Source organism: Lampetra planeri, chromosome 16, assembly GCF_965212315.1.
Source record: "Lampetra planeri chromosome 16, kcLamPlan1.2.h2, whole genome shotgun sequence".
In the NCBI taxonomy this organism is placed as follows: domain Eukaryota; kingdom Metazoa; phylum Chordata; class Hyperoartia; order Petromyzontiformes; family Petromyzontidae; genus Lampetra; species Lampetra planeri.
In genome coordinates, this window is record NC_136122.1 from 6,233,123 (window position 1) to 6,376,772 (window position 143,650).

Below are 143,650 nucleotides of genomic sequence, written 5' to 3' on the forward strand. Positions count from 1 at the left end.
TGTACTCCTGCGGACGTCTGGAACGCTCTTCCTTCTGGTAGTAGGAAGCCACTGGAGCTATGCACTTTTAAAGCCAGATTGAAAAGTACTTTCTGTAAAACTGCTTTATGTGTTTAGTTTGTTGTCCTTCCCCCACACCTCCGATAAGCACGGTTGGCTACGTACGGTGCGAAAGAAGTTCAACATGCATACATAAATTTCGATTTAAAGCTTTCGTGACTGCAGGGATTCATCTTCTTGGTTCTTTCGGTAAAGTCACGTAGAAGGGAAATAATAAAATAATAAAAATAAAACATAATACAATATGACATTATGTTTCATTTTTATTATTTTATTATCTCCCTTCTACGTGACTTTACCGAAAGAACCAAGAAGATGCATACATAACTCCGTAACAAAGGTAAAGGTGCAGCCCGGGCAACTAATCGCTCTTGCCACTGCTGGCAGAAAGGCCTCCACTGCAGGGTGTTTTTGGCCTACTCTTCCACGCTGGCCAAAGTCTTGAAATAGGTGGCACTACCCACACATTACCGCACAGGGCTCTGCACAGTGCTTTTTGAAAGTTCGTATATCTTAGTTTACATACAAGTAATATGCCAGATACGGTGAAACCCCAAACTTTATATATATATTTTACCCTCGCAACAGAGATAAGCACTTCAACTCACTACATTTGCATAACCGGTTTAATCGCAGGTAGCTTCCTGGATTGTAACCCAGGATATCTCAATGGTTTCGGACGAGTGGCTCCGACATGGACATTGTGAGCCCCCCCTTGGGTCCCTTGATCGCATCCCCCGCACCTTTCCTGCCCTTACACCCCCACAATGCCACCTCTTCCTCACCGACTCTCGCCAACACAGTGAAATGTCGATGCAATACAGCACAAAACATCGTCAGAGCTCCTTGACGATGCACTGCACAGAGGGCACACGCTGACGTGAGCCAGGCTGCCTGCCAAGCCACGCACTCAAAGAGCATCGTGGACGAACTTACGCACGACGATGACGACGCCACCTTTTTCCCCACCGGTCACAAAACGTCCGATAAAAACGTCACCACAATCTTACTTCAACAAAGCGCACAGCACCTCCTTATCAGCCGTACGTACGTGACTGCGGCCAACGCCACCGATTTAATCGGTGGGCTGCTGATTTTTGCTTGTGACACCCATTTACCACTTTCGGACTTTTAAGAACGAAAATTACATCGATTTAGAATATTTTGAGAAGGAGTTAGGAATTAAAAGTTAACTTAGAATTTTTAACACGTAGGCTTTCGCGACCATTATCATCCATAATATAGGTTTTTTTTTAATATATAGAATGTAAATGTTGTGGATTTGCTCTCCAACACACCGGTGTGCTGTACTAGTAACGAATTGGCATGTTCTGTTTACGTGACAACCCTTACTAGTTGGCTCTGTCGGGTGGTGGCGGGTTTAACGACACATTTATATTTACGCGATCTCACACAAGAAACCTATATAATGCATTTACTTCGAATATCGGTTACGCGGTAGTAAAAGGGCTTGAAAAGTGGCAGCCTCTCGCTTACATCCGTAGCGTTGGCGAGTGCGTTTCTCTTAACTTAAACAATGTCAACAATCACTTGGTCTTGAAATCTTTGGAGAGAAACACTAGTGTTGTTCATAAATGCACACGTGATTATTATAATTTTACAGATTGATTGCATTTCCACAAGTAGGAACACAGCCCCAAAGCCGACAATCCACATTTCGGTGTGCAGTATAGACAAAGTGCTTGCCACAAACGAACCACAATACCTTGATGATCTCATCAAAGACCACAAACCATCACGCGAACTCTGGCCATCCTCGCTGCGGCTTTTGGGCTAACCATCGAACAGAGACGGTCACCGCATCGCGCGCTTTCAGATGCGCTTCTGCGGCCGTCTGGAACGCTCTGCCTTCCGACGTAAAAAATCCACTGGAGCTATACACTTTTAAATCTAGATTGATTTTTTTTTCTTTAGAGCTGCTTGTTGTGTCTCGTTGGTTGCCCTTCGTACGGTGCGAAAGAAGGCCAACGCACACATACATAGACATTAGGGGGCAGGTGCTGTTCGCGAGCGTCTTAAAGGATGGCGTGGCACACAAAGCGGCGGTGGGCTCGGCATTTAACATCCTCAGCAGCCTTTGTCTCTCTGCTACTGTTACTCATACCCATTTTAGGCCAAGTTCACCTAGGGGAGGGGAGGGGTGGGGTGGAGTGGCGGTGCAGTGATTACCGCACCGCACTGCGAACTTGAATTTCAATCCCGGCCTCGGCCAACATCAGCGGCGAGTGACATAGGAACCGGTCCTACCGCCCTTCCCACCTCACCAGGCCCGCCCTGACATGGACATTTTTTGCAGCCAAATACTCTAAACGCGTGATGTTGATTCTAAATGTGGAGGGAAAAACCGGAGGACCCTGAGAAAAAAAATCTACGCAACCACGGGTAGAGAGAGGCACGCAAACTCCAAATATACAGCAGGCGTCAGGGTCGAACCCACGACCTCCTGTATACCAGGTGAAGTAGTTAACATCTCACCACCAAGGCACCTTCAGCCTTGAATATTGGCGAGCTGGAGGGGGCTGGAGGGGACTGAGCACCCTATCGCCGCCACTGAAGACTCCACCACCGCCTTTAAACTTGTTACAGTCAACAAAGTTGGCATAGCCTTTCCTTACATACAGGCGTTGAGAGGCTGGAGTGGAAAAAAAAAACAGCAGATCATATCGTTATTAATTCCCTGTAATAATTTGAGGTTTAAATTTTGAGTTAAAGCTTTCGTGACTGCAGGGATTCATATTCTTGGTTATTTCGGTAAAGTCTCGTAGAAGGGAAACAAAAAAATAATAAAAATATAAAACAATAAAATTCTCACGACGTTTCGACTGCATCACAAACAATTTGAGGTGTTTAACATTGACTGTTTTCGTGCCCCCCCCCACTCCGCCACCCAGACTTCAAACAAGGTGACGCTCGCGACAGAGTTGCATGCTCTACAACTCTTAGCCAACAGAACCCAAAGGAGGATTTCAAGCCACTCCTGTACACACACACGAAGCGCAACAACACTGCCGAAAGGAATTATTTTAGATCCGTGAGAGAGAAAAAAAATCACAACTATTACCGCCGTAAACTTTGCACCGAAACAAACTGTAATAATAAAAAAGAAAACTATGAGAAGGAAGTGGACGGGTAACCAATGGACTAAGTAAGCACTACGCAACAACCAGGCGATCAAAAAACTCGGTGGTGGCCCATAAAGAGAGCCAGTGACCTACGTGAATCTCTAAATCTGCCGACGTAAGTTCCCGTGAAGTGTCCTGCACTCGCGGTCCAGGCCGTCGATCCCTGCCCGAGATAATTCTCTACCTCGTTCTTCAAAGTGCTCGTTCGATCGTCGCTGGACTATTGCTCGCCGCCCTCACAAAAGTGATTCTTTAACTGCAGAAACATGCTGAAGTCACTGGCACGAGTGTGGGTTTTATCCAGATTTCTATGGATTGTCCTCCAGTGCTTCCGTTCTCTCTCTGTTTTTTTTTCTCTCTCTCTCTCTCCTGATGTCTTCCCTTTGCAGTAAACGCTCAAAGATAATGATTTCAAACACCTGCAAAGAGTGGACCTAATTATCTAATGCCATTACTTTTTTTTACGAACCCCTAAAAGTAATGCACTGTAAAACTAAAATATTAAACAAACTCGCCCTTTGCTGCGGTACCAACTCTTATTTTTAACGTCAGGCCTGGGACACCGGTTAATTATGTTCGTGCCTCCGGATAATTGGGCTCCATAAAAGTGAGGACACGGCCCCTTTACCGCGACCGCAAGCAGCCCGATGCACACTGCCGCCTGCCAGCGTGGATGTCGGCGAACCGGCGACTCGATTTCTCACGCGGGAGCTCGCGCTCGGCTGTGCGCAGCGCTGCGGTTGTGTCGCCCGCTTGAAACAAACCACCGGTTTTCTACTGACGACTTGTGTAGAAATGCAAAAGCCGTTGGCGTGCGCACAGCAATGTAACCGTGTACTGTAAAGGAATATTGTATACCAAACTCATTCTAAGCATTGCTGTTGAACATTACGGGGCGCAAAAAAGCAACCAATATGCAGAATTCTAGATTAGAAGCTTTCGTGACTGCAAGGATTCATACTCTTAGTTCTTACAACACAGAACTGAGTTCTGCATGTTGTTAGTTCTTTCGGTAAAGTCACGTAGGTAAAAAATTAAATTAAATGAATAAAAATTAATTTTTATTTCATTTTTTACCTACGTGACTTTACCGAAAGAACTAACAACATGCAGAACTCAGTTATGTGTTGTCACACGTAAGAAGAGATTTTAAATTTGTTTTGAAGCTTTAGTTTTGATTTGAAGAGATATTTTATTAAGTCCATGGGACCATTGGATTTTCTAACCAATGTTATCCAGTATGCATTTAGCACTTCAACAAATGCTGCTGGAAAGTATTGGTATTTTTTTTCATGAATATGTGAAGACTGAACAGAGTTCTACTATGTGTCAAGGAATGTGGGCCGAATGAACCAAGCGAATCCAACGTCAAAAGGTCATCGTGAAGACGCGTGTGCTAGGAGATGGGAAATTGTGGAATGAGGGCATGCAATTTAAACTCCTCCATTTGCCTTAGTGCATTTAACCCTTTCCCATTCTGATGACATACGTCATTATCGGTACCGAGGCTCCCTATCGGTACCGAGGCTCCCACAAGGCCACGCGGGAGGGCATGTGGCACAGTTTGGCGCCATCTATCACAAAGTGCGGCCGTGTCGCGACGGTTCTCTGCGGTGAGTACAACGTCTTAAAAACCAGCGGCGCTACGCCTCTCTCATTCAAACGGCGAACCGCTTGCGCGTTCCGAGATTCAGCGGTGAATGGGACACGAACCTGCAACTTGCAGACGTCTTGGAACGGGAAAGGGTTAAGCTATGCGTATGGTCCCAGCGGTACGTACGATATGATGAAGGCAAACTTAAAATGAAACGTTTCATTTGTTTTATTTCTCAACAGCCAACAAGAGATGAACACAGAGTTTGTGTAGAAAAATATATAACATTTTCTTTTTTTGGATCGTTGCTTTGAGTGACCTGCTAGGTGACGTGAAACAGATAAATTTTAAATGAGGTTGGCACATTATTTAACCGGATTTACACGAAGAGTTTCACCAATTTTTGTTTTAATGACGAACATGACGAATAGAACTGGGCGTAACTGTGGGACACATTCAAATGAAGATAAATAAATAAATAGGCATTCGACGATTTACTTTGCAGTTTGCATATGTCAAAACAATTAGGTGACCTCGTACAAATATGCAAACAAAAATGTAAGCATGGGCTGGTAATTTTTTTTGTGAGTTGCGAGAAACCCCTCGAGAAATGTACCCATTATCTCCCAGTTAATAAGATTATATAATGACTCTTGTACTATGAAATATTCCAGTGTGATTCATGTATTGCTCTTACAATGTGCTGGCTTATAATTACCAATAAATACTTTACTTTGCATGGATTTATAATGATCTAGGCACGAAAGATGGCAAAGTCTAAGTGTAAATGTTAAGTCCCCTTGGGCTGAGGTTGTAATATTAACCATGTTTGGTTAGCAACTAGTCAGCATGTGCTGTGGAAACATCAATAATGTCCACAGGAGAAGAAGCAACTTTGGTTTAATGCCATATGACTGTCCAGACAACATCCTCTTACAATCCAATAATTATGCTTCACCTGCCACTTAATGACCGACTGCAAAAAAAAACAGAAACAGATTTCTGCCAAGCAGTCACCCAGGCAGTTATACATCTGGACAAATCAATGATTATCACTGCAAAGTCTAACGAAATCAACTCTCAAGGTTGAACAGCTGCCAATTACTGTAAAGACTTCTCACAGATTTTGTTCTGCACAATGCCTGCACGCTTGACACATCGTTACGTTGTAAACCACGCCTTCGCATTAATCGCATTTCAAATTCAACGAGTTAAAAATGAATGCAACATGAACACAAACCTAGGAATCGCACTGCATAAAAACCTTTTATGTTCGAGTGGTTTTTTTTTTTTAAACCCGTTAACATTGAATAATTCTCTACAGCGCTGCAGTTATTTCATACAGTATAGGAAATGATTCGCAAAGAAGGAAACATTTCTGCCGCTTATTGCAAAGCTCCCCTTGTTTAGTGCCGATCGTGGCAAACATTAAATAAGAAGTGCACCTCTTCACGAAGCAGGGCAAAACCGACGGGGAAAGGGGCCAGGTTTCTCGCGTTTACGTGTAAACTGCGTTGCCGTTCCTTGGGTGTAAATACATTTTCAGGTGCAAAGGGGAAAAAAGAAAAAGGGAAAATACCGCACGCAAACATTTTAACACACGCTCACGGTAATGTGCCCTTTCTTTGCGAGTTACATCATTGCACGTGGTCCTGTGTGTCATTTCAGAGATGAAAAAGATTGTTTTTTTTTTCCATCTCGCACGGAAACAAATCTCGGACGAGCAAATAACTAACAAAAGAACTCAATGATTTGCGTTGTCGAGTTTTTGTTGCGTCTGCGCAAACGGAAACCCACCGTTCCTTTACGGTCAACAATTATAGCAATAAATAAAAAAAAAATCCAAGTGTCCCTCTGGTAAAACGAGCACTAGGCGGTGTTGCATCTCTGCTTGGCTGTCCTGGGCCACCATCGGCCAATCCACACTCCTGTGACCCGGGATGGATGATGCTGGGCTGAGTTACATTGAAACTCGCAGTCTCCCCCCCCCACTTCTCCCAACTCCCCTTGCAGCGCTCTAACCGCAGCTTCGCTCGGTCAGAAGTCAAATAAAAAAAAAACCACCGGGGGGTAAACGAGCGCTCACAGCAAATGCCGGATGTGTTCAAGGTCCGCCTTGGTGAAGACGACGCGCGTGCCCAGGTAGAGCGACGCCAGCCCCAGGGCGGCGGCGCACACGACGTACGCCTGGACGGAGCCGCACGTCTCCACGATGGCGCCCATGCACAGGGAGGGCACCACCTGCGACAGGAATAACATGCTGTCCAGGATGGCCATGTCCATGCAGATGCCGCGCTTGCCGTGGTCCGTCGCGTGCTGGGAGGCGGGCAGCTGCAGCTGCTGCTGCGGCGTCGTTGTCGTCGTCCTCGCGCTCGGCCGATCGGCGAGGATGGGGCCTCCGTTGTGGGACTTGTGGGCGTGCGCGCTCATCGCCGTCGACTCCCACCCGTGGGGTTTCTTCTCCGAGCGCTGGGCGTCCGTGTCGCTCTTCGCCTTGTGGAACATGAAGGCCTGGGCGGGCACAGCAGAACGGGGTCAGTCGGCAACGTCGATCGGCTCTCCCGACTCGTTTCGGGCCGTCGATGTCCGACGTTTCGCCCCACGCGCTGGGAATTTTGTTTTTGGGAACAGCAGCGCCACGCGGAGGGAAATTTCGGATATTGTGCCGAACAACAACATGGGGTGCCATGGTGGCAAGACGTTAACTACCTCGCCTGGTATACAGAAGGCCGTGGGTTCAATCCAGACACTGACATCTGTATATTTGGAGTTTGCATGGTCGCATGGATTTTTCTCCGGGAGTGTGCGGTTTGTCCCTCCACAATGAGAATCAACATTTGTTCAGAGTATTTGGCTGCTATAAATTTCTGCACGATAAGCCACTTCGTTGAGCTATATCATTTGTGGCCAGGTTTGGCTTTGAAACATAGATATATAGCTCAGTGGGCCTTACCGGTTAAAATAAACATCTTTTAAGCAGTTTACACACTCGTCAGGTCTCGGAACGAAGCCGGATTGAGCCTCGGTCAGTTCTTGGTTGGGAGAATTCAGTTTCTGAAGAAACTCCTAGCAATGAGCGGCAAGTCCAGGTACTCCCACATTTTTTTCCCACATGCTTGACGCTCATTGATGGAATAAAACAAAACGTCCCAATGCAAGACCCTCGGTGAGACTTTTATGGGTCGATAAAAATCACTGATATTGTTGCATGCAATCGCTACTGTCAGTTTAACATGTAAGCTTTCGTGACAGATATTATCCACAACTGGCATCATCCGGCGGACAGCTGGCTGTCCGCCTGATGAGGCTGGTTGTAATTTCTGGCAAAACGTCGTACTCGAATTGTAAATGTTGTGCGTTTTATGTTCAAAAACACCACTGTGCTGAACTAAAAACGAATTGGCACGTTTTGTGTACGTGACAAAAACCTTGCTAATTGGCTACGTCGTGTGGTGGCGGGTTTAACGACACATTTATATAGTTACACGATCTGACCCAAAAACCTCTATTGAGGATAATGACTACTGTTTAGCGTTAATTAGGCCCCAAGGTTTTAGTGGAGTGCTCTTTGCGACAATAGCAGGAAACACGGCAGCATTTTTTTGTTTACACATGCCCGACTGCTGATCAGACTCGACTCCGGTTCAGGGTTTGCTGCTGAAACAAATGCCCCAGGAAAGTATTGAGCGCAGAAGGCCGATTGGTTGATGGATTCGAATTATTTTATTTGGTACCCGCATACAAAGACAAAGATCCCCCGTATAGCCTGTAACAGACTGTCGGGGCAAGTGTTGCTAGCGAGCACCTATGAAGGCCGGCACGGCACACGAGGGGGTGGGCGGCCAACACCACGACCGGCCGCCTTTGTCTCCCTCGTGGCAATGCTCACACACCGCACCAGGTACTCATTTGAGGCTGAGTCGACCTAGGGGAGGCCCAGGTCCGGTTCAGATAATCATCACTGGTGTTGGTCGTGAGCGGGAATCGAACTCGGGTCGCCAGGTTCGTAGCGCAGCGCGCTAACCGCTACACTACCACTCCCAACAGACAGGTACACACACGTTTGGCATGCCACGATTCACCTCCTCGGTAATGCGACGAACTTTCACAATTTTTAACGTGCATTAGTTTATTTATTATTATTATTTGTATCTTGTTCGCACAGCTTTGCTCAACTATCTTCTTGGTTCTTTCGGTAAAGTCACGTAGAATAGAAATAATAAAATAATAAAAATAAAACATTATAAAATAATTCTCACGACGTTTGAAATTTGCTCAACTACTCGTCTAACAACGACCACGAGCATATCCATTCGTGAGTGCGATTCGTTGAAATTCTCAACTTCGACGAGCAACCAAAGTCAACAATGCACGACGTCACGCGGCCAGAATCAGAACCTTTCTTTTATCCTGCTGAAATCCGACGAGCTATTAAGCTCTTTTTCACACATGTCTGGTACCTGGCGCGCCACCGTAAACTACGCTTGAAGTGCATTGGCACGAGGGAAGGTGGTGGAGGGGGTGGGTTTGGGGGGGGGGGTGAGGGGCAGAGGGGGGGGCACAGAGTGGGAGGGGAGGGGGTGCAGAGACATCCGAGATTGGTGTTACGCCTGTGGCCCCATAACGCACAATCCGTATCTCTAGCATCAACACAAACACGGGCAGCCCGGGTCACAGGCAGTCACGCCCCGGGCCGTGACCACCCCCACCCTGTTCGCCCGGGGGGGGGGGGGTGGTGGTGGGGGGGTAGTGCAGTGTTTAGCGCGCGGCGCTACTAACACAGAGACCCCAGTTCGATTCCTGCTCACGGCCAACACCAGTGATGATTTAACACGCAGGCTTTCGCGACCAGTATTATTCACAATAAAGGTTTTTGGGTTAGATCACGTAGTTTATAAATGTGTCGCAACCCTCCACCACCCGACACGGCCAATCAGTAAGAAATGTGTCACGTTGACAATAGACAAACAGTTCACTACTTTAGCCCACCGGTGTGTTGAAGAGTGGATCCACAACATTTACAATTTGAGTAGGACATATTAACTGGTAATTACATCCAGCATCTTCGGGCAATTTGCCAGAATCGTGGAGCCATCCACCTACTTCCGGTCTTAATTAGTGCAGGATGACGTCATCATTGTTGAACCCCATCAGGATTCGAGATCAGAGGCGGGAGGTGGGGGGGGGTATTGCAATTATGTAATAGATCAGTAATCAGCCACTTAGCATGTGACTCACCTGTAAGGAATTGCAATTTGTGTTGTGTGTTACTGGCCAAGATTAGTTAGAGAATCAATTGAAATTGAGAAGAATTCGAATTATTTTAATCGCTGTGATAGCTATAGACTCAGCGCAGCCTGGAAGCGTGTTATTAAGTAATAACACAACACATTGGCTGTGTCGGGTGGTGAAGGGTTGCGACACATTTATAAATAACGCAATCGAACCCAAACACTTTTATTATGACCAGTGATGATTTTCAGAACCGGTCCTGAGCCTCCCCTAGGTCGACTCAGCCTCAAATGAGTACCTGGTATGTTATGTTAAGCATCGCCACGAGGGAGATAAAGGCGGCCGGGGCGTGGTACTGGCCACCAACCGGCCTTCATAGGCGCTACTCGCTAACGTCACTTGCCCCGACAGTCTGTTAAAGGCTATATGGGGGACCTTTATCTTCGTGTAATTCATGCCGGGTATAATAATGGTGTGTGTGTGTATTACATGTGTGTAACGCACGGTGTGTACAGCGGCGCGTGACACGTGGCAGAGACATGTGACCACACCGTTGCTTCACGTGACCACGCTTGGCCACGTTTGCGAGTGGGAGACACGATCCAGTTCACGTATCGCGCCGGGGGGGATCGTTGTCTATGGGGGGGGGGGAGGGGGTGGGGTTAGTGAGGGTGCAGCCACCAACCTCCTGCTCCTGGTGGTAGAGTGTGGTGAGCGTGTAGGGCAGCGTGTGCAGCATGGAGCATCCGAAGCCCGTGAGCGCCGTCATGGCGGTGACGAGCGCCACGCTATCCGACAGGCACATGACGAGCATGGCGATCGTGAAGGAGCCCATGCTGGCCAGGTAGACCCCGCGGCCGCCCAGCGAAGTCACCAGGCGGTCCATGCCCACGGAGCACACGGTCGACGTGCAGCACTGCAGGAAGAGACCCCAGCTGCCCATGCGCACCCCTGGCGGAGGCGGCGGCAGCCCGTGGTCAAGGTCCGATCGAAGGCGTTTGGGGGCACAACAGCAGAGCAAGCGTGGGGTTAATGCTCACCTACAGCAGCAGCAGCCTTAGCAGCTAAAACAGCAGCAGTATCAGCAGCAGCAACAACAACAGCAGCAGCATCAGCAATTACGATTTATCAGAAAATCACGTGATTCAAGTTCGACTGCAGCAGCAGCAGCTAAAACAGCAGCAGTATCAGCAGCAACAACAACAACAGCAGCAGCAGCAGCAGCAATTACGGTTGATCAGAAAAGCACGTGATTCAAGTTCGAATGCAGCAGCAGCTAAAACAGCAGCAGCTAAAACAGCAGCAGCATCAACAGTAGCAGCTACAATTGATCAACAGCGCTTGGCACAACAATGGCGCACGCAGCATAATCCAAAACGGAAGCAGCCAAAGTGGCATCAACAAGAGCATCTTCATCAGCAGCAACAACAGCAGTGGCGGCATTACAAGCAGCGACAACAACAGCATCGGCAGCAATCTCAGCCAAAACAACAGTGGCCCAGCCCAAAACACAAATAGGGGTCATCGCGCATTGGCGACGAAGAGCCGGGCTTTGGGAGTTTCGTTGCGGCACCTTCGTCGTAGAGCAGGCGCCGCGGGGAGCCGGCCTCGGCGCTGGGAACTCCGCCGTAGAGGCCCTCGCCCATGAAGTCCGTGTAGAAGAGCATGAAGGTCATGATGGACATCCACGAGGACAGCTGCGCGAAGCACAGGCGCAGCAGCACGTTCGGCATCCGCAGGAAGCTGCGGTAGACGTCCGGCACGAGGAACGAGACGACGCCGCCACGGAGCCACCACGCGGAGCCGTTGTGCCGGGCCGCCCGCCAGCCCGCGCCGGCACGCTCCACACAGCCCGAGCAGCATCTCGCACCTCCACTCTGCAAGCGACACGCAGCCCACCACCCATCACCACCACCACCCCCAAACATCACCATCACCACCACCACCCACCGATCACCACCACCACACCACCACCCACCATCGCCACCACCACCGATCACCACCACCCCCAAACATCAGCCCCAACATCACCACCACCATCGCCACCAACACCACCACCATCACCATCACCACCACCACCACCACCAACAACACCACCACCAACAACACCACCACCACCAACATCACCACCACCCCCAACACCACCACCATCCCCACACCACCACCATCCCCACACCGTCGTTTTAGTCTCAGGGCCCGGTCTGCTCCTCGGTATGACACCGACTTGTGTTGTGTTGACTGCGGATGTATTGTGCAATTGTTTTTATTATTATTATTGTTACTGGCTTTTATCGTAGTGTGTTTCCATTTTCAACAATTATATAGCCGGGTGGTGGTGGATTTGCACGTGGCCTGTAATCCGGCACTGCGGAGGTGAGAGCATCGAGGTGCCATATGCTGGCTTGCCATAAGAAGGCAGTACAGCAAGTGGGCTAATCGCCATCTGTTTCCATTTGTTGCCCCATTTTTTACGTACAGCACTTTGGGATATTTCGATATGCTTTACAATTGTGATTAGAATTTATTTTAATATTCAGGGTCGAGTCCTCAGACATACATATGGATGCTGCCATGGGGTGTAATGGTTGGACATCACTGGTTCGATTCCCAGGCGAGGCAGCCCACGCTATAAGTTAGTCTTGACTGGGATTTGAATTCAGGTCACTGGGTTCATAGTGCACTGCGTGAAGCATTAAAGCTTCACCGCTCCCGAGAAACAAGAGCCCCCATTCACCACGAAACGGGCCCAGGTGTCATGGGTTAACCGACTTCAAGGACCGATTTCCACACACAAAGGCCCTCCTATAGCCCTCATAAATTGTCGGGGCAGTTCGCGAGCACCTATTAAGCCTGGCATGGAGCATGAGGGGTCAGTGCGGACAGAACCATCTCTGCCTGTCTACACATTGCACCGTGCACTTATTTCAGGCCCGGTGGACCTAAGCAGAACTAAGGAATCGGTTAAAATATCTGCCGCCGATATTAGCCACGGCCAGGAATAGAATTTGGGTCGCTCTTTTCTGAGTGCAGTGCACTCGGCACGACCGCTCGCACCGTGAGGAGAAGCATCCCTCCCCGTCGCCCACGGGGCTGCTGGGACAAGTGCTGTTAGCGAGCGCCTATTAAGCCCAGCATGGCGCACGAGGAGATGGTGTCACGAGAACCACGCCTTTGTCTCCCCAGCGCACACCACACACATAAACAAAGACAAAGATCCCCTGTATTGCCTTAACAGACTGTTGGGGCAAGTGCTGTTAGCGAGCAACTATAAGAAAACCGGCATGGCGCACGAGGGGGTGGGCGGCCAGCACCACGCCCGGCCGGCTTTGTCTCCTTAGTGGCGATGTTCACACACCGCACCAGCTGCTCGTTTAAGAGCGAGTGGACCTAGGGGAGGTGGAAGCGCTCACCCCCCCAAAGACAGACAGACAGACGTGTGCCCACGGACGCGCACGCCACCTCACCTGTGTAACGACGACCACCTCCACCACCTCCCTCCTGCCCCCGCCACCCGACGCCGCGCCGGCCGCCACGGAGCCGGCCAGCGGCACGTCGGGGTGGTGCCCCCCGGCAGCCCGGCCATGCGGCACCAACGCCGCCGCCGCCGCAGCCGCCGCCGCCTGCCCTCCCCCGGCCTTCGCGGGCGGCGCCGGCGGGTCTCGGGCCTGCCACATGGTGACGGCGAGGCTGACGAGGAACACGGCGATGAGGATGGAGAAGAGGCACTGGCCCTGCCCCCCGAGCCGGCGAGCCAGGTCGGTGCCGCTCCAGTCGACGGTGGGCAGGAGGTAGCCCACGCAGCCGCCGGCGCTCGTCATCAAGGAGTACATGGCGTAGGCGTGCACGCAGCGCTCGGGTTCGCGCAGCGTGTCCGCCACCAGCGCCTCGAGCGGCGTGAAGCACGATTGTCCGCAGAAGTCCAGCAGCCCCACGCCCACGATCATCAAGCCGACCTGGGCGCGCGCGGGACACGGGGGGGGCGGCACGACGGGCGATGTGGTGCGGTGGCGCTTCTTGAGTGCGTGGGTGTGCATGGGTACTTTCGTTTGAGAGTGTGTGTGGGTGATGTGGTGTGTGTGTGCACGGGTACTTTCGTGTGTACTCAAATACTTTAACATTGTAGAAGCAATTCATCATTATTTTTCTTTTCCTTTGTGCCAAGAGCACTCCTGGGTAAAGGCATTCCCAAGCCAATGTAGTCACGGCGGATTGTACGTGTGTAGAACTTATTTCACACCGTACGTAGACCAACTGTGCTAATCGAGTCGCCATAGAAAGACAGCTTCTTAGCTCAATGGGCCTCACCCAAAATAAACTGACTGATTGACCGTTACAGATATCACTTGCCAATGATGTTAGCCACAGCTGGGAATATAATTCAGGTCACTGGGTTCATAGTGCATTGCTCGAACCGCTGCGCTGGTGCTGCTGCTACTGCCGAACCAAGCGTGAACTTTTATTTGAGGTAATAAGCGTGGCATTAGGGTACTTGAACTAGTATTCGGGCACTCTAGTACTTTATTCAGTGTAAATAAAGTAAAAGTAGCTTTGTGTTAAATTTAGTTTGGGAGAACTCTCATCTCCTCTTTACATCCCTGGGGTGGGTGTGCAAATTCCACATTCCTGTGACAGGTGCCAGTCTAACAATGTAACTGTCGCTGTTAGAGTCCTCACAATTCGTTTTATCAACGGCTGTGACAACGCCTCGACTGAGATTTGACCTTGTGGGCCTTCAGATCGCGAGTCAAGCTCTCTCCGACCGCAGCGCCACTCAGCCAGACAGAGCTGTTTAGTGCACTTCACACCTCGGTCAAAAAGAAACGGATGAGTACGCTTTGAACGAGTGTGGTCCAGCCGCGCTGATGGAAAGCGCCTGGAGGCTCCACACAGCTCTTATAGAAGGGCGCGGTGGCGAGATGTTAACTACCTCGCCTGGTATACAGGAGGTCATGGGTTCGATTCCTACCCTAACGGCTGTACATTTGGAGTTGGCAAGTCTCTCTCCCCGTGGTCACATGGATTTTCCTCTGGTTTTTCCTTCCACATTTATAAACATGCATTTAAATTTCCACATAACAAGCCACTTCGTTGAGCTATCCTTTGGGACCAGGACACTTCTAAAAAGAGCTATATATCTTCTTGGTCCTTTCGGTAAAGTCACGTAGAAGGGAAGTAATAAAATAATAAAAATAAAACATAATAAAATAATTCTCACGACGTTTCGGCCACAACGCAAGCAGCCGTCCTCAGGTGAAGACCAGGTCTGTCGGGGAGACAGGTCTTCACCTGAGGACGGCTGCGTGCGTTGTGGCCGAAACGTCATGAGAATTATTTTATTATGTTTTATTTTTATTATTTTATTACTTCCCTTCTACGTGACTTTACCGAAAGAACCAAGAAGATGAATCCCTGCAGTCACGAAAGCTTTACATCGAAATTTAAGAGCTATATAGCTCCGTGGGCCTTACCTGGTAAAATAAAAAAAGTGTTTAGTTTAATCCAGAGACTGCGGTAATGAAATCTGTTACGGTAGTCGTGGGCGGCTGGGTTGTGAGAGTGGACTCTCGTGTGGACGGACGGACGGGCGGGCACCTTGAAGGCGTGCTCGCTCTGGAAGTGGTGCGCAATGCTGGCCGAGTAGGAGACGATCAGCAGGCCCAGCACCACGCCCAGGCTCAGCGCCAGGATGAACGGCTTGCGCCGGCCACATCCGCCGCTCCAGTTGTCGCTCGCCGAGCTGATAAACGGCACAAACACAAGGGCCAGCACAGGCCCGATGCCTGCGCGACGGGGGAAGGGGGTGGGGGGGTGGGGGGTGCGGGGGGAACGGTACGGTGGTGGGGGGGCAGACGATGTGACGTCAAGAGCTCATTCGCCGGCCGACAATTTGCATTCAATCACACGTCGATTTGTTTACGCGCAACGAAATACCTTATACACATTAAAGTACACAGCGATGATTACTTGATTGCACTAAGACAAGCTAAAGTACCCGATTAATGCTTTTGTAAACGAGTGAAAAATGGAGACGAGTGGAGTAGTCATGCAGTGGTTCGTGCGTTGTTCTACGAATCCGACGACCTGAGTTCCATTCCTGGCCACAGCTGACACCAGTGGTGGGTGCCTCCCTTTATTAACCTGGTTAAACAACGGCCTACGACTGATGAGGAGGGTCCTTTATCCATTATCTGTGATGGTGGCCGCAATAATCTATTATCAGCTACCTGTAATAAATCAAAGTGAAACTCTGTCTCTTATCAAACAATCATAGGTAGTGACCATCTTCGCCGAGAGCCATGTGACAGTAGCCAGAGGGACGGTCCCAATGTATGGAAACAGTATTTTACTTCCTGCACATTGATATCAAAATGTTCACATCATCCAAACCTAGAGAGATAATGACAACGATGGCAGAAAACCTCATCCCCCTGCCATGGTAACGTGAAATTTCTACGACAGCTAATGGAGATGATTGGAGCAGGAATTAACTTCAGAATTATTTTGTCTGTACGTGTTACTGTGTGTGCATTGGGTGTTCACAGCTGTACAATGGAAGTGGGTTATTTTAAAACCATCGACCCGTAATACAAATGTCTACTCTTTTAAAATATATTCGTCATTTACACCCTCCCAATTTAATTTAAAGTTTGCGATGAGCATCCTGTCGTGAGTGGCATCATTAAATTATCGCTAGGTGGAGCACATCCCTGCACACGCCTTGCAATAAAGACATGTTATCCACGTGGGAGTCAAATGTTTTTTTTTTAATGGTCGAGTTATTGTCAGCATTTATTGGCAAATAAGCTGAGACCATCCATGTGCTAGACTCGAGAACCGGTTAAATAATGTGCGGCTGCCCACATTCACACCCCAGTTTATTAGCTGTCCTGGTTCAGTGCTCTGTGATGGTTCAGTGCTTTGAAGTATCTGCCAATTGGTGCGCCTCTTGCAAATGTCTGCACGTGCGAAAACACATTTGATCGTCGTGTAGTTATGACAGAATTGACGACTGCTGTTCCATGCCGTGTGAATATGGATTTCCACCACTGGCTCAGGGCTGGCCTTGCTCGTCCGTAGTCGTGAGAACGGTGGCGTTGCCCACTCACCAAGCACCATGGTCATGTAGCGCTCCTCCACGCCCGCTTCCAGTAGCAGCGGGGGCACGTAGGTCACTCCGGCAGCCACGCAGATCTCCAGGCCGCACGCCAGCGCGTTGAGCAGCAGCAGGCGGAACTTCTCCGTGGCGTTCATCGCGTGATCGGTCACCCCTCGTTCCGCTTCCATGCGCTATGGGTGCGCGGTGCTGAGAGAAACCTTCCACCCGGCGAATCGTGTCGATCGCTACTTTCTACTTTTGTCCCGTGTTGGTAGCTGCCGGGCAAGCGATGCGGCACCTCCGATTAGCGCGGTTGGCTATGTACGGTGAGAAATAAGTTCAGCGTACGTACGCGCGTGCACGTTTTGTCGGTATCGAACGTGAATTGCGTCAAATCGTATCTAAATTTGGATTGTTGTCGGTGATAATTTTTGTATGTTTTGATGATTAAAAATAATACCAGCAGTGAAGACAAAGACAGAAATAAGCACGTGGATTTTCAGATTGTCAAACTTAGGCCCTATTTAAATCTAGACTACTTTTTTACATTTTTAAATGTTCCGTCATTTTCCCCAGGACTGAAATTTTTGTTAAATACGCGACTAAGTTTTAACGATTGCGTAGACGGACGCCTCAAAAGGCCCTTCCAAGGCAGCCGGACGCAATGAAGATCTCAGTACGCTGCGGCATTGCACTGCAAAGAGACGTGCACACAAGCAGTGCATATGGCACGCAAACAAACTTTGTGAAAGAGAATAGATCTTGCGCAAAACACTTTACAGGGCAGCAGCAGCAGCAGCAGGCAGCTTCTCTCTCCTCTCCCACGGCCAACGTGTTTCAGTCACCTCGGATAAATAACACTCCACCCGAGTGCAAGAGGTTCCTTCGGGCCTTCGGGCCAGGCTTCAAAGTGTTTTATTCGCGGGCTTCGTTTCCCATTGTCTGCTGTGCCGCGCAGGTCCCAGCGAGTACGCGGCAATGTCCCTGTGCTGCATTTCCAAGGCTCTGCCGTCTGTTGGGAGCCGGGGCAGATCGTTGCTGAGAAGTGGCTGCCGTATGTACCGTTGCTTGGAGCGGAGTCCTCGGTGAAAGGTCGACGTTTGAGACGAGAAATCGAGATGTTCCCGGGAGGTGGCGATCCGGATTGTGGAAATCAGCACGCGCGTTCAATCTGCACAAAATCACATGGACAAGCAATACAATAAGCAAGGCTATTGACAGGCACGCCGCACTCTGATGGGATGCAAAAAAACGCGTGAAGTGATCTGTGCGCAGAGCAGCACGGCGGCCCTGCCCATGTCCATTCGCCATCCCGAGCCAGCGGTAGAAACTACACATGGCAAGATATTTGGGGAGGGGGGGCAGTCGTTTCATATGGCAAGCAAGCATCGTGGGTTGAAAATGTTCATTAAAGCGCAAGCGTGAAGACTTTCTTTAGGATACTGCTTGAGAACTCAGAGAGCATTGGTAAAGGTGCAGCCCTGCATTTGCTTGCTCATGGAACTCTGAGCAGAAGGGCCTCCCTACTCGTGGAAGTCCTGGAGAGCTCCTCCAGAAGAAGGTATTTGGCCTACTCTTCCATACTGACCAGAGGTGCAGGAAAAAGTACGAGTACCCATACTTTACCCCACCCGCACACGACCTGCCAATCGACTAACTGAGGCGTGCAAATCAACAAGTTGGGAAATATCATGCATATGCATGAGTTATAATAATTATAATCATAATTGATTTACACTTATAATGTGACGCTTTCCAGCAAGCCATCGTCGTCGAAAACATGTCAAATACCTTTGCATATTTGCAAATAGTGTAGTCCTTTTCTTCTCTGGTTTGTTTCTCCAAGTTTTGGGTATTGCTTTGATTAATACCTCTATGCCTCAACTTGATACGAATGTTTAGTTCATAGTTGCATCATCATTACGGGAGTTATCGTCGCATACCTGTCAACCCCTTATCAGTCCCCTACCTTATTATAGACTAATTCAGACCTTATTGGTCACCCCGTGCCCCTTATCAATCTCAACGTTCATCCTACAAAGTCCCATCACAAGGGAGAAAAACACAAACAAATAGACAAAAACATGTTTTTGCCCGTACTGAAACGGCTGTACACCGTATGGACATGGAAACTCAATTTCCCTGGACAAGAATACGGTTAAACCGTATGAGTCGACAGCGATGTCGTCACCCCTCATCATTTCTGATGGGCAGAGTAAATGTGTCAACGCTTTCAACCTTGGGCGAGTAGAAAAAATACGGGTGAAACAAAGTCTCCTGGCATAGTAACGTGGAAATCCCATCACCGTCTCACTCAGGAGGACCTTGCCCAGCTCGGCTCGGCCCTGGACGCAAGGTACGAGCGCAAGCCAGACACGAGGGCCGAGAGACGCTCAGCTCTCATGGCCGCGTGCCACTCGACCGCGTGGCAATTGGCTTGCCGACAGTTTCCACAGCAGGGCTTTTGGGCTTGACTCGCCTGGGAACCGCCCAGGGAGACCGCGCGTTCACCGGCGGGGAGCAGACTGCTCGCTTCACAGCGTAGAAAGCGTTGCCCCAAAGCAGCATTTGCCCTGGGGTCAACGCTAGCAGGACGCACGTTTAGATTCGGTGGCAATAAATTACCTGGGAGGGATTTTGAAGGGAAGCGTTATGCTGCTGCTCATACGCGTTTCGCAAGCTACACCTGCGGCCACCGCACACAGAAACTCCTCCACCAAGGTGCACGCCTTTCTGTGTTGAAATGGGGCTTGCGCTCCTTGCCAAGTTATTTGAAATGGAAGAGCAAATGAAGCAGCACTTGAGGAAAACAAGCCACCTCTTTTCAGGGTCAGGGGTATGATTTTTTTGTAATTTCAACCGCGCTTGTATCGACGATTGCACGTTCGTAAGCATTCAACTGAAATCAGAAGGTCCGTCGAGGCGGAGTTTTCCAGATAAACAAACTTACGCGGAGAATAGCCACATAGTATGTCGATGAGTGTATTTTATTTATAAAGTTCAACAAGTCGGTCTAATAATACATTATCTGCACTTTGGGAACACTGTGGGGTAGGCTATATCTGTGTGTGTGTTTGTGTGCGGTAGTGTAGCTGTGAGTGCGCTGCGCTACAAATCCGGTGACCCGAGTTCGATTCCTGATCACAGCCAACACTGGTCACGATTATCCGAACCGGTCCTAGGCCTCTCCTAGGTCGACTCGGCATCAAATAAGTACCTGGTGCGGTGCGTAAACATCGCCGGCCATCATAGATGCTCACTAACAGTACTCGCCCAACAGTCTGTTGAGGCTATACGGGGGATCTTAGTCTTTGTTTTTTGCATGTATGGATGTATCCGAATCGATTTGAAACATTATCAGGGTAGTGCTGGTGCAGTGATTTACACACAACACTCCAATCCCTATGCCTCAGGTTCAATCTCTGAATACACATACTGGGAATCTGAAACTAAGCTGGGCTGGGCTTCCACTAGGTCACCTCAGCTTAAAAAGAGTACCTGGCGTGGTGCGTCAACAACATTGATGAACGAGGGACGACACAAAGGCGGCCGGGCGTTCCGAACACCGGCCCATGGCGCGCTTTTGTGTGCGGCATGCCGGCCTAAAAATTAGGTTCTCCGCTAACAATGGTTGAATCGACAAACTTTGAGGTCAAAATGGGGCTCTTTCTCTGCGTCTCTTTGTTGGATTTGTGTTTTTGAGAAGTGGTCGGAAATGTGTTTCAGCGTGCCATGTTGAGCGCCGGGCCCACTGACGCAAGCGAATAACCAAACTCCATTGGGCTACTGCGGTCCAAACGAGCAACTCGGCAAGGTTCATCGACATAAATCGGGAACAAAAAAAAGGCGGGCGATGAGGAGGCAAACGATCATTGTGTGCGGTGCTGCCCCCCCCCCATCCCACCGGGTCTTGGCGTGCGTCACTTGGTGTTAATACGTGCTCGCTAACACAGAGGATTTCTAGTGGTTCAGTGGGGGCTACACAGTAATGGGTTGCTTTGTGTGTGTGTACGTGTGTGCGTGGGGAGCGGTAGTATAGCGGTTAGCGCGCTGCGCTACGAACCCGGCGACACGAGTTTGATTCCCGCTCACGGCCAACATCAGTGACGATTATCTGAACCTGTCCCGGGCCTCCCCTAGGTCGACTCAGCCTCAAATGAGTACCTGGTGCGGTGTGTAAACATTGCCACTAGGGAGACAAAGGCGGTCGGGCGTGGTGCTGGCCACCCACCCCCTCGTGTACCGTTCCGGCCTTCATAGGTGCTCGCTAACAGCACTTGCCCCTACAGTCTGCTAAGGCTATATGGGGGATCTTTGTTGTGTGTGCGTGGGGGGGGAAAGCCGCGGTGCAACGGTCAGCGCGTCGCGCTACAAATCCGGCTGATCGAGTTCGATTCCCGCACACGGCCAACACCAGTGACGATTATATGAATCGGTGCTGGGCCTCCCCTAGGTCGACTCGGCCTCAAACGAGAACCTGGTGCAATGTGTAAAGATCACCACTGAGACAAAGGCAGCCGGGCACGGTGCTGACCTTTCCTCCCCCTCGTGTGCTGTGCCGGCCATCAAAGGTGCTCACTAACAGCACTTGCCCCAACAGTCTCTTAAAGCTAAATGGGGGATCTTTGTCTTTGCTTTGTGGTTGATATGACGTGGCAAAATACAACCAGACGTGACGAGCTCACAGAGTTCCTTTTGTTATCTTTCACCTCCCATTGGAGGTGTGTCTACTGCCTTATGGAAATCTGCGTGCTCAAGATATCAGAATCAACAAAGAGATAAAGATCCCCTGTGTGGCCTTTTAGCCGGAATGTTGGGGGCAAGTGCTGTCCCCCTGTACCCACGAAGGCCGGCGCGGCACGCAAAGGGGGTCGGGTGGCTCACACGTGGGCCGCCGGTATCTCTCCCCCCCCCTGCTGATGGTTAACACGCCGTGGCCTTTACAGGAGAGAGGGGGGGGGGGTGAAACTAAAAAAATTCATGAAAATGTCTAACAAAAGCTGACATTTTGGACAAGGTCACAGCATCACTGACCAAAGTGTGGAGCTTATTTTATACAATTGAATGACGAATACATCTAGTCCACAGTTTTATGCCGAGACATTTTTCGAAATAACGATGTACAATTTTCACTTATATTTAAGCCAACACATTGGGCAAAGAATACCTACTGGTGATACTAATTTAAATAGGACAAACTTGATTTTTTTTTACGTTTATTAAACACTTTTAAGGGTAGTTAAGCTTGCTGGCTGACTTGAAATTAACATCGATACCTTGGATAACCACAATAACTGCACTACAGATACAGTGAATGAACAACGCATCTATATATATAAAATCGCAAATCTATCTGTCTGTCTGTGTGTGTGTCTGTGTGTGTGTCTGTCTGTCTGTGTGTCGCCGGACCATACGCAGTTTCATTGGACGAAATGTGAGGGATTTGCGAGACACGATTGGTCCGTTTGGTTTTCCACGGCGGTTGCCCCTGGCAACGGGTAGCGACGCATTCGCTGCGGGGTGGACGCCATTTTTAATTCCCGTAAAAAATATGCGCACGCATTAACACGCGACTCTGAGGTAAATTCATCAAAGTTTCACGTCCTCTTCACTCCCCTCCCACCCCAATGTGTGCAATTACTATTATAGGGTCGGTAGATAATAAAATTATAGCGATTAGACAGTATTATTGTAGCGCGGGGGGGGGGGGGGAACGGCACCCGTACCCAGCCTCAGCCGGATGGGCAATTTAGGCGAGGCCGGAGGCTCTGCACGGTACTAGGCCTCGACACCCACCACGCGACTCTGAGGTAAATTCATCAAAGTTTCACGTCCTCTTCACTCCCCCCCCACCACAATGTGTGCAATTACTATTATAGGGTCGGTAGATTATAAAATTATAGCGATTAGACAGTATTATTGTAGCGCGGGGGGGGGGGGGGGGGGGTAACGGCCCCGGTACCCAGCCTCAGCCGGGTGGGCAATCTAGGCGAGGCCGGAGGCTCTGCAAGGTACTAGGCCTCGACACCCCACCACACTATAGGCCGTACATATTACTGCACAGCGGCCGAGGAGATCGTGCCTGGGGGGGGGGGGGGCAGGGGTAGCAGCCCATCTGTGTATATATGTAAGGTTATTAAGAAATATATTTTTCACTCGGGCAACGCCGGGTACTTATGCTAGTATACTGTAAACAGCTCTGTTGTTTCTTGGTGTTAAGTTATGCCTTGCCATTCCAAAGCAAGCTCACGACCTTCTACCCTTTGTATTCACGCGGTTCTAAGTGCGGTAGTGGATGCATTAGAGCAGTGGTTCTTCTTCTTCTTAACCTGGGCTGCACGCTGCACCCCCTGGGGGTGCGAAATGCCCTCTCCGGGAGTAGAATTACTTTATTTCATCAAATCTATGTATTTATTACCATTGTAGATGTTTTAACGATTGGTAACCAAGGGGGGTGGCAAGGCTGCGGCAAAGGTTAAGAAGCACCGCATTCGACCAATATACAGGATGGAGTCATTGTGGAATTGCTTGTTTCACTGGACTGGAAATCCAGCGGTGGTCGCCGGTTCCATCTTCCGGCGAGGCAGTTAACACGATGGGGGCATGAATCTTGACTTAAAGCTTTTGTGACTGCAGGAATTCATATTCTTTGGGTCTTGTGTTGCAATTGGTCTGTCGGAAAGACAGCTGTTCTTCACCTGAGGACGGCTGCTTGTGTTGTGGCCGAAACGTCGTGAGAATTATTTTAGGATGTTTTATTTTTATTATTTTATTATTTCCCTTCTACGTGACTTTACCGAAAGAACCAAGAAGATGAATCCCTGCAGTCACGAAAGATTTAAATCGAAATATCTACATGACTTTACCGAAAGACCCAAAGAAGATGGGGGCATGGTTTCTTAAAATCCCCACCCACCTCTATCCACTGTGCATGGGTACACCTACAGGTAGTCTCAATCGGCAGGCCACGTGTGGTGGGGTAAAGTATGGGTGCTCCCACCGAAACTAAACAATGATTTATTTTGTTTTACTAGCTAAGGCCCACTGAGCTAAGTAGCTCTCTTTTTTTCAGAAGCGACATGGCCACAAATGATATCTCAAAGAGGTGACTCGTCTTCACGTGAAAATGTATAGCAGCCCAATGCTGTCTAGACGCACGTCGATTCGAAATGCGGAGGGGGAAAAACGGAGGACCAGGTGGAGAACACGCAAACTCCAAATATACAGCAGGCGGCATGGTCGGGATGGAACCCACGACCTGCTGTACACCAGGGGAGGTAGTCAACATCTAGCCATCGTGGCGCCCTCTTCCAAGATGCCTGGCCGGTGTGGAAAAGAAAAAAAGACCCAGTGCTCTCTGAAGCTCGTCTTGTGAAGTCCCTTCTGCAAGCGGTGCCATAATAAAGGAATTTCAGAAATGCACCTTTTTACCTTTCATACGCAGTAGCTCCTTTTCAAGAGCTGTCTAGCTCGATAAGCTGTACAGCTGTAATAAAAAATAAAAGTACAAGCTTATTCAATGTATCGTATTTCAATAATACCGATTTCATAATTGTATATTTACACAGAGTCGATGTGAATTTACGCCTGACATTGAATTCATATCCAGTCATCGTGAGGCACGAAATGTGAACATCTGGTTTAAAGCGCCAATGGCTGAAACCTGGATTCAAACCCTCAGTGACTGCAGGCTCACAGTGCTTTGGGCACGGCCATTATGGGACTCCTGAGATCACCCGGCCACCAAATCTCTAAATCAATCCAGCGGCCCAAACGTATCCATGGCGCGTTTGTTTTTTTGTTGCCAAACAACGTAAATCTCAGGTGCAATGGCCACAGGTTAATGTTCACTGTAAAATCTGTCCATGAATCACAAAGTTCCTGGTACACAGCTGACGGCGGAGCTATTTTAGAAAGATGTCATTCCTGTACTGGAAGTAATACGTTTTTGAATCACGTTCTTCATACACCTTTATAGAAGGAATGTTAACAATGTCGACCTGAAACGTGTTTTTTGCGTGGTCCAAGGGGCCACGTACATTGAGACCAGGACTCTTGAGAGGCCACGACCCTTGAGAGACCAGGTTCAAGTCTAGGCAGCCGAGCAAGATGATCAGAAACAAACCCAGGCTTCCTTCGCGCAGTGACCTCGGTGGTCTGAGACCCGTCGTCACCATGAGCTCGAGTAAAATGAAATAATAATAAATACCCCAAAAACTCGATGAATGTCCCTGTTTTAGTGAGCCATGGAGCCGCGCTCATATCTCTTGGCAGATCACAGACCACGGGTGTAAATTCTGCATTCTTACGGTGAGAGACAATCTTTTATTTTGGGAATGAATTTCCATGACCCCCAAAGGCACCGGATAGGCCGAGTTGACCTCTGACACCAGAATATTGACTCACAAACCAACCGGGAGCTAGCTGGGCCCTCTACCAATACAAAATAAAGAATGAAATTTCACCAAAATAAGGTAAAGGTGCAGCCATGGAACGTTGTTTGTCTCACACCACTGTTGGTGGAAGTGCCTCCATTAGAGGGAGCTCAAGAGAACCTCTCTGGACAGGGATTTCGACTACTTTTACACGTATTCTTAGGTTTTTTCGGTAAAGTCACGTAGGTAAAAAATTTAAATTAATAAAAGTAAAATAAAAATAAAATAAAAATCACGACGTTTCTGAGGCAACACAGAAGCTTATGTTGCCTCCGAAACGTCGTGATTTTAATTTTATTTTACTTTAATTAATTACAATTTTTTACCTACGTGACTTTACCGAAAAAACCTAAGAATATGAATACTTGCAGTCACGAAAGCTTCAAATCTAGAATTACTTTTACACGCTGTTATACATATTGGAAGAGAATGGAAGAAGAGAATGGAATACCCGCACTTTACCCCAACAATAGGCGATCTGCCGATTGATTAACCGCAGTGTACCCATCTCGATACTGCCCGGTCGACTGCCAAGCCAGGCGCACGTTGTTTTAACACCCACCACCAGAAGAACCAACGGCCTCTGGATTTTAAGTCCACACCTTCGATTAGCACGGTTGGCTACGTACGGTGCAAAGTAAGTTCAACATACATACAGTGTAATAACCATTCACTATGACTGAATCCCGTAAATTAGGATTTGCAATTGTTTCAATGTGTTTCGGGTATAAATGTGACATTTTCTTATGGTATTCAACGCGGTGAGCTTTGAATGAATTCACACAGCTCAATAAATCATGACCGTGGCTGCTTTGTAAGATTTGAAGCTTTCGTGACTGCAAGGATTCATACTCTTAGTTCTTTCGGTAAAGTCACGTAGGTAAAAGATGAAATTAAAATTAATAAAAAAAATAATAATAAAAAATCACGACGTTTCGGAGGCAACACCTTGATGCAGCAAATCTGGCTGTGACGGTCCCACCTGATGACAGAGACTTGTGTTGCCTCCGAAACGTCGTGATTTTTTATTTTTTATTAATTTTAATTTCATTTTTTACCTACGTGACTTTACCAAAAGAACTAAGAGTATGCTTTGTAAGAGTTAATATTCAAGCGCCACAAAAACTGTGGTGAAAGCTTAAACATTTGCATAAGCATGCCATGAAGTCACCAGTGGCTTTCCTATAAATAGGATGGACCCTACACCACAGGTATGTGGAATTTCCACCACTGCCCCAAAATCATCAAGGGAGACGAGCACCACCCAATGCTTGTTGGACCGTGAAGACGTTCGACGACCGATAAAAAAAAGCCCCATACATCTTTTGAGCAACAAGTCTTGAAAGCAAAATATTTCGTGTAAAAAGCACCGAGCGAGAACTGATGCTGACCTCTTCCTCTCCCTCGGCACAAATCAGGAAGCCACGGTTGGTCACACCGATGGCCACAGAGCAATGCAAGCGGAATTCTTTTTCACAAAAAAGAGCAGCGATTACAGAAAACGCATGTTTCCTGCCACGTCGTTACACATTACTGTACACACACACACCGCAGCTTTGAAACACCAACTTACAAAATCACGGTACGTACGTGTGCACGCTCAACTTCTTTTGCACCGTACGTAGGGAAAACTGTGCTAATCGGAGGCGCATGTTTTACTGCTGTTTTCCTGCGGAGCGCGGGAACTGTGTGTCACTGTCGCCCGCTGAAAACCTTTCGTGCCAAGGAGCGGCCAAGCGCCCGCAGGTCGGGGTTAACCTCCGTGGGCGCTGCCTTGCCCAGGCTCGGCACCGCATGGCTTTACCATGCTGTCACGCCGCCGCGGTCAGCAAGCTGGACTTGCAATCCAGGGGTCGCCTGGTAAAATCTGCCAGTGCGATCGTCGCGGCACAGAGAGTCGAATCGGCGGTGCAAGTTTCTTAAAACCCCGCCCCCATCTTGCCAGCGGTGTAAAGTGCGTACACCACACAGAGAGAGTCGATCGGCAGGTTGGGTGTGGTGGAGTTCAAGTGTGGGTACACCCACGTCCTCCGAGACGTCCTAAACGCAGTGCGAGAGTCGGCCAAACACCCCGTGGAGGGGCGCTTTCTAGAGCTCATTCTAGTGGGAGGCCCTTCTGTTAGTAGCATCATGAGCAAGCAATTGCCGGGCTGCACCTTTACCTTTATCCGGCGGGGATGTTGAGACGGAGGTGACATCTGCATGTGGGACTGCCACCGCACTCTGCGAGTGAAGGCGATTGTTTTGCCAATTTCGATTTAAAGCTTTCGTGACTGCAGGGATTCATTTTCTTGGTTCTTTCGGTAAAGTCACATGACTTTACCGAAAGAACCAAGAAGATGTTTTGCCAATGTGAGGTCAAAACAGCACGCAAAACTGAGGGACTTATCACAAGCATAAAGGCTGCGAGCAGCCAGTGAGTTTGTGCCGATATATTAAACAATCTTGCATTAAGGCAAGCATGGCTAAAAGACACCTCCGCTGGCTTGGCCACGTGATCCACATGCCTGATCACCGCCTCCCCCGCCGAGTTCTGTGCGGCCAACTCAGCGCACAGCCAAACGCTCCGCTGGAGGACAGGAAAAAGCGCAGCAAGGACCCGCTGAAGCGCTGTAACATCGATCCCCCTTCCAGCCTGGAACCCCTGGCGCTGGACAGGTCCACCTGGCGGTCCACCTGTGCCAGAGGGGTTCAGCGCCTGGAAGACGCCGCCTCACAGAGGAGATGCGAGTAGACGCACCCAGGGACACCGATGCGCGGCTGAGATATAACGACACCCGAAACCCGACACTCACCGCGCGTGTCCCATCTGCGGCAGATTGTGCAGCTCTCGCGTCGGCCACCACGGCTGCGTGAAGTGGCACGAGCGTCACAAGCGCCGACCCATCCACCTACCCCCCCATCCACAAGAGGGGCAATCGCTTTCGATGGACAGCCAAGAGATCAAACCATTTTGATCGCAAGGGGAGAGAACACGCCACAAGAGGACGGACGTCTACCGTAGAGATGGAGCAACGAAATCAGCTCGCGAGCAGATGCTGGGTGGACTGTTATATCGCAGGGCCGTGAGAAACGGCGACAGCAGTGGATAGAGTTTGTCAGCAATGTTTGTCCAATGGATGGACTGATCCCTACCATAGGAATGTGGACTTTCCGCCACTTGCTCAAGACAGCCAATGGCGATAACTGTCCCATGCTCACTAATATAAGAGTAACCTGGGCTCATCTTGAACCCAACAATGACGCTTTGGTAGCAACACCGAACAGGATTGCGACGGTACGGGGAGGCCATCATCCAGCGGTGACTCGATAATGGCTCATGATGATGAAGTACAGCATATTCATGAGCCATGCAACCATTCACAGCCATCACAATTCGACGAATTGTCACAACCAGGGGTTGTGAATCGATTTAAGAATCATTGCTTCTTTGGAATTGTTGTTTTCGTAGAATTCCCCCTCGTGGCTGCAGGACTCCGTGAACTAATTCATTTGCCAACTATTTTACTAGGTAAGGCCCCACTGAACTACATAGCCCTTTTTCAGAAGCGACCTGGCCACAAATGATAGCTCAACGAAGTGGCTTATCCCGTGGAAATGTAAAAGCAGCCAAATACTCTTAAAACGCACATTCTTAAATGTGGAGGGGAAAAACCGGAGGACCCGGAGACAACTCCACACAACCACAGGGAGAACACGCAAACTCCAAAGATGCAGCAGGCATCAGGGTTGGGGATCGAATTCACGACCTCCTGTATACCAGGTGAGGTAGTAATATTCCGCCACCGTGGCAAAACTACTAGATGTATGAATCCATCACAATCGCTTCCCTGACGCACTATTCAATGCGTTGATTGTGAATGCAAGTATCGATTTAATTGACGAATCGACGCCTCGTTCAATACATGAAAAGCAACACACACAGATCCACACAGATTTGTGATATTGCACATATTATTAATGCATGTACTGAATATTCAAAGCAGCCTACACGTATTCATATTAGCCATGCACGTGTGTGCATCATGCATGTATGTTGCAATGTTATACCGTGATATCCAAGAGCAATATTTGTCAAACGTGAACTTGATGAACTCCTGTTCGCTCACAGAGGTTGGCCACACCCTTGCAGAAGCCGTGAGAAGGCAAACAGGTAAATCGTGGATGAACATGGACAGGGCATTCCTGCCCCCCTTCAGCTCTCACTTGGCAAGAGCGCTCTCACGCACGCCAGCACGCTGCGTTACGCACGCTCACACGCTGCGCTACGCACGCTCACACGCTGCGCTACGAACTTCACACGCTGCACTACGAACTTCACACGCTGCGCTACGAACTTCACACGCTGCGCTACGAACTTCACACGCTGCCCTACGAACTTCACACGCTGCGCTACGGACTTCACACGCTGCGCTACGAACTTCACACGCTGCGCTACGGACTTCACACGCTGCACTACGAACTTCACACGCTGCGCTACGAACTTCACACGCTGCGCTACGAACTTCACACGCTGCGCTACGGACTTCATACGCTGCGCTACGGACTTCGCACGCTGCGCTACGAACTTCACACGCTGCGCTACGAACTTCACACGCTGCACTACGAACTTCACACGCTGCGCTACGGACTTCACATGCTGCGCTACGAACTTCACACGCTGCGCTACGGACTTCACACGCTGCACTACGAACTTCACACGCTGCACTACGAACTTCACACGCTACGCTACGGACTTCACACGCTGCGCTACGGACTTCACACGCTGCGCTACGAACTTCACACGCTGCACTACGAACTTCACACGCTGCGCTACGCACGCTCACACGCTGCGCTACGGACTTCACACGCTGCACTACGGACTTCACACACTGCGCTACGAACTTCACACGCTGCGCTACGAACTTCACACGCTGCGCTACGAACTTCACACGCTGCACTACGGACTTCACACGCTGCGCTACAAACTTCACACGCTGCGATACGAACTTCACACGCTGCGCTACGAACTTCACACGCTGCGCTACGAACTTCACACGCTGCGCTACGAACTTCACACGCTGCGCTACGAACTTCACACGCGGTGCGCTTAAGCCACGTGTGCACGTACACGAGTCAGTGGACTGTGCCAAGAACCCGGCGACCCGAGTTTATATTCCCACTCGCGGAAAATCACAGCGGCGGATATCAGAACCCGGTCCCGGGCCTCCCCTAGGTTGGCTTGGCTTTAAGTGAGTATTTTGAGGCAGTGGGTAAACATCAGCACTGGAGAGACAAAGGCGGCTAGGCGTGGTGCCGACCACCCGCCTCCTCGTGTGCCGTGTCGGCCTTAATAGGTGCTCATTAACAGCATTTGCCCCGACAGTCTCTGTAGGGATCTTCGTATTCGTCTTTTGTATCATTAGATAGAGCGGTGGAGTAGTGGTTGTATTCAAGGTTCTGGCTAACATTAGTGGCGAGCGACATCTGAACTAGTCCTGAGCCTCTCCTAGATCGAATCCGCCTGAAATGAGTAACTGGGGCGGTGTGTAAACATCGCCACTGGGGATGCAAATGCGGCCGGGCGTGGTGCCAACAATAGCAACCCCATAAAAGCATTTGTGTTAAATAAAACCCTCCCTTGTGCTGACTGTCATAGGTGCTCACAAACAGCACTTGCCCCAACAGCCTATGTAGGCTACACGGGGGTTATGTGTCTTGGTCTCTGTATTGGAATAAAAAGTATGCGGAACCGGGAAATCCGATTATGGAAGTGATTGAGTTCTCTATATCTATTGTTAGTTCAATTACATGACGAATCAGATTACAAAAACAGTTTGAAAAAAAAAACACCTTTGTTCCCACGTGTGCCGCTGGACGGGGAGGTGAGGCGTGTCACGTGATGATGTCATAGGCAATAACGGCTGTAATCATTTTTTAAATCGACTGCCGTTCCAGAGACTGACAACTGAATATGCCGCCGCCCGTTTGACTCCCCAAAATCCGTGGCCTCTGTTGCTGTGGAGCCACCGGTAGAATTGCGATTGTGAGCAACACAAAAGATGCCACAAAAAGGCTGACATGCGAAAAGCCGTCACGGAAATGGACCGATACAATTAGGAGGAGCCATACCCTTGGAGCCAGACCGCTGCGATAGCGGGGACCAGCCATGAGTAATTGATTCATCCACCTCTTGTCAGAGAGCACAGCACTGCTACCTTTTAGGTGCAGGCGTCAGTGTTTCAAGTGAACACGTGTTGGGGGGGTTCGTTCGTTCATTTGTTCGTTTCTCAGTCCGCTTGTCCTGGCGAGGGTCGCGCCGGCAGCATGTTGAGTAGTGGCGGTCCAGACCTCCCTTTCCCTGGCGACAGACTCTAGCACTACATAACTATACAATACTACACTATACACTACATTACTATACAATACTACACTATACACTACACTACTATACACTACTACACAATACATCACACTACATTACTATACAATACTACACTATACACTACATTACTATACAATACTACACTATACACTACACTACTATACACTACTATACAATAAACCACACTACATTACTATACAATACTACATATACACTCCACTACTATACACCACACTACGCTACTATACACTACACTACTATACACAGACTGTAGCTCTTCCTGGGGAATTCCCAGGCGTTCCCAGGCCAGCTTGATCGCCGTAGTCCCGCCAGCAGCAGCAGGGTGGTCCTGGGCCGGCCCCGGGGTCTTCGCCCAGTGGGACGTGGCCGGTAGAGTTCCATGGGGAGTCTACCGGGGGGGGACATCCTTACCGGGTGCCTGAGCCACCTCAACTGGCTCCTCTCGATCCGGAGGAGCAGCGGTGGCTCGACTCTGAGGCTCTCACAGATTACCAAACTCCTCACCCGATCACGGAGAGTGGTGAGCCCGGCTACCCTGCGGAGAAACCTCATTTCGGCCCCTTGTACCTGCAATCTCATACTTTTAGTCATTACCCAAAGCTCATGACCATAGGTGAGAGTGGGAATGTAGATCGACCTGTAAACCGAGAGCTTTGTTCGAGAACTCAGCTCCCGCTTCACGACCACGGAACGGTAAAGTGCCTGCTACACTACGGAAAACCGCACAGATCCACCGGCCAATCTCCCGCTCCCACTTCCCATCACTGGTGAAAGATACCCCAAGGTACTTAAACTGCTCCACTAAGGTCAGTTGTTCCCCCCTCACCTGTAGAGCACAATCCACCAACTCCCAGGAGTGAACCATGAACCTCAGATTTGAAGGTGTTGATCCTCATCCCAACCGCTTGACACTCGGCATCAAACCGTTCAAAGTGCACGCTGGAGATCACAGACTGACAAGGCAGAGAGGACAAAGTTATCTGCAGAATGCAGTGACGCCACCTCCATGCCCCCGTACCGGATACTCCCCATACCTCGGCTGCGCCTTGATATCCTGTCCATGAAAATCACAAACAGGAGTGGAGACGAGACGCACCCTTGGCGGAGTCAAACACCTACAGTGAACGACTTTGATTTGACACCAAGAATATGGACACAGCGCTCACTCCGGGAATAGAGGGACTGGATAGCGCACAAAAGCGGCACCGGTACATCATACTCCCGCAGCACCTCCCACAAGACACTGCGGGGAACACGGTCACATGCCTTCTCAAAGTCCACAAAACAGAGGTAGACTGGAGAAGCATGCTCCCCTATGACCCCTCAAATATCTGTGAGAGGGAAAAGAGCCGGTCCGTTGTTCCACGACCCTGGCGGAATCCGCATTGTTCCTCCTGAATATGAGACTCGACCACTGGGTGGATGCTCCTTTCCAGCACTCTGGCATCGGCTTTACCTGGGACGCTGAGGACTGTGATTCCTCTGTAGTTGGAGCACACAATCTGGTCCCCTTTTTAAAAAAAATGCCAACCACAACCCCAGTTTGCCAGTCCAGAGGTACTGTACCTGCCTTCCATGCAACATTGAAGAGGCGCGTTAACCATGGCACCACTCCTACACTGTCCAGCGCTTTCAACAACTCTGGGCGAATCTCGTCCACCCCAGCGGCGTTGCCGCTACGAAGGCCGCAGCGACTTCAGCAACCGTGATGGATCCGACCCCCCCAGCTGTTTCCAGGGCTGCCTCCTGAGAGGAGGGCATGTCCACCGGGTTGAGGAGCTCCTCAAAGTGTTCCTTCCACCTCTCGACTATCTCCTTAGTTGAGGTCAATGTTACACCACCCTTACTGAAAACAGCCTGGGCCACGTCCCGTCGACGTGGCCCAGTGCTCCCATGCCCAGGCTTTCACTTTAGCGACTGCTACAGCTGCCACCCTCTGGGCAAGCCGGCACTTCTCAATTGAGACCTTTTCCGAGCATAGCTTGGAACGCCCCCTTCTTCAACTTGACAGCTTCCCTCACCACCGGTGTCCACCAGCGGGTCTGAGGGTTGCTGCCATGACTGGCACCAACTGCCTTCAGGCCACAGCTTTTCGCAGCTGTATCCACAATCGAGGTCCTGAACATCGTCCACTTGGACTCAATTTCCACAATATCCCCTGGAGCGCGGGAGAAGTTTTCCGGGAGGTGGAACTTCAAATATTTCTGCACCGAGTCTTCGGCCAGACGTTCCCAGTAAACTATCACTATTCGTTTGGGCCTTCCACGTCTATCTGTCGGTGCCCCACATAAAAAAACATGGTAACCTTGCTGAGAAAGCTAGCTATAAAATATGCTAGGTAATAATTACACCTGACCGCATGCAGCTGCACAATGTACTCCAGGTGTGTTAAATAATTATTATGTTGGATTTCTAAGCTCCTGTTTTAATGTGTTGTGATAGAACACCGGTTGCCATTAAAGCCACCCTTGAACACTAAGAAAAGCATGCTGCCACACGCTTTAATTTACATGTGTCTCGCGCGACAGAATAAAACGAGCATTTATTTAACAAACACCTTCTTTACTTTATAGAACCAAGCAACAACAAAAAACGGAGAGGCATTCTTAAAAAAAAAAACACCCCTTTTTTTCTCTCACCCATAAGATACCAGTAAACACCCATAAGGTACACACGTACACCGGATGAGACCTACCGCTCACTGTGATTGACCCCATGTGATCCAAGACTCACCGTGCACACTCGCCACCCTCCCGAATCACGAGAGCCACCAGAATAACTCTCAGCATCATCACCATCACGATTCAATATTAATACCGCGCCTCCCATGCAGTGCATCTGGAGGTGTCTTGCGTCAGGGTGGGGGGGGGGAGGACTCCCCTGCTAGCAGCTGCACATGGGCGGTGAACGCAGCAACGGCCTGCAGACGGCTAATACGTGCACCGTATTAGCCAGGGCAGCTGCTTGTCCCTGAGACAAGCGACAAACACGTGCTACAGCTTGGCCATCCATGGAACCGCACTATCACTGAAGCGAGAGAAACTCATGAGAGACCAGCATTGGAACCCAAAACCAACCGCGTCCCACCCGTGCGAGGGTTGAGTCATTGCCTGCGTACCAAGCCTACACTGCTACTGAGGGTTCCTGCAATGTGCCTTGCTGTCACAGGCTGCTCACAGTAGACTCTGCTCAGTCTGGAAGAAGCTGGTGAGATGGGGGAGATGAGGGTAGCCTTGTTGTCTGCCGATTTCAGCCACCGCCGTCACCTTGGACAATCTCGCCATCACGAGTTACCTTCATAGAAAGCGGTCGGGAGTGCGCAGTACTAGACTGACTTTCTTGAGCTCCAACCAATTTGTGGTTAGAGAATCTCAGCCGACTGTGCTGGACCTCGCCTTGGACCATAATCCTTCGGGGCACACACGCCTCCCACCTGAACAGAGAGGCCATCTGTGGTGATCATTACCCTCAGGATCGACTAAGCCCAGAAGACGTCCTTTCAAGCAGGTTCACCCCCCACAAGCCCCCACGAGCCAGGATCGCCATACAACTGTGGCACCGAAGAAAGTCCAAGTGAGTTGATGGGAGGCAGGGAGGGGGATAGAGGATTCACTGCACCATGTTCCTAGAAGGTCCACTGGCAAAGGGCCTGCCTCGTACGCCTTTCACCCAGCATGTGATGGTTTGGCTCCATGACACACAGCACACAAATCACGTGTCCTCTGCAGTAGCACTGCACTTCAGACAGTACAGGAGCACTTTCCGGAGGGAGATTTTCCCACCTTGGGCAATATCGATTTAGAAAATATAAAACAAGCAAAACAAAGCGCGTCTAAAATTCTGCCGATTGTCACGCGAGAAAGATCGTCCAAGCGCCTCAGCACAGAGAAATGAGTTTTCAACAGCAATGAAAAAGTACACAATCTCTACACTAATTACTTATGCATCTCTGCTGCCATGAGCAAATACTGGAGCATGCATGGCGAGTCTGGGATCACACGGGGTCAGCCACACTTGGCAATACGTCTCATTTGGTATATTTTACTTGCAAGCGCGTGTGCTGTTAACATATGGGATGCACGAGCCTCTCAACTTCTCTTGCAGTCCTGCTGTGTAAGCTCTCTGACGTATTTTTTTCGGGTTGTACCGTGTGTTTTGCATTGAAAAAATTCTAGTAATACCCCCATCAGTCATATCCTGTGAGACGGATGTAATTTATAAGTGTACGGTGATGTCTGGGTTTGTGTGGTTATACCAGCTATGAACAAAAAATCTCACTTGGTTGCTTGGAAACGGTTAGTCAGTGGTGACAGCCGTGCTGCGCGGTGCTGACATCTATAGTGTGTGCATGTGTTCAGAGTCTCAATTCATTATTGTTATTATTACGATTTTTTTTTGCCAGGAAAGCCGCACTGTGCCCCTAACTCTTTTTCAGGAGGGTCCTGCTAAGTTTTCGCAGTAGGGGGCGATGTTGCTGTTGTGTGTAACCCCCCTAAAAAAATGTATTTTGCAGCACTGGGATGTTTGGACCAATACCATTTACATTGTATATGGGGGTTTTTCTTTTCCTATGGGAGGAAACCCACGCAGAATCTGAGATGCGCACTGTGCCACCCTCCGATGGGCGCGGTTGGCTACGTACGATGCGAAAGAAGTTCACCACACATACTGTCTATTCACATTGAAGATACAAATGGTCAATATTGGCCAATACATTTTTCCTCCTGCTACCAAATTCAAAAATGAGTGTATTTAAATAAATTCCGTTCCGTGAAGTTATTAATCATTGCCACGGTTTAGTGGTGTCATTGGAATTACTGACGACCGCCCGTGTTTGTTTAAAGTCCGTAGAGTCATCAAAGTGTTGTCTTCCTACTCCAATGAGCCAATATTTCCATTAGCGACTGAGCCGATGGTGGAAATTCCACATTCCATGGCAAGAGACCAGCCTCTCAAGAGGACAATCACTGTTGACTCTCCACAACGTGGTACACATTTGATTGTTTCAACAGAAATGATCGACCGTGTAATCCACAATCCAGAATTTAAACCCGTGACATTCTGAGTACGATTCGAGCATCGTAACCACTGCGCCACGTGGCTGGTGTGCATATTAAATGAATGAATAATGTACGGGCCTTTGGGGACGTCCATAAATGACGTCACGCGATTTTGGACGATTCCCCCCCCCCCTCGTCACACGGCGTCACAAATAGTCAGACCCCCCCCACTCAAATATGACGTCACAAAGCTCTGCCCCCCCCCCCAAAAAAAAAAAACATGCTTCAAATCGCTTTAAACTATTGTCATTATAGTGCGTATTTAACGTGGCGCTACACTCTGATGTTGTAGGAGAAAGATTTATTAAAAAGTTAATTTAATTAAGTAGAACGTGTTGTCTATATTTATTTAAAGTTGCGCATTTTTACGTGACGTCACATTTCTCAACCCCCCTCCCTCGTCACACATCGTCACATATGTCTGACCCCCCCCTAGGTGCGTGACGCAATTTATGGACGGCCCCTTTGTCAATCCACTGCTGGATGGAGCCATCCCCTACGGGTTTGTTTGACTATACTTCACCTATTTGGTCAGTACAGGGTGGTGGAGAAGGGATGGTCCCAGCACGGGTTCGGATTTCACTTTGCCGTTGACGTGAACTCACTCACTCAGCGTGGGCTCACGGCGCAGTGCGCTGATCACTGCACTCACAGGTCCACATCGGCTTGTGTAGAGCTTGTGTGTCATTGTAGATTTGAAGTGTTCGTGACTGCAAGGATCCGTACTCTTTGGTTATGTCGGTAAAGTCACGTAGGCGAAAAAGTAATAATAAAATAAAATCAGAAAATAATAAAAATAAAGTGAAAATAACTCAATTATGTTATTATATTTTTATTTAATTTTTAGTATTTTTTTACATTTTCACCTACGTGACTTTACCGAAAGAACCAAAGAGTAAGCTTGTGTGTATTCACGTGTGACGGTATATTTAGTGTGCATGTATATTCAGTGTGTATGCATGTATGTACACATCTGTACTAAACCCATACCTGTCAATCCCTCATCAGTGCCCGACCTTATTACAGATAAACTCAGACCCTATTGGTCACCACGTGCCCCTTAAAAATCCCAACGTTCATCCTACAAAGTCCCATCGCAAGGGAGAAACACAAATAGACACATTTTTGTTTTGTTGGTGTCCACATTGAAACGGCTGTACGCGTCGTATGGATCTCAAAACTCAATTTCCCTGTACAAGACACGGGGTGTCAACGGTATGGGATGGCAGCTATGCTGACCCTTGTGTGTGGAAGAGCATGAAAGCAAGTTGGCATGCACGTGTAGCGTATGCGCAATCTGTATTGTATGAAGAAATACGCAGTTGGAATGTGCGAGTACAAAGTATGTGCATGCATTCATGTGTGTGTGTATGTAACACGTGTATACATAAACGCAATACAGAAATGTGTGTTGTATTACAGCACGCGTTGTTTAGGTTTTACGAATACACGCATTACGTAAGTCTGTACACAAACACAAAACTAGGAGACCCAGGCACTGAATATATTTAAAAAGTACACGAACTTTACAGCTTCCACGCTGGCAGTACCAACAGATTACCAGCCAAGTATGCCAAGTATGCGAACGCGGTAATCGCGCATCGCGTTACGCAGAGACGAGGCTCCATCGTGGGGAGAAATCACTCGCAACCCCGGGGGGGGGGGGACACCTGCGAGTGGAACAATGCATCCCCTGGGTATTATCACCGCACCATCGCAGACACCACCACCACCACCCTCGACCATTTATTCAGCAATCAAGATCAACCTCCCTCTCTCCCCCCACCACCACTACCACCACTACCACCCAGGAAACTTTCAGCAGCCAGCATTGACTGAGAAATGCACCTCGCCTCGTCCCACCTGAAGTGATTTCACAAAAGACAAAGGCCCCCCGTGTAGGCTTCGGCAGACTGTTGGGGCAAGTGCTGCGTTCAAGCGAGCAAGCTACGAGGGGAAGGCTGTCAATGGGCACGAGAGCGATGGGGTAGGAGGGGGGGGGCAACGCCACGCCCGGTCGCCTTTGTCTCCCCACGTCACATCAGGTGATAATTTAAGGCTGAATCGACCCGGGCAGAAGTTCAGGATCGGTTCAAATATTCGCCACTGTTATCGGTCGTGAGCAGGAATCGAACTCGGATCGCCGGGTTCATAAGCGCAGTCAGTGCGCGCTAACCACTGCGCCACCGCTCGCCATCCAAGTGATGTTACATACACAGAGCCAAAGATCCCCCGTATAGCCTGAACAGGATTTTGGGGCAAGTGCTGTTCACGAGCACCTATGAAGGCCGGCACGACACACGAGGTGGATGGGTGACCAGCACCACGCCCGGCCGCCTGTCTCCCTAGCAGCGATATTTACAAATCGAACCAGGCACCGTACTCATTTGAGGCAGAGTCGACTTAGGGGAGGCCCAGTACCGGTTTAGATAATCGTCCCTGGTGTTGGTGGCCGTGAGCGGGAATCCAACTAGGGGTCTGGACGTAGCGTAGCTCGCTAAACCACTGCGCCACCGCTCCACTTGAGACGACACAACACACGCAACACACAACACACCACACACAGAGCCGAGACACCTTTACCTGGCTCTGCCGGCGAGTCGTCATCGCGGAGGAGCAGACAGGTGGGCACCCGCAGGTAGACGCGACACGCGTGAGGCTTCACAATGAGCACAGGAATGTTCGTCCCACCCACCCCAAAATAAAAAAAAACCTCACCCAACGCAGTCGTCAATAGGAAGAAGAATGTCCCCACTGGGCCAGGGTCTAAATCCTCTCCCTCTCTCTCTCGCGTGAGCCTTGCCCCCACCCCCTACCAAAAAAAGGGAGAGAGAGACAGAAGAGAATAACCCAACAAAAAAAACGTGTGATGGCAGATAGAGTTATAGTGTACACGAGATTACTACTGCTGCGTCTCCGCGTGTGTGCGCGCGCCGCTGCTAGAATGAGATTCGGTCAAATGCGATCGGGTGGTTTTGGGTTGTAAAACCACCACCACCGCCCCACACGCCCACGCACACCCCCCGATCGCTTATCTCTCAGCACGCTCCCCTCCTCCTCCCCTGCTGCCCACCCCCTGTGAGTGCGTGAGGCCGCTTCCACGTAAGCGAAGCTTGCCTTCCGAGGCCACCCAACTGCGAACTTATTACCGCACCGTCTGCCAAAAATAGGCGAATGGGATTTTTTTTTTGCCACGCGTGGGAGGGTTTAGTGCGTGTATCATATTCTTTACCCACCCAAGGTCCCTCTCTCCATTTCTTGCCACGCGTGGTTATAATATTGTTCTCGAGGGGATTTTTTTGCTTAAGTATCGTATCGATACTTTTATATTCAAGAGTTGAGTGTTACGCAATGTCAGATTTTTTTTCTTGTTTTCTAATTTGAATTCGGTTCGCCTTATTTGGTTATACTGTACTGTTTTGGAGGTGTTGTAACAAGCCCAGATAACAAAAACAACGACATCTGGGTCTCTGTGCTCTGAAGGCCATTGCCTGAAACGTCGCCAACTATTATATACAATATCATACATACAAATGTGTTGAACTTTTGTTGTATTTGCTACCTTGTTGCTTATGGATTTTATTAATGATTAAGAATCTAGTTAATCAACTGCTGTGTCGAGACGGATATGCAAGTTAATGTGTAATGCACGCACGACATTTGATACAGGAAACGTGCTCGTATAACTATGAAGTCGACAATCTCTCATCAGAATATACTCTTATAATGAGTGTGTTATCAGCAAGGGGAGGTTGGAGACCTTTGAAGTAACTGAACTTGATAATGAGAAAGCAACAGGGTGCTGAACCTCCTGAGAAGTCGTTCAAATTCGGGCATTCTACCTGCTTTGACATGGATCCGGAATGTGGCAACTGACACATCTGAAAAGTGCAAATTTTTTTAATTAATCGGGGAGAGGGACATGCTGTGAATTACGCCGAGACACAGGAAAAAACGCGGTGGTGAGATGTTAACTACCTCGCCTGGTATACAGGAGGTCGTGGGTTCCATCATGACCCTGAAGCCTGCTGTACATTTGGAGTTTGCATGTCTCCCCGTGGTCGCGTGGATTTTTCTCCGGGTCCTCCCATTTTTCCCTCCACATTAAGACCCATGTGTTTGGAGTAATTGGCTGTTATACATTTCCACACGATAAGCCAAATCGTTGAACTACCATTTGTGTTCAGGTCACTTCTGGAAACAGAGCTATATAGCTCAGGGGGCCTTACCTGGTAAAATAAAAATAGTTCAGTATAGTTTAGAACACATGCATTTTCTAACAGACACATTAATGAGAGAAATCACATTGACGACAGTGAAGGAAAGCTTGGGCAGGACACGTAGGGCTAGAAGGGCCCATGGCCGGTGGTGGCGGAATGGCAGCCATCGAGAGGACTGTCGAACAATGACGTCACTTGGGGAGGCCTTCCTCCAGCCGTGGGTAGACTACGGCTGCCGATGATCATCGTCAACTTCTTTCGCACCGCACGTAGCCAACCGTGCGAATCGGAGGTTGCGGGCAAAGGACAAGAAACTAAACACAAAAAGCAATTGGAAAGAAATTAGTTTTCTATCTTGAAAACTTATTTAGAATTACAAATACTGTAATGCCTCACTCGGATAACCCCCTTAGTTTAGCTAGAAAAGACTCAGCCATGCTTGGGATATTTGCTAGTTTCCTTATCAAGCATTTTTGCACGTGGCAAGCAACCCGGTTGCCTTCTGTAAACCCGCACATAAAAGCAGATAACACTCATAAACCTATTTGCTGTACTGTCACCTACAGCAACCCCACAGCTACAACGCAGGTCAGGTGTCTCAACCAAATGATCTTGGTGCAAGCTCCTGCCGCTGCGACCTTTCGTCGCTGCGATGGTGATGTTGGCCAAACACTGCAGCATATAACCAGGCGTGGGCCAAACATCCTTGACCTCACGAGCCAACAAACCCTAACCTTGGTCTGGCCGAGCGTCACAAGACACAGAGAGGGTCACTTGGGGCAGTCACCTGGAGGGGTCACGTAAGCCGTCTCGCTTGCGATGGCTGGCTGTGAAGTTTTGAGTTTAGAAATCTGCAGGTTTAAACCCCCTCTCCCAACCTACCACCACCACACGCACCCCCCCCCCTCCATCCCACCCGGGGGATAGTCCTCGTGTTCGGCTCTGCTGTCAGAAGCGAGTGTCCCGAGGCGCTCCCCGCTTCCGCAGATTTACTTTTTTTGCTGAAAAGTGTAAAACGATATAATTAGCTGCATCTCTGTGGAGGCGCAATTCGACTGGCCAGAAGCCGCATGGACCCCAACTGGCCAGCCGCGGGTTGTCAACCCGTGGCACATACAGTACTCGTACGCATTTGCATTGCTCGTAATATGACGCGAAGCGCAGCAGTGGAGAGCAGAGTAGAACAGGAACCGGTTTACTGACTCAGCGACGATATGGAGCAATAACATTGCTTTATGAAAAAAAAAACGGAGAGGAAACAATTTTCTCAATTTCATTTTTTTTTGTTCAATGAAAATGATTTCCTTTGTGTGTGCACGTGTTCTATTTCGGTTTCTGTTATTCCTACAGTGTTATTGCAGATGATGGTTGGTGGTGCTCCAGTGGTTTGCACACTGCGCTATGAAACCGGTGACGCGAGTTTTTTTCCCGACTCCAGCTATCATTTCGTGGATTAAATATGAACCGGCTCTGCCCAGACACTTCAAACCGCCGCTAGGCAGCACGGTGAAGCATGGTCAAACAACCCTCAAGACTGGTACGGCGTTTTTTGAGGCCTTCGTTCAGCAGTTGATCAGCAGTGTACCCTAAATAATTATTTTTGGACTTTGGGGTATGTATGCATGAATCCCACAATCGTCTAACAATTCTGAGAAACAGGGGTGACGGTGATTCAGTACACTGTTTAGCCTTATACACTGTTGAGACAAATGTTATTTGCGAGCACCTCTTATGGGCATCGCCACATATACACACACTCGATGTGTTGTGACCAGACACACTCGCACCTAGCCTCCTCCATCTCCCCAATGATTTGGTTCATTTTAGGCTGAGTCTACATCGGAGTCCCAAAGCAAGCTCAGACGGAAGTTCCCAATAGTGTACGTGGCCAGGTAACGTTTCAGGGCTGTCAAGTTGAGGCTACTAAGCACAGTGTTTGGAAAGTCAACAGTGGCTGTATTAATACAGACTAGGTTAAATCGTGAGGATATAGACTTTTCACTACGATTCCAGATGGAGTCGCGATAGCTTGCATTTTTAAATCCTTTACATTAAGTTCACTTGCTTGCTTGCTTGCGCGCTTACGACCGTGCAAATCTTTCGGTCGTTTTTTAACCCACTTCCCGTGTTCCAATCGAGCTGACATTTTGCACACAGACTCGTTGTGCGTGCCAATTTATTTTCGTGAAATTTTTTTTCCTAAATTTTCCACTTTTTAGGAATTTTTTTTTCATATTTAATTTAAAATACCAATGTGATAAAAATGAAACTCTTACTCAAGAAAAACAGAAATGAATAATAAAATATAACCGATGCCACGCATATAAAGGATTTATAGTGAAACACTTTGTTTTTACGGATTAATTTTTTATTAGCGCGGTGTTTCGAATTCAACGTGTGTCGCCGATGAACTAAGCAAATGGAGTGAGGCTCATCTCCAATAGCCGTCCTGAACAGGTGGAGAAAATTCCCACAATCCCATGGTGAAGACCAGGCCATCCCACAGGAAAACCACCGATTTCCCGCAAAGTGAAAATTATTCATTGTAACCTGTTTCATCTAATTTATTTCACGATGGGCTGAGTCGACCACTGATGGGGATTTGGACGCGTAACCTTTCAATGGTGCGTACGTCTGGAACGCTCTTCCTTCCGATATGCACTTTTAAATCTAGACTGAAAACTCATTACCTTTAGAACTTCTTTCGTGTTGAGTTTGTTGTCCTTCACTCGCACACCTCCGATTAGCACGGTTGGCTACATACGGTGCGAAAGAAGTTCAACATACATGTATATATGTTGGAAATGGACTGAATATTTTGAGTTTGTATTACGTGTGCTTGTGCACCACTGCCAATGCATTATCACAATATTTTTGATTATTTTTCCTGATCATGAGTCGAGTGCCTCTAACCACCGTATCTGTCACCGCCAGTATATTTAGTATAAAGCACCATACATCAACGTGTGTGTGTGCCCAAGGGGGGGTGGGAGGCTTACGTAAATCATCACCGCATAGTGAGCTTTAAATTCTACGATCGTGAGGGGCCAGGCCAACGTAATGCAACATTTTCTAGAAAACACATGGCTTGGGAGATCTCAAACTCACTTGGCATTAACACTCTTTCCGCTCACAAGATGCAGCAGCGGCTGGGCTTTCTGGCTCAGTTTGTTAACGTGGGTATGAATCCATTGAGCCATGCGGTCATCTCACATCTGCTAGGCTGATGTCAATGCGGAACTTTTTGCCTGCATTTATTTTAGCGCGGATGCGATTCCACTTGCCTTGTGAAAAGCCCTGGCGGCTGCTGTAGCTGTCAAAGTGCACGCAGCATGTATTACGAATCACGCACGAGGTGAATTCATTGAGTCTGTTTACCGTCACCAGAAGATGCCACCCCGAGTTTAAAGATGGAAAGAAAAAGTTGTTTTAGGTAGCCGTTTGCAATCTTTACGTAAAAAAACTAAACTAGCCTCTTTTCAATCACGCCATCCGCTGATTGTACCTATGAGAAAGGTCAGAGGAAATATTCCCGATCGCGTCGGAGCTCAGAAGCTAAGCAGGATGGAGCCTGGATCGTGCACAAAACAAATGGGGTTGGTGTAGGAGGCTGCTGTGGAGCTCCGTGATGGGTAGCCAAGCGCAACACAGCGCAGCAGGAACACAAATCCACTGTTGTAATGTACAGAATGTCGAACTTCTTTCGCACCGTACGCAGGCAACCGTGATAATGGGAGGTGCGGGGGAATGATAACAAAATAAACAGAAAAAGCAGTTTTTGTATGGATGTAAACCGAGATGAAACGAACTTGCAAAAAAAAAGTGTGGATAGTCTCACCTATTTGAAGACATCTGGCTAGTGTGGAAGAGTAGGCCAAAACTACCCATTCGAGGGGGGGGGGCTCTCTCATTCTCCCTCCAATGGAGGCCCTTCTGCCAGCAGTGGCAAGCGCGATTAGTTTCAGGACTGCACCTTTACCTTTCATAAGAGGATTTTGGATTAGATCGCGTTAATTTTTTAATGTGTCGTTAAAACCCACCACCACCCGACACAGCCAACTAGTGAGGGTTGTCACATAAACAGAACATGCCAATTCGTCACTAGTACAGCACACCGGTGTGTTGGAGAGCCAAGCCACAACATTTACAATCTGAGCACGACATTTCGCCAGTAATTACAACTAGCTTCATCAGGCGACAGCCAGATTTGTGGAGTCTTGAGGCAAGTGCTCTTGTGTTAAGTGTTATATTAGACAGACTGGACGTAACATTAGCGTAAGACTAAAAGAACACCAAAGGAACATTACATTCTCCCAAACACAGCTGTCAGCAGCAAATCAAATAACAAGAGCATTGTGAGTGCCCAAGTAATTAAAACGTTCAAAATACCGTACATTGCAGGAGTAACTACTAAACTAGCCAGATGTTTGGAAAAACAAAACATCCGAGTTAGATTTGGCACGCTACATAAAATACAGAAATGAATATCTGGTACAAAAGATGTATTACCGAAGCTTTCAACAGAAGGTGTGTACAGGATTAACTGCACGTGTGGTAAATGTCATGTTGGGCAAACAGGACGAATGATCAGCACGAGACTAAAAGAACATCAGAGGAATATTAAATTCTCCCAAATCCAACTGTCAGCAGTAGCAGAACACGCGTGCCAAGAAGGACACTCAATTCATTTGGATAATGTTGAAGTGTTGTGCAAAACTAGCTACTACTGGCCAAGACTAATTCGATAATCTATCGAAATTGAAATAAATAATAAATAACTTTAACCATTCGGATAGCTACCGCCTTAGTGTTGCGTGTAAGCGAATCATCAAATAATACATTATTTAAATGCATGCCTACAAAAGGCAGCTACTTCAATAGGGATTACCGTTGGTCGGGCTATTTTAATAAACACAATAGACACGAAGGACAAGTTCAAAGGGCTCGCATAATGCACATGCATAGTGTACGTTGCCTCAGTAATCCCCCCCTCCCCACATTGTGCAAGAGCGCAGAAGCGTGGCAACCACATCTACTCCTCTATATAAGGAACGAAACAGGTGGACTTCTCCACAAATCTGGCTGTTGCCTGATGAAGCTAGTTGTAATTACTGGCGAAACGTCGTACTCAGTTTGTAAATGCTTTGGCTTGGCTCTCCAACACACCGGTGTGTTGTACTAGTACACTACACTATACACTACACTACTATACACTACACTATACACTACACTATGCACTACACACTACACTACACTATACACTACACTATACACTAGTGCTGTACTAGTGAGGAAATGGCACGTTCTGTTTACGTGACAACCCTTACTAGTTGGCTGTGTCGGGTGGTGGCGGGTTTTAACGACACATTTATATATATTTACGCGATTGAACCCCCCAAAAAAACCTCTATTATGGATGATATTGGTCGCGAAAGTCTACATATTAAACTGACCTTTACCTGATTAAATTATTCAACACGTGTTTGTGCAATTAATTGTAATGCAAACATCTTACCTATGTAACCATTCCATGTTCATGTAAAATCAAATCTGGCCCGGAGAGTATTGTTACTATGCAAGCACGGCTCTGTCAGTCTCTCAGCACATTATTATTCAGTAGTCTTTAAATGTTGTATAAGCACCAGAGGTGGGACAAAGTCATTGTTATGCAAGTCCAAGTCGAGTCGCAAGTCATCAAATTCATGACTCGAGTCTGACTCGAGTCCAAGTCACATGACTCGAGTCCACATCTCATAGGTGGGACAAAGTCATTGTTATGCAAGTCCAAGTCGAGTCGCAAGTCATCAAATTCATGACTCGAGTCTGACTCGAGTCCAAGTCACATGACTCGAGTCCACATCTCATAGGTGGGACAAAGTCATTGTTATGCAAGTCCAAGTCGAGTCGCAAGTCATCAAATTCATGACTCGAGTCTGACTCGAGTCCAAGTCACATGACTCGAGTCCACACCTCTGATAAGCACATATGTTGCTATTCCCAAAACACTATTGAAATTACTTGGACTAATCAGGCCTCTACGGAATGTAGTTTGTGAATCGATGCTGTATTATTACGCTATATTAATGACAGTACTTGCGTGCTTTGCCATTTATTATTTTAATCAGGATCATGACGGATGGTCGACTCACCACGGATGACGACAATGATGATTTCGCATCCCATTTCATAGCCCTTCAAACCGTGTGTGCCTGCACATTCTTAAAGGTCTCTTGCGAAATGGACACACGCCGCACTGTTTCCATGTGCGTTTACCCAACCGTAAAGGTTGCGATGTTTATACGCGTGCCCATAAAGTTTTGCGTGCTCGCACTTTCATCGTAAACCGGTTATAGGGCGTGCGACTGCCGATGGGGGAGGCTGCGTAGCAAAATTGACAGTTTGGGGAAATAAATTCAGCCCTTCATCCCTGCTAGAGCCGATTAAATAAACACTGGATTGCAATTGCCCATTAGAACAACTGGCTTTCTCAACTCAGGAGCGGAAGAATCGGGGCCAGATTAAGGTTATGAAGGGGCCTTAGGTTAAGAGGAGGGAAGGGTCTAAGTATGTATTACATATTTCAATTTGCTTAGTAAAGCCGTCAAACATTTATTCACCCGTATAAAATGAACATAGTGTTTCGACTCAAGGTAAATTCATTGGAGGGCCTATTGGTTAATCTGACCTTGGGAGGAATGCACAATTGTCAGCAGTTGCTCAAAGCTCTAACAGATGAGCACCGTTCCACGCTTCATCGAGCTGCAAAGTTAAGATTTTGTTTTATTACGCAGAATATTCACGTAACAGTTTAAGTAAATACAGTAAACGGGATAATTACGTAACTCAAATCAGCGCATTCCTGCCAACACGTGGGTTCAGGAGTTCGCCCATTTCATAACGTTTAGAGATAAAATGAAAAAAATTACGACGAATAATTGTTCAGTCTCATCCCCCATATGCCTTTGTTGCTGGGGTCAGTGCTGCTTGGCCAGAAGCTTGGAGAGTTGAAGTTCTGAACCTGCAACAGAGCGGTGATACATCGCACACCTAATCATGATGCCGATGACGGCCGCTCACCCCCCCTCCATGGAGGCCACCGACTCATCAAATGAGTGACTCATGCAGCCAGCTATGGCTGCAGGGTTTGGTGGTACATGTTGTTTATGTCGTTTATTGTGACATTTCGGTCACAGTTCCTATGATCACTGTTACATTGCTTATGGCTTTATTTTGGTGATTTAGAAAAGTTTTTTGGTTTGGCCATGTTTGTTTGTTGTAGTATGGAGTTATAATGATGGCTTTAATCTAAGTTGGCTTGTGGTTGTTGTTGTTGTTTGACTTGCATCCCACTGGGATTTTTGCACAGCGTTTGTGTACGGTGCTTTTTTTTCTGGAAGACTTTGCAGTTTTTTCCTGGATTTTTCTGTTTGCGCATAGTCACTTTAAGATGTTTTTTTGTTCATGTTTTAGTTTTTTGGTTTGTTGCGGTTGCACCCGATTCAAGAGCCGAATGGCTCACAAGGGCTACACCAAATAAATGAAACTGAAATAAATGAAACTGAAACTTGCGGGAAGTCAACAGCGAGTGGCTTTCCAACGGAGAGACTTAACCAGTCATGGCAATGTGGAATTTCCACCACCACCGGCTTCAGAGTTCGCCACAGGAGATTTGCACCACACCCCATGGTCCATTCAAGCAGAGAGAGGGAACGCAAACACGTAGGGACCCCCCCCCGCCCCGTGCTCACGTACCCTAAAAGTATGCACCTGGTATTTGTGCTTTAAGGCAATGCTGTCCCGCTGCAATGTGGGAAAAAAAGAGCTGGGGTGGGGTGAGGGAGCGGCTGTGACAGAGCTGGAAACGCGAAGACAGCGGTGACGACTGCGACCGGGCACCTGGGTGACGCACCGAGAAGCCGGTTCAGGCACACTGGTTGGGCGTAGTGCCATCGAGATGACATTTACATGGAGCGGCACCGTGGCGAGATGTTAACTCCCTTGCTTGGTGTACAGGAGGTCACGGGATCGGTCCCTACCACGATGCCTTTGTATTGAGAGTTGTCATGGTCTTTCTCCCCGTGGTCACGTGGACTTTTCTCCAGGTCCTCGCGTTGTTCTCTCCACATTAAGACCCATGCGTTTGGAGCATTTGCCTGTTATACATTTCCACGTGATAAGCCGCTTCTTTGAACTATCATTTGTGGTCAGGTCACTTCTGAAAAAAGAGCTGTGGGCCTTACTTGGCAAAAAAAAAAATGTGTGTTCAATAGTTACATCACACTCGGTCCCAATTCAGCGGGTAACTGCTGCCGGACGCACGGTCCACGCGCGAATACGAAGTGGTCGTGACAGGGAGGGTGGCCACGCTCCGAAAGTCGTGCACGGGACGCAAGCGCAGCGCTGTGGTGAACGGACGCGTTCGAGCAGAAACAACACCACCAGCCGGGGCGTGCGAGGTTGGCGAATAAAAAATCCATGCATAGCGTCTATGGGTCGCGTGGTTCAATTTGTGATGGAAAATAGCAGCATCAATCACAGCACCGGCCATGCGGTTGGAGGTGCGACCACATCATCTGATCCGTAGATCCTGAGGTTGACATTTCCACACAAAATCGCTGCGTAGCAAATTGCCGTCAACGCGACTCTCGTCGCGAATTATTCCATGCACAATGCGGCATCCTTGGGGGCCGTCCATAAATGACGTCACGCGATTTTGGACGATTTTTGAACCCCCCCCCCTTCGTCACACGGCGTCACAAAAAGTCAGACCCCCCCCAAATATGACGTCACAAAGCTCTGCCCCCCCCCAAACCATATTTCCATTTTGAAAATAAAACATGCTTGAAATCACTTTAAACTATTGTCATTGTAGTGCGTATTTAATGTGGCGCTGCACTCTGATGTTGTAGGAGTGTTGTTATAACAATTAGTGTTGTTATAACAATTCTATATTCATTTAAAGTTGCGCATTTTGATGTGACGTTACATTTCTCAAACCCCCCCCCCTCGTCACACATCATCACAAATGTCTGACCCCTCCCCCCTAGGTGCTTGACGTCATTTATGGACGGCCCCTTGATACTGATCAAGACTTCTCTAATATAGTCAAACATTTCGCTCGTTATAAACAGCAGGTGCGTGCGCGCGCTCGCTCGAGGAGCTCGACATGAATATTCGAACGCGCGTCCAACAGCGATACCTGGTTTACAGTCTGCTCTGAACGACGATCGTGTGCGCACTTGTACGTCGGAGCGCGCTGCAGCGCATCGCAAATCCCGCAGCGTGTGCTCCTCCGAGCAGTTACGCAACAGCGGCCCTGTGGTTGAGCAAAGTCAACCGCCACCTCGCAAAGGGTCGACTTGCACCTGGTCTACACTTGCAAAATGTTTTCCATCACCATCATCAAGAGTCCTGATCTATCCGCTGCTGGATAAAGGCCTCTCCACGCTGACGCCAGCGTTGTCACAATCTAGCACATGAGCAAACGTCATTACTCCACTCCCAAGGTGGCTTGGCAGCCAACACCCATTTGGCTGCCATTGCCACTCCGCTTGTTGAACGACGATCACCCCTCCTCCCCCAGGCCACTTGCTTTAATTACCAATACGATCTCTCCCATTTGCATTTGTTCTTCTGATCATCCATGTGTTCCTCTTTGCCATCGCTCAATGTAATTCCCAAACGAGGGCACTTTTCTACGATTCTCCCCACACTTTGAACTTTTTGGTCTCTATTTGTTGCTGTAACGACCGTGCTTCCGAACCACGGCGTAGCAGGCAGCGCACAATGACGCCTGCTGTGTTTTCCAGTTCGTGTCCCTCCTACAAATATCTCCACTTGACTAACCGGTTCAGATATGTCACCGACATTGACCATGAACAGGAATCTCACACACACACACGCATAGCACAACAACGGGTGTCCCATTCAGACTATTGAACGGCAAGGGCAAGTGCTGTCAGTGATAACTTACTAAGGCCAGCACGGCACACGAGGGAATGTTGTTCACGGGACTATGGACACTCGACTGCCTTTGTCTCCCCACGTGCTGATATTCGCAAAATATACCGGATAATCATAAAGATGGGTTGACCAATGTAAGGCCTGAGGACGGTTCAGATAACAGTTGCCACACAGACACCAGTTGGACCGTAGGGTGTCTTTCCGTGCGTGTGGAAAGGGATGAGATTCTTTCAAAGTTCTTCCTCCCGGTTTCCTCAACAAAACTAAATCAAGCTACAAGGTGCGATAATCGGTATTGGCCAAACATCCCAACGCTTAAGATCTACCCACAACAATCACCTAATTGGGATCACACGCAGCAACATCGCTCTCCCCTACTGCGCAAAAACTTGGTAGGTCTCTTTTGAAAAAAAGAAAACTCTCGAAACTCAACGAGGCTTTCTTGATGTAAACAAGCGGAATTGGGCGAGGCCAAATTAAATGCGATTGGCGTGCGATTGAGAGAGAGACAGGGCGAGCGGGGTTGGGGTCATATTGCAGCAGAACGTGGGTCAGACTCAGAGTTCACGTATTACAGCACTGTGTGCAGGGCTCGTCGCGAACAAAGTGTTCGCTGCTGCTGCTGCTGAAGTCATCACGAGCACGGTCGACTACGTGGGGTACGAAAGAAGTTCAACGTACACACAGTGCCCGGGTCGCTGGGATCCATAGTGCAGCGTGCTAACCGCTACACCGCTGCTCCCCACGTACATACACACACATGCACGCATTCGCAGGCTACCGGATATAATCATCTTAAAAATGCTTCGAATCACATTTTTTTGGTTTGTGGCAATGCCCATGGGCTCACTCTGTTTTGCAAAACATCAGAATCGACTTCATTTGAGAAAGCCCCTTTTGTTCTGTAAATACACAAGTAACTCATAAACTTGTTGTTGTTTTTACGTACAAAATTGCTTCGCAAGCCATTTCCACGCTCCGTGGGCCACCCGCCTATTTCTCAACCCACGTGCCAACATTTCTCAGTTTCTAAGCCACCCAGGGACAGAGAGAGAGAGTGAGAGGAGTTCCCAGCTAGCTCTTTAAGTAAAATGCGTGTTTGTTGAAAAGGAGGGACTTTTGATAAGCTTCACGAATTCACGGGCCAGCCACTCACTGCTGGAAACGGCGATGTCCGTCGCAAGTCACCGCAAGGCCCCAACCACCAACACTGCCCCCCCCCCCCTGCCATTCGTCTGTCTGCAGGCGCAGTCTGTAATGTTTTGCGAAATGCCCTGTGAAAGTTCCTAATGCTGCGTGAATGATTGCACCGCTGACGAATGTGCGTAGTTTCATTCAAAATAACAAATGTCGCGAGGTCATGCAACCACATATAGTGTTAGAATAAAAATGAGAAGATACGTGGATGACTAACTTTAAATGCTAAAACAAAGTCATTTGTATCGACTGAACGACTCCGCATTAATTCAATCAGCAGACGAAGATCTCCGATTTCAGTAACTACTCGGAGTGTACCGATTCACCCTCCTTGCGATCCAACTTTCTTGTTGCGATTCAACACAAGAAACGATGCTCTGATGAATATTATGGGGAACGGAGTGGCCTCTCGTGACTGGCAGAGTTGCATGAATCCATCACATACAACATACTATGCTGTATATTAATCGAAAAAACACAGATTCCTACACAAACGATTCAAAACGTGTACAGTGCGCGCTTTGCAAAATATATATCATCGATGCATCATTACACCCCTAGCAATTACATAATGTTGCATTATAGTTGACTTTCATCCAGGGCCACCCAGAGATTACTAGAGGCGCAGGGCAGCATCCCACGTTGGTGCCCAAGCAGCTTTTGTTTGGCTGGATAGAGGGGGCTGAATATGCACGACACAGGCTGGGGAGGAGATGGAGCTGATGCAGTACGGGAAGATGTGGAGCCGAGTGGACTTGCCGAAGACTGGTACAGCGGTGTCAAGAATGGCCTCTATGGAGGAGGCTCGTGAAGGACGCTGCTACTGGACAGTTGTGGGGCAATCGCCCTCAAACAACAACGGAGGCCAGAGGAACGACGTTCACAACAACGAGCGGAGCGCAAAAACACCGCAAGTTGGCACAGTAGGGGGCACAGCTTGGCGCATCTGCCAGCCATCTCAGTCGGCCAACCCATGGTACCTAGAGGGTCTGTCTTCTCCGTGACCTGTAAGCAGCGAGCCTTTGACACATCGCGTGGCCTCAAAGTGCACCTGGCCTGGCACAGGCACCGTGGTGACGTTACCGTCACTTAGCTGGCAAACGGTGGGGATATTGGTTTTAGTATTCAAACAACCCCCTCCCCCCCGGCCTACTGCGGAGTCCTCTGTCATGTGAGGACCCCAGGGGGCAAATTGCTCAAGAGGGTCGGTGGGGGGGGGTGTAAGCACCCCCCACTGACCCTCTTGGGTGGCCTTGCGCTCAACTTTGGGATTAACTTATCCCTGCGATACGCTGCCGCTCGTCGCACAGCGTGCTGTCATACGGCACGGTAATTTTTTTTTACACGCACACTGTCCACTGAAGAACGCGGTGGGGTGTTTTTCTTTCTTTTCCATATCAAACTGGCTTTTCGCCACGGCTTTTTTGCGGACTACCCTGATGAACCCCCCCCCGTGATCGCAGGTAATTTGGCCACCTGGAGGTGGAAAATGATATCAGGTCCTAGTACCCCCCCCCACCCACCTCTTGCGTGGTGAAGTATGGTCAAACAATTAGAGTGAAATGACCGACAATGGTGTGGTAAAGCCATCATCCAGCACTGCTATTGACAAAACACTGCACATTACCTAATAACTACACTACCGCATGATGGCTTCACACTCGACTTGGTTGTTCTAGACCAGTGGATCTCTCCCTCAACCCATGTGTGACGAGTGAGAGTGTGAGTAAACAACAGGTCCTGTGCCTCCCCAAGGTCGACTCAGCCTTCAATGAGAACCTGGTGCAGTGTGTAAACATGAGCACTGGGGAGACAAAGGCAGCCAGGAGTGGTGTTGACGACCCATCCCGTCGTGTGCCGTGGCGGCCTTCGTAGCTGCTCGCTAACAGTACTTGCCGCAACCGTCCGTTAAGGCTATACGGGGGATCTCTGTCTTTGTATTCATAAAAGCGCACGTGTATGCATGCGAGCGCACACGTTACCACGTTACCTATGTACTGTGTGTACGTTGATTCATCTACAGGCGTCTCTCCTCCTCAGTGTTCATCGTGGTGATGTCAGCAGCACATCTCGGCATCTGCAGTATAAATACACCCTACAGCCCGCCCCGTCTAGCGGTGCAGAATGTACGTATGCACGTTGGACTTCCCCTCGCACCAGAAGACGTCTCTGTGCGCTCTGCAACTTGGCGCTGACGTTCTCTGCGCACGTTTTGACATTTCATTTTTGTCCTGCACGTTAACCACGCCATAGGCTTCCCCCCACCCCCCGCTCCAAAAGGCCTTTGTGCACCCCGCCAAGGGGGTGTGTGCCCCCCACTGCTTGAGAACGGTTGAACTAGCCTGCGAGAGATTATCACAGGATCGAAAACGAACTGCAGCACTGAACGTATCCCACATCTGACGGTAACCCAAGGAAAGGAGGGGCCCACAATGCAGTTCTACAGGAACTGTTGATGTGTTTTTTTGTTTGTTTTGTTTTCTGGCCTGCACTCCTGCTGTGGCTTTTCTCACCAACTTCAGATGTATGTATTTTTTCACGACAATGCCACAGAAGAGAGTTTAGTAGTTGTGGTTAAGGTAGGTCTCTTTTTATCGCAGCCCCGAAGTGTTGGGTGGCTGGCGGCGTGGGGGGAAAAAAGACCCCCCTGCTAAAGGCTCTTGGTGGTTCGTCTTCCGTCTTTCCTCACGAGGGAGTGAAGGCTGGAGCAGAGAGTGCAGTTTTGTTCTTGCTGTGGTTGTCCCACCTGACGACGGTTGCTTGTGTTGCGATCGAAACGTCGTCATCTATTATTTTTATACCCACGTGACTTTACCCAAAGAACCAAAGAGTATGGATTCCTGCAGTCGCGAAAGCTTCAAATAAAGATTGTGGTCGAGGTGAAAGCATATAACTTTAACATATTCTGTTTCACCTTTAACGATTGTTTGAAGTGTGTTTAACGTTCACTGCGTCATGCCCCTCCCCCCCTCCACCTCTGAGATTTGGAAGCCAGTCCTCCCCCTTAAACAGTCCTGGAGGTGCAACCTTGAACCGTCTACACGGGCTGCTGTTACACCAACGTGTTGTTTGGGTACTTCTCTTGCAGGTGTATGTAAGTTGAACTTCTTTCGCACCGTACGTAGCCAACCGTGATAATCTCAGGCGAAGGGGGAAGGACAACAAACTAAACGCAAAAATCAGTAACCCAGCAGCATACGCAAGCACTTGGCGTCAATCTGCAACTCTACGTTAAAATAAATGTACAATAATCAACGTTTCGGGAAATGGCCTTTCGTCAGCACGACATAGGGAGGCCAGGGTTTGCCCCACCCTACCTCTCTCTCGCCTCTCTGTGTCACGTGAAGAAGGGTCATTACTCGAAATATCGTCGCTTATATCGTTTATTTCTGTTTAAGGCCACGGTGTTCTTGACGGCGGGCGTGGTGAGTGTGTTTTCGTGATTTGTGCTTGACCACCGTTGCCAATGCAGCAGCATCACCATCACCACCAAAAGCAAATGAGTGTACGTTTAAAAACCAAAGAAAAAGTTCGGTATCCTCCATCGCAAGCAGAATTTCACTGCGAACTTGCTACGCACGAATCGCCACGGAGAAAATGTGCGGCAGCACCCCGAGCTGTTGGTTTGCAGTTACGGGAAAAAAAAATTGGTCCATATCATCATCATCAGCGGAGCTCGTTTATTTATAGTGCGCTTTTTCCACACAGTGATGCTGTCCACGAGCCAGCAACAGCGAGTACAGCGGCACCACTGTGCACAAGGAGACATGCAGTGTTCACTTGGTCTCCTCCCTTAAACTAAACAACATTTTTATTTTTTCTCCCCGAGTAAAGCCCCACTTGGCTATGTAGCTCTTTTTCAGAAGCGACCTGCCCACAAATAATAGCCCAATGAAGTGGCCCATCATGTGGAAATTTAGAGCAGCCAAATGCTCTAAAGGCATGCTTATAAATGTGGAGAGAAAAATCCGGAGGACCCGGGAAAAAAAAATCCGCGCGACCACGGGGAGAGAGACATTGCAAACTCCAAATATACAGGCACGTGTAAGCAGTAACTTTTGACGATTGCAATTTACAACTTCCATGATGATAAATTAAATGAATATACTTTATATTGTTTTGGCTAGCCATCATACAAAGACGGTCACTGCATCACGGACTTTCAAATGTGCTTCTGCAGCCGTCTGGAACGTTCCTCCTTCCGATATTAGGAAGCCACTGGAGCTGTGCACTTTTAAATAAAGGTTTAATTTTTTATTTATTTTGAATTGCTCGTTGGGTTACTGCCTTTTGTAGTTGTTGTCCTTGCCCCGAACCTCCAATTAGCACGGTTGGCTACGTACAGTGCAAACTAATTTCAACATACTCTTAGGTTTTTTTGGTAAAGTCACGTAGGTAAAAAATTTGAATACTAAAAGGAATAATAGAAGTAAAATAAAATAATAAAAGAAAATAATTTTATATTATTACTTTTAGTAATTTTTATTTTTTACCTACGTGACTTTACCGAAAAAACCTAAGAGCATGAATCCTTGCAGTCACGAAAGCTTCAAATCTAGAATTAATTTCAACATACATACATTATGGTAAAACACACAAATACTGTACTGGACACAAAGTCCCCTTAACAGACTGTTGGGGCAGGTGCTGTTCGCGAGCACCAATGAAGGCCGGCCAGGCACACGAGAGGGTGGTTGGCCAGCACCACGCCCGGCCACCTTTGTCTTCCCAGTGGCGATGTTTACACACTGCACCGGGTACTCATTTGAGGCTGAGTTGACCTAGGGGTGGCCCAGGACTATTGTAGATATCACTGTACACAGATCACACCCGGATATGTTTCTCAGTCAGGCAAAGTGGTTCTATCAAAAGTGTGCAGTAAACTGTTGTAAAGCTGAACGCATTACCAGTACCCCAGATCTTGGAACAATTTAATTCCTGCCACCTGAACACAAAATGTCAATTCTCGTCGGGCTGGCAGACCCTAGTATCCCACTGATTGTGAGCTGTGGTCAGGATTTGAAGCCAGGTCGTGGGGTTCATGAGCTAACAAACTACCCCCCCCCCCCACTGCTCCCCGCACACACCCACATGTAACACACGCATAACAAAGACAAAGATCCCCCTATAGCCTTAGCAGACGCTTGGGGCAAGTTTGTTAGCGAGCACCTAATGAAGGCCGGAACGGTACACGAGGGTTGGGTGGCCAACACCACGCCCGACCGCCTTTGTCTACCAAGTGGTGATGTTTCTAAACACTCCACCAGGTACTCATTTGAGCCTGAGTTGACCTAGGGGAGGCCCAGGACCGGTTAAAATAATCGTCACTGGTGTTGGCCGTGAGTGGGAATCGAACTCGGGTCGCAGGGATCATAGTGCAGCGCGCTGACCGCTGCACCACCACTCCCCCACCCGCACGGTCACACATGCACACTGTGTATACACGTACGCATTTAGCAGTGACATTAAATGGCATTTGTAATTTGACAAAGCGACAAGTAATATTTCAGTACTCTGAAGACAGATGGCGTCAAAACGTTTAGCAATGGTAATACAATACTGTCATGTTTTAACACGTTGGCGTTTGCGACCAATATTATTCACAATAGAGGTTTTATGTTTTAGATCGCCGAAGTATAAATGTGTCGCAACCCTCCGCCAACCGATGATGCTGGATGCAATTATCGTACTCAAATTGAAAATGTCGTGGATTTGCTCTCCAACACACCGGCGTGCTGTACTAGTAACGGATTGGCCACGTTCTGTTTACGTGACAAACCTTACTGGTTGTGTCGGGTGGTGGAGGGTTACGACACATTTATACGTACTCGATCGAACCCAAACACCTTTATTATGAACCGTAATGTACTGACCAGTACACACGCTCGCACTTGAGAGCTCACAGTCTATTGACCCTCTCTCATGCACTTTATCTACAGATTAGGAACAAGGGACTTACACACAAGAGTGGCATCATTACCTTGGTGTTGCTTCCCCGGAGCACTCCATATAGGCTGCTCATAGAGAGCTCCAGTCCATCATCGATAATTACACTGCTATTTTAGACTAATTTCAGGGTGCTGATTCCAAATCTGATCTCAGATTTGCTCTATCACATCTCATTTTTATGCTATCGGCATACCCCATTTTCATTGATTTTACCCAAAATTAACTGTCACTTATGATTGCAAGTTGTTGCGAGTCAGTGACTGCTTTAGTGTTAAAATATGGTGCTGTATTTTTAGGATAGTGTGTTTATAATATAATTTTATGTAGATATCCACATTTATTGAATATTTTTCTTCTGCAGTTTTTATTGAAAATGCAATATTTGATATCTCAAAAACATGATGTGATAGAAAAACTGATGCCAGATTTGGAATCAGCACCCCAAAATTACCTTAAAACCATTGGAATACCTTATGCCAAAAAAAGTGTGTTGACCAGTGTTATTATCCAGTGCCTTCGGGGGGGGGGGGGGTAAGGGAGTGCCGGATTTAAAAAAACACCGGATAATCCCACCAATCATGAATAAATAGTTTATTTTTGCATATTCTCGCGTGACATTATTCTTTTTAGGTGTTGCGTGTATGTTTGTGTTTGAACTTTGTTTACGATGTGAAATTGTCATAAACACACAAATATATTTTAAAAAAAAATATCCTTTTGTCAAAAGTTACCGTATTTACCACTCCAATCTCGAAGACTCTCAACAAATTTATGTGTTTGACGATCACCGGACTGATGCAGCCTTTAGACCGGTGCTCCACCAAACGCCGAATCACATTCACCTTTCCACCAGATCGCATGGACTATTTTCTTGTTTTTATGACTGTAGTTACAAGTCATTAAAATAATATATATACTTGCATTATGTTCATTGTTTAAGTTGTTGTATGTAGTGTCTAATGCTCTGTATATATATTTGATACTGAAATCAAGCATAGCTACTTTTTTACTGGTAGGAACCACCTGGTTCCACCAGCCCACAGGGGATTATTGTGTCCGTCCGTCGTGCATCAAAAAATGGGAGGGGTGGGGCTGGGTGGGGAGGGGCTGGTCACCTCGTGGTGCCCTTATAAAACTCAACGTTTAACTTACTCACGCCGGCTTGTGCCCGCCCCCACAGTCGGGCATATTTGCGGAAAACACCACGCCGCCATTGACCCTGGCCATTGACCGAGCAACCCAACGTTCCTACCAGCTCCCTCCGCAGCAGGAATGTGTTTTTTGTCAGGTACGTGGTGCCGATCACCGGCCTTTGGAGCGGCCTGGGACCGCAGGATATTGTTGGAAGCAGCCGGACAATCGATGATCAACTGTGTATATATATACACACACACATATTCCTCTCCGCTTAAATAAGCGTTGGAATGTAATTGTTAACGACTCGGCGCGGGTGGTGGTAACTCCACATTCCTGTGATGGAGGCCAGTCATGTCATAGGACGACTATTGTTGATTGTCCACAAAGGGGAACTCACCGGGTTATCTCCGACAGGACGATGTGCCGAGTCAACGGCCACCTGGGACTTGAACCTGCGGCCTTCCGATCAGTGTTAATTTAGTCACCATTATCATACAAGTCGTAGTGTCATTATAGTCACCGACAACATATTGAATGTTTGTCTTAGTCTGTGGGGTCCATGCATTCGTTTTCTTCGTCTGTTTGACTAAAGCAGTCAAACGTTGACTCACGTACTCATAGTTATTGAATACTGGTGTGAAAAACACACAATATACCTTGCTGCCTAGTATCATGTCAGCAAATCAGTAAACTCAGTAAATATTAGTTTTTTACATGCAGCCAATTGCCACGTTTGAAAAATAGCTATATAGCTCAGTGGGCCTTACCTGGGAAAAAAAATAGTTTAGTTAAAAATAGTTTAGTTTTAGTAGATGACCTCGACTCTAAAATATATGAATACTCAGTGGGCGAAATGGAATTGTAGAAGTGCTGGTATGAGACCTATGCAGCCTGCAGTCCATGATTCACTGCCCTTTCCCCTCTGTGGAACCATTGTGGTATTGAGAATAGGAACCCTTCTGAAAAGTACCAGGTATTGCTTCATGTCGTATGCTGGCCCATTTCGACGATTCCATAAAAAATGAAGCATTACCATCGACGTGATGCGTATGTCACACAATTTTTGTATCAATGCCTAGGAGGTGCAGTTGTATCGAAAACGCAATGTCAGTCCACATTGTAATTGTATAAAATAGCTGTGGCAATTGCTGCCCTCTCCTGTGAATGCAACTTCATGAAAATTTTAATGGATGAATTTATGCTGAACTTCTTTAGCACCGTGCGTAGCCAACCGTGCTAATCGGAGGTGCGGGGGAAGGACAACAAACTAAACAAAAAGAATGAATGGCACTAAGTGTATTTTCACAAGCCTACAAATGGCCCTGGAAAGGATGGTCATGATTTTATAACAGGAACTCCCAGACTATGAACTCTTTCTCTACAAACTGAAGATATCAAATAGCCTTGTGCAGCTGCTTTGCAGAGGATAACAGCATCCCACACCCACAGCTAACAACTTCAACATTGTATTCCTTTAATATATCTCGACACTGCAAACAGGGTCCAAAATGCTACACCCCCCCCGCCGTGTCAGATCCATCGCAGGGTTTGGGGAAACTATCCATCGATTCGTCAAGTCATCAGTTCAAATGAATATTATATGCTTATGAAACATTTATCGAATCGTGCATGTGAACAAATCGATTATTTCTACTTCATGCCATATAGATAATGTTACCATAAGGCCCAGTGGTAAAGATGCTTTTCACATGTAACGTTGTGTGGCTTTGTCAATCCACTGCTGGATGACGGCCTCTCCACCACAGTTTACTTTGCTGGGCACGTGCTCGTGAGTGAATGCGGGTATCACTGAAGCAGGCACATAGAAGTACAGTCCAATAATACGGTGGCGTTTGCCGCAATGCCCTCTGCTGAACGCGAAGCAGCACAGTCCTGCAGCCACCCACGAGAGCATGCTGCTGACATCGGTCACTGCCAGTAGGCCGTGTGGCTCATGGGATGTGTAAAATAAATATTTTTGCGTGAAGGGACGGATGTGTGAAGGAGGCGTTTCCGTCTCCTTATGCTCTCCACAATGCCGCAAATAATAATTGTGTTGCGTATTATATAACGTCGTGTTGACCATGGCCCATATCTCAAAAAGCGAGGGTTCGTGCCTATGAACATCTTGGCAGTTCACCAGCATTGGTTCAAGCAAAGTGTGACCCTTGCGATGAAACTCCGCGTGTCGAAACCGGTCCAGAGTTTGCTCGTGTTGAACCAATGCTGCTGAAACGGTGCACTCGCAGAGGGCTTGCGTGGCGGATGGGATCTGATTTTTATTTTTTTATTTTTTGTACATGGAGGGAACAAAAGTGTGAAGGTGTATCGTCTGCTATTTCATTAATTCACTTGGAATGCCTGTCGGATTATTAGTGTCATTGTGTATAAATATATACAGGAGCCTACACCGGGCCTGATGGCTGTGTTTTGCGATCTATCGTCAGCCATAAAGCCACCAGAGGCCTCGAAGGTGATGAGGTAGGGGGGTCAAGATTAACATTGGAGTGGCAGCCACGTGAAGAGAACACACCCAAGAGGAAGTACATCGAAGAGATGGAGCGATAAAATCCGCTAAAATGCCGGAGCTAGATGGATTGTTACATTGCAGGACCATGAGAGATGGAAATGGCTATACGGTTATGGTCTCTGACACATTTGAAAGGTTGCAAATGCAAATCTCGGTCAGCGGTCAACTTGGCTTATCTTCCCTTTGCGGTCAAAAAAAGTAAGTACCACTTTGTGGGAATTTGACGTGGGTTTCCTACAGAGAGACTGGCCCCGATCAGAGGACTTTGGCTCAGGGTTGCCATTGGTAGTAAGTGTCGCTCCATTCTCACTCGTGTAGGAAAACAGTTTTCCTTTTAATATTTTTTGAGCAAGCACCGCATGTAAAACACTGGTCAAACGGAACGCGTTAACAGTATTTATTTACCCATTGTGTGGGCTTAAGAGAGCAGGACTACTGCATAATTGTGTAGGGGTGTTACGGAGGGGCTGTATACATAGGATCACACGGGAAACAAACACAGTGGGCGGGGCTTCGTGAGTGCACGGGGAGGTGCTCTCAACGACGTCCGCACAGGGCAGCCTGGGGGGCTGGCCCCACCCCTCAGCGAGGGGTTTTGGTATAAAAGGGGATGAGCCGGAGAGCTCGGGGTAGAATGTTAAAGCTAAACCAGTGAAGACCGAAGATCGTCTAGCTAGAGCCCTGGACTCCCCTGGGTCGTCGCCCTTGTCAGGGCCGCGCAGGGCCGAGCCAGCGGCGTGGTCCCGAGAACCAGAGCTAGTGCTCTGGGACTCCGGGTACCGTAGCCCGACTTACCAGTGTCGGGCCAGACAGCCTCCCCTAGCCCGTTAGTGGAGGACTAGGAGGTAGGTCAGAGATAGCTAGCAGTGTATTCCCAGCTAGCGGGTGAGGGGGCCGATACCCCCTCCAGTGTTGTATGTCCGCGGTTGTGACAACTGTTGCGGAATAAATACGTGTGCCTCAACCCCGGCGTCCAAGAGTCCTCAACGATATTACAATTGTATAATTTGGCACCACAATGAACTGTGCGTTTAAAGAAAAAAATGGCTGCATTATTCCAGTAAAGTGTTGAGCTCCCATCTGATACATTTTAATTTAAGCATTTCAGACAGCTGTGCGAAAGGTGCACAAACACACACACACACTGTTAGATGTACACTCGTGGATTAGCCCGTAGGATTTTTCTGGAGTAAAATCTTGCTCAGCTACTTTGCAGGATCCCTTCAAGTGTGTTTTAAGTTCCACACGGATGTCTTTTTGTTGTTGTTGAGAAGACAGATTCGTGCACTCTCTAGGACATGTTTTCAGGGTGCGCCGCATGCTGCTCGCCGTGATGTCCAACGTTTTTTCTCGACGCTCCCGAAGAAGCTCCCAGCAACGGCAGCAAAACATCGGACACCGGAGCCAACGACACGCGCGGCACGACCCGAAAACACAAGAACCACGCAGCAGCACAACTGCTGAGAGATACGCAGGGACGTGTGCAACGCGCCACAATCACGGTGACCTCATGTTGATTCCTGGCCATGGACAGCATCACGTGACCTAGGTAGACTCAACGTGAATACCTTGATCAGTGTCTCCACCACAAGTAACATCGGCAATGGGAAGACACCTGTGACCTGGCATGTCTGGTGCTGGCTACACAACTCACTTATGTGCTGTACCGCTCGGAACAGGAGTTTCATTACAGTATCTGCCTCAATAAAATAGTCTGTTGATGCTATCCATTCCATCCTCTCCGTATTTTTCTGTACAGCATGCACCATGTGTGCAGGTACAGTACGCATGTGTAGATGTGTGGAGGATGCGCCTGAGCAGTCGGAGGCAGTCGCCTTCAAGCAACATTGGAGGGTGGACGAGCGATACTCACAACAATGAGCAGAGCTCCGGGCGGCTTAAACACTACAATATAGTACGGTGGGGAGCACAGGCGGTGCACCTTCCAGCCATCTCAGTTATTTATCCCGTAACATGTGGGTCTGTCCCGTGACCTCGTGCCCACGGGCCTTTGATATGTCACCTTACCTCGAAGCGGACCTATCGTGGCACAAGAGTTGTGGCGGCATCACCGTCACTTAGCGGCTGTTGTCGTCGTCGTCGTACGTGCGAACGCGTAAGCGTGCGCATAATCCTGTTGGCAAGGGGGCGCGCATTCAACGCGGCTCAAGAGCTTACCGAGTTACATCGCTTAAATTTAGGACATTAATATGCACGCCTTACGGCTCAGGCAGAATTGAAATCTGACTGTGGAGTTAATTGCATTTTATTTGGCAGTAGGATGGGAACGCGCAGATAGAATGTACCTTGGCACGGATTCCCGAGCGAGTCCATAACCCATCGGCTCCATAATACATTTAAAAGCAAGTGGCTTTAATAACGGCCAATTCATTTTCATAACGGTCATAAAGAATAGAAAACTCGCCGTGTTGGCGAGATGTTAACTCCCTCGCCCCGTATGCAGGAGGTCGTGAGTTCGATCCCAAACTTGATGCCTGTATATTTAGAATAAAATAAATCACGACGTTCGGGTCCATCATCAGGTGGGAAAGCATGGTCTGCTGCTGAGGCAGACTGTTTTAAAAGGCTTGAAATGGGTGTAGCTCCACTGACTAATGAGATGGTGGGTGGCTTGCGAAAGCCTTTATTCAGCAGTGTATTGGCCATGGCTGACGATGACGATGGACAAATTAGCTGCAGAACAAAGCATAGTCGAGAATATAAATGTTTTTGTGAAATTTAGAAATATAAATGCCGATGTATTTAAAACTGCAATGCCAGTGAGCTGGCACCACTGAGGATCCTGGGTGTGAATCTGGGTTTCCATCCACCTGCGATCAAACTGGGTTCTCAAATGCAGTGGGATTATGGCATAAGCCTGGTTACCAATGGCTATGCAAAAAAAAAAACCCATTAAAATAGCTTTTGCACTTGATTTGACTAAATTCCAGCTTTGAGAATTTAAAAATATCAATTTGGCTCCAGTGTGACAATCTCATAGCAGGGCTTGTGGGAAAGTGTTCCCCCTGCAGTGTGAAGAATTAAAAGGCCATTCGAAGGATTTTTCAGAAGTCCTGTGCGAAAGGTCTCTTCTGCGGGCCGGTCTCCGACACGTGCCGTGTGTACCCCCCCCCCTCCCTGTGAGATTTCAGAGTGTATTATTTGGCTCATGAAGTGCCATCGAGAGATATAACACTGGTCAACAAAAAAAAAAAATTCTGGCCTGGACTTTTGCAGCTGTTCTAGACTAATTTCAGAGTGCCGATTCCAAATCTCAGATTTGCTCTATCACATCTAATCCTTATGCTATCGGCATACCCCATTTTCATTGATTTTACCCGAAATTAACTCTGTCACTTATGATTACAAGTTGTTGCGAGTCAGTGACTGCTTTAGTGTTAAAATATGGTGCTGTATTTTAGGATAGTGTGTTTATAATATCATTTTATGTAGATATCCACATTTATTTAATATTTTTCTTCTGCAGTTTTTATTGAAAATGCAATATTTGATATCTCAAAAACCTGATGTGATAGACAAAAAACTGATGCCAGATTTGGAATCAGCACCCCAAAATTACCTTAAACCCGTTGGAATACCTTATTCCAGAAAAAGTGTGTTGACCAGTGTAATTGGAATACACTGGGAGATCCAGAAACCGATTGCAATGATCGGAAGCTCAGAGCTTGGTTGTAGTATCTCGAGCTGGTTAACCCCATGCATTCTCATACATTCATTACATCGTAAGGTCGTATTCGTTACACACAAAGCGCTCGCCACAAAAGTGAACCACAGCACCTCGCTGATCTCTTCAAGGAACATCAACCATCACGCGAACTCCGGTCACCCGCGCAGCGGCTTTTGAATAGCCATAGAATAAAGACGGTCACCGCATCGCGTGCTGTTAAGATGTGCTTTTGCAGCCGTCTGGAATGCTCTTCCGTTCCGATATTAGGAAGCCAGAGCAGCTAGGCACTAATTTCTTTAGAACTGCTTTTTTTGTTTAGTTTATTGGCCCTTCACCCGTACCTCCGATTAGCACGGCTGGCTACGTACGGTGCGAAAGAAGTTCTACATACACACGTGGCGTCTCCTCCACTGCCTCTCCTCTGCTTCTCTTTCCTGTTCTCAGTCTCCACTCTAGAGTTTAATTTGTCTCTTATCTCTCATCGGTTGTTCCCATGATTCACGCAACAGCTTCCGTGACTCGAACGAACACACATGCATTCACCACTGGTTTAGCACTGTTCAGTTGAACTTGATGGCTACTATTTGCACAAAAGTATATCTCTCAAGATAAAAAAATCGCCCGGATTATATTTACGGAAAAAGCGACCAATCAAATGTAGTTTTAACAGGCTACTCAATGATTTGCCCTTAAATGTGCACAGTACTTTAGATAATTTGTGTAAGGATGCTACATTTAATTTACAAATAAATTGTGCATCTGATTTACATGGAGCGGCTGAACTTATTTTACATAGGTTCGCTATACAGCTCTGACATGGAAATATGACTTGCATTTGCTCCTCCGAAATGAAAATAAACTGTATTGAAAAAAAAAAGTAGAATATTCAAGTGGGCATCTCAGCTTTTCTAGATTTTTTGCCTTTTCCCCCAATTTGAGGCAATTGTTGCTATCTGTATCATATCACGATACGAAGCATCCATGTGGATCTCGCACAGAGCAGTGCATCCCTTCGGGTTAGAAAATGGCCCACGGAAATTGATATCACAGAGTTACCGCTGAGATTCCTTCAAATGACCTCTGGTCTACGCAGTAGGCGGCAGCATTTCCCCAAACGCCTTACAACCGAAAGTAATGTTCGTGGCATAACAATAACTCCAATATTTTTTAACAAGCTCAGATCTGAAATTTGGCCACGTTAAGCGCAGAATCGAATTCAATGTGATTGAGTTTTTGTTTGTAGAACCCAGTTTGTTTAGAGGCGGCTGCCCGGATTCAAACCCAGGAGGATCTCAGCGGTGCCGGCTCGGCGCGAAGACCTCCGAGCCACCCGGCAACCTCAGCATCGGCGCTTGTCGGAACAAAACACTCGCCCCTATCTGTCGTCGGCATCCGGAGCATTCTCGCTGGCGAGCAGCGGCAGGGTGAAACGTGACGGATCTGCCATGGCGCTGCCAAGTTGGCTCGTGTTCCACCGCAAGGCAGGAGCCGTGTGCAGCTTCCGCTATTCCCCGTCACCTCCCCGTGTTTGCGGTTAACCCGGGGCCCTGCAATCTCCGTCGTCGCGCTTCAGCACGCGGGGACAGACTTTCATGGCCATCGAAGGTCAATTAAAGGGTTGTGGGCGAGTTCACTTTTCGGCGTGCACTTACACGAATCTGCCCAGTGGGTCTACTGCCGCGTGGCTTTACACGGTTGCGCTGTGTGGCTCTCCGATGCCACACCGCGTGTTGTTCGGCACGGTGGTCGCAACGTTTCACTCCACGTGCTTGGAATATCGTGAGGCACCCATTTCAGTTGCTGAACAAGCACAACAGAGGGCTACACAGTGCAGTGGTTACACTCACAATAGGAAGATCACGTGTTGTTAAAATCCCGGTCAGGGGTCAACTGAGGAATTAAGTTGTGACTTCAATTCTCAAGTTGGGAGTTGACTCAATCTATCAGCCAATACCACTATATTGGATGTCTGCTGGAGAAACTGTTCCCTGCCGTAGGAATGTGGAAATTCTACCACTGGTTTATGGCTGCCATATGTTCGTTTCAGCAGCAGAGGCAGTGGTGGAAATTCCACATTCCCATGGTGATGGTCAGTCTCTCCATAGGACAAGCAAACATTGACCATAGAAGTAAATTCAGCTCAGTGAAGCCTCAACGAGGATTGAAACTCTGTACCTTTGTATGAATGTTTGGGCACTTGAAGCACAGTTGCTACCCGGCTGGCAAGCTTTCCGAGATAGTTGTACAGGTCTATGTAATAATACCAATTGACTGTCTGGCGACCTTTGATGGCCACATCTGCCAATCTGGTGCTAAAGTTGGCCACCCTCGCAAAGTGCCCTGCCCAACTCCGAGCCCGGGTACATGAAGCTTCCGTGAAAGGATAAGTGGCGATGCTGCAAATCACTGCAATTTTGAGTCATTACAGCTTCAAAACACTTGCCCAGCAGTGGTGTAAAATAATGAGCAGATTTCGGTGGCGGGAAAAAAAACTGCAAAGAAAATTCGTGCAAGTGATGGAAGGAAGGCTGGCATCGCATTATGTTGTTAAAATCGGCACTTGTATGACTTTAGCTTGAACTTTGAAACGTTTAGCTTGAATTGGGAAACATTTGGGACATTAATGTAAACAACTACAATTAATCATAATTGGTAGATTTTTTTGGTGAGATCGTGTACGTATAATGCAATTTTTTTTTAATAATAACAACCCTACACCACCCGACAAAGCCAATGAAACTATTTAAGAGGAAACGTTTCGGTTAAGGGTCATTCTTACGTCTTCCCCTATTGTTTACTGTGCTTGTGCACCACAACCAACACAGCAGCGTCAGTTTCACCAAATTATTTGATTCAGATTGATATACACAGACAATCTGACAAAATCTCCACCACTTTTAAGTGGCGTCCTATCCACAAAATCTGAAGACAGTTGGAAGAGTCCGTCCGTCTATAAAAGGACATTTCAGAGATTGATTTGGGCCACGGTTAACAAAAGTCGCAGGCAATTGAGGTGGCAGACAAGCGGCGTTCCACCGTACTGCGGCGAGAGCTCCGTACAAAAGCTACGGTGAGCCACATTCCAAGGGAGCTACCACCTCCAGGTGTGGAACGACGGGATCGTGACCTGAATGGAACTCAATGACGTTCCATCTCAGCGGGGCGGTGACGTGGCATCGCTGCAGCGCGTCCGCCGCTTGTTTCAGAGGTTCGCAATTAAAATCCCAGTGGCCGCCCCGGTTATTACTGCGCGTATGTGTCGATAATCAAATGCCCCCGATGTCACTCGCAAGAAGAGGCCATTCTGTGCCGGTGATGGGTGCACTTTTGGAACATTCAAGAAATCAACTGCAAATTCTCTATTGGGATTCTTATACAAAGCACTCATTGCTGACTAATGGCCATTTGCAGGTCAGGTGCTGCTGAGGTTGTCCTTTCAAATAATTGCGGTGATATGTGATGTAAAGCGCTCTGAGATGCCCTGGCTTACAGAGGAGGGGGGTGGGGCACTCTCTTCCAAAACATATCATTGCCATCATTATTATTCGTGTTTACTGATGTCAGACAGAGCCTGAGCCACCCGACCTCATGAGACGTGGAAGCCTGTTCCCGGTTGGTCACTCCCAAGCTCACAGGTATCTCTGCTATGCGCAGCGGCTGTGTAAGCTGCAATTCACTCAAATTCCTCGCAATTGGGAAAACGCCCAAAAGTTTCCTTTTTTTTTTGGTGCAGAAACTCACGCTGCGCACTTTTTAAAGGGCGGTTTTTTTTTGTCCTCGCGCAATTACGCATTTCAAAAATACACGCACACCTAATCCCGCGTTTTTTTGGTCTTGCAAATGGATGGCATCTGAGTACCGTGTTGATCTACGTTCTCCTACCATCTGGGGAGTAGCACCAGTGTGGTGGTTACCGCACTGAGCTATGAATCGTGTGACCTTTGATATGGGACATTTCTTGGCAGTGTCAAAATATAATAGGTTTTACCCCTTTTTTGGGAACAAAACAGGTGCCAAGATGTTAAAACACCCAACTGAAACCTTTTACAAGGAATCATGTCTGCATTAATCACAATACTTGTGGTTAGAATGCAAACCAAAAGCATACTATGATAGTATATGCATTGTCTTTGAAACTGATTGGTCCACACCAGAGACAGCTTTCTTTAGCGCCTAGTCTCAAAGTGTTAGAGCAGAGAACGCCTTTATTGCCAGAAAGGGTCAAACTTATTCTTATATACGAGTGACTTTTAGTTTAAGCCCGGGATAACCTCAGTGGCGAGTGATGTGGTGATGTCTGTACCGCCTCCCCCTCCAGCCCCTCACCAACTTGTACTGACCATCGTTGAGAAGTATGATCGTTTAACCCCCATTTTCTTTTTCATTTTATCAGGTAAGGCCCACTGAGCTATATAGCGACTTTCAGAAGCGACTGGCCACAACTGATAACTCAACGAAGTGGCTTATCATCATCACCTGGAAATCTATAGCAGCCACATACTCTAAACGCGCGAGGTCGATTCTAAATGTGGAAGGGACAAACCGGAGGACCCCGACGTGACTGACTGACGTGGGGAGGCCGTCATCCAGCAGGACACTGACAAAGCACTGCGAATTATTAACGTGATCATTACGACTACACTATCTACACATCAATGCACGTTCGTGTGCATGCTGCTGGCTCTGCTGGCATGGAAGTCAGCTGGCATGGACCACCAAGAGCGCCGAGCCCGGCTCAACAGTTGTTCGGGTGCAGGCACACTTGGCCTCCTGTGTTTATTCCTGTGGTGGTCATTGACACGCTCCGGGTAAGGTACAGATTGAACGCCGTCTCTGTGCTGGACACCCAGAAACTTAATAGAAATGTAAATATTTAATTTGGTCCTGCAGTGGAAGCACGCTGCTTTGGTGCCCTCCTGTACAACACTTCCACTGCTCAGAAATAGAACCAGACTCTGGCCTGGTTTGGAACTGGAGGACAAAGACAAAGATCTCCCGTATAGCCTTAATGTACTGTTGGGGGCAAGTGCCATTAGCCAGCATTTCTGAAGGCCGACATGGCACACGAGGGGGTGGGTGCCCTGCACCATGCCCGGTCGATTTTGATGTTTACACACCCCTCCAGGTACTCATTTGAGGCTGAGTCGACCTAGGGGAGGCCCAGGACTGGTTCAGATATTAATTACCGGCGTTTACCTCCTTGTCACCACCAGCACCGCTATCACAACCATCACCACAAAAACACTGCCATCATCAGAAAATCGTCACTGGTGTTGGCCATGAGCAGGAATCAAACTCAGGACGCCAGGTTTGTAGCGCAGCGCGCATACCACAACACTACCGCTCCCAACGCACGCACGCGCGCACGCACACACACGCGCAAGCCCAAGAATGTGTGATGTGGCATGCACCGTGTGGCGTAATCGGCCCGTGTCGCAATTCCAGAAAAACAGCTCACGAGGGTGGTGCCACTCCAGGAGCCAACGGCAGAGCCGGGAACTTCTAAACCTTCACTTAAAATCGTGCCTTAGGGAGAGATGATCCCGATGACGCATCCACTTTCTGATTGATTGTTATTACGCTCGCATAAGGAAGAAAGAGCAGAGGCAGGCCCGTTGGGCCACGTGCGCTGGGGTAGCCGCAGCCGCCGTGTGTTTTGGCTGCAACCCGAAGGCCCTCTTATCTCGGAAGCTCCGTGACTGAACGACTGCAAAACACCCAAGGTCTCTGCATTTCCCACGGCCACTGCCGCGCTAATTGGCGACGCACTCGGGAAACGCGAGCCGCGTGTCCTTCGTCCCGTTTCTGGCGGAATCGACGTACAAAGTTCGCCTGCTGGCGCGGTGGTTCCGTGAGCGTCGTCTCGAGTCTCCCGATACCAGAGGCGCCAGCGAGACACGTGGCAGGAGATAGGAACTTCGCTCACGGGCCTGTCCACTCAAATGGGTGTCAGAGGTCACATGTGCCGCAGCCTGCTTACAAACTTGAGCAATAATTAACTAACGCCAACTACTGCATAGGGAACACAATTATTGTGGTGATGCTGCTGCCCGCTGTTGTGTTGCCAGTGGTGGACAAGGAATACTGATTAATAATTTAAAAACTCAAACACATTTGTATGTATCTATGTGTGTTGAACTTCTTTGGCACCCGTACGTAGCCAACCGTGCTAATCGGAGGTGCGGGGGTAGGACAATAAACTAAACACAAAAAGGAGTTCTAAAAAAAAAGTGAGTTTTTAAGGGCATAGCTCCAGTGGCTTCCGAATATATAATGGGCAACGTTTCGGGCAATGACCCCATGTTCATATCGACGAATGGGTTTTTTGTGTTACTCCATAGGTGGCTACTGCAGATAAGCTTGTACATCACAGTGTAGACTTGTACACTAGTGTAGGCTTGTACACCATAGTGTAGGCTTGTACATCACAGTGTAGACTTGTACATTGCAGTGTGACGTGGTGTGGACTTGTACACTACACTACAGTGTGGAAATGCGCTTATCTCTCGAGCTTGTTTTGCACAATTTGTATCTTTTGCAATCATGTTAATTTCGCATGAACGTTCCCTGCCCTTGAATTAACCCATGTTATGGTAGACCTACTGTCCCAATGAGATTTCACCTGGTAACAAAGGCTTTTGAACTGAACTGGCTGGGTATGTTGTCGAATCTGACAACTTAATGTTGGCCGAACGTACGCAGCCAATATTCACAACAATTATAGGCATCACATTTGTTTTTTTTGCACACTCTACAGTCGAGACTCTCTCGGATTCATACATTTCAACGCAGTTTTTTTGTATTTTGTTCATTTGCATTGCATTTAACTTTGCTACAATATTTATCTGCGCTTTCTTTTTTTAGTGCGTTTAGCCTCCGTTTAATGTGTTCCGGTGTCCCTGCAAATTCCTGCTTGCGTTTGAACGCCCGTTTCCCCCGCCTCCGGGTGGAGCGGCGGTGGACATATCGAGCTGTGAAACCGCAAACCCGAGTTCAATCGCTGGCCAAGGCCAATGCTTTAGATAGGAATCCGTGTGGGTGGCTTTCCTGTGGAAGTGAAAAATGATGGCAAGCTACCATTCCTGCATGTTTTGACCGAGAAGAGGCCTGATGGCTCATTGGGACATTCCGTCTACAGGAAAGCCACCCACACGGATTCCTATCTAAAGCCCGACTCTCACCACCATCCGGCCCAGAAGAACTCCCTCATCAAAACACCACACCATAGGGCCCGCTGCATCTTTGACCAGCGCCACCTAGCCAGTGAACTGGAGCACGTACACCAAGCCCTCAAGATGAATGGATACTCAGACCGCACAATCCGTAAAGCTGTATCCCCAACCATGGGGAGACAATCATCTGAGGACCCAATCAAAACCATCACCATGCCATACATAGCAGGTGTTACCAATTTTTTTTCCAAAATCTTAAACAAACACAAGATCCAGGTCCGATTCAATGCAGTACACAAAATCCGTGATTTGATCCCATCTGTGAAGGATGTCATTCCTGACATGCAAACCCCTGGTGTCTACAAACTAAGTTGCGTCTGCGGCAGCAGTTACATTGGGGAAACAAAACGACATGTCTCGGACCGTGTTCGCGAACACAAGGCAGATTTGAAACACGGCAGAACCAATACCTCTGCCATGGCTGATCATTGTTATAACGCAGTGGGCTCGCACAATATTGTTTTTTCTGAGACCAAGGTACTCAGCAAACTTTCGGGCTACCATCAAAGATTTGTCCATGAAGCCATCCAGATGTACAAACACAGAGACAATTTCAACCGAGAAGATGGGTATAAGCTGAGCAATCATTGGAAGGACGTTATTAACCAAGCAAAGTCGTAACTTGCTGTGGTGCTTCCATCCTTCCTGCCGTTTGGCTGTTATCTCCGACTCTCTGAGTTGCATTGCCCTGTTGGGTGCCTCTGCACTAACGGGCTGGGGTCTCACTAACATGGCCACCTCTACTCCCTTAGTCTTGATGTACCGATGGTTCTGGCTGTGTGATGGGCTGCGTGTCTCACCGGCACGACCACCGTTGCGGTGGTTCTCTTGCGTGGACGTGCTTGCCTCTCACAGCGCAGGTGGTAGCGCCGCAGCTTGTGTTACACATAGACATGACATTAACTTGCTAATCCCCCTAATCTCTCTGCCTTATCTCTCCCATCAACATAGTGCTAGTCTCCCATTAACACTGCTGTTGTGCGCATATGCGGGGACGATACTCTTATGCGGCGAAGGAAGCTCATTTAATGCTAATCTCTCTCGCTAATCTCCCCCATTAACACAACTGACGTGCTTGCGTCCGGAGATGGAATTCCTTTCCAGCTCAGACTTCGCCTGCTTACCCCTCGCCACATATATAACCTCTTGTTGTAACAGCTCTCTCGCTGGTTCAGCAGTTCCACTGCTGGAGACGACCGCTTGTGTTGAGATCGAAACGTCGTGATATGTTATTTTTTATTTTATTTTATTTTTTTACCTACGCGAATTTAGAGAAAGAACCAAAGAGTATGGATTCCTGCAGTCACGAAAGCTTCAAATCAAGAATAAACAAAGTACTGAGGAAAACATCCTGACACTGTTGCCGAAACAAATACAAACGCTAAACAAATATTTGTTTGGGTAAAATTCAAAATTAGTGGTCACTAACCTGACCACAATGTCAATTTATCACAACATCATTGGTTAAACTACTTATAAATCCTGTGGGAATTACCAAAGCGTGTTGTCTTCTGTAAACGTGGGACATTAAAGACCTTAGACATCATTGTTCACAAAAAATGGTCGACCGTGTGTCCATGCAATGGCCCAAATTCCAAATGTGAAACGTGATGCGAATAATTCCAGTTTTGAAATATTTTGCACGAAGTGTCATCACGGCGGTAAAGAACCTTTACTGAAGACCCGACAAAGTAACAGCCCTGGGTTCTCTCTGCTGCTCCGAGGAGAGTGGGCATCGCTCTCAACCAAGTACAACAACAACCACTCACGGATGAAGGTGTGGATATTTCCTCCATAAATGGATGATCACGGACTTGCCAAACAGCTCATGCAGTGAGGTGCAAACCATCAGGCTTGTAGTATTGGCTTTCCAATACTACACGCTCATTCTGGTGGAACAAGCGGACTCCGCTCAGCTAGCCAGGATGCTGTGGAATGGCTTACAAAATAAAAAAATATAGATACAATTGCAGCCCTGTTGCTTTTTTCTAACGACATACAAAGATGATTCCAGTTGTACGCAGACTTGGACCCGAATAACTAAATGCAGACAGGGCATAGAAAATGCATAACGGTTTACAGATCTCGGAAGCAAAATAGACAAATGGGGTGGATGTGAGAATGAGATAAAATGGTGGCTAACATTTTTTAAGCTACACGATGTAAAGTTAGACGTAAAACTGCGAACTCAATACCTCTTTTATTCCGTTATTAACTCGACAGCCTAACCAACTCCTTCTAAACGTGATCTTATATCTCAGGGGAATTTCCAGCTGAAAGATGTTTTTAATAGATAAATGACCACTAAAAAAATATTAGATGTGCATACCTGTCACCCCCTTATCAGTGCCTACCTTATTACAGACCAATTCAGACCTTATTGGTCACCCCGTGCCCCTTGCAAATCTCAACGTTCATCCTACAAAATACCATCACAAGGGAGAAACACAAACAAAATAGACAAAAACTGTTTTGCCCGTATTGAAACGGCTGTACGCCGTATGAACCTGGAAACTCAATTTACCTGTACAAGAATACGGGGTAAACTGTATGGGTTGACAGCTATGGATGTGTATGACAACCAATGGCTATGGTGAATTCTACGAAAACAACACACGAAGAAGATATAATGCATCAACGCTACAATCAGGCAGAAGACTAAGTGGCCGCAGATGCGTAAGTGTCATGAGGAGCAATACAAGGAGATGAAGTGGTCAAGACGTCATTGGAACCTCATTTGCCAGTAAAAAAATAAATATGATAATTGTTTTTTTTACCCTTTTATCTGGCAACAAAACGGACACCTTTTTACAAGGAGTCATGTTTGCATAGACCACAATACCTGCAGTCATAATACAAACAAAAGACATAACTCTGATAATGTGCACTGTCCTTGAAGTTGATTGGTCCACACCCGAGACAGCTTTCCTTAGAGCCTAGTCTCACATGGGTTGGACCAGATGACGCCAAAAGGCACCTTTTGTCTCGGGTGTGGACCAATCAACTTCAAGGACAGTGCACATTATCAGAGTTATGTCTTTTGTTTGCATTATGATTGCAGGTATTGTGGTCTATGCAAACATGACTCCTTGTAAAAAGGTGTCAGTTTGGTCAAGACGTGTTAATGATGCAAGGTTACAGACTGGCAAAGTTAATATTCAAGTGGAATCATCTCTGGGGGAAAAAAAAAACACCACCGCAGGCAGATGCGCTGGAGAGAAACGTGGGTTTAGCCGGATCGTCGGCACACACGTGAGAGCAATCGGAGGAAAACCGGATCGGTCTCGAGGCAGAGGATCAACAGCGATGGAGGAGAGGTGTAACCGCAGCATCAGCAGTCAAGACAGAAGGTCAAAGGTCGATGAACTGGCCAGAACTAAATGCGAATTATCACGTAAAAATAACTTTCCTGTGTTGCTACTTTATAGCTAGCCATGTTTCTAATGCAAAAAAGATATCCAATCTGAATTGGCTCCCTCAACTCAACTCCACCATACCCCTCTGATGGGAATTACACCTTTCTATGGTGAGGGCTGTAGACATGGGCGCTGGAATACTAATATTTTTTAATGTGAACTTTGCATGAATGCCTAAGGAAATGTAGTACAACTAAAGGACTGCATATATAACAGATGCGCGCGCTGTTTGTACGTCACACTATATTGAATTATTAAAACTTATTTTTTTTAAACATGCCAAGCGTGTTAATATTAATGGCACCAACAGACGACTGCTTGCGATAAAATAAACCCCAGACAAAATATGTATTGAAAAATGCGCGCGTAGAACGCGATGCACTTTACCACGCAAGCCCACGCACAATCGACAAACATCCCCCCTGGTTCGCACAATCAGCTGTAGAGAGCAGCTACCAAGGGCAGCATGGCACAAGACGAGGTCATGTGGCGAGCACCAGGAATTTCTGGCCAGCTTGCACAGTTACATCATGATCAGCCATTATCAATCCACTGCTGGATGATGGCGTCCCACTGCAACAATTCATCGTAACCAAGGTTTTTGGGTTATGTGTCGTAACCCTCCACCACCCGGACACAGGCAGTAAGGTTTGTCACGTAAACAACGCGCCAATTGGTTACTACTTCAGCCCACCAGTGTGTTGGAGCGTAAATCCACAACACTTACAATTTGAGTACCGTGAAGGTTCGCTGGTAATTACATCATCCAGCATCGTCGAGCACCTGCACGTGGGCTGCCTGTGCTCGCTTCATCACCGCTCTAGAAGTCCGCTCGGTTGTGTTCCCGCCTTTGCATACGGTCATCGCTTTAAATGGCATTCAAGCCGCTTGAGATGTCTGGGACGGGTCAATAAACCACAGTGGAACTCATTGTTTGGATTGTAGTTCAGTTTGTGAACCTATGCTACCATTCGCCACCCCAAAGACCCCCCCCCCCCCATATAGCCATAACAGACTGTTGGGGCAAGTGCTGTTAGCAAGCACCTATGAAGCCCAGCACGGGACACGAGGGAGAAGGTTGCCAGCACCACGCCCCACCGCCTTTGTCTTCCCAGTGGCGATGTTTACACACCACACCAGGTACTCATTTGAGGCTGAGTCGACTTTAGGGGAGGCCCAGGACCGGTTCAGATAATCGTCATTGGTGTTGGCCGTGAGCGGGAATCGAACTCGGGTCGCCGGATTCGTAGCGCAGCGCGCTAACCACGACACTACCGCTCACCGTACATTCATAAAACATCAATGTGCCATCTACCGTGTTCAACAGGCTGACCTACACACATACCCCAGTCAGCCCCTGGTAAAATGATCTTGCAGCAGCTACAGAGACAGTGCCTTGTTGATTTAAATACTTACCTTAAGATAAGCCTCTGGCTACTCTTGGAAAATGCAATAATTGGACAATTAATGTGTCAGCTGATATCTGTGATTTATGCTTTTTCACCTGCGGGGTGGTTTGCACAAGAACGTTCCATAGTTGACAGCTGATATGTTTAGGATATTTGGGTCCAACCTGAATGCCACCTATGGATGCAATGTTTTGGTGCGTGTCACTATGGAATCTTGGTTAACCATCCTCCTAAAAGCATTACAAGCTTTAAATAAAAATGTACGCACATCAGCTGTTTACCCACTGATGGCATGGCTATATTTCACGTAGCACACAGCAGCATATTACGAGGGTTAGCAGGTTCACTTTATTATTGGAAGTACAATTTTTGTCTTTTGCACAATTTTTACTCTAATTGTGCCACTGGCATCATCTCGTGAAATGAAAGATACAATGGAACCTCTTGCATCACCCCATGGTAGAGAACGGCCCACAGAAGGAGCCATCCCAGAACTACTTCCGATATCCCTTCAAGCGACCTCTTTTACCCACATACGTGGGATGCTGCACCTTTTCACATGCCCCGCTGCTGATAAATTTATCTCGCCTGGCACTGAGCTCGGATTCGTTTTTGACACATTCGTAAATAATTAATGCCAAGAGAAAATATATCACGAACATAGGGTGCTTGGTTCGCTATTATCCGAGTCATTGCTTTTATGGCTTTATTTTGATTATTTCGAAAAGTTTTTTGGTTTGGCCATGTTTGTTTGTTGTAGTACGGAGTTAGACTGATGGCTTTAATCTAAGTTGTCTTGTGGTCGTTGTTGTTTGACTTGCATCCCACTGGGATTTTTGCACAGTGTTGGTGTACGGTGCTTTTTCTGTAATATTTTGTTGTCTTTTCTTGGATTTTCTGTTTGCACAGAGTCACTTTAAGATGTTTTCTTATTCATGTTTTTGTTTTTTGTTTGTTGCGGTTGTACCCGATTCAAGAGCCGAATGGCTCACAGGGCTATACCTAAATAAATGAACTTGAACTGGGCCTTCCTTAAAGTTCGGTGACCAGGCCTGATGGCAGAAATGTGTGAATTAAGCAATAAAGAAAAAAAAGGCTTGCTTGAAAGGGCACAGATGAGAATGCTAAAGTAAAAGAAGGGAGTATCTCGAAGAGTAAGGAGCAGGAACTATAAAACCCATCACATAAAATGGATCCTGCAATTAATCTGGCCAAATTCCAACTGAGAAATAAACACACTGATTGGACGGTTTTGCAGTGAACATGATTTTGAGTGTTTTTGGAAATGTACTGCCACCTACCGTGTGGACCAGAGGCCACTTGAAGGAGACCTCAGTAGTAGTTCTGTATTATCTGCTCCTGTGAGCCATTACTTAACATGAAGGGCTGCGCTGCAAAAGATCCAGATGGATACTTGGCCTCACGATGACGTGGCACCAAATTCCACGATCGGGGACAAAAGCAGAGACGAAGAGGCATCCCTCGATTCACGAACGTTCGGTTTACGAAATTTCGCGTCAACGCAATCGACACACTTTAGATGAACAAAATCGAATTGCCGAGTTAACGGAATTTCACACGGCACGCGCCGTGAGGTCATCAAACAAGAAGCCTACAGAGGAGGCTGCGTCATCCATCCATGACGGTGTCACGGTATCCCTACAGGGGCAAGTGACGCCTCCATATTACCCTTCCAGTCAATCTAACACACAGATCTTTTGGTGTGTTCCCTGAAAAAGTTGATTATTTTAGTTTTAAATTAATTATGATTCAATCCTTTAAAAATGTCTGTTCTTTATTAGTGTTTGTGTATTGTGAAAAGTGATGCAGGTGTCTGTTTTTAGCTCAGCAGTCGAGTTGGAATGACTGTCCAAGGACACATCCCGAGTTCGTAGTGTTAAAGTCATGGGAAAAGCCATTCCGGTTTACCAATCCGATTTACAAATTTTCACGTGCGTTTTTTTGAAGGACGCATCCCTGTCGTAAATCAAGGGATGCCTGTAGATAAAACATAAAATGGAAAAAAAACGAGGCCACAGCATTACAATCATAAGTACAGACTTGCTTTTCCCGATTGCTCAAATTCCATTCCCACGAATCTGTATGCGAGTAATGATACAGTAAATGTGCGTTAGCTACTGTACTCTTGCCATGTGCCCTGAAGCAACCTGCGGTGAAAATGACACGAACATTTGTGTTTACTAAATTAGATATACCAAGGCCGTAGCCATGGAGTCAACATTGGGGGGGGGGGGGACCAAATCTTCCAAGCTGTCTGGGGGGTCCCAACCCAGAAAAATATCAAAATTTGAAAACTCATTTCCTGCCTAGAATATGAAAAAAATTCGCTAACACATGGGATGGACTTTTTATTTTATTTTTTACAATAATGTCTAATAGTGTATTGTATTACATTGCTCTATTTTAACTTTTTTCTACCATTTCATGTTTCATTGTATGTAATGGCCGAGATTAGGAATTAATAAAGAACAACCATAACCACAATCACATAAACAGAAATCTACGCGTTTATTTATATGAAGACAAGTCCAGATATTGTGGCCAAGGTTTAGCAAGTTGTTGTTTTTATTTACATAGCATAGCAATTATTTTTATAGCAATATTTTGTGGGGGACACTTTGAGCATATTTGAATATTGGGGGGGGAGCGGATATGTCCCCCACCCCCCAATATATATTATAATTACGGCCTTGAGATATACCCCAACTTTGTCCTTCAAATAATTTCTCGTGACATGAAGGTAAAATGTTAATTACGTTTACAGCACAATGTTGCATGTGATTTGAAAACTAATTTCTTCAAAACTGCTTTTTTGTGTTCAGTTTGTTGTCCTTCCCCCGCACCTCCGATTAGCGCGGTTGGCTACGTTTTCAATCTATTTGATGGCTCGAAATTCAGCAATCGGACACCAGGAAAACACCGCAGTCGGAGAACGAACTCTCGGCTCTGTTCCCCATGAGTGGGAGGTGATTGGTGTGGGACACGGAGCCGTCATCGACATCATCAGTCACACTGGGCGTTGCATGCAGGGGGTTTCCTGCCTTCCAGAGGCAGGACGTGGGTAAGGCGGCCACTATTATTAAAACATTCCTGCCGTCGATTAGGTCACTTAATTGACTAATCTCGAAGCAGATCTAAACTCGACTGCGCCATCTGCCACTCCTGGAGGCGAGGTTGTTTTGCACAGTGCGGACATCGCGATTCGATTGTGTCTCGTCATTCCTGCAAGTGTCTTGCCATTCATTCCTTGCCAAGTCTGATCATGTTGGCATTCTCCTGGAATGCATTTCAGCGTATTCAACCTATTGTGGCACAGCACCAAAAAAAAAGACACCAGCTGTCTAAAGGATAATAGAAATGTGACCACAAAAGCACCTGTTCAAATCTGGTAATGCAGTGCTGAAATAATAATAGGTACTGCACTGTATTGGTTTATAATTGCAAAAGGCAAACTCTGAGCCAATGAACCCGTGACTTATGCACAATTGGAGAATAACACGATGTACCCCTAAACTGTGACTGCACGTTTCAAACACAAAAAACTAAAATAACTTTTTTTTAAGCAGTTAAGGCCCACCGAGATATGTAGCTCTCTTTCAGAATGTGACCTGGCCACAAATGACAGCTCAACGAAGTGGCTTATCATCACGTGGACATTTATAGCAGCCAAATACTCTAAACGCACGCTTCAAAAATGTGGAGGACCCGGAGACAAATCCACACGACCATGGGAAGAACATGCAAACTCAAAATATACAAGCGTCAGGGTTGGGATCGAACCCACGACCTCCTGCATACTCAGCGAGGGAGTAAACATCTCGCCACCGCGGCACCCCAATGGCGTGCATCCTTAAATCAGTGCCCTGTGAGGTCTTCAACGGCGGAAGAGCTGGAAGAAACTCAGCTACTGAAAATGCCATCAACCGGGCAAAATAGCCTGGACCTAAATCTTGATATAGCTACTCGATTTAACTTAGCCATCCGCAAGAGGAAAATAACTGCACTTTAATGGGGGGAGTGGTGGCACAGTGGTTAGCATAGTGGGGCATGATAGTGGTGACCTGAGTTCGATCCGCACCCATGGCTAACATCAGCGGCGAGCACCGTCTGAATCGTCAACCCAGTCCTGCTCCACCTACCCCACCCCCCCTTCACAGACCCACACTGACCGGCACGGTGAAGTATGGTCATAGAACCTCCATGACCGATTCGGCGTAGAAAGGCTTTAATCCAGCAGTGGATTGAGAAAGGTTGGATTATACTGGTAGGAACCTCCTGGTTACACCAGCCCACAAGGGATTATTGTGTCCGTCCGTCGTGCAGGGAGGGGCTGGCTGGGGAGGGGAGGGTGGGGAGGGGCTGGGTGGGGAGGGTGGGGATGGGTGGGGAGGAGAGGGTGGGGAGGGGCTGGGTGGGGAGGGTGGGGAGGGGCTGGGTGGGGAGGGTGGGGAGGGGCTGGGTGGGGGGTGGGAGGGGTGGGGCTGGGTGGGGAGGGGCTGGTCACCCCGTGGTGCCCTTATAAAACTGAACGTTTAACCTACTCACGCCGGCTTGTGCCCGCCCTCACAGTCGGGCATATTTGCGGAATACACCACGCCGCCGTTGACCCTGGCCATTGGCCGAGCAACCCAACGTTCCTACCAGCTCCCTCCGCAAGAATGTGTTTATTCATAGTAACCCCATTCTCTAAACTCAGGCGCACAGCGTTTCAGGCGTATGTCCGCTGAGTTTCTGTATCCCCCTCCCACGTCGCGGTTTGTGCCCTGTAACGGGTTCTGACTGTTATACAATAAAAAAAAACCCATAACTTCGGGTGAAAACCGGTATCCCAAGAGGGAATGCACTCAGGCAAGACGAGATACCACACGACGGTCGGGCCCACTCGGACTCACCGACTTCACTTCGGCTCGCAGCGCCCAGTGAGCGAAGCGGCTTCAACTGAACGGCACGGGCATTTCCGCCAACCCACTTGCTCCCACTCTAATCCGCCGGCCGCCTTGCAGTCCAGACGCTTCAGGAGTTCCACACGTCCATGCGATCCACCGACCCCTTGCCTCCAATGCGCTGCTGCTTTACGGGGATGTGCCACCGCGCCTGGCTCGACGAGATGAATAGTGAATTCAGCACGGTGGCGGTATAATTCTTTCACCCTGCAATGTTACATATGTTCTGGGCACAATGCACTAGTGTTCTTGGTTCTTTCGGTAAAGTCAAGTAGAATGGAAATAATAAAATAATAAAAATAAAACATAATAAATTATTATATGATATTTGATTTTTATTATTTTATTATTTCCATTCTACGTGACTTTACCGAAAGAACCAAGAAGATGAATCCCTGCAGTCACGAAAGCTTTAAATCGAAAAATGCACTAGTGGTTGCACTCAGGTGTGGAGATCATGCAAAAGCAACTGCTACATTCCAGGCAATGATAACCGAGCCTGGCCGACACCACACGCACGTTGTCACTCCAACTTAATGTGACATTAATTGCTTCTGTCGTGGTGTGATGGTCAGCGCATACTGGACTTGCAGTCCAGAGTAAGCCGGTTTGGTTCGATCTCCCTGTGCAGCAGGTGAAACAATTGGGGGGGGGGAGTTTCTTAAATCACCCCCACACACACACACTGTTGACTCTGTCCACCCGGCAGTATAATTTGGTTCACCACAGTCTTATTTTCTGTCTCGTTTGCATAGTTTCCATCTTTGTCTTGTGTGTAAAGCTGTTTGCTCATTGGCATTCCATTTGCATCAAACTTACATTGATTCTTACACAAACAATTTGATGCATGCATCACGAACGTAATAAGCGATGCATTGTCACAGAGTTCAAGTTTATTCTTAACCAGGTGAGAACTCCAGAGACATGGATATGTATCGTTTGCAAGGGTGACCTTGGACAACGAAGACTATAGTGTCTGTATGAAAGTAATGCGAGTAGTTTAATTGACTGGCTTAGTAGGAGCAATTACAGTATGAAATTATAATTTAAAGTTTCTTTGAGATTTTTGTTTTTTAACTGTGGTGGTAATATATGGCTGGGTGTGGTGATGCATGCGCTTAATCTCCCATGACTGAGTTGGTGGATCATGCAAAGAGAGCTTTTTGTGTGACACCAACAATGCAGGATTGCAATGTTTCATTGTTGAAATGGACAAAAAAATTCCCTTAATTAAAAAAGCTGCTTTTAACAATGTACAGTTTTTTCACATGAGCAGTTCAGAAAGTGTCTGGTTACGAAACGTCACGGTTAACACACAAACACACAATGAAAGCTCCTGCAACCTCGCAATGTTAACACAGCACCACCCCCACACACACATCTAAATATAAGGTTGCTGAAAGCAAACACATGGCCGTACATATAAATTCCTTCACAAAATATCACTACAAACTCAAGTTTACTTTGTTCAGCCAGGTGGGAACCCAGGAGACTAGGATGAGTCTGATTTGCAAGGGTGACCTATGGAATTATTCTGCCAGAAGGGGGCGATAATGTCCTGTGTATTATTCCAATAGAGTAATTTACGGGTAATTTTACAACGTGGCAAATTGGGACGCTGACGTCAGCACACAATGGCCTACTTTTGCGAATGAGTTTGGCGGACCTTTAATTTTCCACGGCGAAGCGGAGGGCACGTGTCACTTTGGCCGTTACGCCTGGAGTAGTAATCAGGGTGGCCGCTGCATTCAAACCGCGAACCTCTGCAACAAATGGTGAATGCACCACCGCTAGTCGAGCAAAACAAGAAAACGTCGCCATTGACGGCCCCATCAGACCACGAAACATTTCCATTCCATTGGATTTTAATGCGCCATGTCAAACGAATGCAAGCGCTTTGAGTGAAATTTGCATGTTTCAGGATTTTCGCATCAGCGAGCATTGTACATCCACCCGAGCCAAGCTGTGAGAGGCATGTTTGTACAATAGCCATGTGTGTTGAATCTCATGACCCAAGAAGAAACGGGATGAATCATTAAGCGGTCCTCATTAAAGCCAGAATGTCCCAAGTTGCCCAGGTGTGCTGTTTTGTGGTTAGCGCTGCCAAGACAAACACACTGCGTGTAGGGAGTCTCGCAACCTCACATATGCTGGCTGTAAGCACACCTCACAGTGGATATGCACAGTCCTGATAAAAGCAACACATCCTTACGTTACACTGGTAGAGTAGGAGGCTCAAGGCAATATCTGAGATAACCACACTTTCGATATACAGAACTCCTTTTATCCACGACTTTATTACTCATGGCTCCTATTATCCACGTCACTGTAGGGTACGCGACAAGTCCGATTATCCGCGGCTCTATTTCTTCATATTATCCGCGAGTAATGGACGTTAGGTTATTTACTCTTATTGTCTGAGATATTTTCAAGCATTAAAGGAGTCACGTGACAAATCCATACTATTATCCGTGGGCTTATCTGATTTTTTTTTTTCCCCGTAGATAAAAGGAGTCGTGGGTGTTGTTTGACCATACCTCACCACGCAAGTCGGTGTGGGTTTGTTAAACGGGAGGCCCAAGACTGGTTCAGATATTACCTTCCACCAATGGTCCCGGTGGCTGGGAATGAAACTCATCTGCTTAGGTTTATACTGCAGGGGCGGGGAACCTTTGTTCTGCCAAGGGCCATTTGGATATTTATAACATCATTCGCGGGCCATACAAAATTATCAACTTAAAAATTTGCCTGTTATATTTGGTCAAACGTTTAATTAACTCACCCGTAACGCGATGGCTGGAACTGCTTCTCTTTGGCGAGGCGTGTGATGTTAGCTGGTATTGATGATGTTGCTACTCGCAACTGCTTTTCCTGATTTGCTCCTAGATTTATTGAATTTCGAGTCCCGCCTGCGGTTGCCTTGGCAGGGCCACACCAAATGATTTCGCGGGCCTCATACGGCCCGCGGGCCGGACGTTCCCCACCCCTGGTTTAAAGAAATGAGTGCGCTAACTACAGAGCTCCCGTCCTCCCTGTGCAAAAGGTAGAGCTGTGGTCCTGCAATTGCTCACTCACGTCACTGGCGGCGGTTGAACATCCACTAGAGGGCGCTCTAGAGAGCCCCTCTAGAGGGTAATTGGCCTACTCTTCCAGGCTGGCCTTTCGTCTTGGAAGAGGCTGGGAGTGTCCACACTTTACCCACTCACCACACTTGTACTCAAACGCGTTGTCAACTCGTGCACGTTTCACGGGACATCCTGAAAGTGCTCATTTGTATTTCTCCCGAGTTTGACTCTTTGGACTTCAAACATTTACAAAATATACATTTGTTATTTTCAACGAAACAATTGGGCCGCCCAGCCACTTTTAGCCAGCAACACAAATAAACGGAGACTATTTTCTGCCCGGTAAACCTGCATTAAGCGTGCAGATTCTGTGATGGAAAAAGCCTGCAAGCTACTGGCCTCCGAGAATAGAACCGACACACACATAGGATGTGCTTTCTACGTGGCATCAGATAAGGCAACACTAATGTATACAACATGCAATAAAATATATACAAACTAAAATATAGACAAATACAAATTAAGGCATAGCTTTGAAGCAACATTGCCAACAGTATTATCATTATTATTAAGTACAGTGTTGGACATTGTATTTTATAAGGCAGTGTTAATCACGAACTAATGGCATGCAGTTTTTGCATTTGTGTTTATACAAGACAACTGTCATCACAATCATCATCAGCCACACTCATCATCCCCGATTAGCACCTTTGGCTACGTACGGTGTTAAAGAAGTCCAATATGCCGTACAGAAAATCATCGTTACCACGGTTGTCTACGTATGTATGTATGTTGAACTTTTTTCGCACCGTATGAAGCAAACCGCGCTACTCAGAGGTGCGGGCTACGTCCGGTGTGAAAGAAGTTGAACATACAACATACAATCATCACGGAGCACGGTTAGCTACGTACGGTGCGAAAGAAGATCAACATACATCTATCCGCTCCTTGCTGGATAAAGGCATCCCAAAGCCATCGTCATCTCTTTACAATCACGTGATGGAATTACGATTCTCATACTGGGACCCACACACCGGCTGATTTAATCACCGCATAGGTGCCAGGGTCAATTCAAACCACCACCATAATCATCAGCATCCTTCTGGGGTGGTTACAAAGAGTGCCACCAGCCCGGTCCACCTCAAAGGAACGTGGAATTTCACCTGCAAGCTCTTGGACCACCAAGGAAACTTGAACATGGTGCTCAAGAAGAACACACATCAGAACGTCGGGGCATTTTGAACTGACGTGTGCGTATAGATAGCGGGGTGAGCAGTGGTGCAGTGGTGAGCACACTGCACTTTGAACCCAGAGACCTGGGCTAGATACCAATGTTGACGTGATTGAGCGATATGCGAACCGATCCAGAATGCCTCATACCGTAACCATTCACCAACGAGAACTGACCACATTGGTGAAGTATGGTCAAACCACCCCACCCACCCCCCCCCCCAATCATTGCCACAGTACGTGGAGGCCCTCACCCAGAAGTGGATTCACAAACGGGCTGTAAGTTATACACATACTACAAATATTGGGGCTTCTCACACACATGCAGCATCATATACCTTTTTAACATGCACGCATGCGAGTGAATCAAATGTTATTCTGTTTGAAAAGCCATGACCTCCCTCCCTACCTTCGGCTCGGCTACCGCAAGCGAAACCAATTCGTACGAACGTCCCCATTGTCCGCCGATCGAAAAAACGACCGCTCGCCAGCCAAACACAAAAAACATTCATTCATTCATTCAACGACGTTTCTCCAGTTCTGCGTTGAAACAAAAAATTCCATTGCATCTCGAACAGGACGGACCCAAACCTCGTTGAAATAATGGGGACTTTTGTCGTCGCTAATGTAACACTAGCCCGGTGGGAATTTGCAGCGGGCAATGCGAGACCGGCCTCCCCGTTTGGCAAGGAAACTCTGAACGTCGCCATGTCGCAGTTGGATCCGGGGTTAGGGATGGAGGTGCAGATGGGGCCGGTGGAAGGGCTCATGTTCTGGTTGTTGTGTTATGGTTAGAGACAAAGCTACAGATCAATGTTAGTGTCACCCTCGCTGTTATGGTTGTTTATGAGGATGATAAACCGTGGTTCGTGTTCTAGACAAAGTGAGTGTTATGATTAGATATGCCAGTGTTGTGCTTACAGATAGGGCTAGTGTTATGAATAAAGTCAGTGTTATAGTTCGAGATAATAATAGTGATGGATCACGTTGTTATAGATACGTTTAATGTGACAGTATTGTTACTGTTAACGTTAATGAATACTGTATGCTTAGTGTAATGGTCATGTGTATGCGGTGTTATGGCTATGGATATAAAGTTAGTGTTTGGGTCGAGGGACAAGTGTATGCAGTGCTGTAGATGTTGGCAAATGTGTAGGGCTAGTGCTGGTTTGGTTTAGTAATACAGCAATAATGTCGGTGGTTAGCACACTGCCTCCTGATGGTTCCACTATAGTACCAGCTTAGGAAGAGCGTTCAAGGTATGAATAGGATGTACTTTAGGGGCAAGGCACCGTGTTAAGGAGAACAGCAGAGTTACATGTAGGGGAGAGGGGGTAGACAGACCGGGCGTGGGTTGCTGATACGCCTCGGGTTGGGGTTAATGCTCCGATTAGAGAGAGAGGGTTAAGGTGAGGTTCGTGGCTAATGGTGGAGGAAGGGGGTTACTATGCATGCAGCAGCAGTCCTGTTGTCACTCCACTGCTGGATGAGGGCCTCTGCACGCATTGTACCACGGGAGTTGTTGAATAAAGTCCACGTTGAACGCACCGCACAGCACAAGGAGGAACCGCAGCCACGCGGTAAAGGCAGAACCGGTGCCAACAATTGCCCGAACTCTGTGGTCCTCCATATATTAAGGTGTTTTCATATTCTTGGTTCTTTCGGTAAAGCCACGTAGAATCCCTGCAGTCACGAACGCTTTAAATCAAAATTTAAGGTGTTTTCAGTCAATGAGCATTTACACGTGTGAGGAAAAGCAGAGCACTGAGATAAAAACAAACATTCCGTGCGTGTGTGCGAGGGGGGGAACGCTATCCCATCCAGACGGAACAGCTGGAGTCCCACATTTGCTGTACTGCCCTCTTGTGGCAAGCCTGGGGGGGGGGGGGGGTGGCAACCTCGGCAACACCCACAGGAATTGAAGTTTCCGCAACATTCGCGCGATCTGCCAACCACTCGGGCGCCCTCTGCAGTGCTGCATCGCAGACGCGCGATAGGGACGACCATACTTCACCACGCTGGTCCGTGCGGGCTCGTGAAGTCGGGGAGGAAAAGACGTGGTGGCATTGTAAAAAATAAGTAATATTGAATTTTTTTTTAACACGCTTTTATGAAATGTACCGTACTAGTAATGGCAGAACTCCACGACTCCTGGAAGTGGCCCCGAAGCCAACGTGAGTTGAGCGTGGACAATTAGACCCACGCCGAAACATAACATATAAAAAATAATGTTTTTATTTTTTTATGATAGAATATAGTATTGTCGTCAGTATGACATAAGTATACCAAGTTTGCAGTCGATACCACATTGGGAAGTGGGTTAAATTGAGTTACAAGATTTGAGGATACGACAACAGAGTTAATAAAAAGCGTGCAATAATAAAAAACAGTACATTAGTGTGTAACAAGAGATGTTTCTGCACTGCCCTGCAGTAGCCCTGCTTAATGCGATGGATCCTATAAGGCAACATTGGGTTTGCAATAAGATGACACCCAAATGAATTTTCCCTGTAGTGGCGACTAGATTAACCTTTTAGCGACTGAACACATTTTTAGTAAGGACGCGTTCGCCGATAGCACTGCTGTTTCGGGTAGTGACCCTCCTATGAAGAAGTGCCATAGGTGACGTTTCGGGCAATGCCCCTCTTAGCTATGAAGAGGGGCCATAGGCAACGTTTTGGGAAATGACCTTTCCAGCTATGAAGAGGGGCCACAGACGACGTTTCGGTCAATTACCCTTCTAGCTATAAAGAGGGACCACAGGCAACGTTTCGGGTAACGACCCATTCACATCTATTAAGGGCCAAAGGACCATCTGAATAAGGGCCATTACCCGAAACGTCGCTCATCGCAGTAGTCTGTATATACATCGTTTCCTCTTCAGGGCAAGTGGCATTTACGAGTGTGTGTGTAGAGAGAGGGAGACACTTCTGGTTCGGTGTTGGCAAGCGGTGGAGCGGGTACCGTTTGCGAGCATCACCTCCCGCTCAACTGGAAACGCACGGTGACATCATCCATCCACGCTGCTCGTTCACTTTGTGGTGGTGGTGTGTGGTGGTGGTGGTGTGTGGTGGTGGGTTGGGCGTGGTTTGTGGTGATGGTGTGTGGTGGTGGTGTGTGGTGGTGTGTGGTGATGTGTGGTGGTGGTGATGGTGTGTGGTGGTGTGTGGTGGTGTGTAGTGGCGGTGTGTGGTGGTGATTGTGTGTGGTGGTGATTTTGTGTGATGGTGATTGTGTGTAGTGGTGATTTTGTGTGATGGTGTGTGGTGGTGATGGTGTGTGGTGGTGATGGTGTGTGGTGGTGGTGTGGTGGTGGTGGTGTGTGGTGATGGTGTGTGGTGGTGGTGATGCGTGGTGGTGTGTGGTGGTGGTGTGTGGTGGTGGCGATGGTGGTGTGTGGTGGTGTGTGGTGGTGGTGTGTGGTGGTGGTGATTGTGTGTGGTGGTGATTTTGTGTGATGGTGATTGTGTGTGGTGGTGATTTTGTGTGATGGTGTGTGGTGGTGATGGTGTGTGGTGGTGATGGTGTGTGGTGGTGGTGTGGTGGTGGTGGTGTGTGGTGATGGTGTGTGGTGTGTGGTGGTGGTGATGTGTGGTGGTGGTAATGGTGGTGTGTGGTGGTGTGTGGTGGTGTGTGGTGGTGGGTGGTTATGTGTGATAGTGGTGGTGTGTGGTGATGTGTGGTGGTGGTGTGTGGTGGTGTGTGGTGGTGTGTGGTGGTGTGTGGTGGTGTGTGGTGGTGTGTGGTGGTGTGTGGTTATGTGTGATGGTGGTGGTGTGTGGTGATGTGTGGTGGTGGTGTGTGGTAGTGGTGTGTGGTGGTGGTGTGTGGTGGCGTGTCGTAGTGGTGTGTGGTGGTGGTGATGGTGTGTGGTGGTGTGTGGTTATGTGTGATGGTGGTGGTGTGTGGTGATGTGTGGTGGTGGTGTGTGGTAGTGGTGTGTGGTGGTGTGTGGTGGTGGTGTGTGGTGGCGTGTCGTAGTGGTGTGTGGTGGTGGTGATGGTGGTGTGTGGTGATGTGTGATGGTGGTGTGTGCTGATGTGTGATGATGGTGGTGGTGATGATGGTGTGTGGTGGTGGTGTGTGGTGATGTGGGTGGTGATGTGTGATGGTGGTGTGTGGTGATGTGTGATGGTGGTGTATGCTGGTGGTTGTGTGTGGTGGTGTGTGATGGTGGTGTGTGATGGTGTATGGTGGTGGTGTGGTGGTTGTGTGTGGTGGTGTGTGGTGGTGTGTGATGGTGTATGGTGGTGGTGTGGTGGTTGTGTGTGGTGGTGTGTGGTGGTGTGTGATGGTGGTGGTGTGTGATGGTGTTGGAGCATTAAATAACAACGCGAGTAGTCACACTCGCTGAGCGGGTCTTCCCGACACAAACGCAGTCGACTAACTCGATACTGATGTTGCTGCTGCCGCTGTTCTTGTTGCTGTTGTTGTTGTTGCTGCTGCTGTTGTCGTTTCGAACTTTTTAAAACAACTCACCGCCTTTCGTTGCAGTTTCGGTCATTGAATTGTCACTCGGCTCGTGCCGCCTACTCCGGGACCGGCAAAGCTTCGTGCGTGCGACGGCAACATCCTTTGTGCCGTGCAGGATGAACGGGAGATCGGGCGCGTGTTGTAATGCGATGTGAAAACGCGTGTCCCATTCATCACATACAACCTACACTTGGCGACGGTCTTAAATGGCGAGCAAACCACGTTGATCACAGCAGCAGCAGCAGCGATCAACAGAGACACGGCAGAGTTGCGAGCGCGACTCTCGGGATACTGACCGACTCTGATCGTGGGATGGACCCTCTGCCGGTCTCGGTCGCTCCCCCCTCGGGGGCTGAAGACATCGCAGGAGGGCACCGGTGTCTTCTCCAGCCCACTCATCCACCACCACCAACACGAGCGTGCGGTGATGTGAAGCCTCACAACTGAATCTCGTACACAAGCAGCAGCAGCAGCTTCGGCGGGATCACTTGTAGAAGAACTTGGGTGATGTAGCTGGATGTTTCCACGCCCTATTGACCACAGCGCCTCCTGGCGTCATTGGAGAATATATACTGTTAGTTCTTTCGGTTAAAAAGTCACGTAGGTAAAAAAAAGAAATAAAAAATAATAAAAATAAAATAAAATCTTCTTGGTTCACGTAGAAGGGAAGTAATAAAATAATAAAAATAAAACATAAATTATGTTTTATTTCTATTATTTTATTACTGACTTTACCGAAAGAACCAAGAATATGAATCCCTGCAGTCACGACTTTAAATCGAAATAAAATAAAAATCACGACGTTTCGGAGGCAACACCGTCACAGCCAGATTTGCTGCATCAAGCTTCAAATCGAAAGCTTCAAATCTAGAGTCACTGGAGAAGTGTTTCCCTTCTCACAAAGGAGTAAGCAGGACACAATGTCTCTTTAACGTTGAAGGATAAAGCTTTTTTTGTTTAAACCCACAATCTCGCAAAACCACACCGCCTTTCTGGGATTGTGTAATTTCAGCAGCTTCGGTTCAACGCAAGCAAACCTCTGGACCGGTTTAAAAAACAGCTAGGTTATGTTAAAACATTGGTGTAAAACATTGGTGTAAAATATTATGTAATCCCATCGGCGGAGTTATAAAAAAGTTCCACTAACTCGACAATGGGAGCCACGGGGCTCACACGATGCATGTGCTTGGCCCATATGTATAACTCTTTATTGGCCAGGGTAACCGATATGAATCTTAAAAACTACTTTGTGTGGTGGTGATGCTGCTGCGTTGCAGTTGTGCACAGTATAAAAAATTGACAACAACCAAAACCTCAATACATTTTCTATATTTGAAGTTTTTGTGACTGCAATAATCCATATGCTTTGGTTCTTTCGGTAAAGTCACGTATGTGAAAATAAAAAATTAAAATAGAAAATTAAAATAACTAAAATAATAATAAAAATAGAAAATTAAAATAACTACATTTTGTATTTATATATTTTTTCATTTTTTTTCACCTACGTGACTTTACCGAAAGAGCCAAAGAGTACTCAATACATTTGTGAATAACATTGTAGCCTTAACATAAATAAAACATAGAGCAATGGCCCTGCTTATTCAAAGAACACATGTAGCTGTGATATGAAGAAGAGACAACGGTACAAATGCCACGTACTATATTTTGTTTGTTTTAAGGTCACTGTGTTTTTGACAAATATGTTGAGTATATTTGCTATGTTTATATGATTATTGATTGGGCTGTCACTTGATTTTCGGTTGCAAATGAGAGTATCCTGATTTAAAGTTTTCGTGACTGCAGGGATTCATCTTCTTGGTTCTTTCGGTAAAGTCACGTAGAAGGGAAGTAATAAAATAATAAAAATTAAACATAATAAAATAATTATCTCTCTCCAACCCAGCTTAAATATACGCTCCAAGCTTGGTGGTGTTTCATTCTTCACCTGAGGACGGCTGCTTGCGTTGTGGCCGAAACGTCGTGAGAATTATTTCATTGTTTTATTTTTATTATTTTATTACTTCCCTTCTACGTGACTTTACCGAAAGAACCAAGAAGAGACTATCATCACCTGGTTAAACATTATACACGCGAATGGGGATGCCACTTCAGAAGTATATAAATAAGTGTCAATAAAGAATATCTCATAATGCCAACAGTGACACAAAACCGATGCGTGTTATGTTCATTGTTGCAATAGGACAGCTACCTCGACAAAAGGGGAAGTGCTCCACTCACTTGTTGGCCCTCAGCCATTGGAGTTCAAGTTCATTTATTAAGTGTAGCCCTGTGAGCCATTCGGCTCTTGAATCTGGTGCAACCGCAACAAACAAAAAACTAAAACATGAACAAAAAACATCTTAAAGTGAATATGTGACTAAGTGCAAACAGAAAATCCAAGAAAATACAGCAAAATATTGCAGAAAAAAACACCGTACACCAAGGCTGTGTGCAAAAATCCCAGTGGGATGCAAGTCAAACAACCAACAACAACCACAAGACAACTTTGATTAAGGCCATCAGTCTAACTCTGTACTACAACAAACAAACATGGCTAAACCAATACACTTTTCGAAATCACCAAAATAAAGCCATGAAAGCAATGAAACACGTGGCGGGTTCCAATCTAGATCAATCAATGTCGACCTCCCACAACGTTATACATATTTTTGCAGCCCCAAATGGATGATAGACTGAGTCTACTGCTAACCAAATCATCGTTCCAATCTTCAGTGTGTGAGTCAAGTGCTCTAGCTACCGTGCCACCCACAAGGCTTATTACAGATACTGTAGTATTATTGTACGTAAATAGCACAAACATTCCAATGCAGGACCTTTCTAAAAAAGAGTATTGAGACTCAGGTGAGGCATTCCAGGGTATCGGTATTATTTTCAGGTGAGGTATTATCCAGCCATACGGCACAGTGGCAGGGAGTTCGACTTGCATAGGAATGTTTTAAGTTTAAATCCCAGTCAGGGTTCGACTCAGCTCGCTGCTGTAGTAAAAGTCATCAGTGGTTGTGCTATGTTGAGATCAACCCTGGTCATAGGGTGCCATGGTGGCGAGATGTTAACTACCTCGCCTGGTATGCAGGAGGTCATGGGTTCGATTCCAACCGTGACGCCTATATATTTGGATTTTGTATGTTCTCCTCGTGGTCACGTGGCTTTGTATCCGGTTCCTATGGTTTTTCCCTCGACATTTCGAAACGTACATTTAAAGCATTTGGCTGCCAAACATTTCTACATAATAAGCCACTTCGTTGAGCTATCATTTGTGGCCAGGTCGGCTCTTAAGAAAATAGCTACATAGCTCAGTGGGCCTTGCGTGGTACAATAAATGTTTTTTTTTTGTTTAGGAAGGTGGACTCTATATGTCTTTGTATCATGGCAGCAATTGGACACGAGTGAGACTTAACTCCTGCCATGTGAATGTGGAATGGACACCATGGGTTCAGTGCCATTCAAGGGTATGAGTACCGCCTCACAGCTGCTGACGTGATGCTCATCATCACGGTGTATGTATAAATGGCTTTAATTGTGTACACTTGGCCGTATTAAATAAAGCATTTATTGAACAACACTAAACCTCACACTTCATAGAGATTTCCGCTCTAACTTGCAGCAGGGATGTTATACACTGCTACCCAGAGGTGTGGACTCGAGTCATGCGACTTGGACTCGAGTCAGACTCGAGTCATGATTTTGATGACTTCAGACTCGACTTGGACTTGCCTCATCTTTGACTCGACTTGACTCGGGACTCGAGAGCAAAGACTTGAGACTTACTTGTGACTTGCACAACAATGACTTTGTCCCACCTCAGAGGTGTGGACTCGAGTCATGCGACTTGGACTCGAGTCAGACTCGAGTCATGATTTTGATGACTTCAGACTCGACTTGGACTTGCCTCATCTTTGACTCGACTTGACTCGGGACTCGAGAGCAAAGACTTGAGACTTACTTGTGACTTGCACAACAATGACTTTGTCCCACCTCAGAGGTGTGGACTCGAGTCATGCGACTTGGACTCGAGTCAGACTCGAGTCATGATTTTGATGACTTCAGACTCGACTTGGACTTGCCTCATCTTTGACTCGACTTGACTCGGGACTCGAGAGCAAAGACTTGAGACTTACTTGTGACTTGCATAACAATGACTTTGTCCCACCTCTGCTGCTACCATTCACGCCACGTTTTTAATAGCGGTTGAACTCGTGTGATGTAATAATACAATGCGGTTTCATTCATTTGTTGTGGCCTGCAATTTGTTTTGATTCTTTGCTGCACATTTTTTTACGGATGCACACTAATGGATTTTGAAAACATAAATACATTCGTGGAGGGTTATTTAATCTGAGCTTGCAATGGATCATTTACGACACTATAAGCTTGTTTACATCCGGGAAGCATAATTATCTAAATCCTCCCACTCTGAACTATGCAAGTAGTACTTGACATTCTTATCCCTTAATTCTCGGATTTTCTTTTTAACCAGCTAGTTTCTGAGTAATCTGTTTAAAAAGAACATGTCAGAACAGACATTGCCACTTGCGTTAATGCTGTGCTCGCATGTTCCTTTGCAGTGTCCCACAGAACGTTTTATCCTGCGGTTCAGGGAAGTGTTGAGAAACTTAATCAGATATGGACACATAGCCTCCATTGTAAGTCTACACGTATATGCTAAAAACTCATTCGTCAATGGTCTATCGCATACATGTCTATCTCAATGGCCTATCTGTATATGTTAATCGAGTGTGTGTGTGTGAACCACGATAGGGGAGCTCTGAACGAGCCCCTCTATAAGTAAGGCATGTGGCCCTCTCTTCAGCACAGGTCAGACGTCTTGGAAGAGGATGGAGTTACCCAAACTTTTCCCCACTGCGCGTGACCTGCCGATCGACTGGGGTGAAGTCATTTAGACCGCTGAGGTGGAGGGATCTAAAACACTTGCACCGTTGTTTGAACCGGCGACATCCACATGGCACAAGCCCGGTGTGATAAGCATTTACAGCAGGGCAGTCTTCACATGCACATGCAAAATACTCGCGAACAAAAAAATTGGCAAAAACTTCCCAACGCTCGCCCCGATGGGCAAACAAGAATCTTGGGACGCACGGAGGCTTTTCTGCATAAATGATTTACATCATCGGAGAATGTCGGCATTTTCTCCACTGGCTTAGGGCGGTAAACAGGAGCTGAGCACATGTTAGTGGAAAATCACTCTTGACTTTTTTGTGCTCTATGGCCAACGTTTACAAACGCCGCACGCAACACAACAGCACACAGACAGGTCACATATACATTCCGTTGATGAAACCCTGAATTATCACTGTTCAAAGAGACAACTTATTTGGTGACGAAGCTGCGTTGGCAGTGGTGCACGAGCTCAATTAACAAGAAAACAAACCTTAACACATTCCTCAATAGCACCGTGGCCTTCAAAGAAAAAAATAGGTGACATTCCAGGCGAAGGACTTTCTTCATAGCATATTCTTCATCGCACAAAAGGTATCCGAATCCATCGCCGTGCTATGAAGAAGGGCGATTTCCCGACACGTTGCCTATTGTGTATATATGTTTTTCTTTTAAGGCCACAGTGTTATTAACACATGTGTCGAGATGGCCATCCACAGGTAGCAGAACCAATTGTCACTGTTAGGGCACATACAAGTCAGAATTAACACCACGCGTCACATGCTATCTTCAAAAACACGTCACAATTAAAGCAAGGCAGCATGCATTTACCAACCACTGCATACGATGCATTTTGGTAGGATACAAAAAACAGACATAATGGTCTCTGATATGTTTTTTTTAACCTGGTTCATTAGTGTATTGTCAATCGTAGCAAAAAACGGTCCCAAATCCATCCTGCTTACCTGGTTGATTGACCCCTAATGTATGCATTATTCTGTGTTCTTCTTGAACAATTTGTGTACATGGGATAGGAGACTGATGGGTATGGAATTCTTCAAGTCAGCAGTGTCTCGCTTTCGGAATAAAGAACGATTCCAGCATCATTCCATTATTGAGGAATTGTATTTGTGTAAATGTCTGCTAATCCAACGGTCGGTCGCCGCTACTTCATCGATGTCCACAGTAATTCCCTTCGGGTCTGGGAGCTTTCCCTTGTTTCTACTGTGAAGGGGCATGGTTCACTTCTTCCACTGTGACAAATGCATGGAGAAATATTAAGATTGCGAAGTGGACGTAACTAATTTCATCACTGAAATGAGATATCCGACACTGCTGTCGGTAACTCGGAATAAGCATTTTAATGTTTTGGTGGAGAATTTAAATAACAAAATGAACATGCAGACTGTTCATCACCTTCACATATCCGTCTCTCCACGTACAACATAAACGATCCGCAGATCACCAAGCGCTGATTCAAGCAAGCCTGACTCTTCTGATGAGACAACGTGACGTGACAACCGGTCCAGAGTTTCCTCGTCTTTAAAGAATGCATTCTGATATCATGCACTCCGCGGAGGCCGTGTGGATAATGGGTAGTGTAAGAAATACTCTTATAATTGTTGCGTGCGTGGAGAGACGTGATACGTGAAGGAGACACACTGTTTGCTTATTTATTCCTGAATAGATGGTGCTATGAGAGTTTGGAAGTAAAATACAAAATGCAAATCCAGATAACACGTTATCTACAATAACAACATGCCAAACAAAACAGGGCACACACGGAGATGGTGATGCGAAGCTGAAGAATTAATACGCCCGTAAACCCACGAGGAAAGGACAGAGGGGAGGAATTCGAGAAGACAAAAACACAACCGTGATTGAAGACGGGAGAGCGACAAGCAGTGACGGAATGAAAGCGACACACCGCACGTTGATTACCCGTGAATCACGAAGAGGGAGACGTTGTTGTCCTGAGAGAGCGAACATGGAACGAAACCAACACGACAGAGACAGAAGAGTAAAACAAATAGCAGAGGAGGCATCTGCTACATTTTTTGACAATAAAAAAAAATGCACTGTAGTATATATATACACACAGAGAAAAAATATGCAAACATTTTACTTAGACTTTCATTCGCTTAACATTTCATACTCCATCCTCCGCCCCCCCCCCCCCTAAGTCTGCCACTGAATAGAGACCCTTTAGAACCCCGCAGACTGGAGCCAGAGAGCCGGGATGGAGATTAATTTATAATATATGCAAACCATTGCACAAAGCCTTCATTGTAAGACAGCCAGCTAACCCTATTCAGCTGAGCACCCACCTGTCCAGAGGGTTTCATTCCATGTCAGTATCAAGTCTGGGGTTTACTGCACACCAGCCTCTGTGATGTTGTGGTGGAGATGGGGGGGGGGGGGTTAGCCCCCTCTAACCCCGACCCCCCACCTCTCCATCTTTCGTCCGACGGGAAAAATCTGACAATGGGATGTCTAGTTTGGTGATCCACGCAGTGTGCTTCCTGAGATGCCGAGCGGAGATTGTGAAGCGCCTCCCGCAACAGATCTGAGCGCGGGGCAGATCGATGTGATACGTTCCACGCACGGTGGTCCGGGGACTCGTGGTCACAGTCGCACCCTTGGGGTCCACACCTCCCTCATCCTGGGGTCCTCATCCTTCATCTTCCACTCGTGAAGCAGCAGCATCTTCGTCCCCCCTACCCGTGTCCTGTTCGATTGAGCGCCGTCCGCACTGTCTGTGCTCTTTACGTTGCGTGTGTCCCACGATTCCATCCGTCTGGAGAATGGGTCGATGATGCCAGGCTGCGTGAATCTTGGCTGCCGCGTCCCAAAAATTACTGTGGCGCAAATTCGAAGCCCTTTCTTGGTGGCTTTTTTTCTCGACTCTTTCTGGATCGGAGGTCGGAGTTGCTTTAACATTGTCCCCCCCCCCCCCATCTCACGTAGCAAGGGCAGGCTGGTCGCGGCGGCCGGCAGGCGGGGTCACGTGGGACTGGCACCGGGAGGGAGCCACTCAGCTGAAGGGGCCTTGAGATGCCCTGGCACCAAAGTCGTGGCCGCGTTCGGCCGAACGTCGACGACGCCGTGGGGGCCACGAGGCAGAGCAGCGTCATGCGGCAGGGTAGACCAGGGCCACTGCTGCGCTGCGGTAGTGGTCTATCTGCACCTCAACACCCCCCATGATGTTCCACTACTGAAGGTTCAGACCCCCCCCCCCCCCGCTTTACTAAATCCTTCGTCAAATAAAATAAATGTTATTTTCATATTTAGCACCCAGTCGCGGGTTTCTTTTTACAGTTCCCGACACAGCCCCCCGCCCCCCCCCCCCCCAACGATCAGCACGGGCTGGCTACGTGCGGTGCGAAGGAAGTTCAGCGCACGTACGGCAGAAGCGGCCGTGCCCATGTCCGCTCAGGCTCGGTGGATCGGCCGTACACAATGCCTGCGAGTAGTCGGAGCGAGCTGGACTAAACGTCCAATATTAGCACGATTAAGCGGATAAACGTCCAATATTAGTACGATTAAGCGATGCCCACGTCGCAAGCCTTCTCTCATATACACCGGGGGGGGGGGGGGGGGTGTGACAGCACGAGCAGGGCTGCACGATATACATCAGCAAATCACGTCGTTCCTAAATATTTATCGCGTCTAAACACCCGTTTAAAGTTTGTTTGACATTGACCGCGTCGAGGCCACCCCACCCCATCCGCGTGATTGTATATCCCATCCCCACCTGAAATGTCACCCTACATGCCCACTGCACTGTCCTCCACGCTGCTTCCAAAAGAGCCACCGCTACGTCCATTCATTCTTTCCGCGTGTTACACGTAGCCAGCGGACCGCTGCTGGAAACTGCGAAACATGCCGGCGTAGTTTGGCAGCTTTCGGTTTTATGAATGGAGTCGCTTTGGCGTGTGTGAAACAGTGGGGGTCTTTAAAAACTTTCCACGCAGCCTCTGATTATTTTTCTTCAATTAATGGCCAGGAAAGGGCTCCTTTCCAAACATGCCACTCGTTTCACTTTCATCTTCAACTTTGACTTTCAGTGCAGGGTATTTTTTTAAAAATATATATAATTAGTGACATTCCTTTGAGATGACATGCCTCTGTTTTATAATGAGAATGTTAAAAATACAGTACAAAGTGGCATTATATTTTTTCAGGTAGGTAAAGGTAAAATTACAGGTGCATCCCTGCAATTGCTTGCACATCTCACTGCTGGCAGAAGGGCCTCCACTACAAGGGGTTTAAAAAGACCGCCCACTGATGGAATATTTCACCTACTTTTCCACAACATCTCGTGAGAGGTGTGAGTACCCACATTTGACCCTACCGCACGAAGTCTGGCGATCAACTAACACTGGCGTGCCCATGTACACACTGCTGGGTGGACAGAATCCGCGGGAGATTTAAGAAACTTGCACCGTCGTTTCAGCTGCTGTCCCAGGCGATCGAACCGGGGTGCTAACCACTACGCCGCGACAGCATTTCTTTAATCTTGACTTAAAGCTTTCGTGACTGCAGGAATCATATTCGTGACTTTACCGAAAGACCCAAGAATATGAATAGCATTTCTTCAATCGTAATAATAATTCACGTACTTATTCAAAGCCATGTTACATTTTGGCCATGTTTTTAAGCAGATTGTTTGCCCTGAATATCACTGCAGTTTCTCAAGAACGACAGTTCCTGCCAGCCGGTGAGGTGCCATGTGAATCAGAGTTGAATTAATTTGGGGCGCAGTAATGGATTGAAAGTGGATGAAGTTTTATCCAACTCAGCGGGGGTGTCAGACAAACTATAGGGACTCCTCTACTCCTCTACTTACGTAATTTGATTTGTTCGTAAGTCCAACTTTACTTCTGTCGATTACAAACATGTTGTACGGCATGTACACTAAACACGGGGGATGGCTTGAAAAGTTGTATAATATGTTGTAGATGTGGATGCCACTGGTTCTTCATGATCTGCAGATGTAGATACCACTGGTTCTTCATGTGGCATCTACATGACATAGGGACAGGTTAGTTCGTATCTCTGAAAGTTCGGAAGTCGAATGTTCGTACGTAGAGGAGGCATGTAATTGTAAAAACGTATCGAAGCATATGCCTGGGTGGCTCATGTGGTCAGAGCGCTGGACCCAATCAAAGTGACTTCATTTCTCTGTCGGGGGTTGATTGAGCTTATTATCTCCCAGGGCCAATAAAATACGTACTACTTTGTGGGATGTCAACAATGGCCATCCTGTAGACTGGCTCCTAACATGGCAATTTATTTCCAAATCTGGCTCAGTGCTGAGGATGCCCCCTCTAAGGTACAAAAACCAGGACATATCATGGGAAAAACAGGTTATAACACAATACTAAGAGAGGGAGATAGACACGAAAATTCAATGCCTGCAGTGATGTACCATTTACACAACTAACAAGACCTGAATTTAAAATGTGGTGGGAAGACTTACATATTTCCCAGGACATCTAGCTCAAAAAGAGGACACTCAAAGGGAAAACCAGGACAGGTGGCAAGTGGCAGCTCATATTCAGGGCTGCCACTTGAGATGTCAAAGTCAGAATTAAAGTCAACGTGTCTTTCTGCTGTTTAAACAAGAAACAGGGCAGCATTGAGCAAAAAAACTACTCTTCAGACACCATTCAACAAAAGCCATTAATCCTCAGCAACCACACGGTATAGACATCGCACTCTCATTCAAATGATAATAAAGCATTGTTTATGTAGGGGTGTTACGGAGGAGCTGTATGTGTAGGGGTGTTAGAGAGAGAGCCGTTATGCATGGCAGCTTATGGGAAACAAACACAGTGGGCGGGGCTACGTGAGTGCACGGGGGGGGTGCTCTCAACGACGTCCGCACCAGGCAGCCCGGGGCCCCACCCCTCAGCGGGGGTGGAGTATAAAGGGGGATGTGTCAGAGGGCTCGGGGCAGAATGTTTAAGTAAACTCTTGAAGACTGAAGACTGCCTAGCTAGAGCCCTGGACTCCCCTGGGACGCCGCCCTTGTCAGGGCCGCGCAGGACCGAGCCAGCGGCGTGGTCCCGAGAACCAGAGCCAGGACTCTGGGACTCCGGGTACCGTAGCCCGACTGACCAGTTTCGGGCCAGACAGCCTCCCCTAGCCCAGTAATTGGAGGATTAGGAGGCAGGCTAGGGGTAGCTAGCCGTGTGTTCCCAGCTATCCGGGTGAGGGGGCCGATACCCCCTCCAGTACTGTATGTCCCCAGTGACTGTTGTGAAATAAATACGTGTGCCTCTACTCGGGTGTCCACGCGTCCTCAACGGTACTACATATACATAAGCTTGAAGGGAGTCATTTGCCCTTCGGCTTAGCCAGGGTATAAAAGGTGTATTAATAGCAGAACAAATAAAAGAATTTTACAAGGCATTCCAAAATAGCACTTTCAGAACCATAAAATACAATTGCGTCTTGTTTTCACAGGAGACTAGTGTCAGTGGGGACCCGTTCGGCTATACATGCCACTATTGATGAACTGCTGCGGAGGAATCATACATTTTACTTAGAACCGGACATAAATGGTGAAGGTATTATGAACATCAATTGCAGTCATTTGTCAATCCAGTGCTGGATGGCTCTTTCCACGCACTTTCAGGCAAAGGGGTTGTCTGAATATACTTCAACATGCTGGTCACTGTGGGTTGGTGAAGGGGAGGAGGGGGAGAGGGAAGGGCTGTTTCAGATGTTAACTACCTCGCCTGGTATACAGGAGGTCGTGGCTTCGATCCAGATCCTGACTGGTATATTTGGAGTTTGCATGTTTTCCCCGTGGTAGCGTGGGTTCTTCTCCGGGTCCTGCGGGTTTTCCTTCCACATTTAGAAACGTGCGTTTAGATCCAGTTGAACACGTAAGCCTCCATCTCTCGGGTGGCTCTCCTCTCTGCCAAGATTCATCCTTTGGCTGCCACTCAATCACAAGTCTCGTTCTTTGGCCGTCAACCCTTCGAGTGAATTTTCCTGCTCAAATCTGCGTATTTTTAAATCCTTTATATTAAGTTCACTTGCTTGCACGCTTACGACCGTGCAAATCTTTCGGTCGGTTTTTAACCCACGTCCCGTGATCCAATCGAGCTGACATTTTGCACACAGACTCGTTGTGCATGACAGTTAATTTTCGTGAATTTTTTTTCCAAAATGTTACACTTTTTTGAATTTTTTTTAAAATATTTAATTACCAATTTCTTAATGGTGGCAGGCAATCATCTGACCCATAGGTGGTAGCCATCTCAAGCCAGAGGACGAGAGGACTCTAGCCGCCACGCATATAAAGGATTTATAGTGAAAAACTTTGCTTTTACGGGTTGATTTTTCCTTAACAGTCAACGTGATGTCTATAATTTGAGTTTGTTCTCTAATCGGTGTGTTCCCAAATCTGTCTATAAGTATACATCTCGACACGCATTGCCCCATGCTTTTTGTATACTTTTCAGTTTTTGTTCGATTTTATTTGTCGGTGTCCATGTGTTTAGATCTTTGTCATAACGGATATTATCATCGTCATTTGTTACTTATAACGCACCTCTAATGCAGTGCATTTGAAGGCACCGGAAACAAAGGGGCATTTGAGATAATTACTCGGCAAGGAAGTGACTGCAGACCAAATATGATGTTCAAAAACAATACGGGATGAGCAATACACTCTACACACGAAGCAACATTGAAAAGCCAAACTGTGGTTGTGTGCTGCGGGGTTGCCTGCAGCGTCTCTAAACATTGGCACGAAAAACGTCAGTGGTTTTCCACTAACATGTGCTCAGCTTCTGTTTATCGTCCCCTAAGCCAGTGGAGAAATTTCCCACATTCTCTGATAATGTAAATTATTTATGCAGAAGACCCTCACTGTGTCCCAATAATTTTTCAGTCGGGGCCGCAGTGGCTTATTGAATTTCACGATAAAAAGTTAATTTTCCAAAATCGCTCCCTTCCACCCTCCCTCCCCTCTTCTTTTCATCATGATTCGGATCATCCTTCAATAATTGCCCCTTAGATATACATTGCTGAGTTTTTCAGTCGCGTCTCCAACAATAAATCTTTGTTCAGAAACACGATACAAGAGAGAACAAAAAAGTTCCCGTGAGGTTGGGTTGGTGGGATGGTTGCCACCCGTCCGGGTTTTTTCGCCAAAATCATCTTCGTTGTAAGGCAGCTGTCCCCGTTAAAATCTGTAAGTCTTCCCAGGACATTAAAGTCTCAGTTTTTGTGAGTTGCGTAACAATGCACCACTCAAGGCAACACGTTTACATGTAGTTCTCCGCTCTCCTCGTACACGTCCCGGATTTGTGTACCCCAAGAGGTGGCAACCCGAGTTAGTGGTAATTTTTTTTCCTCCTCCCGTTTGCTCTTGGAATGGGTTTTAAGACATCAAAAGAAACAGTCACCGCAGCCTGTGAGCTTGAAAAGGGAGGGAGGCACACTCGTCTAAACTGTACTCTCTTGGCACGTGCGTTGCACCGACTATGCTTTGGGACCTCTACGCTGCCCAACGTTGATCCCTCTGTGGCCACGGACGCAGATTCCAAAAGGTTCCCACGACGCCCGCAACGCTGGATACCGACAAGTCGCAACAGATACCCAGGGTTGGCTGAGTTGACATACGGGAGACCCGCAGCGGGTTCAAATATCGACAGCGATGGGTGTCAATTGCGTGTGATCTGAGTCTGCAGGATATCACTGCAGTATGCTAACCACTCCTCCGCTGCTCTTAAACATGACACACACATACGACAGGCACGCACGCAAACGATACTCATACCATTTAGGAGAGGTGGTGCAGTGGTGAGCACATTGCGCTATTTACCCGGCTACCTTAGTTAAATTCTTGGACGTGGCTATAACTAGTGGAAAGTTGAATCTGAATCGGTCCTGCCCCACCTCTATGAACTCCCTATTTTTTTGCAAAAATTATCCGCGAGTTCAACCACATGCATCGTGAAGCGGCTTCCTAATACTCGCGACTTTTTCACAGATGAGAGGAGTCACACGGCAAAATCAACCTATTACCTGCGGGGTTATCCATGGGTAACTGACGTTACATCTTTACTTCCATTATCCGCGATGTTTTAGTGGATTAGAGGTGTCATGTGGAAAATTCATCCTATCATCTGGGGGTTATCCATATTTTTTTTTACCCCGTGGATAGAAGTGAAATCGCGGATAACACCGCTGACAATATGATCTGCGATATTGTTCTCCCCTATCACCACAAATGAGAGGAGATATCCATAAATTTCGATTTAAAGCTTTCGTGACTGCAGGGATTCATCTTCTTGGTTATTTCGGTAAAGTCACGTAGAAGGGAAATAATAAAAATAATAAAAATAAAACATCATAAAATAATTCTCACGACGTTTCGGCCACAACACAAGCAGCCGTCCTAAGGTGAAGACCAGGTCTGTCATTCAGACTCTGTCTCCCCGACATACCTGGTCTTCACCTGAGGACGGCTGCTTGTGTTGTGGCCGAAACGTCGTGAGAATTATTTTATTATGTTTTATTTGTATTATTTTATTATTTCCCTTCTACGTGACTTTACCGAAAGAACCAAGAAGATGAATCCCTGCAGTCACGAAAGAAGCTTTAAATCGAAATTTAATTATTTTATTATGTTTTATTTTTATTATTTTATTATTTCCCTTCTACGTGACTTTACCGAAAGAACCAAGAAGATATCTCCTGTACACTCTATCGCCAAAGCGTAGCCTTGCTCAAATGAGCAAACGGACAGCACACATCTCATTTAGTGACCTTCAGTCAGTGGCAAAAAATCCATTAACGCATGGCTGGGGCCAGCTTACCCAACAGGATAACCAAAGTTGACTTCCAACTAAATTGTACATGTTTTATATACACCAGGAGTATGATGGGACGAGTAAACCCCAAACGGTACTATGGACTCGTAACTTTCCAATCACAAGTTCAGCATTCTCACCAAATTCCAACGTAGCTGAACATGTCTTATGTGTGTAATACTCTTCCGCACCTCCGATTAGCATTGTTGGCTACGCACGGTGCAAAATAAGTCCATACATATGCAATGCACCTTAAGTGAGTTTTCATTTAGTTTGTGCTGCTTTTAAATGAAAACTTGAGGGAAAATTCCATCCGAGTTATTTTATACATCCAGCCACCAAGGATTGCTGAGGGTTCCCTGGGTAGGCAAATGAATAATACATATTTTATGTATAATTGTTATTGTTGGATGATGCTGACCACTGGCAATACCTTCACAAAGTTTAAGAAGCGCCCCCCCCCCACTGCCAGATTGTTGTTGTTCCATGCGACCCTGAGAATACGTTCCAAATAACTAGCGTCAGTTCGCGAGGTGAACTTTGGGAGACACCGGGAGGCTCGGCCAAGACGAGATAAGGCAGCTGTGTGAGTCTGTAGCGGGGGTCCTGTTTGAACAGTGGCCAAACCCTCCTTGCAAAACACAGATGCCGCGCTTTAGCTCATTTGTAGCCGCTATTCAAAAGGTCAGTAGGCAAAGCAATATTTTATTAAAACAACATTAAAAACAAACACCAAGAGGGCAGGAACTTGCTCGAATGTTGTCCCCATACGAGAGAACCTGGCATTGATTCTTGAGACTACACGACTTGGTGTCGTGTAACAGTGACACCGCGACTTTGCATGGGCAAAGCAAGCAAAGGTCTTAGGGCCCCATAAACAGCTCAAAAGGTCCCAGATAAACATTAGCCCAAATTCAACTAAACATAAAGAGAAATTTTACACAAAACATAAACTAATCTCTCTTGTATATTCTTAGGTTTTTTCGTAAAGTCACGTAGGTAAAACATCAAAATTAATAAAAATAAAATAAAATAATTAATTATTAATTTAGATGTTTTACCTACGTGACTTTACCAAAAAAAACCTAAGAATATGAATCCTTGCAGTCACGAAAGCTTCAAATCTAGTATTAATCTCTCTTGTCTGCATCTTTCTTCTCTCATCTCACCACATGGACATTTTAAAAAAATCAACATTTCTCTTATATCACCTACATACATATATCTATATCTTGTGTCTATATATATTATCTGTCATCTCATTAAGGTTTTCTTTTGGTTGTATAACATTGAACGGGAGGCCCCCACAAAGATTCCCTGCTCAGGGCCCACAGTGGCTCCTTACCACCACGCACCTGTAGAAATTCCATACGAGGTGGAGGTTAGATTTGGAGTCAGCGTGTGCTCAAGGCATTCATCTGCAGGGAAAGAGGTACGGCAAGTAGGTTGCTGAACTACCCGTGCACGGCTAGTGTTGTTTAGCAATTCGTGCAGGGCTTTTTTTCCGGACAGTTTACTATCGCACGCAACGATATTTAATACGGAATTAACATCCATTGTAGGCCTCCCCTGGTAACAAGAACTTTGAGACGCACACAATGAAGTGAGATGGAATTACCACTTTGTTGTTATGGCTCTGGCCCTATTTGTTGAGGTACACAATGGTTGACCAAAGCGTTCGCATGTGTTTCCAGGAAGGATATTGCAGTGACTCTGAGTGTGTGTACATATAATGCCAAAGTCCCCACAGATTCCTGCGCTGCTCTTAGACCAACAAAATACAGCATACACAACATACTGCTGCGTGGAGTATAGCGGTGTAACAATCAGTTGATTAACTTGATTAATCGGCTTAACATTTTAATTGACTGCTTCAGGGGTCAATTGCTTGGGCTCCTTTATAAAGGGTGGCTGTCCCGACATCCGGAAGGCCGGAAACGCCCTAGAAGTCACCCCTAGTGTGAAGAGAATAATGGGATGATAACAGGACCCTGCGGGGTGGGCTGGTAGGAACGAATAACCAAAGAATATAAACATAATGTATTATTACACTTGTTAAGCCAGGAAAGCCCCACTGAGTCTAAAGGTTTTTGTAGGGTCCTGCCAAGTGTTTGCAGTAGGGGGCGATGTTGATACACGGACGGACGGACGGACGACGGACGATATAATCTATTGGTGGTCTGGTCCACTTCGTTCCTACCAGTATTACCAAGCCCCGCCCACCACCTCGCGTCCAGCGGCAACAAGTGGCGACAGAGGGGAGACCTTTCGTCTCCAACTATTGAGTACGAGTCGAATGCTCAAGTGATCGAGCCGATAATATAATCAATGAGTTTAATTAATCGGATATTTATGTATTGCAGAATTTTACCTGCACACCGGTAATGAGGATTCCGATTCTGATATAATATGTGAGAATAACCCCCTGTGAGAAAAGAATGGAGACAGGCAATCATCGCGGGGGGGCCGATAAAATAGAGTACCACTTCGTTGGGAAGTCACCTGTATAGTTGCCCTTTGAAGAAAATGACTCCTGCCTTAAGGATGTGGCATTCACACCGCTATTTCAAGGCCACATATGGAAATGAGCACAGTCTCACGTTCGTTTACGTACACTTGACTTCATCGATAACTTCCATGAATAATGAATTCAACTTGTAACGCGCTGCCGCCGCCACCGCCACCGCCACTGTCACCTGTGCACAGTCTTCGGTAACTCTCGACGAGAGAGGACGACTCAGAGGCGCGAGGAGGCACCACAGACAAGCAAAAAGGCAGCCACGTGCTGAGCCAGCGCCAACAATTGCCAAAGCTCTGCGGCCCTCTGTATGTTAAGGTGTTATCGGCCAATTAATTTAGCGTTTACATGTGAGAGGAGAGCGGAGCACCCGGAGCATTGTGAGCTGTGGGTTTGGGATTGGGTAGACAGTGGAATTAAAACCTCTGTCATGAGGATGTGAATTAGGATGCAATAAGTAGCAACAAGGTGACACATCTCCACATGTTGTAATTCCACATTCTTATGCCCGGGCTCAGTCATTGCACAGGAAAATCGCCGTTAACTGCCGACAAGGAGGTCTTGGAGGAAATGGGATTTGAACTGGAATCTTCTAACTGTTAGGCAGCAACAATAGCTTACAGCAAGACAACATATGGATTTCAGTGTAGAGTGTCATGGATTCAGTGTGCGTGTTAATGCATGTGCGTGCGTGCGTGGAACGGTAGCCTAGTGGTGAGCACACTGCCTTACGAAGCTGGTGAACTGAGCTAACATCAGTGATGATTATGTGAACTGGTCCTAGGCCTCCCCTAGGTCAACTCAGCCTTAAACGAGTGCGCTGGGGATACGAAGGGGGCAAGACCTTAGCCTGGACCCGAATTGATTGGCCAATGGTCTTTATTCGTCACGGCTTTCATTGTGAAGCTCTCTGTGATTCTCTGCACGCAGGCAAATCGAAGCCGACGTGTGGCGTGTGTGAATATTTAAGCTAGAAGTATGCCAGTGACAAATAGAATAATTCTCGACCAAAATAGAGTTTCATCCTTCTCAAATGGTAAATGCTCATGTATTTCAACACATCATTTCTTCCGAGTCCGCGACTGGTAGTTTCGTTCGGGCCCTACGCGGCTGCTATCATACCGCAAACGCGGTGCAGGCTTGACGGCGAAGCTTTTGTTCTTCGTCGGGGAAGGGACCAAAACGCTTCTTCGGAGCGAGATGGCTCTCAGCGTGAGTCCTCCTTCGCACGGCCACGCTAACTCGCTCGCTCGCTCGTGTCTGCCACCCCGAGTGCTCGGGAGTTGCCCACGAAACGTGGCAATGGCAACAAACTTGGCTTGGGCTCTGATTCATGACACGTGGCTAAATTAAAAAAAGGTCCTTTTTGCGTCACATGATGAAAAAATGTTTTTGTCTGTATGCCATGTCCCTGGGCAGTTGGGAGGGGTAGGGTGTTGGGAACATTTAGTCAAAAAGCACTCTGTTTGAACCACTCTAAAAACATTGGTTTTATTATTTTGTATTTAAATAAAAAAAAACCACTTTGGCTACCAGATGAACGAGTCATTAGCTCCACATTTTATATGCAGACTGAGTAGAGGACGGGGAGAGAAAACAACAACTTAAATATTCATAGTGAATATGAATGCACGTCAAATATTTACATTTTCCGTCCCCCGTCAAATATTGATTAAAGCTAATTCTAAAGTTTGAAAGTTACTCATAGCACAATATTTTCTATTTAGACTTGACGTTAGATTCAAAAGGGCCCTAATAACGTGACGACCACTTTGTGTGACGTCACCAGTGGTTGGTCGTCTGACGGAGAATATAGCAATGTGGAATTTTCAACATTGGTTCAAAGGGCTACCAAAGTAGATGACCGCTGCCTCATGCTAGTTTGAGCAGGGAGACACTTTGCGGCCTGATTTTACTAACGAACTGAGCGAGGGACTTCAATAGTTCAAACATCCATTAATGAGTAGACATTGCAAACTGTACAACAAGGCAGCAGTTGATAACCACAGCAATCATCCTTTTCCCCGTCGCTCTGACCTTCCATCTCCTATAGGTGGGCAGAAAAAAAACAACCATTCTCTCTCTTTCGTGCAAACATATCTACAAGAAACAGACAGGAAGTACATCTGGAATAATAAAGAGACAGGACGTTGCTATGTACAGGTTATTTTCGCGATTGCGCTGTTTCCCTCCCGGACGGGCTTTCACGTTGTACGACGCGTTCTTCGGGAAGTTACCGCGACGTGTCAATTCACGTCGCAGTAGCTTCTTCGGGCGAAATGAAATGAGCTGCTTTCTCCTTTTGATAACATTCGATGATACGCATCGTCGCTGGCTGCCGTCATTCTGCGTGCGTTGGTCCGTGGTCCTAGTCCGTGGCCTCAGCGCTGCATTGATGGGTTATTTTAATCGGCATTTTCATCTATGGGACCTTTTATTGGCAGTATGAAAAATAAAAAATAGGTTTTACCCTTTCTGGCAATGAAACAGGAGGTGTTAATATTATTGGTTCTTTCGGTAAAGTTACGTAGAAGGGAAATAATACAATAATACAAATAAAACATAATACAAATTCTCACGACGTTTCGGCCACAACGCAAGCAGCCGTCCTCAGGTGAAGAACAGGAGGTGTTAAGCTGTTCATACACCGAATAGAGATAGCTTTTGCAACGAATCAAATCTCCATCCACCACACGTTCTTGTGGTCAACATTAAAAAAAACATGCTCTGATAATAATTATAGATGGCATTGTCTTTGAAACTGATTGGCCTAGACCAGAGACAGCCGCCTTCTTTATGGCCTCGTCTCACCAGTGTCAAATGATCAGAGTATGTTTGTTTCCAATGTATATTCACCGCAAGTGTGTGTGGTTAATGCAATACTTGATTCCTTGGAGTTTGAACATCTAAACACCTGTTTTATTGCCATAAAGGGTAAAACATCTTCTTTTTTTCATATTCTCATCTTCAAAAGTCAAAATAGTTAACAGTGGTGACCGAGTTAACCCTCTCACCCACAATCCTGTGAGTTAAGTCACCGGGCTTGGGGAAAGGTTTGCTCATGCAAATGTTAACACGGCACGAGGGTGCGCTCAGAGTTGTCTTGTTACATGTGCGTGCTGACGCTGCGTCTTTCAAAGTTTGTGGCCTGGGGCACAAAGGCATGGCACACGTAGTCTTTTCGATTTAAAGCTTTCGTGACTGCAGGGATTCATCTTCTTGGTTCTTTCGGTAAAGTCACGTAGAATGGAAATAATAAAATAAAAAAATAATAATAAAATAATTCTCACGACGTTTGGGCTACAGACCAGTTCTCCACCTGAGGACGGCTGCTTTCGTTGTGGCCGAAACGTCGTGAGAATTATTTTATTATGTTTTATTTTTATTATTTTATTATTTCCATTCTACGTGACTTTACCGAAAGAACCAAGAAGACACGTAGTCTAATTGTTCTGAGCTGTTATCTCCTGCCTCGACTGGACTTTGTAAAGCAATGCGGAATCATTGGTAACTGTAAAAATTTATTAAATATATAAAACGATATCCTTTCTCACTATATATTTTTTGCCTTTCTGAGAAAAAAAAAATACTGCTCTCATGGGCTATACACTTATCTATATTAAGATTGAAAACTCATTCCTCCGATTAGCACGCTTGGCTACGTACGGTGCGAAAGAAGGTCAACACACATTCATATTATAGCGTCACAATCAAGGTGCTTGATTGGTGTTGTGTTTATCTTGGCCATTAACAACAACAACAAAAAAACCCATCTCATTCGGGAAGCCTTCGTCTCAATCTCCGTCAAACATTCTCATCCCAGAGGAGGAAATGTACGGCACACGATAGAAAGTTTTCACATTCACCATCAACTGCAATGCACGGATGCAAGAACAATAACAGAGTTCTCAAGGAGAATGGGTTAAGAGTTTGCCGAGTTCATTTGGCAGAGAGCCCTCTGGGGTACACAATGTAAGTGGTGGCATTGTGCCGGTGTGACTCACAAGTCTCCGATTGTTTAAGTGCTTTTCTTGAATAATTAAATAATCTAAACAGCATCCCTTTGATCTTTGTCAAGGGAGACGCTGGCGAGACGTTCGGGACGGTGTTTAGAACAAAATTGTAATCGAGTATTTTTTTTTACAAACTTTCAAGATTTTATTCACAAGTGCCGGTGGCTACCAGATTTCAAACTTAATAATACAGGTTGCTCCGAAAATTATGGCGATCACAGAAGTAATAGCCTGGCAAACATGGAACGTTGGGCCTAACGTTGGTCCAACGTTTGCCCAACATTGGCAAGTTCCCTGGGGAGCTCATGAGGCCACCACGAGATCAACAACGCCCGGTGGCATACTCTTGGGTCTTTCGCTAAAGTTACGTGAATAAAAAACAATACGCAAGCAGCCGTCCTCATGTGAGGACGGCTGCTTGCGTTGTGGCCGAAACGTCGTGATAATTATTTTATTATGTTTTGTTTTTATTATTTTATTACTTCCCTTCTACGTGACTTTACCGAAAGAACCAAGAAGATGAATCCCTGCCGTCACGAAAGCTTTAAATCGAAAAAAAACAATAGATCACGACGTTTCGATCGCAACACAAGCAATCGTCTTCAGGTGAGAGAGAGAGGCAATTTGACGACGTCCGTTGCGTTGACGTGCAGCGCGAACCATGGACACGCGAACACACAACAGCGTCTCACATAATGACCCAAGAAATCTCGATATACTAAAGGAAAAAAAGTAAACAATAAAAAAAAGAGCTTTTATTTATTTATTTAAACAGGTAAGGCTCACTGAGATGTAGAGCTTTTTTTCAGAAGTGACCTGCCCACAAACGATATCTCATTGAAGTGGCTTATCACGTGGACATCTACAGCAGCCACACACTCTAAACGCATGTTTCTAAATGTGGAGGGAAATAACCGTAGCACCCGGGGAAAAATCCACGCAACTACGGAGAAATAGAACGTGCAAACTGCAAATATACATGCGTCAAGGTCGGGATCGAACCCATGGGCTCCTGCATGCCAGGCGAGGTAGTTAACAATCAATGTTGAGCAATTCCCCAACCACACAAAAGGGAGGATAAATATATTGATCCGGGGTTAATGCCTGTCCCTTTATCTAGGCAAGATACTGTCCTAGGGGCAGTCCATAAATGACGTCACGTGATTTTGGACGATTTTTGACCCCCCCCCCCCCTAGTCACACGGCGTCACAAAAAGTCAGACCCTCCTCAAATATGACGTCACAAAGCTCTGCCCCCCCCCCCAAAACCATATTTCCATTTTGAAAATAAAACATGCTTCAAATCGCTTTAAACTATTGTCATTGTAGTGCGTATTTAATGTGGCGCTGCACTCTGATGTTGTAGGAGTGTTGTTATAACAATTAGTGTTGTTATAACAATTCTATATTTATTTAAAGTTGCGAATTTTGATGTGACGCCACATTTCTCACCCCCCCCCCTCGTCACACATCGTCACAAATGTCTGACCCCGCCCCCCCCCCTAGGTGCGTGACGTCATTTATGGACGGCCCCTTATCTAAGCATGAACGCTGCCTTATAGGGTCATAAAAACAATGGCAGTGTAAAGGTCTCCCAATTCACAGGAACCTGGAGTGCTGCTTATCTCCTATTATGGCAGGGTACAGTCTCGACCATTGTTTACCTCCACCAAAGGTGTACGGCTTGTCTTGACCCCAGTGAGACGAAGGGCCGAGTCAATATTATGGTTCATCATAGTGATTGATTAGGCGCGCGACAATGAATCGACCGCATCGCTTCCAAAATAATTTCGTAAGGTCACTATGTTATGCATGTGTAGCGGTCGGTTCGTGTACGCACATGTGTACATTTCCCAGCCCAAAAGCAGGAGGGGTCTGCGGGGTGTCCTAGGATCCCCCGGGACCCCTCCTCCAGGAACTCTCTAGAAGAGAGGCGTGGCCAGAGGCTGACACACCGGGGAGGTGTATAAAAGCCGGGCCTCTCCAGAGGCTCGGGGCAGTGCTACGAAGACTGAAGAGCAGCTAGACTAGGACCCTGGGACCTCGAGCCCGACGTCCTTCTAAGGGCCGGGCCGAGCTTGGACCAGTGGTCGGACCCGTACCTTGGCTGGGTCGGGTCAGGATAGCCTCCCCTAGGGCACCGATAGCCGGAGGGCTGGGAGTGAACAGGGCAGAGTGTAGGCCATACCTCCCTAGATCGGGTGTTTTAAGGGAGTTGCTGTTGGTTATAAATAAATATACCGTGTTGCCTCTACCTCAATGTCTCCGTCTCCATAAAATAACTCACTAATGAAACCGCACATGTAAAAAAGAAAAATCGATTGGATACAATAACGCAACATGCTGTGGTCATGTAATATTTAGGGATATTGTAAAAACAAGACAGAAACAAAAGAAACAGAAGCACAAATGAGGCGGCCAAAAAATATGTAAAAAATAAATAATTGATTATCGAATCGAGACTCAAAATAGGGACAAATAATGTAATTACTGGCGAGGGGGGATGGGAAGGGGGGCAAGGCGCGGGTTGTATCACCCATTGCATACCGTTTAATTAAAATGCTTCTACAACAATGATATATTGCCCCATGGAAATAAAGGCACGTAAAGAGAGGCACCGCGTAAAATATATACAAATTGTTACTCGGGATGTTTACAGGCCATAATAAATCTAGATAAAGTGAAGCTAACATACCCGTCACAATATATGTACTTCATTTCATTAAACGACACCGGCTGTATCACAACAACGACCGTCATTCGCCATTAAGTGGCAGTGACGTCACCGCGGCGCCTGTGCCAGGCTAGGTGCACGTTGAGGCCACGTGAAGTGTCGAACGCCTGCTGGCAGGTCACGGGACAGACCCAGCAGGTGCCATGCGGTCGACTGAGATGACTGACCGATGCACCACCTGTGCCCCCGACTTTGCTATATCACAACACACGCCAACGCAGGCAATCGTATAATGGGATGTACACATTATATATGTGTATGCGGTACGGGGATTGGTGATGACCGTTGGCCGACCATTGCTGTAGTTTGACAAGAACATTCTCGGACGAACTACGTGATGCTTGCCAGTATAATGTATCACTTGAAAGTGATTCAGTGTGCTATGACAATGTGAAGGCGAGGTGGTACCCGCCAAAACACAAATTGGGGCTAAATTTCGATTTAAAGCTTTCGTGACTGCAGGGATTAATCTTCTTGGTTCTTTCGGTAAAGTCACGGAGAATTGAAATAATAAAACAATAAAAATAAAACATAATAAAGTAATTATCACGACGTTTCGGCCACAACGCAAGCAGCCGTCCTCAGGTGAAGAACAGGTATGTCGGGAAGACAGAGTCTGAATGACTGAGAATTACTTTATTATGTTTTATTTTTATTTTTTTATGATTTCCATTCTACGTGACTTTACCGAAAGATCCAAGAAGAAGACAAATTTGGGCGTAAAGAAGGCGCACATTCAAATGAGCGCAAGGGTCGCATCAAAAAGTTGCCTCTGGGGGAAAAGTCCATTTAAAAAAAAATGATGGCACATTGCTCTCCATTGTCGCAACTTCACACAGCGAGTGGTGGATACTGGGATGGGGTCGTGCGGGTGGCAGCAGAGGCGTCGCTATCGAGTGTGTGCAGGCGGTGCAACTGCACCAGGGCCCCCAGATTTGTTGTGCTCTCGGCACAAGGCAAGGAAGTCGTGGGGGAAATTGGACAGAGGGCTTAATTTAACTCCTTGCGCCGGGACACATTGCCAACCATCCTACGCCACTGGGTGGCCGCGATGCCCAACTCCGTGGAGATGGTTCGCTGTGGCTGAACATTTCTGGCTGTTTCCCCCAGTCATGGTGATGCTGGTTGGTGGCGTACACCAGGTAGGCCGCCCCTCCGATGGGCGGCAGCACTTTGAACCAACGCATTAGCGCCCTCTGCAGATACACAAACACACGCAAGACATCTTCTTGGTTCTTTCGGTAAAGTCACGTAGAAGGGAAGTAATAAAATAGTAAAAATAAAACATAATAAAATAATTCTCACGAAGTTTCGGCCACAACGCAAGCAGCCGTCCTCAGATGAAACAGCACACGTGTGCTGTTTCATTCAGACGCTGTCGCCTCGACATACCTGGTTTCACCTGAGGACGGCTGCTTGCGTTGTGGCCGAAACGTCGTGAGAATTATTTTATTATGTTTTTTTTTTATTATTGTATTACTTCCCTTCTACGTGACTTTACCGAAAGAACCAAGAAGATGAATCCCTGCAGTCACGAAAGCTTTAAATCGAAATTTAACACGCAAGACAGTCGTACAGGCTCTTGGGGCGAATGCTTTGGCAAAGCTTATATTGGGGCTGGAATGTTGCACGAATGGTTGGTGTGGCCAAATTCATGGCCTGCTACCTTTGTTTCCGCTGTTTTCACATCATCCATCACTTATATGCCGATGACACCCAGATGTACATCGGCATTGATACCATGAACCCAACCTCGCAGTCCATTCTCACCCCCAGTGTCGACGTGGTCTCATCTTGAGACGGGTTCTAACTGCCGACGCACACTCAGTAAATGCTCCCGCGTGAGTGTGCACCTCGTACACTCTGACATCGTACTGGCAAAGAGCACGTGACATCTCCGAGTTATCACTGAATATGTGCTCTTGTTCTCTGTTAGTGTTCAGGTTAAGGTTCATGACTTGCTTTTTTCCCCTCGTCCATAACTGGCTGCCTTTACAAAATAAATATACCCACCGTTTCTGTACACCATCTTGAGATGAACTCACATTTAGATGCCATATTAATCAAAATCTTTCGCATTGTATGCATACACACTGCACTCCCGTACTCAGTTAAGGCGCAATTTGACCCAGGGGAGGCCCATGACAGATTCAGATACCACTTTGTCGCTCACGATAGCCATTTCTGGAAATTGAACCCAGCCTGTTGGGATTATATTGTAATGCAACAAATTCTGCACGATCATATACAACATTTAGATAGATATACATGCCAGACAGACACATGCCATGCCAACACAGACCAAGGCAAATATCCCCCGTGTTAGCCTCAACAGATCGTTGAGGCAGGTTCTGTTAGAGAGCACAGATGAAGGCCGGCACGGCACACGAGGGGATGGGTGGTCAGCACCATGCCTGGCCGCCTTTGTCTCCCTAGTAGCGATGTTTACATATCGAACCAGGTACTCGTTTGAGGCTGTGTCAACCTAGGGGAGGCCCAGGATGGGCTCAGAAAATCGTCAATGATGTTGACCGTGAGTGGGAGTCAAACTCGGGTTACTGGATTCGTAGCATAGCGTGCCAACTGCCACACTACCAATCTCACCATACTACCGCTCCCCACACACGGACACACACCCACCATTCACATGCAAATGAGTCATGCATACACGGTCACACGCAAACACTCGAAAATCGTGGTTGCATACCCAGACTGATCTCGCAAAGATAAAGCAAACTGAGCATCGGGTGGCCCTCTGTGTCTCGAGTTACCGAAGAGATCTGGGTACGAGAACGCACACACTCACCCATCCTGCAATTTAAATGACAAAGGGCACAACAGCAATACGTATGTACGTTTGTGCTTGGAGCATAAACTTGATCAGTTCTTCTTTATGGGCGATCTGTAAATACGACGCCCGTGACAGTTATAGGGAGTGCTTTGCCACGTGACAAGTTTGTAAATTTACGTTACATTGACTGTGACCTCATCAATAACGCTCGTTTGAAATTCTTTAGCGTCTAAACACCTCGGCGTATCAAGAGTCTGAATACGACAGCGATGTCAACACAAATGGCACGTGTAGTCAAACTTGATCATTAACCAAAGCCAAGCACAGCCCTTTGGCGATCCACTTCTGGACGAGGACCTCACCACATCCACATGCTGCACGTGTCTACGGTCAGAGACAAGGGAGTGTCTCACTGCTCAAACGAGCACATGGCAGCACGGGGGGACGAGTGACTCGCTCGACCTTGACCGGCAGTTGAAAGTGCAACCTTCAACTTTTGACTTGGGTACTCTACCATATTACCACCTGGTTGGATTTAATGCAATCGATATTAAAATTACTTTCATTTGTGTTTGGGTCAATCCTACCTTGACAATATGCTTTTGCTGAGAGGTGGGCCAGGAGGTGAGTACAGCAATTGATTTAATCTATCTGTACAGAGTTTTGAGTATTATCTCATGTCTGTGGGTATCCTCCGGGCGCTCCAAATTTTCCCACACGAAGTCTCACGCTTTATTCATGGAATTGGCCAAACAACGTAATTGATTGCCTTCCTGAGACTCATTGAGAATTTCCTGAGACAATACGAATAAGCATAATGATCCTATATTATGCGACCCTATATTTCTACGAACAGGTCTATTAAGATGCATGGGATGCGGGTGCGCCAACACGCAACGGCATTCCAGACTGCCCCGACGAGAATTAAGCACTACGCATAAGACAAAAAAAGAGTAGTTTGAATTGGCCGCAGGGGAAATAAGTAAACTCTCATCAGTGGATAAGTTATCAATTTATACGACGGTTTATTTATTTATCATGTTACCAGGTAAGGCCCACTGAGCTATATAGCTCTTTTATCAGAAGAGACCTGGTCACAAATGATAGCTCAACGAAGTGGCTTATTACGTGGAAATTTATAGCAACCAAATACTCTAAACGCACGTTTCTAAATGTGGAGGGAAAAACCGGAGGACCCAGAGAAGGCAAAGTACCCTGTGCTCTCTTGAGCACGTTTTAGTGGAGGCCCTTCTGCCAGCAGGGGCATCAACAATCAATTGCAGGGCTGCACCTTTACCTTGCCTTATCCATCCCACAGTGTTCATTCGATCGTTACCCTACATTTGGAGGTCCCCACAGTCAGAGTGCGTGGCTCAATCGGAGGCTGGACTCGCTCCATCATCACCATCATCAATCCAGGGATGACAAAGCTAGTACAACTTTGTTGGAAGTCAACATTGGAAAGTCAACAATCATACTGCGTTATGGTTTTTGGTCAGTTCCCTTCAATGAGTGTTGTACTGTATATTATATGTTTCGGAAGAGGGAAGGCACCGGAGGATTTGAGAATAACCTACCCCATATTAAGGGAATAACACTGAAATGTTTTTTCGTCAAAAACACTTTTTCAATGCACACACTTTTATTTGCACTCTAAAGTACATAATACATTATTTTGACCCAGGCAATAATCACATGTGATGTGCTGAATAAAAGTGGATGGCGTCCTTTCGATATGTTTAAATTTCGTTGTTATTAAAATTAAGTAAAAAACACGAAGAGCCTATGATCCACAATATTTAATTAAATATTGAATTGTCACGCAAGGAGGCGAGTACGCGTAAAAAGTTTCAGCTAGTTAGGCTTCGTAGATCCGAAGATATTCCAGCGTCAAAGATTTCAAAGATTATACTATTTACAGACACACGGCAAGTTCAACAAGTGTATCAAATGGTCACCAACAAGGCCCTCTCTAATACTGCACTGCCATCTAGTGGCCACGTCCTATCCCAACACGTGTTTCACACCAATAAACAATGTCAGAATGTAAATGTTGCGGCTTGGCTCTGCAACACACCGGTGTGCTGTACTAGTGACGAATTGGCACGTTCTGTTTACGTGACAAACCTTACTAGTTGGCTGTGTCGGGTGGTGGCGGGTTTAACGACACATTTATATATATACGCGATCTAACCCAAAAACCTCTATTATTAATCACAGCCGCTCACGAACTATAATGGGCTGTGTTCTTACGTGGTTAGGATATTCATAAAATATTATTTCAATGTATAAATACACCACATAAATACAAAACTACGTTACTGTTATAACATAGAATATATATTCAAGTTGCCAGTTTATTCTGTTTCACCGGGCGAGAACTCCACAGACCAGGGTAGCCTCATTTGCAAAAGTGACCTGGGGCATTAGTCTGCCAGTAGGGGGCAATGACTGCTTTGTCTAGTCCCAATTGAGTCATTTGCAGTGGCATTTTAGAATTTGGCAAATGTGAACCCTGCCGCCGGCACGCGATGGCCTAACTCTTGCATATGACGTCAGAGGATCGTTAACATTTCTTCCTTCTTTCGGTAAAGTCACGTAGAAGGGAAATAATAAAATAAAACAAATAAAACAATTAAATTCTCACGACATCTTGATGTGGTTTTCATCAGGTGTGAAAACCACGGCAAGAACAAAAAAATATTGCTGTGGTTTTCACACCTGATGATGATTGCTTTTGTGTTGCAATCGAAACGTCGTGAAAATTGTATTGTTTTATTATTATTTTATTATTTCCCTTCTACGTGACTTTACCAAAAGAACCAAGAATATCAATCCCTGTAGTCACGAAAGCTTTGAATCGAAATCGTTAACATTGTTATGATTATTGCACCCGCAGTAATAACCAGGGCGGCTGTTGCAACCGAACCGTGAACGTGTGCAATAGACGGCGAACGCGCTACCACCATGCCGTGTCATGCGTGTCCGAAGTGTAATTTTCTGCCCAAAAAAACACTAATTCGCGAGACACATTTATTCCGTAGCTCACGCGTGCATTGCCTCTCCCACGATGTCTCAACTTCTCAAGACCATTGTGGAGCATTACACAAATAGATCGTGACTGCAGCGCGAATTTTGTACGCAAAATTCGGTTCTCGTTGTTGATTTACAAGTTTTAATAAAGTACACGTGTTAAAACTGTTCTATTGCCCGAGTATACATTTATATGTAATTAACATCAACGAAAGTATAAACATGAATTACCACAAATTACGTAAGGGATGACCAGACATGCTTAGAACAACAATAACATCTAATTAACATAATTATTTCAAAATCGCATGTCAATCACAGCACAATGGTGCAATCTGCGTGGGGATTGGGTAACTGAGAGTAATGGAGAGTAGAGGAGAGTAAGGTATAAGTGTGTAGCCAGAGAGAGAGAACGGTCTACACGAGCTGAGTAATGTATAAGTGTGTAGCCAGAGAGAGAGAACGGTCTACACGAGCTGAGTAATGTATGGTGTGTAGCCAGAGAGAGAGAACGGTCTACACGAGCTGAGTAATGTATAGTGTGTAGCCAGAGAGAGAGAACGGTCTACACGAGCTGAGTGATGTATAGTGTGTAGCCAGAGAGAGAGGAAGGTCTACACGAGCCGAGTATGCATACGGTGTAGCCAGAGAGAGAGAAAGGTCTACACGAGCCGAGTATGCATACGGTGTAGCCAGAGAGAGATGCAAAGTCTACACGAGGCGAGTGGAGAGTGTAGCAGAGGCGCAGAGTCTACACGAGACGAGAGAAGAGTGTAGCCGAGGCGCGGAGTCTACACGAGGCACAGAGAGCCAGCAGCACAGAATCTAAGAGAGTCAAGAGAAGCGTAAGGCGGAGAGAAGAGGTCACGAGTTGTACCGTTGTATGGTGACCGCGTTGTGAAGAAGAGAGGCCACGCGTTGTATTGTTACAAGTCAAGATTTAATAAAAGAAGTGTGTTCCCGTCAAGGAGTTTCCTGCCGTCATTTTCCAATACTTCATCTGGCGTCAGAAGTGAAACGGGCTTCCAAGCATGGAGACAAGGAAGACCCGTAGGACCCACGGGATTGACCGCGAGGAAAACCTGGACGACTCGGGGCCGCTGGTGGCGGGGGGTGAGGAAGAGGACTTGCCCACGCTACAGGATCCGTCGACGGCGCCGGCCGAGCGACCGGGGACCGACGCCGGGCTTCGTGAGGCGCACTCCCGACTGGCGGAGCTGCTGCTCGCCGCCGCGTCCATCTTGGCGGAGATCAGCTCGTCGGGAGGAGCGGGGACGGTGGGGGACATTTTCCAAGGTCGCCCCGCAGATTCCCGCCAAAACGAATGGGGGATTCCCGCCATTGCGCCTGGGCCTACTTTTGGCGGGAACGGCGAGCGCCACGTGGTGGTGGGTTCCCAAGCGCGCGCATCGACGTCATCAGCGCGCGAGAGGGTCCGCCATTTTACGTCTGCTGCTGGAGCCGCCATCTCACACCGACGGAGAGGCGGAGAGGAACCACGAGGCGGATGACTTCATTTTTCAGCAGCGCCTGCCCACGTTGTCAGCCTTCAAGGCGGAAGGCGGAGACTGGGGCCAATTTCAGCGAAGGTTTTTGGCGCATCAAGAGATGTCAGCGTGGTCCGATGCTACGGCGCTGCGGGCATTGCCCGCCATGCTGGACGACGATGCGCTCGCGGCCTTCAGGGCTGCACGAAAGTCGGACCGCTCCACGCTGAAGGATGCGCTGGGTTTGTTGGCCAGGGTCTACGGACCTCCCTCTACGTGCCGCCATCAGTTCTACGCAAGACGGAAAGCGGCCACGGAGACCGCGCTGGCCTATCGTACGGCGTTGCTGGCTCTTGCTGATGCTGCGTTCCCTCGGATGGACGAGGAGGGCCAAGACGCGATGGTTTTGGAGCAGCTGCTCAAGTTGGCGCAGGACCTGGGGGTCCCTATCAACACAGCTGACGAGATTGATATTTCTTCTTTGAGAGTCGCCACGAGTATTCAAGCGCACGAGGCCCTACAACGGAAGCAAGGCGTTGGTTGCAACGCTGCTGTCGTCGCAGCCCCGGGTTTGGTGGTCGCCGAACCCCAAGTCGTCAGCCCACGAGAGGAGGCGTTCGCCACGGGACGACCAGGGGACTGGAGGCCGGGGGCCCGGTCGCCTCTGCGATCGGGCCGAAAGTCGGAGCAACCAAGATCTACTCCGACCCTCGTCACGTGCTATAACTGCGGCCTCCGGGGCCACGTGGCGTCCGGGTGCCGCGCTCCGCGGCAGCGCGCCATGGGAGCTCGGCTGGACGACGACCGAGAGCCCAAGTCATCTCTACAATCCCCGGCAAGTCGCGGCACCTCACACGCTCGGCCTGTTTATTCGACACACATGGGACGCCGCGTTGCGGTGGAGGAGGGTCGGTTAAGGTTCGGGGATTCGGTTCGGCGAGGGGGGTTCGGCCGGGACCAGGGAGACATTGAATGGGCGGAATTGGGGCATAGAATTGTGGCTGCTTCGGCGGGTTCGTCCGTTGTTACGGGATCTATTGATGGCGTTGAGATTAGGGTGTTAGTGGACACGGGGGCATCGGCAACTATTATATCGGACCTCATTTATAATATTCTTCCAGTCCAATGTCGTCCGCTGCTTCCAGTGGATGTGCCATTTTACGCCGCTAATGGGGGATCGTTGGGCATTATCGGTCAGGTTAGGGCGTCCATTTGCATTGGAGATATCAAATTGTCGGGACCCGTTTTCGTTTCGTCTTCTTTGGCAGTTCCGTGTCTTTTGGGCACTGATTTTTTGGCTAAAATGCCTATTAAAATTCTTATCGATCAACGATGCATTGAACTGCCATCGGGTCGCCGGATTTCATTTTTGACGGGCCCTACTGACATTCGGACGGCGTGCGCTATGATACAAGCGGTGGCGACGCAGACAGTGCGAGTGCCCCCGGGTTCACAGATGTTGATTCCCCTCCGGTTGCGGAAACCATGGGTGAGGGAGGCTTCGGGACAGAGTATGCTTTTGGGTCCTTCTAACAAGGCTGTCGGGGGTCTTGATTTATCGGTGGCTCACACTTTGGTGCGGGCTGACAGGGATCCGTTTGTGATGGTTTTGAACGCGGGGTCGCGACCAGCTGTCATTCCGCAGGGCACCGTGCTGGCTCACGCGGCGCAGGTCCCTGTGGATGATGGGTTGGTTGCGCAGGTGGGCTCGAGCCCCGCGCGGAACGTTGAGCCAAGGGAAGACCTTGAGTGGGTCCATTCGCTATGTGCCGCCTCGGACGATTTGTCGGCGGCGCAGTTGGGTGCGCTGCGCGAGTTGCTTATTGAATTCTCTGATGTATTCAGTAAACATAAGTATGACATTGGGTGCACGGATTTGTTGCACCATCACATTGAAACGGGCGATGCGGCGCCGGTCAGGCTAAATCCCTTCCGACTGAGTCCCGTGGAGAAGGAACATGTTCAGTCGGCTGTTAACGATATGCTAGAAGCCGATATTATTTCGCCCTCCTCTAGCCCGTGGGGAGCGCCTATTGTGCTGGTTAAGAAGCAGGACGGGTCCCTGCGATTCTGCGTTGATTTCCGTCGCCTGAATAAGATCTCTGTGGCTGACGCGTATCCGCTCCCCAGGATGGATGAGTCCCTCGATGCATTGTCTGGTGCGCGATATTTTTCGACTCTTGATTTGTTATCGGGGTTTTGGCAGTTGCCGCTCGACGAAGAGTCGAAACCTAAGACAGCATTTCGGACTCCAGGGGGGCTGTTCCAGTTTAACCGGTTACCCATGGGACTTCACTCCTCTCCAGCGACGTTTCAGCGACTTATGGAGCTGGTTTTGTCGGGCTTGCAGTGGGATACATGCTTGATTTATATGGACGATGTCATTGTTTTCAGTAAAACGTTTGAAGAACACCTCCGGCGATTGAAAGGGGTGTTCTTGCGAATGCGATCGGCTAAGTTGAAATTTAAACCGGCCAAATGTCACCTCCTTCGTAGGTCGGTTAGATACTTGGGTCACATTGTCGATTCTTCGGAGATCTCCACCGATCCCGCGAAGACGGATTGTGTCGGTTCGTGGCCGACACCTACGTCCGTTTCCGACGTGCGAAGTTTCATCGGGTTTGCTTCTTATTATCGGCGGTTCGTTGAGCACTTCGCCACTATTGCAAAACCCTTGCACGCTCTAACGGCGAAGGGAGTGAAGTTCAAATGGGGACCGGAGGAGGAGGCCGCGTTTCGCTCCCTCCGGGACGCCTTGGTGGGTGCCCCACCCTTGTGTTATCCCGATTTTGCCAGTCCCTTTTTGCTGGACACGGCACGGGCATTGGGGGGGTGCTATCCCAAGTCGTTGGGGGTGTCGAAAGAGTTGTCGCCTACGGTAGTAGGGTGTTGTCTCCGGCGGAGCAGCGCTACTGTGTCACCCGTCGCGAGCTGCTTGCCATTGTTTTTTTTGTGCAGCAGTTTAGGCCATATCTCTATGGTCGTCACTTTACAGTCCGAACGGACCACGCGGCGCTACAGTATTCATTGAGGGTCGCCCAGCCCTCGGGCCAGTTGTCGCGTTGGTTGGAAGTCCTCCAGGACTATCAGTTTACGACTACATACCGTAAGGGGTTGCGACACACAAATGCCGATTGCTTGTCGCGGTTGTTGCCTTGTGATGAATGCGCGTGTTTGTCGGGATCGGCGCGCTGTAAACCGACGCTTGCGGGGGAGATGGGGGCACTGGCTGCGACAGCGGGCGCACCGATCGTGGATGATTCCACTGCCTCTCAGGGTCGGGACTCGCTGCTCTCGCTGTCGCTCAGCGAATGGGGCCGCCTCCAGATGGCGGACAGCTCGCTGCTAGCATTGCGCCGCAAGGTTGGGGGTCCCGAGGGGGACCAGGAGCGTACCGGCTCCTATGTACTTGAGCAGGGCGTGTTATTGAAATGGGACAGTTTGTCCCGGCGGAACGCACTCGTGGTGCCTTCCGCTGTGAGGGGGAGGGTTGTCTTGGCGGCACACGAACGCCTCTTGCACTTGGGAGTTAACAAGACGCTTGCCCTGCTTCAGCGTGACTATTACTGGCCGGGAATGGGAAGTGATGTGGCACATATTCTGAAGGGGTGCGTTGAGTGCGCCAGGCGTAAACCACCGCCCGTGGCAGCTAATCCACCGCTGCAATCTATTCAGGTCTCGCGTACCAACGAGCTCGTTGCACTCGATATTTTGGGGCCCTTCCCAGTCACGCCGAGAGGGAATAAATATTTGTTAGTGGGGGTCGAATACTTTACCCGATGGCCTATGGCGTGGCCTCTCGCTAACCAGTCGGCAGCGGCTGTGACGGATGCCTTCGTCCAGGGCTATGTCCTGGACAAGGGGGCTCCCGAACGCCTGCTGACCGACCAAGGTAAAATTTTTTCGAGTAAATTGTTGCAAGAGGTGTGCGATCTGTTGGGTACCAAGAAGGTGCGTACCTCCCCGTACCACCCGCAGACAGACGGGATGGTGGAGAGACTCCACAAAACTTTGACTTCCATGCTGTGCCAGCAGGTGTGCGAGGCACATGTAGATTGGGACCTGCAGGTCCCGGGAGTCCTTGCCGCGTATAGAATGGCCCCCCATGCAGCTACGGGGTTTTCCCCATTCTATTTGATGTACGGTCGGGAAGCTGACCCGCCAATGGAAACGCAACTTGGCCTGTCCGCTCCACGAACTAATTCCAATTTGGCAGAACATATTAAGTTTAATATTCACAAGCTGACAGAGGCGAGGGAGGCCGCACGGCTTAATTCGCGGGCTCGCCAAATTGCTAATGAACGGTTGCGGGCACGGAAGGTGTCCATGCACGAATGGAAACCAGGTGACAGGGCCTGGCTGCATTGCCCTCAGGCACCCTTGGCTACGTCGCCTAAATTGTTGAGACCGTGGAGGGGACCCGTGGAGGTCGTGCGCGTTGCACGGCCCCAGTGCGTTCAGATAAAGTGGGGAAAGCGCCGTTGGTACGTTCACCCCTCCCGACTGAAACCGTTCTCGCCTCCATATGGCCTCCCCTTGTGTCGTGATGGCCGGGCGTGTGACGTGACCGGCAACCCAGAGGGGGAAATGTCTCTGCCTGATCCACACGTATTTTCGCCTGATCTGCTCCCAGGTGTCTCGGAACTGACAGCTGCCGATCACCGGCGGCCGGATCTCCGCGGCGGGGCCGGCCCTTTCAGGCCCGTTCCGCGCCGTCTGGAGCAGCCGGAACCGCCGGACGGTCGTCAGTGTCCCGCCCCATACGACGGACCAGCCAGACGGACTCGCGCCAGGTCGTGCTACTTTGCATGACCTGCCTCGTGAGGAGTCGGGGCAGTTGGAGCGCCTCGTCACTGCGTGTAGTCGCAGGGACGTGGGGCGCGTTCGTTTTTGGAATTTGCTCGTATCGTGTTATTGTTGACTTTTCGTGTTCATTGTCAATCTGTACATAGTTATTCTTGTTGTTGTTGTTGTTGTGTTATGTTACGGGGCACACTCGGGGGGTTACGGGTTTTTTTTGTTGGTTGTCGTTTTATCGTCGCGGTTGGTTGTTGTTAGCAGCCGGGCCGGCTGCGAGCTATGTGGGAGGGGGTGATGTAGTGGTGATACGCGCTGGGTGTATATGTCATGTGCCAGCGCGTATGTACGGGTGTGTGTGTGGTGACGCGCACTGACGGGGAGGAGCAGGCGTCAGTGCGCGGGTGGGGGTAGTGCTGCTGATTGGCTGTGTGCCGGTGACGCGCCCAGAGGGAGTGATCGGGTAGCAGCGCGGTGTGATTGGTCGGGGAGTGGAAACACGCACTGAGCGGAACCGGATCGTAGGGATAGCGCGTGGGGATTGGGTAACTGAGGAGCGGTGCCGACGTTGAGGTCCGCATCCGCTCCGTCTCCCGGGAAGAAGAGGTATATAAGGTGATGCACAGAGGAGCAGGGGGCAGAAGTGGAACCATCTAAGAATGAAGACGAAGGTGCAGAGATAGAGCCCGGAGAGGAGAGTAATGGAGAGTAGAGGAGAGTAAGGTATAAGTGTGTAGCCAGAGAGAGAGAACGGTCTACACGAGCTGAGTAATGTATAAGTGTGTAGCCAGAGAGAGAGAACGGTCTACACGAGCTGAGTAATGTATGGTGTGTAGCCAGAGAGAGAGAACGGTCTACACGAGCTGAGTAATGTATAGTGTGTAGCCAGAGAGAGAGAACGGTCTACACGAGCTGAGTGATGTATAGTGTGTAGCCAGAGAGAGAGGAAGGTCTACACGAGCCGAGTATGCATACGGTGTAGCCAGAGAGAGAGAAAGGTCTACACGAGCCGAGTATGCATACGGTGTAGCCAGAGAGAGATGCAAAGTCTACACGAGGCGAGTGGAGAGTGTAGCAGAGGCGCAGAGTCTACACGAGACGAGAGAAGAGTGTAGCCGAGGCGCGGAGTCTACACGAGGCACAGAGAGCCAGCAGCACAGAATCTAAGAGAGTCAAGAGAAGCGTAAGGCGGAGAGAAGAGGTCACGAGTTGTACCGTTGTGTGGTGACCGCATTGTGAAGAAGAGAGGCCACGCGTTGTATTGTTACAAGTCAAGATTTAATAAAAGAAGTGTGTTCCCGTCAAGGAGTTTCCTGCCGTCATTTTCCAATACTTCACAGGCAACATCTGGAAACCCCTGTGGAATTTGCAGCTCCACAAAGCATTCGGGGTATTTTTAAGATAGTGGTGAACAGTGTTGCCACGTGGCTTTGAGATCATGTGAGTGCAATCGCATTTCTGGTTGAAGGATATCAAACCTGCCGAAATTGACAGGACAGCCGTAGTCCAGTCGGTCTGGTGATGACTGTGTGTCTTATACAGAAGTGCGAGTTGGAACTAATGGCGTAGACATGAAGGGAAGTGTCTAACAACTGAAGAGTCTCTGAACATAGGTGTCTTGAAATGTCTGTGCGTGTGTGTCATGCTGAAACAGCTTTTGTTCGGCCGGATCGAGGGGGCTAAATGGGCGCGGCACGGGCTAGAGAAGAGATGGAGTGACGAGGTACAGGAGGATGTGGAGCTGAGTGGACTTGCCGATGACTGGTACCAGCAGTGTCAAGATCGGCCTCTGTGGAGGAGGCTCGTGAAGGACGCTGCTGGGCAGTTGGAGGCAGTCGCCCTCCAACAACAACGGAGGGCGGAGGAGTGACGCTCACAACAACGAGCGGAGCGCCGGGTGGCTAAAGCACAGCAAGTTGGCACAGTAGGGAGCACAGGTGGTGCATCAGCCAGTCATCTCGGTCATCTCTGTCAGTCGACCTGTGGCACATGGGTCTGCCCCGTGACCTCCTGCCAGCGGGCGTTCGACACTTCACGTGGCCTCAAGGTGCACATGGTCTGGCACAAGCGTCGTGGTGAGGTAACCGCCACTTAGTGGCGAATGGCGATTGTTGTGTCAAAGCCTATGCTTTTGTTATTCAGGCATTACAAGACCAATGGGACAAATGCATGCATCTATCAGTGTAATACCGTGAAAAATCAAGTAATTCGAATACATTTTAGTTACATTTTATTTTCAGAAATAAAGTGCAGGTTAACCTTGAACCACCTTGGTATCTAACCAGCCACTGTATGCATGTATGCTGAACTTCTTTCGCACCCTATGTAGCCATCCGTGCATATACAGGTGGGTTTGCGAACGTGTTTGCATTTTTATACGAATATGTGTGCTCTTTTTAATATCACAAGCGTGGCAGTGCAGACACGATGCCTTGTCAATAATGTCCATTTGGTATTTGAACATCTTAACACCTGTATTTACGCCAGAAAGTGGAAAGCCGTATTATCAATCGATGAGATGGAAATTATTCATTTATTTGGGTTGAACCTTGGCATTCAACATGCGTGAATGTTCGCGATGACCAGATGGTTCATAGGTCAGAGGGATTAACTGGTGTTTGCTGAGACCCTGGGTTCAAAGCCAGGCAAGCCACCCATGATTAAAACCAGACTCTCGAATGTAGCTAACCGATGATCTCCACACCACCGAATGGTTGTATAAGAAATAAAACAATTGTATTCCATTTGGAATTGCGCTTCATTTGGAAAAGTCCCAGCAATTTCAAAGCTGTCAAATATCAAGTTTAACTCACATTTCACAATCTCATCGGAGCACATGCGGGAAAGTGTGCCCCCTACTGTGTAAAGGGTTGAAAGGTGACTTGAATGATTTGTCGGAATTCCTGTGAAATATCACTTCCGTGAGCTATTCTCTGACACACAGAGCAAAACTGCTCTGAGATTTTCCAAATGGATTATTTATCTCATGAAACGATACCGATAGCACAATAAAAATAAATTTGGAAAAAAGTAAAATGTTGATGTACCTATGACCTCCAAACTGACCTCTGGGGTTTCGCCACAGAGCTCCGCGTGATCCTGTAGAAGGTTCTGCGAAAACCGGACTTGGCAATCAGGACAAGACTCGCCATCCTTCTCCTGCCAATTGCCGTGCCCTTCACCTGCTCCTCCTTGACCCCCATCTGTTCCTCCCATCCCCTCCGACTTGCACTTCTCCTGTCCCTGCGAAACATCGGCGTAGACCAGCGGGTGTCGGCAACCTGCAACTCCACAGCCGCATGCGGCTCTTTAGGGACTGCAGTGGGGCTCTTGAAATTCTAAATAAATGGCTCTTCTTCTGGTTGCCGACACCCGATCGTGGAAGTCCAGTTCACCATGGGAGTCCAGTTCACCATGGGAGTCCAGTTCACCATGGGAGTCCAGTTCACCATGGGAGTCCAGTTCACCATGGAAGTCCAGTTCACCATGGGAGTCCAGTTCACCATGGGAGTCCAGTTCACCATGGGAGTCCAGTTCACCATGGGAGTCCAGTTCACCATGGGAGTCCAGTTTCACATGGACAGGGGCCAGCATCCTGCAGCTAATTAAAGACTGTTGTATTAAGGGCCGTCTCGTATTCACATGCACTGCGGCTCTTGCAATATTGTATTTTTATTTTTTTTTATCGAATTCGATAAAAATCGCCCTTTTTTTTTTGGTTGTCGACCCATGGCATAGACAATGCAGCCCGCGGTAAATACGTGGCCAGACTGTGATGTATAGCGCAATTACGTGTAGGGGGAAATTACTATTCACAAGATTAATCAACGATAGACGGGTCAAAGCAACCTAATTAAACACGAGTTATGGATTGGATGGGTTTGCTGCATCTGCATTCGGCATAGCTGGTAGTTGCAAGCTGTCCTCTCAATTACAACAAACTCAAGTCAATGCATTGTTGTGCAGAATTCGAGTGAAACAAGTAAATAAATGATGAAGATTGTCTCGCGTAATTCGAGGTATAAACATAAATGGGGAAAGTATAAGCACCATCTCAGATTTGCGTATGCGGTCAATATAACAATACATGCCAATTAATTAAATTAAATGATCGAATAACTTGGCAAAGAGAGCTGTAAAGTTAGGTGGGATTCAAGATAACTATGAGCAAAACAAAGCCACGTGCACGAGATTTGCATAACAAAACAAAATCAATCTTTGGAGGGACAGAACTTGAAAATGTAGCAAGACATGAGCCTCGTCATCACCATCATCATCAGCCGATCAATCCACAACCGGTTGAAGGCCTCCCCAAGCCATCACCATGTCCCTATTGTAGTCTTGCGTCTGGTGGCAATGTGTTCAGAAGCGAACTGCCAATGTCGATGGCTTCCTAGCCACGAGGGGGCTTCAGGAGAGGAGAGAGTTCGTGTAGTTTTGCTATTCCTCTGTTCAAGGAGGACATTTGGCCTCCACTTACACACTGGACATTTCTTAAGAGGTGGGGTTTCTTGCATTTTACCTCGTCACACACGACCTGTCGATCGATCGGCTAAGTGTTGTTGTACCCAATTATACTGCTTGGTGGACAGAGACAGTGGATTCATCTTCTTGGTTCTTTCGGTAAAGTCACGTAGAAGGGAAATAATAAAATAATAAAAATAAAACATAATAAAATTATTCTCACGACGTTTCGGCCACAACGCAAGCAGCCATCCTCAGGTGATGTTGATTTTTTATTATTATTTTATTATTTCCCTTCTACGTGACTTTACCGAAAGAACCAAGAAGATGAATCCCTGCAGTCACGAAAGCTTTAAATCGAAAAGAGGTAGGGGAATTAAGACTATTTATTGACGTTTCGGGAGACTCTAGAATAGATGATAGGTCCAGTCTGCTCACCATTATACCATGCAAACTACTTTAACGTGATGAAATAAAAGTTATAAAAACATAAGAGAGAGAGAGAAAAAAAACCTGCTTACAAACGTGTAATGCGGGCGTAAGCGACCTTCCGGATGTGACGTCACGGGGGGTGGAGCCATGTGACGTGGGTGGAAGGTTCGGGTCCTTAAGCGGGTAAACCGGAAGGGGAAGTCAGTCGGGGTGTGAACGGAAAAGAGTGAGGCCACGCGGGCGAGTGAGAAGAGGGGGGGCACCGACGGCCATCGGGAGCCAACCCCGAAGACAGGAGGAAGCTACGGAGGGGTGTGCAGCTGCGGAGAAGACAGCCAGAAGGGCTGCGTGTTAGAGGCAGCGGTGTGGCTGCCAGGTGTGGCGGGAGAGAAGAGGGAGAGACAGCACGAGGCTGTCAGAGCTGCAGAGAGGACGAAGGAGAGAGGAGTTGCAGCGAGTACAGCCAAGGGGGGCTGTGTGAGAGTAACAGCAGCGGGGCTGCTGTTGTGGACCGGGCCGACATCGGAGTCAGCACCGTGGAGAAGCTACAGAGTAGAGACAGCCGTGTGGGAATACAGTACGAACCGAATAAAGGACACTGAGCCAGACATCGTGGTCCAGTCGTTTATTACACTGGTGTCAGAAGTGCAACGGCATGTCGAAACAAGTGAGGAAGAAAGTTAATCCGGCGCCTGCATCGGCTTCTTCGTCCGACGACGACGAACTCCCTCCAACCACGGATTCTGCTGGGGTGGTGGAGGAGAGCCCTGCTGAGGCGAGCACGGGGACGGGAGTGGAGGATGTCGGCGCGGTGGCGGGTCCGTCGACATCATCGGACGCTGATCAAAGATGGCAAGAGATGGCGGTACAACTGGAGGCACTAAAGGACGTCCTGACGCATTTATGCCATCTCGTCGCGCCAGGGACGATGGAGGACGCAGTTGGTGCTCCGCGGGCCGCCACGTTGCCTGCCCTGCCGCCGCCATTGGCCACGCGGCAAGAAGCCGCCATCTTGCGCGCTCCGCGGCGCCAAACCGCCATCTTGGCCATGCCGCGGGCCGACGCCATTTTGAATTTGCCACCACAACCACCACCATTGGAAGACGGCGGGAAGAGGAGTCGGAGTCGCCACCTTACCACAGTTAAAGAATTTTCCATCGGTGGGGACTGGAGCGCTTTCGCCTGCCGCTTCTTGGCGGCGGTACGCACAGCAAGATGGACCGATGCTGAGGCTTTGGAGGTGTTGCCGACTCTCCTGGACGACGAATCTGTCCGATTTTTCCGTTCCATAACGACCGATAAGAAGGCAACTTTATGTGGTGTTTTTCAAGAAATGGCCGACGCTTATGAGCCACCAGATGATGCGCATCGGCGATTCGCTCAACGACAACGAGCACCAGAGGAGTCGCCCGTGGCGTTCAGGGGTGCGGTGCTGGAGCTGGCCATGGCAGCTTATCCTGAGACGCCACAGGACCTGCTCGAGCCTCTCATATTAGGGAAAATGTTGGAGCTGTCTCGGGATCTAGGGATCCCCATGCCTGTGTGTGGGCATGAGAAACTAACTTCCCGGACGGCTGCTAAGTGTCTCGATGCGCAATTCAATCTCCGTCGCTGGAAACAAGTGACGGCGTGGACGGGGGGGCCCGTCAAAGAAGGGGATGCGCTGGGGTGGAACCCTGCGCAGGCTGTCTACGTTCCGGATGACCGGGGCCCTCAACAACTGACGGCCGCCTCCGCTCCATGGACGGGACGCGGCGGGCCGAGGCCGCGCGCTGCGCTACCGGAACGGGGCCGTCGGGAGGCAAGGCCTGCGCTTCGGCGCAACGATGCCGAATGTTTCCGCTGCGGGCGTAGGGGCCACTACGCCAGAGACTGCTGGGGCCGCTTCCCGGCTCCGCCGCAGCAGGAGGCCTCGGTACCGGACAAGCCGACTAAAGATCCTCCGAAACAGGCATGTCGGCACGCACCAGACACCCGGCAAGGCTTTACACCTCACCCATCACCTTCGTTGCGCGATCCTAATGTTGTTGTTAAAGAAAGCCCTTCGACGGGGCCTTGTCGCTCGGTCACGCAGTGGCGCAAGTTGGCACGGAGAGTCGTCGCGGCCGCCACGGGTTCGTCCACTGTACCGGGGTCTATACAAGGGGTGGACGTACGCATTTTGGTCGACTCCGGCGCGTCTGCGACTATTATTTCGGATGTCATTTTCCATCTGTTGGGCATCCCGCCGGGGGCTGTGCGTCCGGTTTATGGGTCGTGCGTCGCTGCGAACGGGGGTAGCATGGGTATCATGGGCCAGGTGGATGCTAAGATATCTATTGGGGATGTGTCGGCCTCGGGCGTTGTGTTAATATCGAGATCTTTGGCGGTTCCTTGTTTGTTAGGCACCGATTTTTTGGCTAAGATGCCCATTTTGATCAAAATCAATGAGAATTGTATTGAACTGCCGGGGGGCCGTCAAATCTCGTTTCTGCCGTCGCCCTGGGGGCGACCTGCTTCGGCCGTACAAGTGCAGGCGCTGTCCGTCGCATCTGTGGACATCCCACCTGGTACACAGATGCTTATACCCTTGCGGTATCGGAAGCCCCTGCCTGATCGGCTAGGAGCAGTAGGGGTCTTGTTGTCACCGTCCGCCACGATAACAACCGGGTTGGCGTTAGTGGGGGCACAGACCATCGTCCGGCCGGATCAATTACCGTTTTTACAGGTGCTTAATGCGGGGGGGGAAAACGTCCGTGTTCCGGCCGGTACGGTTGTGGCACATGCCACTACGGCGTTTGCGACGCATGATTGTCCGCATAGCCGGGGAGTGGTTGCTGGGGTTTCCGAGCCAAGGGGTTCGGATAATCGTTGGGTTGCTGACTTATGTGACGGAAATTCTTCCCTGTCCATGGAGCAACGTGGTGCGCTGCGTAAATTGTTGTTGACGTATTCCGATGTGTTCAGCTCCGATGATTTGGATTTGGGCCGCACATCGTTGCTTTACCATCACATTGAGACGGGCGATGCTGCCCCTATTCGATTAAATTCGCATCGGATGAGTCCTGCGGAGCGAGAACACGTGCGGGGGGCAGTGGAAGACATGTTGGCTGCGGACATTATATCGCCATCTAACAGCCCATGGGGCGCTCCGGTCGTCTTGGTTAAGAAAAAGGATGGCAAATTGCGATTTTGTGTTGATTTCCGGAAATTGAATAAGATATCGGTGGCAGATGCGTACCCCCTGACGCGTATGGATGACTACCTCGACGCATTGTCGGGGGCTAAGTTCTTTTCCACACTGGACCTCTCTTCGGGATTTTGGCAGCTTCCCCTTGACGAGTCCTCACGGGAGAAAACCGCATTCCGTACGCCGCAGGGGTTATTTCAATTCAACTGTCTCCCGATGGGATTGAATGCGGCCCCTGCTACATTTCAAAGATTGATGGAGCTCGTTTTGTCGGGGTTGCAGTGGGAGACGTGTCTTATATATTTGGATGATATTATTGTCTTCAGCCGCACATTTGATGAACATTTGACGCGGCTGGAGACAGTGTTCACGAGGATGCGTTCTGCCAAATTGAAATTCAAACCAAAGAAATGTCACCTACTGCAACGGTCCGTCCGCTATTTGGGGCACATTGTGAGTGCTGAGGGGGTGTCCACGGATCCGGAAAAGACGGCGTGCGTCCGGGATTGGCCGACTCCGGCCACCGTGGCGGATGTTCGGCGGTTTTTGGGATTTGCCTCGTATTACCGAAGATTTGTGCCGGGTTTTGCGACGATTGCGAGGCCCTTGCATCTCCTTACGGGTAAAGGACGGAAGTTTGTTTGGGGACAGCCGGAGGAGGCGGCCTTTCGGAGTCTGCGTGATCTATTGGCCACGGCCCCAACATTGGATTATCCCGATTTCGATCACCCATTCATTCTTGATACGGACGCGAGTGACACGGGTATTGGGGCGGTATTATCACAGTCTAAAGGGGGTGTCGAGCGTGTCGTGGCGTATGGTAGCCGAGTCTTGTCTCCTGCGGAAACCCGCTACTGTGTCACTCGCAGAGAACTATTGGCGGTTGTTTTTTTCCTACGGCAATTTCGACCATACCTCTACGGTCGTTCTTTTATTGTGCGTACGGATCATGCGGCCTTGCAATATGCCCTTAAAATTGACCAGCCATCCGGACAGTTGGCACGTTGGTTGGACACGCTACAGGAATTTTCCTTCCAAATTCAACATCGGAAGGGAGTGCGCCATGCAAACGCTGACGCACTTTCCAGATTACCGCGCGCGCCCCTTGTAAATGTGCGTCGGGGACGCATAGGTGTTCGCCGATTCCAAACCCCCCTCAGCCGCTTACGTTGGCCGTCGAGAAGTCGGACACTCCGATGGAACCGGGACCGGCTGACGGGGTTTTGAATCTGCCGCGGTCTGTCTGGATCCGGGAACAGATGATGGATGAGTCGTTGGTGTCCTTGCGGAAGCGGTCTGCTAGGGACAATGGGAGTCCGAGTACGGCTGTGGGGCCGCAAACCGCTCTCCGAGATGGTCTGCTTATGTGGCGGGAGGGGTTCCAGGAACGTTGGCGCCTGGTGGTACCAACGTCCTTGCGATTCGAGTTGATTAGAACTCTCCATTGTGACACTCTCTTACATTTAGGGGTGCAGAAGACCTTGTTGACGTTGCAACGTCATTATTTTTGGCACGGCATGGCGACAGATGTCGTAGGGCACGTGCGCGCGTGCCCTGCGTGTGCACGACGTAAGCCGCCGAAACATCCTTACGTGCCGCCTCTCCAGTCGATTCAGGTGTCTCGAGTCAATGAATTGGTGGCACTGGACATATTGGGACCTTTTCCACCATCGGCGAGGGGTAATAAATATTTGCTGGTAGGGGTTGAGTACCTCTCCCGTTGGCCGATGGCCTGGCCGTTGCCCGATCAGTCGGCCGCGGCCATTACCGACGCCTTTTTGTTTGGGTATATTATGGACAAGGGGGCGCCTGAGAGACTCCTCACGGACCAGGGCAGGAATTTCTCTTCTAAATTATTGGCGGAAGTGTGCGCGGGCCTTGGGACTAAGAAAGTACGGACATCCCCATACCATCCGCAGACGGATGGTATGGTTGAACGGCTGAACAGGACATTGTCTGCCATGCTTTGCCATACCGTGAGCGAACAACAATCAGATTGGGATCTGCACATCCCCGGAGTGCTTTCGGCGTACAGGATGACGCCTCATGCGGCTACAGGGTATTCGCCATTTTACCTTATGCATGGTCGGGAAAACGTGCCGCCGGTGGATGTGCAATTGGGAACTGGGGTGAAGGGACCTCGTAAACCACTTCCTGAATACATTCACGACACGGTTCGCCGAGTCACGGAGGCGCTGGAGAATGCCCGCGTGGCTACGGCCAAAGCCCAGGCCCGGAACGAGGGGGAGTGCCCCTGGAAGGTTGGGGACCTAGCCTGGCTTCATTGTCCACAGGTACGTCCGGGAACCTCTCCGAAATTGCACAAACCCTGGCATGGTCCCGTACGCCTCATTGCAGTTCCCAACCCACAGTCAGCACGCGTCCAAATTGGATCTCGTCGCTGGGTTGTGCATACGTCGCGCTTGAAACCATATGTTGCTCCCTTACATGATGCGTCATCCCCCAATGTTGCCTTGCCGGGGTCTGTTGCTGCTGACTCTCCCCTGCCTGCGTCCATTGATCTTGCTAGAGCGCCTGTCGTACCTGTTCCAGACAGGCCGGCCGTGACATTGCGGGGGACGAGGGGCCCTGCTCGGAGGACACCTGCCAGGTCTGCGGGACCTTCGAGCCCTGCAGCCCTTCCGACCCAGCTGCAGGCACGGTCACGGGACAAGCCCAAGACTAATTCTTTAGGGACACGGGACGTTGGTGGACTTCCAGCTGCGACAGAGGGATTACCCCGTCATTCCTCGACTTTCATCGCGTTCCCGTTCTGCGAGTGGGCCGCCGACCGTCCGGGACGGGCCGGCGACCCGCACACGTTCCAAATCGCTTACGTTTCGTTGATTGTTGCTGTGTTGTTATCTTTTTCTTACAGTTGTATTTATTGCATGCTTTTTGTACGTTCGTTGATGTTAATTGCGTTGTTGTTGTTGTTCTTGCTGTTACATTGTATGCTTAGTGTCCTTTAGGGGGGAAGGTCGATTCGCCGCATTACGATTTGCTATTGGTCAGCCGAGGTCGGCTGGGATTTTTCTACGGGGGAGGGTGGTGTAATGCGGGCGTAAGCGACCTTCCGGATGTGACGTCACGGGGGGTGGAGCCATGTGACGTGGGTGGAAGGTTCGGGTCCTTAAGCGGGTAAACCGGAAGGGGAAGTCAGTCGGGGTGTGAACGGAAAAGAGTGAGGCCACGCGGGCGAGTGAGAAGAGGGGGGGCACCGACGGCCATCGGGAGCCAACCCCGAAGACAGGAGGAAGCTACGGAGGGGTGTGCAGCTGCGGAGAAGACAGCCAGAAGGGCTGCGTGTTAGAGGCAGCGGTGTGGCTGCCAGGTGTGGCGGGAGAGAAGAGGGAGAGACAGCACGAGGCTGTCAGAGCTGCAGAGAGGACGAAGGAGAGAGGAGTTGCAGCGAGTACAGCCAAGGGGGGCTGTGTGAGAGTAACAGCAGCGGGGCTGCTGTTGTGGACCGGGCCGACATCGGAGTCAGCACCGTGGAGAAGCTACAGAGTAGAGACAGCCGTGTGGGAATACAGTACGAACCGAATAAAGGACACTGAGCCAGACATCGTGGTCCAGTCGTTTATTACAAACGCAACCAATGCAGGCCAATTGTATAATTACATAATCACCATCACAGACCAACTCTCACGAACGTTCAAGTTCAAGTTCATGTATTAGGTATAGCGCTGTGAGCCATTCGGCTCTTGAATCGGGTGCAACCGCAACAAACAAAAAGCAAAAACATGAACAAAAACATCTTAAAGTGAATATGTGACTAAGTGCAAACAGAAAATCCAAGAAAAGACAGCAAAATATTGTAGAAAAAACACCGTACACCAACGCTGTGTGCAAAAATCCCAGTGGGATACAAGTCAAACAACAACAACAACAACCACAAGACAACTTAGATTAAGGCCATCAGTCTAACTCTGTACTACAACAAACAAACATGGCTAAACCAATACACTTTTCTAAATCACCAAAATAAAGCTATGAAAGCAATGAAAAAGCAATCATAGGAACTGACGGAATTTTCACAATAAATGGCATAAACAACATCTACTACCAAAACCCTGCAGCCATAGCTGGCTGCATGAGTCACTCCACAACAGCAGGAGCAACGGTCACCTTTGCCCGTCGTTGATGCGGCTTTATGGGGACCAGTCGCTACGGGATTGCATCTGCCCGGGTCGTTGCTGGGCACTGCCACCTCAATGACCCCCGTCCCCCACGGGTCATTCTGTGAGCGCTCACGTGACGACGGCAGCCCGCACTGGGCTGCCCGCGTCTCTCCACCGCGCAGTTCGGGAACGGGCGCTGACAAATGGGGCATTCCGTTCGCGTCTCCACGCCTGCTTCTGTGCTTTTGCCACAGCCGAACACCACAACAACAACAACAGATGGTTGACGTGACAGTTGGGGTGCAGTGTTGCAAGTAAGGGCCTAAGCAAACCAACTACATGATTATTAAAATATTTTTTGCTGCTATAAATTTCCACGCGATAAGCCACTTCGTTAAGTTGTCATTTGTGGCCCGCGTCGCTTCTGAACAAGAAGCTAATAACTCAGTGGATGGGCTTTACCTGGTAAGATTAAAATACTCTTTGGTTCTTTTGGTGACTTTACCGAAAGAACCAAAGAGTATGGATCCTTGCAGTCACGAAAACTGCAAATCTATATATTTGTTTTAAGTGATTTGTTTACCTTCCCTTTACTTTGCACTCCTATTTTGTTTCTGTATTGTTAGTTTTTGTAGTGTTGTGACCTGCCCCTACCTGACATTCCTCCAGTATAAATACATATTTTAATTCTGAATTAAAAAGCGTATGTCCCTAAGCACTTAAAGGGTCCCCCGATTGACTGTAATTAATGCCACTTAATGCTCTTGCATTTAGACTCTACATGATCTACGTTGCATTGTATTATATTGTGTGGCTGGATGCCAAGGTCACGACAAAACTACGCTGGGTGTCTTTACAGTTTACAGAGACATTTGTTTTCATAGCTAACGTGCCCACCACCACCACCATTGCGCTGTTTCTAAAAAAATAATGGTGAAAATTCAGGACGGCCCAGTTTCCTCTGACGAATCAGAATGTGTCTCAACCTGATGCGCAAGTCAACAGCCTTTATCTTGAAACGCAGAGGACAGCTTAAATAACATTTGAGTTGCACAAACCATGACAGGTCGTCCGCTTTATATATATATATTTTTAAAGGATGTCAAAAAAACTGTACATAACATAGATAAAGATTACCAGTAGATCTTATTTAGACTTTTTGGGGCATACCAGAGACACATCCCCCCAAATATTTAAATATGCTCAAAATGTCCCCCCCAATATATTGCTATAAAATAGATTTCTGTTCATATGATTGTGGTTATGGTTGTACTTTATTAATCCATAATCTCTGCCATTACATACAGTGAAACAAGATAAGTTAAAAAAGAAAAAAACAGAGCAATGTAATAAATACAATACACTATTAGACATTATTGTAAAAAAATAATAAAAAGTCCGTCCTATGTGTTAGTCAATTTTTTTAGATATTTTAGGCAGGAAATGGCAGGAAATGGCATGAAATGAGTTTTAACATTTGGATTTTAAAACTCAATGTTGACTCCATGGCTACGGCCTTGGTGTAACCAACACAATTCCTGACCAATGTTTTGGCCTGCCCAATGCTGATGTTTCCACACCACGCTGGGTATTAATATATATGGCTTAGTTGACCTTTTGTAGACGCAGGGAGAGCTCTGATAGCGCTAGCTACTGATGGTAGCCATAGCTGGCAATGAAACTTGCTGGGGTTGTATCTCACTCCATGAACCACGATTTTACAACTTCCCACAAGAATATATAAACACACTTATATATACACCGATATATACGCACTGTACAATACTAATTAAGAAACTCCACAATTACACTTTTTTCACCTTTGGTCATCTGCCGTATAGCTTTACACGTATTTTTATTAGCAAATTGTTCGAGTGAGCACAGCGCACAACAGCTGATTTGCTGAGATGACATATTCACTGCTCATATTGGCATTATATTTATCCCTGCACGAGGTGTCCACGGAGAAGTAGGAAACATTGCTTCACTTACAACCATAAAATAGATTCAGGACTCCTCTTATCCACAGTGATGAGGGGGGGGGGGGGCAATATCGTGGATTATTTGATCTATGAGGTTATCCGCGGTATTTTACTCCTCTTATCCACATAAGTAAAACATCGTGGATAACCTGTGGACAGTTGGATGAATGTTTTTGTCTAACTCATCCTATCTGCAAAAAAAAAAACAATCGGGAGTATTAGGAAGCAGATTCGCTAGGCACTATGGGTAAAATTGAGGGTAACCACGGATTCTAGAAATAAACAGGGACGTGGATAATCAGAGTTTTCTCGGGCATCTAGAACACCTACAGCTGCTGTGGGTAATCGGAGTCGCGGATAAGAGTTCTCCTGTACTGTATTTTTCTTTTTCAAGAATATGCATTTGAGAACACCAACCGGTTAAGTGTAATTGTGGTGTGGTTTTCTTAAACGTTCGGCACGTAATGATTTATAGTACCAAAAAATATTTATATTTTCCCAGGTAAGGCCCACTGAGCTATACAGCTCTTTATCAGAAGTGACCGGGACACAAATGATAGCTCAACGAAGTGGCTTATCACGTGGAAATGTATAACAGCCAAACCCTTGAAACGCGTGTTGATTCTAAATGTGAAGGGAAAACCCAGAGGACCTGGAGAAAATTTCACGCAACCACGTGAAGAACATGCAGACTCCAAATATACAGGTGCCAGGGTTTGGTCCGAATCTACGACCATCCTGTATACCAGGCGAGGTAGTTAACATCTCGCCACTGTGACTCACGTATTAAATTCTGCATGTGCTGTCTCCTGTTCTTCCTCCTTACAAATTATGGAGTCGACGGTGATTGCAGTCAGGATAGTCTCCGAACAACAAGTGTAGACATGTTACATTCGAATGATTCGATTGTGGTCCTATTTTTCTATGTTCTAAACTTACTTTGATGCGCTAGAAAGGAACAAGAAAGAAAAAGCTGAAAGTCAACTCCAAATGGTACAAACGAGGCCGTAACAATGTCACTAACAAGGTTTCTGGAATAAAATTGCTTCCCTGAATTGTAACAATTGAGCTGCTGGTTGGATGGCTTAGGGTGAATTTTTATAATAAATGCCTCGAAGTGGCCACACAACAAGGCCGTAGCCATGGAGTCAACATTGGGGGGGGGGGGGGGGGGCAATCACCCAGAGGGTCTGGGGGTCCCAACCCAGAAAAATATCTAAATTTGAAAACTCATTTCCTGTCTAAAATATAAAAAAAATTCACTAACACATGGGATGGACTATTTCTTTATGTTTTACAATAATGTCTAATAGTGTATTGTATTACATTGCTCTATTTTCTTTTTTTATATTTTCTTGTTTCATTGTATGTAATGGCAGAAATTAGGGATTAATGAAGTACAACCAATCAAGGACAATGCATACATTATCAGAGTGCTCTTTTTTGTTTGCATTTTGACCGCAGGTATTGTGGTTAATGTGCCAGATAAAAGGGTAAAAAAACCTATTATTACAGATACTTTTATTTTACTTATATATGTGTCGCCTAGTCTTCAGGGAGTCAAAGCGAACATATTTTCTGTGCAGCGAAAACAAATGTGTTTTTTTCTTTCAGATATAACACATTGTCTCGGTGTGGCCAAGCGCTCAGTAGTCTGGTTTTTCACTCCGAGCTAAAGGCTGATTGGAACGTCTGAACTCTCTGCTCATGAATGATGTAATCAGCTTCGAAGCTGTCGAATATACTCTCCGCCGCTATTGTGCACAAAGGGAAGTTGCATACATTTCTAAAAACTATTCAAAACATATATTTTTTATTTGGCCAGGTAAGGCCCACTGAGCTATTAAGCCCTTATTCAGAAGCGGCCTGGCGACA

At 47.8% G+C, this 143,650-nt stretch overlaps 1 protein-coding gene across 5 annotated transcripts; it reads right to left on the reverse strand.

Annotated features, from left to right (window-relative positions):
• Window positions 1–5,009: 5,009 nt before the first annotated feature.
• SLC45A3 (solute carrier family 45 member 3) lies at window positions 5,010–91,994 on the reverse strand. 5 transcript variants are annotated; one of them, XM_078601432.1, is made up of 8 exons: window positions 91,775–91,994; window positions 84,377–84,473; window positions 17,136–18,296; window positions 15,622–15,809; window positions 13,494–13,982; window positions 11,603–11,906; window positions 10,715–10,980; window positions 5,010–7,308 (listed from the first exon to the last, which is right to left on the reverse strand). In XM_078601432.1, exons 3-8 carry the CDS (start codon window positions 17,311–17,313, stop codon window positions 6,880–6,882), a joined length of 1,854 nt encoding a protein of 617 aa, XP_078457558.1. In that variant the 5' UTR covers window positions 17,314–18,296; window positions 84,377–84,473; window positions 91,775–91,994; the 3' UTR covers window positions 5,010–6,879. The 5 variants fall into 5 exon arrangements, with proteins under 5 accessions (XP_078457558.1, XP_078457562.1, XP_078457557.1 ...); XM_078601436.1 differs by lacking the exons at window positions 84,377–84,473; window positions 91,775–91,994 and adding an exon at window positions 39,589–39,729 and having other exon boundaries at window positions 17,136–17,819; window positions 18,188–18,296; XM_078601431.1 differs by lacking the exon at window positions 84,377–84,473.
• Between the last annotated feature and the right edge of the window lie 51,656 nt (window positions 91,995–143,650).

Bases quoted from the DNA above. Each gene is read 5' to 3' on its own strand.
- SLC45A3 (XM_078601431.1), bottom strand. From the start codon at position 17,313: ATGGAAGCGGAACGAGGGGTGACCGATCACGCGATGAACGCCACGGAG. The intron at 15,810-17,135 runs GTGAGTGGGCAA...CCCGTCGCGCAG, and splicing joins CTACATGACCATGGTGCTTG to GCATCGGGCCTGTGCTGGCC. The intron at 10,981-11,602 runs GTGCCGCAACGA...CGCCTCCGCCAG, and splicing joins GCGCCTGCTCTACGACGAAG to GGGTGCGCATGGGCAGCTGG.